This window comes from Tachypleus tridentatus, chromosome 1 (assembly GCF_004210375.1).
Source record: "Tachypleus tridentatus isolate NWPU-2018 chromosome 1, ASM421037v1, whole genome shotgun sequence".
NCBI lineage: Eukaryota > Metazoa > Arthropoda > Merostomata > Xiphosura > Limulidae > Tachypleus > Tachypleus tridentatus.
The window spans coordinates 93,820,361-93,938,439 of NC_134825.1; the positions used below are offsets into that span (position 1 = coordinate 93,820,361).

General features: G+C 33.4%; 2 protein-coding genes and 1 pseudogene across 3 annotated transcripts; 2 read left to right on the forward strand and 1 right to left on the reverse strand.

The window, feature by feature from the left end:
• The first annotated feature begins 49,321 nt into the window (after nt 1-49,321).
• On the forward strand, nt 49,322-74,024 carry LOC143255754 (uncharacterized). The gene is made up of 5 exons (XM_076511932.1): nt 49,322-49,534; nt 49,670-49,987; nt 53,256-53,344; nt 55,577-55,888; nt 61,658-74,024. Exons 4-5 carry the CDS (start codon nt 55,775-55,777, stop codon nt 62,732-62,734), a joined length of 1,191 nt encoding a protein of 396 aa, XP_076368047.1. The 5' UTR covers nt 49,322-49,534; nt 49,670-49,987; nt 53,256-53,344; nt 55,577-55,774; the 3' UTR covers nt 62,735-74,024.
• On the reverse strand, nt 71,775-110,030 carry LOC143255744 (F-box/LRR-repeat protein 3-like). Of its 2 annotated transcripts, XM_076511920.1 has the most exons (7): nt 109,842-110,030; nt 109,041-109,105; nt 100,808-101,041; nt 93,504-93,628; nt 92,021-92,400; nt 90,433-90,587; nt 71,775-75,859 (listed from the first exon to the last, which is right to left on the reverse strand). In XM_076511920.1, exons 3-7 carry the CDS (start codon nt 100,997-100,999, stop codon nt 75,365-75,367), a joined length of 1,347 nt encoding a protein of 448 aa, XP_076368035.1. In that variant the 5' UTR covers nt 101,000-101,041; nt 109,041-109,105; nt 109,842-110,030; the 3' UTR covers nt 71,775-75,364. The 2 variants fall into 2 exon arrangements, with proteins under 2 accessions (XP_076368035.1, XP_076368026.1); XM_076511911.1 differs by lacking the exon at nt 109,041-109,105.
• On the forward strand, nt 107,108-107,719 carry LOC143232735 (histone-lysine N-methyltransferase SETMAR pseudogene; annotated as a pseudogene).
• Nucleotides 110,031-118,079: the final 8,049 nt, after the last annotated feature.

A 118,079-nucleotide genomic window follows, 5' to 3' on the forward strand; every position in this document is an offset into this window, starting at 1 on the left:
TTACTCAGGCTGCTAAAGAATGGTTGCATCTTGTTTTTCATTCCAGTTTTACTATAGTCACTGTTATACATCAGGAATGGCATTAGTATAGGTTAGCAACTGCCATACGGTTGGATTGTCAAGGAGGTCTAGATCCATTACATGGATATTAAGAGGTGGTGATAATGGCAAGCCTTGAGGTGAGGCAGTGCTGATAGTTATCTAGTCTGATTGTTAGTTTCCATGCTTCATGATAAAATGTATAGTTTATAGTGCATCTATAACTTTTCTTACACATACTAAACTAATGTATATTCTGAGCACTTTGTCAACAAGAATGGTGAACTGAACCCTGCTGAAGACATGTTTTCAAACCTAAGACTATTTTCATAGTGTTCAGACCAATCTGAATTCCTTCATAATTATAAGCTGCAAATTCGTTAACACTGATGTAGATTTCTTTTCCAATGTAATATCCACCTAATGAAGACTCTAACGGTGGTTCAATCTGATAGATAAGCCACGCAGCTTCATCCTCCTCTGTAATCATGCCTATGATCTTTTGCAGGATGATGATTGGCTCACTGTGAGACACAAGTAAATCTTTGTAAGTCTAATTAAGTATTTGATTAGAACATCACTCCATATTTCAGGGATATTATCTACTGCCTGTGTTGTCCTGTGCTAGCCGTAAGCATACCATTTAGAGTTCTAATAATAACAGTATTACTTGAACTACAATTCTGTGCTATGTACATAAGTTGTAATATAAGTTTGACGTTAGATCAAGTTTCTTCATACTTTGTTTACAGTCACACAAACTTATGATAAGTTTTTAATGCATAAAAGATCGTTTAAATAATAATATACTATTACAGTAAGATTTTGTCAAAGTAATTTTGCAACAAATGCTACTGTAGACTGCAGTGTATTATCACTGGTATCACAGTACTAAATGCTACTGTAGACTGCAGTGTATTATCACTGGTATCACAGTACTAGTGATCAGCTTGATGCTGGTTTGACGGTTGATAATAGACGATAGAACCAAATGTAATTATGAATTAAAACAAGTACGTAAAGAAAATTGACTTCAGAAAGAGGAATAAGCAATTTTATTTCTCCATACCAATGAAGTAAAAGTAGCATCAATATTACCTAAAATAGGTGTCAGACGATTATCTCGCTATCTTCACAAATTTGCTTACATATATTACACAGAGGCTTTGAGAGGCAGGTCAGACCCCGGGGACAATTATATCCCCGTGTTCTTTTTTCAAGTCTTTATAAGTTCACGGGTGTATGAAGAATTTTCCTGGTGGGTGGAAGCCAAATGTGTTAAGAATTTACATTTCTAGGATAAAAAGATATTTTTGAGTAAAAGCGATTTCCCGCAGTACTGCGATTTTTCCTTTATTCTTTACATCATATCTCCCCGGGCCCCGAGACTGTAGCCCCCTGACTCCTCCTAATGTCAGGCTCTCTCGTAGAACATTAAATATGGATGAAATTTTACCACATGAAACTCTTAGTTCTTTACCCTACTTGCTTAGAGTTTCGACAGAGATACACAAGGACTATCTGCGCCAACGTCCCTAATTTAGCAGTGAAAGTGTAGAGGGTCGGCAAGTAGTTATTTCCACCCACAGTCAACTCTTGAACTACTATTTTTACCAGTTAGCTGTCGAATTTTAACGCACTCAACGACAAAGTTTGATGGGCCGGGGATTCGAACCGGCAACCAATAGATTGCAAGTCGAACGCCCTGATGTGTAACTTTATTTATACCCTAAGTATAATTTCTTATTTTAGTTTAAACGATAATATTTTGTAACTTTAATTTTAACACCTTCCATCTTGGGCCCGATATGGCCAGGTGGTTGAGGCACTCGTCTCGTAATCCGAGGGTCGCGTGTTCGAATCCCCGTCTCACCAAACATGCTCGCCCTTTACGCCATGGGGGCGTTATAATGTTACGATCAATCCCACTATTTGTTGGTAAAATAGTACCCCAAGAGTTAGCGGTGGGTGGTGATAACTAGCTGCCTTCCCTAAAGTTTTACACTGCTAAATTGGATTCGGGCAGCGCAGATAGCCCTCGTGTAGCTTTGCGCGAAATTCCAAAACACAACAAACTTCATATTACACTTGTTCACGTCTCCCAAGCTGAGAATAAAAACTGTGATCTAAAAATGTGGTCATTCTAATTTATATTTAGAAAAATAACAAAAATATATGTGTTGTTTAAAACGTGTACCCTACAGAATTGAACTAAAACTAATAACTGAGAGAAAACAAGTTGCCTTCTTTATGATAAAAAATGTATGAGCATCGTCACATAACCTAAAAATGAAAAAGTCACATACTTTATATATTCTTGAAAATTTCATTACATTACAAGACATGGCATCTAAGACATATATAGTTCAAGACCAATTATAGTTATTCAAGAACTATCTGACTTTCACTTTAAAAATGTGTAAGGCTAAATATATTTATATCAGTGTTACAAATATGATATTTTCAGCTGTTTGAGTGAAATTATTGACTTCATGTGACAGTTAACCTATTCTATATGAAACAACAACATACGTTGTGATACTTCCTTCGGCCACGATAGATATTGATAGATGTGTGTTTTCTTATAGCAAAACCACATCGGGCTATCTGCTGAGTCCACCGAGGAGAATCGAACCCCTTTTTTTTGCGTTGTAAATTTCTAGACTTACCGCTGTACCAACGTGGGGCAGATATATATGCCATAAATATATAATGGGGCAGATATTGATGGACAATAGTTATTAAAAACTAAAGTTCAAACGATTTTACACAATAGTTATACCGACGTATTTATCTATAAACAATCATTTTCGAAGCATCATTTATGTAACGGATGTATTGTACAACATCTATTTGCCATGGGCCTGGCATGGCCAAGCGCGTAAGGCGTGCGACTCGTAATCTGAGGGTCACGGGTTCGCGCCCGCGTCGCGCTAAACATGCTCGCCCTCCCAGCCGTGGGGGTGTATAATGTGACGGTCAATCCCACTATTCGTTGGTAAAAGAGTAGCCCAAGAGTTGGCGGTGGGTGGTGATGACTAGCTGCCTTCCCTCTAGTCTTACATTGCTAAATTAGGGACGGCTAGCACAGATAGCCCTCGAGTAGCTTTGTGCGAAATTCCAAAACAAACAAACAAACAAACTATTTGCCATAAAAAAAAGTTAATTAAACCTCCAAAGAAGATACAATATTTAATTGTAAAGTATCTATGAGAATAATTATGTTTGAACTATTACCATTGCATAAAATTACACCTTTACCTTTAAAAATCTTTGTCTGGAGCTTGTTTCTTTCTGATTTGGAAGTTTATACATAATACTGGCTAATTCGAGTTTTGTGTAGATATATTAGTAACAATGTATGTATGTAAACTCACAAACTTTAAATAATAAGACACTTGTTGCACATACTGAAACTTGTATTCACAAAACATCATTAACTGTTAAGATTTATTTCTAACCATTAATTGGAAGTTAACCGATGTTCATTGCAAATATTAGATGTGAAAAATATTTTCATCAGTAGAGGTGATATGTATAAACATAGCATTCTCTTTCTCGGGATGTAACAGCTCTAAAAAGAATCTTTAAGTCAAGTTGTTTTACACGAAGTCATTTATTCAGATAAATCTCCCTCGTCTGAGCAAAATCCTCATTTGAAAATCACGAAGAAGCAGATTTTACAGTATACTTATAGCTATATGTTGTAGCATGTAAGTGATCAAATGCAGTAAATCACTGTAAAAAACCATAACACTTCTCTTCATTTAGAAACTGCAAAACATATAATATACTAGATATCCACAAATTAATTCACTGTCCATTTTGTGCTGTAAATTTAGACAATATAACCTTTGACACATTACTTATAATCTGTCACCAGATCATGTTATTAGGGAGAACTTTTCGACTTTGGTAAATTATAAAGAACAAATACATTTAGCTAATTTCTAATCCTGATGATGATGTCCTGTGATAGGGTGTCACGAACATTTGGTGCATCTTTTATTTCGCTGATTTTTTTAGGATAACGATATAAAAAAGTTCCTGACAAAATATTTGATTCCTACATATTATGTAATTATATTTATCACGGAAGAGTTTAGTTTGTAGACTCAAAAACTAGTTTATTGACTATTTGTGTGTTTCACAACAGATATTTTAGGAATAACACAAACTGAAACATGAAGTCAACATTAAATGTGCAACCTTTAGGCAATGGTAATTTCTGGAAATTTTCTTTGCCTAAAAGGATTCAATTTCCTTTTTTGTTCCAATGTTTTCAAATATCTTATAATAAACATTCAGTTTTCCCATCAAATCTAAATATCTTTTAAGATCCTTTATTGAAAACGTTTTACTGTGACGTTAGAGTTTGTTTGTTTTTTGGAATTTCACACACATGAGTTGATGACATCTCTCTGGGTGCCACTTTGGAAATAATGAATCTCGTTTGAAATAATTCACACTGGTACCCATGAAAAAAGAAAGAGCAAAATATTTTCATTGTTAAATATATATAGAATAAAATCAAAGATGAAAATCAAGTTTATTTAACAAAAAAGGAATAAAACTCTATTTCATCACTCGTATGCACTCCGTTACATTTTTATCAAGCATCTTTATTTAGGTTAATTGCTTAAGCTAATATTAATTGAAGCTAAACTCTCTTCGATTTGTAGAATTTCATAAAGTTTAGCAAATTTGTACTTAAAAGTTGGCAATGATTAATTACTAATAGCCATTCACTCGTTTTAAAACTTGAGCTAGATAATTGTTTGTTTGTTTTTTAATTACGCACAAAGCTACTCGAGGGCTATCTGTGCTAGCCGTCCCTACTTTAGCAGTGTAAGACTAGAGGGAAGGCAGCTAGTCATCACCACCCACCGCCAACTCTTGGGCTACTCTTTTACCAAGGAATAGTGGGATTGAGCGTTACATTATAACGCCCCCACGGCTGAAAGGGCAAGCATGTTTGGCGCGACGGGGATGCGAACCCGCGACCCTGAGAATACGAGTCGCACGCCTTCACACGCTTGGCCATGCTGGGCCGAGCTAGATAACAGCTGACGTTTCAGCATATAGTTTTGCTACATTATATTAGCTTATTTAAACCGAATGACAAAAAAACTAAAACAGTTCACTTTTACTCTTAGTTCAAGCTGTAGTCAAATTTGAGGATTTTTTGTTGAACACACTGCTGGCCAAAATCTTAAGGCCAATGAACATAAAGAAAAAATATGCATTTTACATTGTTAGACTCAACCACTTATTTGAGTAGAGCTTCGAAAGATGAAAATAAGAAAAGGGCAAATAAAATAAAAAACGTTTTAGCATTTAATAGGGAAAATGTAAACACTATGAAACTAGCCTAAATACTAGCTGGTCAACAACGCAAAATGCATATTTTTTTCTTTATGTTTCTTGGCCTTAAGATTTTAGCCAGCAATGTATCTTTACTCGTGTGATTTATATCTACACCAAATTCAACATCTAATTGTAGATTGTAAAGATCTATCAGTGTACCAAATTTGACAAAATCGTTTATGAAAATTGAGTAGCTTTATATTGTTTTTTATCAAATAAACTTTCCGACTTTCGGTTCGAAGAAGAGAAACAGGAAGAAATTCAATCAAAATTGGATATTTCATATCTCGCGTATTTCTTAATGAATTCCCATGAAATTTATATGTGAAGTAAAGGTTTAGTAGAGCTCATCCAGCGAAAATATCTGATAAGTTGGGTTACTACAATTCGAGCTATTTATAAAAGTAGAAAATTGATAAACTATCATTCCTGTTAACAACACACAGTGTGTTCTGCACATTATTTTTGCCGCACAAGACACTACCATGCGTCTTTATTTCTTCATTATATGACCATGAATTTGAATTAAAACGTCTTGATTATCATCATTAGGCCTTGGACTTCAGAAACACCGTAACTGCATCAACTTTTTTTTGTCCGACTCGTACATTACTTATCACTGAGTTTTTTCAGAAACTATACAGTAGTGGCCAACATTTCATGCTATAAAGAAGACCTGAGTATTTACGTTGCGTTCGTTAAACCAAGATTAATGTTGTGAGCACCGTAGTGTACAAACAGTACTCTGGGGAAGTACTTCACTCGGGTTTGTAAACCTGAAATTGCAGTGGCTCTGTTATAGGTTTGGCCTCGATAATGCATAGTTATATTTACAATTGATCAAACTCAGATTGATAGATTATAAAAAGTTCAATGGCTTAACTAGTTGCATTAACGTATCGCAAATATTAAAAGTGATTAAAATGTCCAATGTCAGTTGTCTAATCCAAATTACAGAGAAAAAATTAGCATCTTGAAATTCATTATTGATAGTTGATAAGCTCTCTGTTAAAAGCATACAAATAACATCTTTAGGAATGCGGTGATTAAGGTACGTTTCGTTAAATCTTGGTGTTCTCGTGTGCTGGATTATAATAGGGTATCATATTTGACTAACCGTTTCAGAAATTCAAGATAACTGCCTTTATCCTAATAGGTTTCAATCACACAGGAGTACTTTTTGTTCACCTCCAATACGAGTCTTTTCTTTACCAGAAACAAAGCTGAGTTAATCAATCTTCCTTTTAAAGATTTGTCAGTTTTTCTTAATTTCCTCTTTCTATGCTTTAAGAAGTCCTGCAGTATGTTTTATCTTCAAACAATCTGTCGTTTGTTAAAAGCAGGGCTTTCTCAGCATCTTATATATAGTGGATATTTTAATTTTCATGCTTTTCTGTTTTTCCATTCATTTCTTAAGATTGGAAAACTCGAATTTTGAATTCACCCACATATCTAAGTATGCTCGTTTTGTTGATCAGAAGAAAACCAACAAGTAAAATTAAAAAAAGACCACCGTGCAGTCTAAGAGAACAGATCGGCCATCTTCTTTCCACCTTACTCTTTTTGTCACCAATTATAGGGTAAAGACAGCTTTAATAAGACATATAATTAACGCTGGTGACAGGTATTTTTTTTTAAATAGAGTAGAGTCTGTTGGGTAAAAAACTTGCACGTATACTAGAAAGCTTTTTTCTCCATTTATCATTTAATAATCTAAATCTCAAGCCATGTATACCCACATATGAGTATATAGCACAAAATTAGAGCAAATAGATAACATTTAAATTCTAGATTGGCACCTAGTTAAATAAAACTACTTTTGATATTAATACTTGTTAATTTGGACTCTATCGGTATTACTTTTAAAACTATGCTCTTTAATAATTCGATTTCATCGCTGCTATTTATTGAAACGTTGAACTGTTAACTAGGCAAACAACTGCTCGACGCAAGTAATACATATTTATTAAACAGCGTGCAACAACTAGCCACATAACAATCTCACCTAACACCGAATATCAAATAAGTCGAGAATAATTCCCAAGTAAATGCATGCATGCCTCTCTCTCTTTAAAAATTACATATATTATGGTTTAAAGTTAAGCCTACAGTGGAAGCTCAGATCAAATACACTGACAGGTAACTAGAAACAAACCTGACTAATGGAATAACACCAGCCGTATTATGTCTTAGATTTCTTGTGATGGTCATACAAACACGCTGGTTTTCGCTCTTAGCTCTTTCCTTTGAAACGTGCTCTGGACATGCCTCCTCAGAAATCTCGAAAGGCCCGTACCACTTTTAGCTTTCGAATACCCCGGTCATAATAGAAATAAAAATGACAATACATGAAAATAAAATAACACCATTTTTAGTTCGAAAATGAAGTAAAATATAATTTATAGGGAGACACGTAAAACAGCAAATCGCGAAACTAAACAAATGCCACAAAAATCAATAAGTGTCTAAAATTCGAGGTCCCCTTTGAATTTAACACTTAGAACAAATGGCCCTTCTGCCCTTTTACCCTGATTGGTATGAGCTCTGATTACGAAGATTCCTACATGTGAAGCTTGATATGTAACCATTTTCCGTATCCACGCATTCACTACTCACTTCTGAATTATAAAACAATCGAAAATTCGTGTCGTACATTTCTTTTCCCAAATTTATAATACACACTGAACTAAATTCGCTACTGGCGACAATATTGAATAAAATAACATTGGGTGAAAGATAATTTACCCTTCATCTGTTATCAAATAAAAGACCTCCGTTTTGGACAACGGTAAGTCTACGAATTTACAACGCTAAAATCAGGGAGATGATCCCCTGGATACAGCAGCTTGCCCAATGTGACTTTGGTATAAGAAAACAAACACACACATATCAAGTACAAAATCTTAAATTTTATTGCGTTAATAACGTTACTTGATGCAAAACGGATTCATATTCATAAATAATTGAATATTTCTATATTTTTTATTGAAAGCAGTAAATTTATTTCACTACGATAGGCAAAAATAATTTTATCTACCTATTTATATATCTACAACCGTTGTAATATTAGCTATAAATGATATTGCGTTGAGCAGAAAAACCAATTGATTATTTAAATAAAAAGTTAACTTTAAAAATTTGGTGGTTCAGATACAGTATTAGTTTCAAATCATTGAGCCAAGTTTCTTTATACAGTCATGTGAAAAAGTTAGGACACCCTATGAAAGCCTGTATTTTTGTTACATTTTTGGATACATAGATATTTAATCTCAATTTCAACAATACTGAGATATTATAGGAACATAATTAAACAATTAAAACTGAAGAAAAGACTTTTCAAGATCTTCTGTAAATGTAACTCTACAAAAATGCATATTCTAACTGAGGAAAAGATAGGACACCCTACCCCCTAATAGCTAGTGTTACCCCCTTTGGCTGAAATAACTGCAGTGAGACGCTTGTAGCCATCTACCAGTCTCTGACATCGGTCTGAAGAAAGTTTGCCCCACTCCTCAATGCAGAATTCTTTCAGCTGTGAGATGTTTGAGGGGTTTCTTGCATGTACAGCCCGTTTCAAGTCACCCCACAACATCTCAATGGGATTAAGATCTGGGCTTTGACTCGGCCATTCCATGACTCTCCATTTGTTAGTTTTAAGCCAGTCCTTGGTGGATTTACTGGTATATTTTGGGTCACTGTCGCGTTGCAGGGTCCAGTTCCGCTTCAGCTTTAATTTTCGTACAGAGGGTCTCACATGATCCTCAAGCACCCTCTAATACACAGTAGAATTCATGGAGTAACAATCTTATAATCATGCACACCTGGTGTGATACACCTGTGTGTGAGTTGAGCCATTTTAAGTAGGAATAAATGTGGGGGTGTCCTAACTTTTTCCTCAGGTAGAATATGCAGTTTTGTAGAATTACATTTACAGAAGATCTTGAAAAGTCTTTTCTTCAGGTTCAATTGTTTAGTTATATTCCAATAATCTTTCAGTATTGTTAAAATTGATATTAAATATCTATATATCCAAAAATGTTACAAAAATACACAGGCTTTCATAGGGTGCCCTAACTTTTTCACATGACTGTAAATGGAAAAGACCTGTTTTTTTCTCTTGAAACTTTGCTTTTGTGACCTGGGTAATTAAATTTTCAAATTTAACCATTTTCCAGAACATTCCAGGTAGATTCAGTGCTCAGTATCTGATAGAGAATTTTCTGGAACTTACAAAAATTTTCTAGAATGTTGTAGAACTTACGAGAACTTTCAAGAAGCTTTCAAAATTTTCTAGAACTTTGCATAATAACACAAACACACACACACACAGGGGTCGGGGTCATCACTTACCACTTTATTTTAGTTCTAGCTGCCTAAGTGAACACATAGACCTATCTGATTGTTTCAGAAATGGCATCAAGAAGCTGCAAGCATTCTCCAGACGCATTCTGTTATGTATGTGGCCAATTTATGAGCAAAAAAGTACTCTGTGACAGCATCTGCTAAAATGTGTGAAGCCTACAAGGCATATTTCAGCATCCCTGTCGGGGATCAAGACAAACCATTGACACCTCATTTTACCTGCAAGCACTGCAAAAAGAACAACAAAAAAACTCTAGAAGGTAAGATGGATAATTTTTGCTTGCTTGAATATTAAGATTTTATATTATACATATTTTAGACCTTTTAAAATTTAAATATCTTATAATTGATTATTTTTTAATTTCCAATAGTAAAGAAAAAATATCACACAAAATATTTTGCATGAACCTCTTACACATTAGTTGTTGATGAAATAAATATATTTTTCATAATAACAATTTTATTTTCCTCTTTTGCAGGATGGTACAGAGGGGAAAAAGAGAGCCATGAAGTTCGCTATTCCAAGAATTTGGCGTGAACCCACTGATCACTCAAGAAATTGCTACTTCTGCATGGTGGACCCTTCCAAACGTCGCGCTGGCAAGAATGTATCTGCTATCATATATCCAAATCTCCTATCATCCATCACCCCAGTGTTACACTGCCCTGAGCTCCCTATACCAACTCCGCCAGAAAGAAAGCAGTCATCTTGAAAAACTACTTACTTCTAAACATTTTTGTATAACTTTAATATAAATACATGTAAATCTTGATTTATATGTTGTTTTATTCAGACCTTATGTAAATGAAAATGTGCAAATTTGTCCGTTTTTACATAGAAAATAGGTTAATTTCTAAATTTCATTATCCAGGTCACAAAAACAAAGTTTGAAGGGAATAATGGCCATTTTCTGTACTTTTACAACATAAGCAATTAAGAAATAACACATACTATCCAGGAACAAAATTTATGTTACAAAGTGTAGTTATTAAAATATGATGTTTTAAAATGACGCTGACTATTTTAACATATTTCGAAAGCGATGCAAATATTCAACATGCATAAGCTAACAACTGAATAAATATCTTCCGTTCTTACATAGTCCTACGTATTTGTCAATGAAATCTCAAGCTGCATAACAGAATCAATGGTACGATTCAACCTTAAAAATTATATTTTTCGATCCAATATAACACGTGTTTATTTGTGGTACGCACAGTGGTGTATACTTTGCTTACTAAAGGATTTACAAGCTTGCAAAGCTTGCACTGAAGTAATATTATTAATACACATTTCAGTTATGCCAAAGCTACATATACAGATGTTGTTTATGCTGTGTAAAGTTTGACTTAGAGAAAGCACTTTTCAGGATCACTTGACGGTGAACTAAAACTCCTTCAAACAGAGAAACGAAAACTTCCAGAGAATATGGTGTCATTTGCACCAAGTATTATATACTGTTACCCCTAATGGTACAATAGTATGTATGCAGACATGCAACGCTAGCAACTGGGTTTCAAAATCCATGGTGGGCAGTGTACAAATAGCCCGATGCGTAGCTTTGTGCCTAATTACAAATAAACCAATCTACTGTTATTTCAAATAATTAGTGCCTGATGATTCCTCTTTAGATGACATTGAAAATAACCTAAATTATACTTTTTCTTATTCCATTCTTGATACATATTCAACCATATCAGATTATTCAAGCTTTAACTTTTAAAGACTGAACATTAGGTCAGCGACATATGACTGTGTCAAATGTATTACCTGTCTGGAACTAACTTAACTCGCTGTTGTGCTACTTAAATTACGAACCCAATAATTTGTACGTATGATGTTTCCTGCTAAAGTCACCCGAACAGAAAGCAGCTTAAATCCTACTTGTGCGAGGTGAGTAATGTAAAAATAAAAGTCAATATCAATTGTATCAAGAACAGATTTTATTCGTCTTTCGGAGAACACTCGTGTAACATTAAAATTTTAGATAAAAATAACTTGGTTACGGATCCCTAAATGATGAAGAATACTTTAATCTCACTGGATTCACTAAGTGTCGGTTTGACGACCTGTCGTCCAGCATTCCATCTTTTGAAAATCTTTATATATATATATATATATTAATATACTTTGGGGGGAAGAATATCTGTTCGTTGGTTTGCACTTAACTGAACCGATTTTTCTCACGATCAACTCTACATAACTCCATAAAACGTACTGTAATTCGATCTATTAAACACTTGTGTTCTTGATTGAAGGCGCAAATAATGAAAATGTTGTTCACGAGGATGTTTTACAAACAACCTTTCCTATATGAATTATTTAGTCCTTAGTTCTAGAAAATGGCTTGAAATACCACAGTTAGATATATTTTACCGAATTTCGACACATTCTACTGGAAGAATAATATAATTTGGGAAAATCTATCCCTTTCTTGCGTATTAATATAAAGAAAAAGAAGAGAAAACTAAATACTAAAAATTAATGTAATGCCTAGTAAAAGCGAATCTTATAGATTCAATTTAATTTATTTTTAGGTGTGTTCTTAGAATTTAACAGAAACTCCATTCTATTGGAGAAATCATAGGTGTCATGTACTGTAATGCTGTAGTTTTCTTAGTATTGTTGGTGTCGCCTTATGCAAATACAGGTTTGATATATTTTTACGCTTTAAAGAAAATGTATGTTTGAAATTGCTTTAATATTAGTTTAAAATTGGTTTGATATATAATATTCTAATATTTTAATCGCAAGTTCAAAGTTTTATCGAGTTCTTAAAACTTTGATAAATGCAAAATATGGATAACTAGTTCAAACTTTAGAAGGAGTTTTATGTAACAGTTTTGTTGTTATCAAATCCATAAACATGGATAACCACTTGATTAAAACTATCATTATTGTCCGAAATATTTTTTAGTCTTAGAAGAATTTTTAAGGTATATTTTCAATGTTGTGAGGCCAGCTGATAAAAAATGTATTAAGTGAGAAACGTAACTGTGTATTTTTCGAATTTCGATACATAATACCCATGTAAAATCTGTATAAACGTGTTTGGAAGTTAAACACCTGGCTGGGTTATCTAATAGAATACGTTTTATTCATGCACAGTTATGAGTTTCAAGCCGTTTTAAGACTAGAGGGAAGGCAGCTAATCATCACCACACACCGCCGACTCTTGGAATACTCTTTTACCAACGAATAGTGGGATTGACTGTCACATTATAACACTCCCATGGCTGAAAGGGCGATCATGTTTGGTGCGACGGGGATTTGAACCCGCGACTCTCGGATTACGAGTCGAACGCTTTAGCTTACCTGTCCATGCCGGGCCTCGAAAGGACCAGGAGTGGAGGTAAAAATGGATAACGCTTAGTAGCCATTAAAAAAAAAGAAATCTGAAAAAAAATACAAATGGTGAGAGCAATACTAACAGAAGAAAAGATAAAAAAGACATATTAAATTGTATAGATGAAAGGCGCAAAACTACATGAAGTACGCAATAAACAACTATACTCGAAAAGGTGTAAATTATAATTGGTAAGGTTGTTTGTTTATATGAATAACATCGTATGTATACTGAACAAATTGATAGGCCATTGATCCTTATAATTAGGAATAGCATTATCTAATTTTGAACAGTGGACCAGTCGAAAGGTAATAAGTTAACAGCACTCGCCACCAGAAGTGACTGCTTTTAACTGAATGATAAAATTGACTGCCACTCTTATAACACAGCTTGAAGTGTGAAACACATTTTATAATATCATATGTCGAATCCAGGATTGTCGGATACCTAGTCTGATATGTTAACTTTTTAGAGGTTCAGGCCTTTAGATAGTAGAAATAAAATCTGAAAAGAGATATTTAACATGATAAGAAGCAATTTTAAAGCTGAAAAGAATCAAGGAAAAATCAATCCTGTTATCAAAATATTTGTGGCAAATTTTTATAGATTCTATATTTTGCAGAGTAAGATGCTAAGATTTAAACGCATAACATTAAAAGTCACATGGTAATTTAGTTAGGGCTTGATATTGTAAGATGTTAAAGCCAAGCAACTGTTCTAGGCATAATGTACAGGGAACGAATAATATGACGGTTTTCCAGAAACTTAAGACAATTCGGTTATTTTGTTTTTTCGATTTTGCGCAAGGCTACTCAAGGTATATCTGCGCTAGCCATTCCATTTCCGTATTAGGAGTAGGCCAGTTCTATTATTCAGCTCCTTCTCGAAGCTGAGCAGATGAGATGGTCGATTACTTCAACATCCATCTTGGTCTAGCTCTATCGTTTCCTGTCACTTCATTTTTTGAAATTGACCCTTCAGACTGCTCTGTCTACTTCTTTTCTTCATACTTTAGAGGTTCTATAGCTTTTGGGGTTGTAGTCGCTACTAACAATTGTCATACCCCTTGACATGGCTCATACGCGTTTGTTCAATGGGTCCATCATTGCCAAAGGAACCTCACATAAGATTCATGGATGCTCTTATTCATTCCCCCCTTGTGCGTTAGACTTTCTTGGTGTTGTATAAGGCCCATATGTAGGCGGGAGTCCTGATTTCACCACCGCGATCTGAGTTATTTCTGTTTAGAATGCTTCCCTTCAGAGTTGGAGTGTATGGGCTGATTGCTGGTGGGCTAGAGTCATCGGTCTGTAAAGGAGATTTCTCTTCATATTAATATTCTAAAACTCCTAGCTATTCATTGAGCTTTGGTAATTTCTTTTCTCTTGCCAGCCACTAGCAGGTTGTAATTCATTCTACCACTTCTACCAGGTGGTTTCTATGAAGCACTCAGGAGGCGCAAGGTCCTATTTCCCATGTTTTTGTACTGTAGATCTCCTTTTTTGGATCCACATTGAATTCTTTTGATGGTGTGTCATATCACATGTAGTTTCAATCTCTTGGTTGATTGTATTTTCCATCCACATTTCATTTATCCCAGATATAGTTCCTGCATCCTGCTATTATTCTGTGGCTCTGTTTGCATCTGGGTATGAATGAGTTTGCCACCACCTTTAATCATAAATTCCTCAGTTTTGATCCACGGTTCCCCATCCTCCAGCCTTGACTGTTGATGCCTTCAGCCATGATTCGTCTCTCTGTTCCTTCATGTTTATCCTTTCATCCATTTACTTCCGTGGGTGGTCTCCATCCTACTCCATGCACGATCATTCTGGTTGCTCTCTTCTGTACTGCTGAACCTTGGTTCCCACAGTTACTCCAACTGTAGGTGGTTCCTTACCTTCCTCTTCCTTTCCATCCCAACCTGTTCTATCAACCGAGTCACTGGTCCTCCATCTTCCCACCTATCTTTTGCCAGTTCTTTGGCTAAATTTTCTGGGTTTTTTGTAGAGTAACTTCGTATTTAGCCTGTTCCATTTGCCATACTACCTACATAAGTGGAGCATTTATTGCTCCTGGGCACTGACTCGGGGTTTCTGGGCTTCTCACCTAATGGTTGCCTGTATCCCTGAGTGTCTCACATGGCTCTTTGATTTCCTCGGTGTCAGATGGCATTATCTCATGCCTTCTGTTTTTCCCATTTCTGCATGATTCTTGATTCCCCTGTCATGTTCATGTTGATTCATTTTTTCTAACTTCTTCAGCCACGTAGGTGTCCGTCACTCAGTTATCATGGTCTTTTCTGTCCTCACCTTAGCTCTATTTACACTTCTGTCTGTGTGTTCCCTGTTTCACCTCTTTGTTGTATTTCTTCCTCCTTCTAGCCTGCAGTCAGGATACGTTAGATAATTTCACCCTCATTCTTACCAGGTCCTTGTACCTCTCCTTCTTCCTTATCCTTTATCTGCATCTGATTTCCTTCCAACAGCCTCTGCAAATGTTCAGGTTTTCTTTCTCCTATATACCTATCCTCAATTTCTTACTTCTGCCTCCCTCCTGATCCAAATGAACTCCTCTGTCCAGTCTGTGCTCTCCTTTGTTATATTGCTCGTTCTGCTTTGTTACAGGGTCCTCCTTCCCATCTGTTTCTCTCTTTGTGACTTTCTTCTTCTTATGATCTTTCTACAGTTAACCTAACCATTTGGGTTTGACATTTGATCCAGGTAATGAATGGGTTCCACAGAGATAACTATAACTATTCACTGATAGCTTTCTATAAAATCTGCACTGTACGTCATGTTGATTCCTATATTTGTATGGCTTCGTAAACTCACCTTTCATAAAATCATTCGAGTGTAAATTCCTCGTGATACTTGCGTCATAATATGCTCGTTCTGGACCAGAGCACGCAAAGATGGTATAAGTAAACTTAAAGGGTGTTGCTTGAATAAATTGGTATGGTATGCTTATAAAAATAGGGTTTGTGACCATTCATTGCGCTGTATCGATTGCTGCAGTCTCTCCTTTCTCTCCAGTGCACTCCCACCTTTCTTTCAGTGGTGTATGGGAGTCCTAACCACTTACCAGTTTTAAACTGCTGGGATAGTTGACCATGGCATTTTGCTGGATGAATTTCACAAAGATGGCTATTCCCATTCAGTTTAGAGTAGGATGGGGTGTTCTGCCATGGTAGAAGAAGTTGCAAGATTCTCCAATTGGATGATTTTCTCAAAGTTGAGATACACTCTGATTTGGTACCCCCTTCCTAATCTAATGTGTATTATGGTTCACAGTGAGTATGATTTTGTAGTTTGAGGGATCCAGTCACATAAGTCCTCACACAGGGTTTGGGTGTTTCTTCTTCCCCTCTCGATTGCTATTTTGTGTAGTGGGCCACATAAGGTCTTCATAGCATGTTTCCACTTGTGTCCTGAGTTTTCTTTTGTTATGAAGTTGTTGACGACCTGGGTCGTCTTGAACTTGTTTATGGTTGCAGGAGTCGAATGCATGTGATGGACTTCCTTCAGATTTTGTATAATATAATCTCAGCTCCCTGGCATTAAACCACACTTTGTGTTCCTTTAGTCTTCCTTTGGACTTTAGGACTTAAGATAGAGACAGTATAGGCCCTCATCCCACCCTCTCAAGAATGTTGGTACGCAGCAAATGAAGTTTTGAATGTAGTTGACTTGCCAAGTATAGTCCATTACACCCTAACCACTCTACACTTTGGGGTACATAATATTTTACTCACCTTCATTCGCAGTACTGAGTGATTCTACTTCTTTTATCTCTTTGTTGCATTATTGTCTCTCATGAAGATGTGCTCTCATCTTGTTCTATAATGTCTGATCCTTCTGACTTAATTGCTTCTTTTTACAGCAAAAAGAGATACCTGGCTCAGATGTGATATAATGTCCTTCCTTAGATCTTCTTATCTCTTTTTCTAAATCAAGAGGTGTCCTTTTCATCAGTCCCTCCTCCAAGTCGACATGGGATTCAAGCTATTTTTGTGAAAGGATAGAAAGTACCCTATGAAATTTAGATTTTTTTTAAATGTATTTCCAATAGGTACTTTCCTCTTTTCACACTTCCCACCTTTCTTACCCGTTATCTTCTGGTGCTTGAGTACTTTTCCTAAACTTCTGATAATAGTGATAGTTATTTTTTATAAGAAAAGATAATTTAATTTTCCCATCTTTGGTCTACCTAACTTCACTAGTGTTTTCCACATATGATATTAAAAGGTATCATTATGTCTTGGCTAAAAATATTTTACTAAAACAAAATGTAAACTAATACTTGAGTAAATTCATAACATTTCTATCTCCCTTTACTTGTACACACACATTGATATTCAGTAATCTGTACACCAATACATAAATAAATACTATCTGTTAGCCATTATATGAACAGTTAAGTAACTTCATTAAAGCTGGAAATAAAGATGAAAATAAATAAATAATTTTCTAGTTTCATTAAATCAAAACTCATGACTATCATCCATTAATAATAATGATTGAGTATCAGTTAAGAAAGATGATTTTTAATTTGTAATGATGATAATGCTTTTATGGATATGTTACATTGTTCATAATTAAACTAGGAAATAATGGCTCAAAATCCTGGCAATTTTTATATTGTTTTATAACAGATACAAAAATATTTAAAAAAAAAAATTTGATATGGAAAAAACTATCACTAGAGGTTGTTAGCTACTGTTAAGTAACTGAAAATTATAATTTTATTCAATGTACTAGGATGGAAAGACTAACTTAAAATAGCTGAGCTTGTCTTGGTTTTCCTTGATATACTTGAATAAATTTTCAACAGAATGAAAAGTTGAGAGTATGAACTATGTAAGAAATATAAAGCCATGTCTTGCAGTTCTATTTAAGATCTTTTATTATTTTATACCTTTTATAAGGGTGGAGGTTTGGAGTTGCATGTAGCAGAAATGTTAAGGTGGTTTTATTTCTACTTTAGGAATTATGAGAACTTTTAAGGATAATTACCCTTCCACAATTGTCTGTAGACAGTGAAAGGCAGTAGGAGTTGAGACTTTGTGGGTGTAAGAATTCAACTTCATATTCTTAATTGATTTTCCATGATTACTGGCTAGCTTTGTTAAAATCTTTCTTTACTAAATTAAAATGTCAGTAGGAACTTTTACATTAAAAACCTATAACAATCTTAAAACTGGGAGAGTATGTAATGGAATTTGTTTGATGTATACAATATAGATAACATCATTTTAGGTTAAGATACCTATGACTGCAAAAACTGTATTGGATGTTGTTTTTTTAAATGCACAGGATATAATATTTGCAAGACTGTATATGCTTGAATGGAAACTAGATTCAAAGAACACGAAAAAATACCTTCACATGTTTTTGACCACTGCAAATCAAATAAACACAACATAACCATAGAAAACACCCAGATATTAAGTAGGGAAACAAATGCAAAATCGAAGAAGCCCTACTTATACGGCAACTAAAACCAAAATTAAACCAATATAAAGGAACACCTTTATACCTATACTAATTAATAACCTAACATCCACTTGCAACACACCCTACAATCACTCTCATTCTTAGGACAAGTGTCTGTCAATGGTCACATTCAAACTCTTTCTTTCTTAACCTGAAGATGAGCTAGAAAGGTTGAAACGTTGTTCTCTCCTTATCAATAAAAGTGTTAATACCCATACCAGCCATTCTGAGATACAAAACTGTGTATACTCTTTTATAACTTAAACCCATTAGGTTACTAGTACAAATAAATACGTTTGAGCTATTGTTCTATATATATATATATCACTGATATTATTAAAAATTAGACTGTATATTGTAGCAACAGTTCAAATAAATAAACAGACTTGAGAATTTTATGATGGCCCATTCACGTTTTATGATGAGAAGATTTTAAGTTTAATGTGGAATGAAAGGTCTATAAAAAAACCAAAAAGCAAGTTATTGATTTAGTTTTCAGTCCTGCAGATTGTTTTAAAAAATTCTAATACTATTTTAAATCCAAACTGGAAATTAGATATATTTTTTCAATCAATATTTTTACATCTACCAGAGAAGAAGTAGTGAAACTATGTATTGTGAAAAATTAAATTGATAGTTTGAAGACAAGGCTTAATACACCTGTCCATTAGTTTATAAACATAAAAGCATACTATGCAAGTATTAACACTAGTTTTTGTCACACAAAATTTTTTATTTTATTTTGGTATTTTTAATTTTTTGATATTATAGTTAATGGACTGGTGATAATTTTTGTACTTTACTAATCCCTAATACACTGTTTATAAGTAAATGCAGTATTATTGGAAAAGGTAGCACAAAAACATTTAATTGAAATGCCTTTGTTATTCATGATTCAAGGCAACAGTTTAAATATTCAACAAATTCTGAAAGTATCGTTAAAATATTAATATATAGGTACAAAACAAAAATTTGTTGATAAATATACTTTCCCTATATGACTGATGAGGGTACATTACATTTCACATGCACTCAGTCGTGGCTTTGATAAGAAGCTTTATTTTATTTTTTTTAGAACAGGTTTAATGCTGTATAGTTTACATGATTGTTGTGACATAGATATTATAAATATTTTAATTTACTTTAATGCATAACATTAATTATATTGAAATATGAATAAAAAACAATGTACTTCTTTTTCACGTGGCATTTCAACCTTTCATTTTTATTTTAATGCCATCGAGATCCAGTGGATCATGTGGTAGCCAGAAAAAGACCTCATGCTCTTGGGACGAGCAAAGGAAGCATTGGAAGCTGCCGATTTGACAATAAACTCTTGTCAAACTTGGTTTAAGATATAATTCTTTTATATATGACCTTGTTCAAAGTTCATATCACTTTATATAAGTAGAATAATGAGTATTAGTAAGTAGAGCTGTACCTGTTATAATAGAAAATTCAGTTATTTTTATGAATTTTTTTTCTTGGGAGATACATTTATGCATTTTTATGGATGGTATAGGTGCATTGAGCTGTCTCTTGGCTGTGGCTCCAGCTGAGGGATTGGTTGTTTGTTTCCAACTCCTCCTTCCACGTTATCACACCTGGTTTCTAGCAGTCAGTTAAAGCTTGTGAATGTTATTGCTTTCTGTTGTTGAGTAAAAAATGTTTTGACAACTTTGGAGAAAAATAGGTCTACACTGTCAATGACAATCTTCCATTGACTATACTAGCTTCTGTAGTGAAAGAGTTGATTTACTAGTATTTGGGGAAAATATTGTGTATTATTTTTTCATTATTATTTTAACATGGTTTGTAAGTTGATGAGATTGAATTTGGGAGATTCAATGTGCTAAAGAGGATGCCAGTGTTTTTGGTGTTCAAGCTACAACCAAAAAAAAAAAAAATTCTGATAAAGGATTCAATCTGTAAACCTAAAAAATAAACACTTTACTGCAGAAAACTTCCCTTCTTGATAGTGTTCAGCCATAAATTTAAAATGGGGTTGTTGGCTCAGCTGCAAAAAAAATGTTTAAGTGTTCACATTCAGGCATGTACCATGCTCAGTCACCTATCAGCAAGTAAGCCTTGTTAAGCATTCCTCAACCATCTTTATCAACATAACTTGAAAAACTATGCAGAAAATGGCATTATAGAAATGAAGAACCAGATCTTGCATTGCACAAAATTTGTGATCACTATGTTTCGTGTGGGAATTTGGGTAGAGTATGGATTTTACTCCCTCATAACTTTTAAACTAGTATAAATATGGTCACATTGGATGGCATTTGAGATATTGTGTGGAGTTCATATCTCTATTCAGAATTCAAATAAAAGACTACTGGAAAGTTTTTGTCTAAGAATCAACCCACTAAACATGACTTTCTGACTTCAGGACTGTATATTAATTGAAGCATATGTTTTTGAAAATATTGACAATTTTCTGTTTATGCATATGTATTTTGTTTTGATGTTCACTCCTTGAAGTAGAAACTTTCATACTACAGAAGACTGGGTTTGTACATTGTAAATTGAAAAATTGAATTTAGTGTTTTGTTATGTTAATAAGTAATTAGCACTTTAAAGAAGTTCAGAAATTATTTTACAAGATATTTATTTTTTAATTTCATGAATACTTTCATAAAGCAGCCAGCCATTATTAGTCTTGGGCATTATGAAGAGGCAGCAGTTGCCTACTTCCAGTGTTTTAGTTCTAGATTCTTCAGTAGCCATAAACAAAAAAGGTTGCTGAGGTAAACTTGGTTTCTATAAACAGCTAATCAAAAGCTTCAAGGTAGTAACCATTTTACCTTGAACAGTAATAGGGAAATAATTTTAATATATTTTCTCAAGAAAGGCACTGAAGCTGTTTTTCATTCCAAAGAATGATTGTTAACCACCAGTATAGACTTACTTACCAAGAAAATGTATAAATATCATTCCTTTTAAAGTGACTTACCAGGAATACTGACAATATAAATCATTGATCCATTTTAATACTGAAAAATAACATTGATTAATTTAGCATAGAAAATTGAGAAATCATGTTTTTGACTTATTTGCCAAAAAAGAAAAAATGGAATCATTGATTTACTAAACCAGATATAATTTAGAGGCAGTGCTATTGGTATGTTTGAAGAAAATTGGCAGATAGTGTTGTCTATTTAACAAAAAATTAACTTAATAGCAATATAGACATACTTACCTGCTTAAGGGCACTTAAAATATTGTAGAAAAATGTAAGTTTTTCAGAGAACCCATATTCTTTAAAATCATAGTATTTTAGTTTATCAGAAAACCAGTTACCACTAGAACTACAGAGGAAGCCCATATTGGTTTTGAAACACAATTTTCTAAGCTATTTAGGCAAATTGCTTTTGAGTCCATGACTATTGATTTCTGAACCTCAAACATATGAGTTACTCACAGATGTTTACATAATCTGAGGGTTGCAGGTTTGAATCTCCATTACACCAAACATGCTTGCCCTTTCAGCTGTGTGGGTGTTATAATATGATGGTCAGTCCTACTGTTCATTGGTGAAAGAGTAACCCTCTAGTCTTACACTGCTAAATCAGGGAGGGTTAACACAACTAGCCTTCGTGTAGCTATGCGTGAAATTCAAAAACAAACAAAAACGAAATACAGATGTTTAAACACAAGTATCATCAGTATTGCAATTCATCTAAAAAATTCCAGCTGAGGTTTTCTAGATACTTACACAGATTGTGAACTATTTCACCCCGTTTATTTTAGTACCTTTTTAAACACCAAGTGTCATAACAGAAAAAACAAAATTACTCAATGCAATATGTCTGGATCCCATTAGCAGTAAACAATTTATATAAACAAGTTGATAATTTGAGGTTACTAGTCAATTTTAGTTCTTGAAAAGTCATTGATTAAAGCTTTAAAAATAATTTCTGATAAAATTTCCTTTCAGATATATAATTTAGGAAATTTTAAATCAAAAGAAATTTTAATTTTATATTTTTACTTTATTTATGTCATGGTATCATAATAGAATTTTATTCTCTATAATTTCCCTGTAAGTGGTTCTTTTGATATTAGTGTAACTCCTAATTATTTAATTAGATATGTGTTTTGTATAAGCTTTTATTTTTTACATAGTAACGTGAATGTAGTCTATGTGTTACAGTAAAAAGTATATTATTACAGATGAGTGTAAAAAGGCTGCTTCGGTTGATAGAAACTCAATCTGTCCATTAGATTTATTATCAGTATTTCTGGATTATACATAAGTTTCTAGTTTCTTCATCCATAAGGCATACTAGTTCTTCTCCTTTCATGATGTCTCCAAATCAGTGGTCTTTAGTAGTAATGGAAGTATCCATAGCTCTACCAGTTCTGGCAGTCTGTACCATATGTGTGATAGTGATGCTGAGAAATCTAGTGATGAGGAAAGTAGCTATCTGGTGGATAGCAATATAACTAACAATTATATTTTCTATAGTGACTTTCAAAGTGCAAACTTTGTACAATTTAACATTGTCTTAAAGATTACAAATCAAAAGTATGATGTGTGTGTGTGTGTGTGTGTATGTTGAACAGTCATATATATATGCCAATGTATGTAAGTTTTAGAACCATTTATGTAAATAAATACCAATGTGTGTGTGTATGCATATGTATTACATACATAATGTCCCCATATCAGTGATTATTAGTGGGTGTACCAGTGCTAGCAGTCTGTACTATAATGTAAATAACAAACTAATTTGGAAGATAATTTAATACATGCTTTGTTTTTCATGGATGTGGATTGTACCAGTTTTAAAATGTCATTCATTTGATTCCAAACAAGTGGACAGAAAGGATGCTGAATGCCCACTGTGCTTCATATATCTGTTCCTTATACATTTCAAAATTTCTTGATCAATCAGTAATAAACTTGACTTAGTGATACAGGAAGACACGAGGAAGGTTTGCTTGCCCTCTATTTATTGCATTTTTAATGTTTATTATGCTGAGAAAAAAAAAAGTCCAGTTTCTCATCCTTTGTAACAAATGAGTTTTTATTTCACTCGTTCAATGTGCAGGTACTACAGCTAGTAATAAATTGAAAATGTCATAAGCTTATTTGTTTCATTGGTTGAGCTTCTATATTTAAATTCAATAAGTAATAAATAAAACAGCCAACATATCAAGAAAATTAGATTATTGTATATATTACAAGTCATCACATTACATTTATTAGCTTTTTTTATCATAAATTTCTAATTTTTAAAAATCTATTGGAAGCATGCATTATTATGAATGATTATTTGACAAACTTTTTTTTCTTTTTATGAATAACAAAAGTATGAAAGCAAACAGACATCAACTTCAAAATAACGTTGAATTATTGCTCATATCTTAATTATGGCAAGATTGCTTTGTTGTGGATTCTGTTTGTAAAACTGATAGCTGAGAACATGTTGAACAGTCATGCATGCATGTTTTACATTTTTATTTGATATGTGTATATAATAATTATTTCTGTTTATGTTGTAGTGTGGACAGATTGATAGTAGTACATCAAGAGTTTGAAATTACCATACTAACCAAAAGATTCTAAACAGGATCATCCAACAAGCTGTTAAGTTAAAAGTGACTTGTTATATTTTAGTTTAACTGTAATCCAAAAGCACACAAGAAATTAAAGTTAAAACCAAACTACACTCTTTTAAAGGGTTTTAGAACATGCAGAATAAATGCTGTTTTGAAATGTACATAAATTAGGATAAAAAATTTAGTTTCTTAAACCAATAATAAGAATCATAAACTAAAATAATGCAAGAAGTTTGTTAAACAGGATGCATAAGTTAAAATGCCTATTAATGATGTTTCTTGTCTCTGGTAATTCAGTACTAACTTTTCTGAGTTAGAACACTAAAATTCTTGATTAAGTTCTCCATGAGGAACAAAACATAGATAGCCAATTTTGTGGCTTTGTGTTAAAATAAATATTTCTGATTATGTTGTAATATAATAAATGTTGTAATCTACACATAAAGATTTGAATATCATAAGTTAAAAAATGAAACATTATGTAAATATCAAATTAATTATAAGATAATTTAATACATATTTTGTTTTTGGTGGATAGGTATTGAACCAATTTTAAAATATCCAATTGGTTCCAAGCAATTGTACAGAAAGGGTGTTAAATGCCCTCTGTGCTTTAGGTGAGTTTGCTAATGAGGCATTACCTATTGTAAAAAAATAATTTTTTTTCAATTTCTACAAAAACAATCCACCTTTTTAGTTTTTGAAACTGTTAATTAGATAAACAACTTTTGTTTGTATGAAACTTTCTGAAAATTATAACCAGTTTAAAAAATTTAGTACAGTTTTTACATTTACATGAACTAAAATGTTAAATTATATCTATAGTTAGTACTGTTGTTAGATTTCAATAGACGCTTAGGCAAACATTATAAATAACTCTAAATATGCCAGATTGTCAATATTAAATTTTCTCCACATTATCAGTTTTTTTGTTAATATTGTTAACCGTAAATTTAATTGTTTAAACTTTATCACAGGTGTAAAACAAATATGGACTGGGTTTTACTACTGCTACCTTTAAAACTGCAAAACATTTACTTTGGTTATTTATATAAATGGGGTTCTAGAGTGTTAAGAAAAATTATTAATGGAGTGACATATACATATAAAGATTAAAATTAGCAACAAATTTTCAAATTTAGTATTTTTTAAATGTGCTCAAAAACATTATTTCATTAAAGGTAAGATAATCCAAATAATTGAAATTATTTTTGCAATATCATAAACATTAATCTTAATAGTGAATATTTGTAAAGCAAATTGTACAGTTAGTGAAGTCATAATATATTCTTTAAGCAGTTATTCTATTTTTTTCTGGCATTACCAGAATTTTGCAGTTTTTACTCAGTAAAAGTGCTGGTTTTCATGTATTTAAAATATACTTGGTTGTCTAGCATACAAGTTTTCTTTTAACTCTGTCTTCTCAGGAAAGTATTTTAAATAATAGTAAAACATTATAATACTTGACCTACTTTTAACTTAGTTTTAGCCATTGATTCATAGCAGTTTTTTGCTTTAAGTCCTAAATCCTCTTTAATACATACTGACTTTTAAGAACAAAAACTTTGTCTTTGCAACTAAAATTAATTTGAAACAGGTAAATATCTCTGAAATACCAAAACTCTTGTTGAATTACTCTCATTAAATAGCTGTACATTCTAAATATTCTTGATAAATGTTGAGCATATGTCAATTTACAAAAATTACCCATTTTCACACCTTCCACACAACACATTTCAGGGGAATGTACATAATCCCTGTTTTCCTTTCATAAGTCAGATTTCTTTTGCATATAGTCATAGTGATAAAACATACTCATCCCAGGTTTGAAGAGGCTTGTTGGAATGTATTTCAGAGGTAAGTATATATTCAAAATTAATAGTAATTATAAAAATATAAAATTTAAATAAAGTATACCTATCACAGAAATATAAAGACCCAAAATGAGGAAGTTGGAAATATACCTTCTCATGGAGCTCCAGCATCAAGAGTGGAATTTTGTCCAGGTCAAACACAGGGGTATTTGTAAAGTGTGAGAATCCCAAATGAATAAATTCATACATGCAGTGATGTGTAATAGGAACATTTTTTTGTTGTTGCTGCTGTTAATGTATATTAAGTTGCTTGCACAGCCTCATGCTCTCTGAAATTAGTAACATCTGGGTTATCGTACAAAATGTATATGTGGACCCAAGTGTAAAATAATAGAAAATAACTCATCTACTAGGAATTCCCGTGAAATTGAATAGCCATGGCCAGAAGAAAATGTTAAGCTGAAGTGATTGCAAAATGACATAAATTAAATGTCAAGAATGTAATCAAATTCATCCATGCTCTAGCCTGAAGGAAGTCTTCTAAAAGGTAAAATAACTAGGATGCTAAAGATATCACCAACAGAAAAATTTGGTGAGTTGTATTTTAGATAAAATTCACTTTTAAGATGTCATGAATCATTGTGTCAATGTAGATGAAGTAATATTTAAAAAACATGCCTGAGAGAAATATTACATTAACAGAAGCTTTATCTAGACTAGGGCTAGCTAACAAATTCTGCTCTGCAAACAATAATAAATCAACCTGAGAAAATGAAAATTGTTTCATAATTTTATATTCATGTGAAATCTGCAGGAACAAAAGCAAACAAATCAGCATTAATAACCCAAATACATTAATCATTGAGAACTGAAAGTGCAGCCACAGGATTTCTATACATGCTAAAGGCAGACTGCATGAATAAAGATTTTAAAGAAGTATAAGAATTGTTAATATTTAAAGAAACATTAGCATTAGGATTAATGCTCACTTTAGAATTCAAGTTAACAACATGACTGTGGAAGAGAAGATGTTAATTATGGCAAGAAATCAAGATTTTTATATATTCTTCTGATACCATGTGAAAAGTGGGAAAAGAGAATTCTTGTAAGTTGTTATGGGCATTCAGAATCTAAAGCTGTGTAATCGTTGACAGTATAGAAGCAACTCAGCAAAGAAAGACTTTTAGTACTTTATATGTCTACCTAATTGTTTCTCAGTTTCTGTTTTTTCTTGTTAGATAATAATATTTTCACATAAATTACAGAATTTTCCATGTTTTATATATAATTAGCATTCTTATTGTTAAAATATTCACGACAGTACTCAATTTTTATACAAAACGGGCTTAGCCAAGGCTTAGTGGTTCATGCACAGGGCTTTGAGAGTCTCATATTCAAGATACACTGCTACTAACCCTGTGGGTGCATTATAAAACTTAATCAGTCTTGCTGCTCAGTTACAAGTAATCAGTTCAAGTGCTAGTTTGCCAACTGGCTTCTGTCCCTTTGATCCTAGGTTTGAAACTAGGGGCAACTGTATCTTTAAACATAGAATTCTCTGATCTGGGCCTTAAGCCCATCGTGAATATGAAATGCCACTGAGATAAACAAACACACTCATAAAGCTTATTCCACTTCTTATTTTATTTAACTTTGCTTCGTAAGAATTGTTAAGGTACGTTTTCTTCTTTTGGACAAAACAGTGGTGTACAGACCTATAAAGTTTAAAAAGTTTGGCATATTATTTTTAGTCATATTTTTCAATTTTAACCATTTGTATGCAAAGCAGAAAATAATAACAATTTATTGAAATTTTGTAAGAGCTAGTTATAAATGTTAATCTGTGATGATGAGAAAAAGCACTTGTAGAGAAGGCACTAATAGAGGAGCAAACAATGTTTCGACCTTCTTTAGTCATCGTCAGGTTCACAAAGAAAGAAAGGGTTACGGGCCACATGTTTGAAGGGGGTTGTGTGGTTGAGTGTAGGAATGTAGAGGGCGTGTATTGTATTGGTTTATTTTGGGCTTGAGTTGTTGTATAAGTAAGGCTTCTTTAATTTTGCATTTGTTTATTTTTGTTTCTTTATTTAGTATTTGGGTGTTCTCTATGATTATGTTGTGTTTATTTGATTTGCAGTGTTCAAAAACGTGTGAAGGTGACTTTTTGTGTTCTTTGAATCTGGTTTCCATTTTTCTACTTGTTTCTCCAATATAAAAGTTGTAACAGTTATCACATTGTATTTTATTAACAATGTTAGTGTGTTGTTGTCAGTGTAGTTTTGAAATAGTATAGACCTTAGTTTTGTGTCTGGTTTTTGAATAAATTTTGTATTATCTGGAATGTCATTGTTTGAATGTCAGAATTTTGAAAGGCTGGTGTTGGTTGAGATTTATACACGTGCTCTGTTTAGTCAAACAGAACAGAACCTCTTCCTTTGTTTCATAGGCTTCAGGTGAAGACAGTAGAAACCCTCCTCCTACTGCAGACTGGAAGATAAGTATTTGATGCCACTTGGTTTTGGACTGGAGTTAACCCAGTGAACATGGTCCAATGAGACCTAGCCATTCTACAACATGGAAAACATTAATTTAGTTTTTCCTATCATTATATTTGTTTAGGAACCCTCCATCATGCCATTTTCCAGATGTTCATTCCTGAGTATTTGTGTTGGGCGTTGAGTTGGAATGGATAATATATAAACATTAATGGATGTGCTTCAACTAATTTCTGCCCAATTATACAACACTTACTACCTCAATGGGTGAAGAATTTACCTGTTAAAGATGTAGTATGATACCCCATTGATGTGTTCTTCTTTAAAAAGAAGTTGTACTTCACAGACATCAGATACATTTTGAAGAGTGCTCACCTAAGTAATAGTAATAATTTGCATCAGTCCCTTCATTGTTTTAATGTGGAATTCTATCTATTGTGTGAGAAGAGGTAGGATATTGTATTGGAATTTAATAATTTCTTACACTGAAAACATATTTCTGATATGTACTTCCCTTCTCTCACACTTTCCACCTTCTCACCCATTTTTGTTGCTTCTTTTGTGCCTAATCTCAAAGTGAAGGTTAGACTGAATAGTATAGAGAGAGTAACTTGTGTGAGAAGAGTGTTGCACACCTATTGGTGAAGGGCTGGTGCATGTGAAGATCCAGTAGAACCATACTGAATGTGAAATAGGTGAAGTGGGAGTTTCAAGGCTAATGGTAAGTGAGAACATTTATGCAAAATTGAATGAAAAAAGCTATTAGTTGAGAGAAGGTAAGTAACTATCAAATACATTTTCAGTGTAGGGAAATATTAACTTTTCTAATATTTTAGATGTAGCACTGCTGAAGTTATGACATTCACTTCAAAAGTGCATAATTAGTTTATTGTTGGTTGTTTTTAGATTTAATATGTAATTTCCTGATTTTCATGTCTTTGTAGTATCTAGCAAAACAATAACATGCTGCAACTGTATTTATGGGCTTGGCTCTGTAAACCTTCTTACCTGATGATTTTCTAGAAAGAAAGTGTTTTTGAAGAAAAGATAGAAGCGTTAATAACATAATTATTCTGAATTTGTAGCAGTGAAAGTTTCGCTTCTTTTTGATCAAAATTTTCAAAACAGCTTATTAGCCATCATAAGACTGACATTAAATTTGTAAAGTGACTTGCATCTCAAGGTTTAAAGTATGAAGCATATACAAAGTTTACTTAAAACTATTGAAATATACTTTAACAAACACCCCATCTTCTGTACATGCAAATTGCTATTAAACAAATGAAATTTTTAACTAGGAAAATAGTTTAAGTTTCAGAAAAATTTGCAAGATATACCAAAAAATTAAACAAACAACAACTTGTAACTCATTACTTGTTTTGAAGTCTGATATATTGTATTCTAAGTACAAAAATTAAGAAATTATAAAAAGAAAAAAGCATTCAGTAATAAATAATGTTCAGTTTTTCATATAAAGATAAAATGAATTTCTTTAGGTATAAGGCAAAAAAGATTAACCCTTATTCTAGCACAAAAAATGATCTGTTGGTGAAAATCTTAATCTAGAAGTGAAAAAAACTTTTATAGTTCTGTTCAATCAGTTTGTTTCCCTGACGAACTAAGGGTTACACTCAAGATTATGTCCAGTGCATGATATATCTTTAAGTTGTAAGTCATTTAGGGTTAAAACTAAGATTTAGTTAGTCTATAATGATAGTATTCTTCAAAATGTTGTTATGGGTATTGTTGAAATAAACGTCTAATATTCCAACATCTTCTACTATTTTTTGTTTGTAAAATACAAATATGCATTCAAAAACTTTTATGGAAATGGAATAAAAATAATACAGCATCTACTACAAATCCATTTGTTAGACATGAAGGGTAACTGAATAGAAATTCAGTGCCTTTTCCATTATGATTACTTTAACAAAAATTGTGATCTATAAAAGTGTTGAACTATACTATGGTAAAAAAGTACTTAATTAACTTAATAATGTTGATTCAGTACATTTCTTTTACCAACACTTAAGGATAATGTTGAATTAGCTTAGAAAATCATTAGCATAATTTAATATTGTAGATGTTGTTCATCATTATTTAGTTTGAAACAAAAAAATTTATCATGAAAATCAGTAGTTTTGTATTTACTGTATTAGAAATATCTTTCAACATCCATTAGCTAATACTTTGTTTCTAGAAGCCAATAATGAAAGAGGAATACCAAAGTACAAGAAAAAAAAATTCTGTTTATTTGTTCCTTTACAAGTTCCATAAAACAAACATTTACAAAAAGTATGTTTATTTGTAAAGAAATTTTAAAACTTTTAAAGACTGGAACATTCAGATTACTAAGAAATTCTTATTATAAAAAAACCAGGAGTAATACTTTTTGCTTAGATTAATTTATAATCCTGTTTTGCTCAAAGTTGTATTTTTAATTTGCAAACTTACCATTGAAAAGAAATATAATTTGAACATTTTATTGAAATCTGGCTTCACAAGTTAAATTTGTTTCATAGCTTCATGTATTACTGTTTGTGGCTCTATTCAAAAGTAATTAAATATATCCACTTTTAAAGATCTTTATTAGTTTATTTTTATGTCAGCAGTAAGTTTATGGACTTTTTTTAAGACCATAATTCCCAAACATAGAGAGCAAATATCCCATTAACACAGTACTGTGAAAGAGTGTTAGGATAAGAGAATATTTTGTCATTTTAAATTATGAGTTAATTCTTCCATACCATTAGGGAATGTAAATTTCAATACAGTGGTAATGCTTCACTGATTCCTGTTGACAGTTGAATGAGTCAGGCTGAGAATACTTATTCTATATAATTCCTGTATACTTGTATCAAGGATATGTCATAAGGGTTTTGCTTGAGTGAACATGATTAAATTTAGAATCTGAAATAACTGTCATGGTACCCAATGCAGTGTCTTAATTATATAGAAAGAAGCTAATATATAGTACCAGTATATGACAAAAAGAATCAGTTTAATAGCACCACACAAATAAATGTAGATGAAAACTGAGTTTAACATGTATGTTAAGTTTTGTTGTCATGCCATGGCCCATAAAGCATAGAAAACTGTCAGTAGACCAGAGATTTTCCATAAATGCCTTGCATGATGCTGGTTGGACTCTTCAACAAATTTCTGCAAACTTGAGATGCTCTTCAAATACTGTCAAGTACACCTTTGATCAGGAGACCGAGACAGGTAAAGTTGAAAATAGAAAAGGAAGAGGCAGAACATCAAAATTCAATGATACTGATGTTAAGTGTCTTCATTAATGCAGCCTTTGGGACAGAAGAAAGACTACCACTGATCTCAAGCATGAGATAAACAACCATGTGTCAAATGACAGAAAAGTGTCCAGGTCCTACAGTATCAAGAAGAGTTGATGAGAATAAATATTTGGTTGTTTAATAGTTAAAAAACCTTTACTTCACTCTCCAAATATTTTCAAGAGATTGAAATTTACTACAAAGTAAAAAAAACTGGATTGTTGATGATTGGAAAAGAGTATTATATCTGGATAAGTTCAAGTTTGAAATGTTTGGTTAAAAACGTATTTGCATGTCTGGCACAAGAAAGGTGAAATAACTTACCTCAATTCATAGCACATACCATGAAGCCTGGAGGAAGCAGTGTGATGGTTTGGGGATGTGTTCCTGCTGAGATGACAGCAGATATATACAAAATGGATGGACTAAAAGATCAGTGCAAGTACCATCAGATATTGATCCATCACGGTATACCCAGTGATTTGTATATTATTGGTAAAGTATTTTACTGCCAAAACTATAATGACCCCAAACATTCATCCAACACAGGCAGGAATTACTTAGCTAGAAAAAGGATGATGCTGTAACCCCAACAGAGCCCCCAGTCTCAACACAATGGAGCATATCTGAGATTTGATATATCAAAAACATGACAAATCAAATTTTGCTTCTAAAGAAGCTTTATGAGAGTGTATTAAAAATATTTGAAGTAGAATCCCAAAGGACGCTTTGATTAAATATGCCTGAAATACTTGTTGCAATTATTTAGCAAAAGGGGACACAAGATATTAACTGTTTACTGAATTCAAGCACTTCCATCGAGATTATTTTGTACTAAATATGAAAATTAAGACAATTTTGATAATTTATCCGTGACTTACCTATCATTGTACTTTGAAAGTAGTCTGAAATCTAATTTTTAAACAGTGCTGTAGTTATTCACTAAATAACAAAGAATTTAAGTGACTTTTAATAATACCAGCATTGTCAACAAAATAATTATAATTTAAAAATTAAACTTGAATAAATTATAAAAAAAACCTGGAGTAACAAATGTAAAATTTCAATAAAGGAAAAATGCAAAAAGCAAGACATTGAACAAAGTTATTGTTAGTTTGATTAAGAAATGTTGCAATAGCAAATTTAAAAGAAAATGTATTGTTTATGATGTGAATATTGTCTTTGAATATTCTGTACTTATGGTATTATTCCATAATATTGTTTAACTAATATAATGTAGTTATCAAATAACATTTCTGTAAAGAAAAAAATTTATTTTAGAGTTTTAAGATGAACTTCAGCAAAACTAAGCCTGAAAAAATTTTATGGCAGTTCCAACTAAGTGTTGAGGACTTTAGATAGGAGTAGACTTTCTTTAAGCTGAAGACCATCTGACCAATCTTCAAAGACTTGCAAAGCTCTTTAAGTCTACATTGTTCTAAACTATCACACTTAACTCAGTTGTTGTTTAATATATGTATATATATTTATTTAAACATTGCTTCATCCATCTATTTACAGCTTTTCTTAACTAATTAAACTTATAATTATGTTTTTATATTATAATTTTAGTAATAATCATCTTTGCAGCAGCATCTTCAGCATTTGCTGAAAATGGAATAAATTATTCCAGAATGCTTGAACCTTGTAAATATTTTGTTTTATCAAATGTCTTCATATTTATTATTAAAATATGGTTTCTCCTGTATGATTTCCTACTATGTGATGTTGCAACATTTAACTGAATGGCTCAAAAATTCAAAAACATTACGTTTAATATTCCTCATGTAATGTTTTTACTAGGATTATTACTGTTATTTCATTTCATAGTTTTAATTACTTTATCAGTGGTATGACCAAAAATACAAGTGAATTTTATAACATCACTTCTCAATCATAATAAGTACAAACTGAAGTCAAACTGCTGCTTAGATCTCTTTAAAATAACTAGAAACCGTTTCTTCAGGGGAGATTCATTCCTTAGACCCTACACTCTACCATGAACTTTGTAAGATGGCACTCCAGAACCTCTACCTAACAACTCATCTGAATTTAGACTTTAGTTAGAGTCTTGAATACAAAACTTCATACAAATCTATCACTTTTTCATTAACAATAGCAGATAATTAAACTTGCTTGATCATCCTGTCAAATAATGATTTTTCTTTTATTTTAAAAACTTGAAAGAAGGAAACATTGTCTGTTTTGCATCTTGTAGTATAATGGAAGATAAAAAGTTTGTATAAGTAGTTACTAAAAGGTTAGAAAAGTTACAGTGTATAAAGTGTTGTTGTGTGTTTACTTTTGTAAAGGACATGCTAATTATTCTGAACTGGGTGTTTAAACTGCTCATTCAGTGCAGGAAAAGACCCAGAATATATGATTCCACTCTTTCCCTGTGTAATGGTATATCCCACAATACCTTGTCCTCTGCATGTCTTTGAACCACATTATCAGCTTATGATTCTACAGTACATGGAATCAGGCATTTGACAATTTGGCTTGTATGCATACTCTTCTGATGGTCCTCAGGGGTGAGTTTAAAAAAAAAAAGCTTTACTTTTCATTTGAAGTTTTTTTTGAAGCTGTAATATTTCCATTTTATTCTAAATGCAACATATTCCCATAAATCAACAATATTATTCCTACATTTGGTTACTCTATTTATCTTTGGTTCATTGTCCCTGACTATGGTTGCAAGATAGAAATTCAAGATGTTAGGTATTTTCGTGATCATTGCTCTATTGTTGACACCATAGGTGGAAAACATTTTTATATTTTAAGTAGAAGCATGCATGATGGATATAATACAGGTGCTATAAAATTTCATAAGGATGCTTCACCCAAGGAAGATGAAATAGATGGTAAGTCTATGTGGATGTTTTTCTTTTTAGCAGATGTTATGTATTAAAATATTGTTTGAAATTGTAAAGTTTTGTTCACCTTAACCAACAATACTCATATTTAGCCAAACAAGTATTACTAGTTTTTAAAATAGTATATTTTGTGGAAAATCTAACTAGCATTACCTTACTCTTCTAACTTTCAACCATAGTTGGTGGTTGTGTTTTGAAAGCTCATTTCAAATAAATTGGTAGTAATTTAACAAGAACATATTTTATTTGAGTCTTAAATTATAATTTAGTAAAGCTGAATGTAACAAGTTATTTTAAAATAATTTGACATACAAAATTTAACAAAATCTTATTTAGTAATGAAGTTCCCATCTACTTTACTACACTATAAGTAGCTTTGATACTTGTTTTTCAGCATTTACAATACTGATGAAGTGTTTGTTCTTTAAAAAACATTAGGTTTAACTATGTCATAAATATGACAAAAACTACTGTAATGTAGTATTAAATAATGTAATTGACATTTTACACAGAAAAAGTCACATTTGTTTTCAACTATCAGCTTTAGGATACATTTGCACTGTTGTAACACTGTACTATTATGATTAGACTATTAGAACATTCATTACTAATGTTTTACGAATTGTATAATTGTTTTGGGAGACTGATGTAATTACTGTTTTTGTTTTCCATGATAAAAAGAAATTAAAAGCTTCATGACAAAATTTACAGGGAAGCAGAAACCTGGTTTAGAAATTTACCTCAGTTGATTAAACAACAAATTCTTCAGCATTTTGGTGCCATAACCACTGTTGAAAATGACTACTTAATCCAAGAAGATGAACCCCCTAGATTTGGCAGATTTTTGCTACATTACCAATTGATTTGAAAGCACAACTTGCTATTACTTGTTTGAGAAAATGGTTAGATACTATTAATCGAATTTTTAGTTTCTTGCATCGATGAGGATCCTTCTGACTAGCAGTTAGTTTTTTTAAGACTGTTTGAAGACAATCATGGAACAGCTAGAGATGGTAAACTGTGACTGGATTATTTTAATGGTAGTAGTTATTAATGTCTTTATTTCTATAATCTTTGTTCTTTAAGTTTCATGGTGAAAACTACATACATGCTTAAGATAGTATTTCAGAATATTTCTACTGATGTTACTGAGAGCAATATCATAAATATTGTTCGTGAGAAACAAGTAGAAAAATGGAAACCAGATTCAAAGAACAAAAAAAGTCACCTTCACGTTTTCGAACACTACAAATCAAATAAACCCAACATAACCATAAAAAACACCCAAATACTAAATAAAGAACCAAACACAAAATTAAAGAATCCTTATAAAACAACTCAAGCCCAAAATAAACACATACAAAGGAACACCTTCATACCTATATTAATAAATATAATCAAACATCTAAGCACGCTCTCTACATTCCTACACTAAATTACACAAGCGCCTTCAAACATGTGGTCAGTTACCACTTTCTTTGTGAACCTGATGATGACCGAAGAAGGTTGACATGTTGTTCGTTCTCAACATTAAAAAAAAAAAAATCTCAACCCATACCAGCCGTTTTTACATATATATATATATATATATATAATATCATAAATATTGTTACTCTAATCTTATTTGAATTATATGTTTTTGTGAACAAAATGTCTGGCACTAGCTATCTCTAATGCTTCACTTGTAAATCACGTAATTTGAGATCTTGTTAGAATTTAAGCATTATTTTACTGAATCTGAAGGCTTGAAAATGTATGTTAAAACAGTAACACCAAAAAAATTGTGTTAGGACTACAAACAGTTTGACATGTCCCTGAATTTTTGCATATCAAAACTTGTATGAAGATATTTGGATTAATTTAGTGTTTTTAGTATAGTTAATACAATATTTTTTTCAATTAGTTATTTGGTTTTATTTGTAAAAGACAATAAAATCTGAAAGTAAAGGACAAAATATATAAATTTTTTTTACAAGAACAGATGTTATTTCTATCAAGTCAAAGTTCTGTGTGGTACAGTTTGATGGTTATTACCTATGAAATGTAACAAAATATACAATATTGTATCTGTTAGAGCAAGTTATTGTTAGTAGACTCATATTTATTTGATTAGAATTAGTACAAAGGAATTCAAAAGGATTTGAAACATGAGCAATGTCTGTTGATATATGTAGGTTTTATTAAATGTATTTGTTAGGTTGTATTTTTCTTACTGGACTTGCAAGAAACGCAAACTTAGTTTAGTTAATGGTTGTGAAATTTTAGATAACTGTACAAAATTGTTTCTTTAACTTCCATGTACTATCATTCTTTGCGCGAAATTCAAATCAAAACAAAAACAAATCCAACCTCTTTATGCACCGAATTTTTGGTTGGTGTATGAAACTGTTCGTTACAGTTAGCTTCGGTGGGCCAGCGGTAATTCTCCGGACTTACAATGCTATGATTTGAGGTTCGATTCAATGTGCTGGAAAGATCAAAGACAACTCCGATTGTAGGCTTGCATGGCTACAGGACACCGAAAATTTCAGTCACCCACACATTCATACATATAAATTAAATAATTATAAAACTATGATCAATATTCCATTTAACTCTCTAGTTACTGCTGAAATTTTCTGTGTATTTAACGTAAATATATTTTTCTTACGTTTGTGTCAGTTTTTTTACATCGTCGTAACTGAAGAAAACACGTAATTACACCAGTAATGAAAAATATGTAAACTTATTATTTGAATTTCGCGCAAAGCTACTTAAGAGCTATCTGTGCTAGCGTCCCTAATTTATCAGTGTAAGACTAGAGGGAAGGCAGCTAGTCATCACCACCCACCGCCAACTCTTGGGCTACTTTTTTACCAACGATTAGTGGGATTGACTGTCACATTATAACGCCTCCACTCATATGTTTGGTGTGATGGACATTCGAACCCGCGACCCACAGATTACGATTTGAGTGTCTCAGTCACCTGGCTATGTCAGGTCTTATAAAGAATGGTTAAAATCGCTGTAAAGAAAAATAGGATTATAGGGTCGGTATTTTAGCCGAAACTTCTTTAACGAAATCAATTTTTTAATACTTCCGAATTTTACTGAACTAGTTAGAAGATTGTAGAATTTCAGACATTTTTATAGTTCTTTATTAATATTTTTAAGAAGGCAAATTTGTTACTGTAATAACACTGAAGAGTAGTATGTCAAACAAAGTTACTGCAAGAAAACAACAAAAAATGTTTGTTACATAATTGAGCCAGATTTGGCTAGGTGCTGTGTTCGCAAAGGAGAAGTCGAACTGCAGATTTTAGCGTTGTAAATCCGTAGACTTACCGCTGTTCCATTCAAGGACAAAAAAAGAAAAGAATAAAAACTGTATAAATTAAGATGTGAAAAGTCTTCACATAAAACTAGAATTGCGAAAGAGTGGTGTTTAAACCCACATGGTTAAATTTTGCAATTCACAAAAGTATGCTTGAAGAAAATAACCACGAATTGGTGTAAACGTAGAGATTCATCATATATGATACTTTTGAATTCTGTACTTAAAATGAACTTAAAGACAATATTTAAGAATGGTTTCATTATTTCGTCAGAAAAGCTACAGATATTAACTATTAGTCCTTTGTATTTATCTTTTAGCTGACCAAACCTCCTTGAAAGTTTTTAATTTCAATGATACACAAAGTAACTACGCTTGATAAATAGTAAACATGGAACATACGATTTTATTTAAATTTTGCGATGAAATTCATAAAATTCAAAAATTAGTTTTATCATTATACACACATATATATATATATATATATTCACTTGTATGATACTCTATTCTTCTATATCTTGTTCAATAAGTACTTATATAGTTCAACACTATGAAATATAACGATTTTCGTTCGCATTGACCATTTTTCATTCCTAAAAAATCAGGGGTTCGATTCCCCTCGGTGGGCTCAGCAGATAGCCCGATGTGGTTTTGCTATAAGAAAAACACAAACACACATTCCTAGAAAAATTAATAACGACTAAGTACTGACACTCCCTTTGACTTTCTTATATTCAATTACAATCTAACATAATTTGAATGGTTAGCATATATTTAAAAAAATGTTTTTACAAACATCTTATTGTTCTTGTTTTTATACTGAAGTTTTAACATAATTCATTCAGCACATTATAAGAGTACAGAAACCGAGTACATTTGTAGAATAGAAAATTCTATTGTTTTTATCGTCCATTATTTCTTTCTATCGTTTACTTTATCTATTAATTTACCTTTTAGCTAATTATTTATATTTTAAGTAAATATGTATGTAATATGAAACTGATACCAGCTTCCCAAGAGTAACGTACGTATACTTTTAATATAGCAAAAGAGTATGTAAATTTATGACCATATGAGATGTACTCTCGTGACCTAATCATGAATGGATATCCTGCCAGTAGCTAGTTAATGTATTTAGTCATTTTTGCTGTTTTTCATGCGATATTTTTAATATTGAAAGATTTTTGGATTATTGTGTTACTGTATTTTTATTACGTTTTTTTCTTCCTGATTCTCTTTTCTTGTCTCATTATTTGAATTATTGTTTTGGTAACTGTTGAATTTATTGTTAAGTATTGTCATAATTTTAAGAAATTGCTTTTTTTTTGTGTTATTTTGGTGATATTGGCGTCCAAACAGAAAATTGTTGATAAATGTTAAATTGTAGTTGTGGATTTTTTCCGTCTTAATTTGGTATCGAATCATTAATTTAGCAATAATTTAAGTTTACTAGTATTTGAAAATAACTGAAATACTTTAGAAGTTAGTGAATATGATATGGGAAGTTTGAAACACTCTGTGTCAATATTGAAGGAAAAGGTAGAAATGCTGACAGACATGGTGACTAATCTACTAGCGAGAGAACTAAGTCTTCCTCCTTTCAACCTCAACCACAAACGTCGAGAGTCCATTCTACCTACAGTCCCGTGAAACATTCATCGATTTATGTAACCGCAATCAATCAACCATCTCTACCTGTTGAGAAGTTTGATGGTCGCTCGGATTTTAATGTATTAGAGTTTTTTAAAGTTTATAAAGATATCGGTATACGTATCAAGTACCGATAACAAATGGGTGGAAATTGTGGTTTCTTGTTTGAGGGGTAGTCCGTTACAATAGTGGAAGGTTTTCGGATCAAAAATAGTTTTTGAACACTGAAGAGAAGTTAATGTAAAGAAATATTGAATAATTTGTACCCATTGATGTGAAATAATATCGCAATGGCTAAGGGACTCTTTAGTAAAAAGCACCATAGAGGGAAGTCATTAGAGAGGTGTATTTGGAAAACTATGAAAAACCACAGAATTCTAAAGCTACAGACAAAAAAAAAAAAAGTAAATTGTATAATATCACATTGTACATTTCTTTGAGAATACTTGGTATGCCACTTTGTTATTATCTATTGCTGAGTTTCTAAAACTTCGCAAACAACACAAGCATCATCAAGACAAACTTTTAACAGTGAATGGATTAAAACTGAATACCATAGACCTGTGCAGTGCTATATACTTGTAATCAATTAGGACACTTTTGTATGCATTGTCCAAAGTAAACTTATTACGTCTGGTTAAATTTAATAATTTACAAGTGTGCTTAAAAACAACCACGAATTGCTGTAAACGTAAAAGTTCATCATATACTCTTTAATTCTGTACTGAAACTGTTGCAGATTGAAGGACTAGTTGTGAACCACTGATTTTGGAGCAAAATTATTGATAAATATAATTTTTAATCAATATTAAAAATATTCAACTGTATTTTGTCTTATCGAATTATACTTTATTCAGCAAAACGAAGCAATCCTAAATTTCTTTGCAAATGTTCTTGGATTAAGTGTGGAATCTATTAGCCACGACTAAGACTGAAAAGCGGGTTCGAATTCCTGTCACAAACATACCCTTTCAGCAATGGGGGCGTTATTACTGTTCGTTGGTAAAAGAGTAGCCCAAGAGTTGACGGTGAGTGGTGATGACTAGCTTCCTTTTCTTCAGTCATACACTATTAAATTAAGAACGGCTAACGCAGGTAGCCCTCGTGTAGCTTTGCGAGAAATTCAAAAAATAAACTAAGTTTTGCCAACCAGAAGGATTATATTTACGATTTAAGCTTGCTTTTGAGGGAATACACACGAATTCTTTGATAGATTGTTTAGGCAGAGTATTCATGATGAAACTTTGTAGAATGGACAGCAACTGCCTGTTATGGAGACAAGTGTAGAGGACGACGTTTCGAAAGTCTTCCGCCTTTTGTTTTCAAGACAGTCATCAATACACACAAATGGTGACACAGTGAAAACTGTTAAAGACTTTCTAACTCTGAGAAACTACAAAGAGTTAAACATATTCTTGGGTATTATGCCTAGTATAATAAGCTTATTCCAAAATTTGCTATCATTGTTGAGCCTTTATATCAGGTGGAAATAGATCTCACAATATGAGGATACATTCTGGAAATTTGAAGCAAACTTTATGTAAATCCCTTGTCTTGCAACTTCCAAAAAAGGTAAACAGTAATGTTTGAATACTAATGTTTCAAACATTCAATTAGGAACACTTCTGTACCAAAAGAGTACTGACATATACCAGTAAACCCTTAACTCTACAGAAAGAAACTATACTACTACAGAGTTAAAATGTTTAGACATAGTCTGGGAGATAAAAAAATTGAGATATACTTAAATAGAGAATAATTTACTGTTATAACTAACCCTGCTTCCTCGAAAAGTTTACAGACATATCCGAAATCCACTAGTAGACTTCATAAAAGAGAAAAAGAGAACCAGTTATCTGATATCCTATCTAGATGTCCTATTGATCTCTCAGAAGAAAAAAACACTCCAAAATTGGATGTTAGTAAGCTATCATCTAAGCTTTTTACCATTGTCAATGTTAACACTAGTGAACAGTTGGCCACTGAACAAGCTAAAGATGAATATACACACACACACATTTGAAAACTGGACTTATTTCCAGGTGTTTCTACTATAATTAGAGATTGTAAGTAAAACCAAACCTGTTTTGAATTATAATGTTCTTTAATACACAAAAAGGGTTGCTATCAATGGTCAATTCACACTAGTTATTTTGAAAACAAAATATATCCAGACATGATTGACCTACTACAAGAAAGCGCGTGAAGAATGTGTTATCATGTTTCTTGAACCAGTAAATTTGAACATAAGCAGCCAAATGAATTTATACGAAGCACTAAACTAATGAAACCTTTGTAGTAATGGGAGTAGATGTTATTGGACTTTAAGTCTAGTATAAAAAAAGTTATTTGTTGACAAATTATTTCATAAAATGAGTTCAATTATATCTCCTAGAACCTTCGTGAAGGTGATTGTGAAAACTAATTAATGAACATTTGTGTAAATATGGTATTCCAAACACTTGTCTGATAATGGCCTACGATTTATCTCTCATTTGATTGATGAAACTGGTAAATCTGTGGCAATTAAACATTACTGAAGGAGCAAACATAAGTATTGGTAGAATGATATCTGCTTATATTTAAGGGGAAAAAATCATTGAACTCATGAACTTGGGATAATCATTTATCTGAATTTTCTCTATTAAAACCATTAATGAGTCACTAGCCAAACTTCCCTGGTGAAGTGAAATCTTTCTTCCTTGATACTGACTGATGAAATACCCAAAACACGTCATACCATAGCCAATTGAACAGAAGTTTTACAAACTGTCATACATAGGACAAAATCTAACATTTTAGAGGCGCAGAAGAAACAGCGACAAACCTACAACTGTAAGAAACACCTACATACATTTAAAGTATATGACTTAGTATTATTAAGAACACACCCTTTGCGTTCTCCAGTAAATCATTTTAGTGCAAAGTTTATTACTAGTTGGAATAGACCTTTCGAAATTATGAAGTTTGTTACGCCATTAGTGTATGAATTAAAAGATTCTAGATCTGGTGCAGTTATAGGATGATTTCATGCTACTAATATAAAAAGATATATACCCACTTGACACTGAGAAGATAGTAACCATCCTAAGCAGTTACAGTACAACAAAAGTGTTGACTAGAGCACTTGTTCTCCACAAGACAAAGGGTTTCTGCTGGTTTGCTACTAATGATCCTGCAACCGATCCTGCTGAAGACGTACCTCTATATCCTTTTCAAAGAACATTGTAGCCATGTTGCAGAGTTAATCATCATAGTTAACTGGCCTTCAATGTGTTATAGTTTCAGTAAGCCAAACCAGAGATGGGAGTTATGACACTATGTAACACAAATTTTGTTCCTGGATAGTATGTGTTATTTATTAATTGCTTATGTTATAAAAATACAGAAAATGGCCATTATTCCCTTCAAACTTTGCTTTTGTGACCTGGATAATGAAATTTAGAAATTAACCTATTTTCTATGTAAAAACGGACAAATTTGCACATTTTCATATACATAAGGTCTGAATAAAACAACAAATGAATCCAGATTTACGTGTATTCATACTAAAGTTATACAAAAATGTTTAGAAGTGAGTAGTTTTTAGAGATTTGCGACTAATGTAAATCGCTTTCACGTATCAGCTCCCATATGTAGTCTCCCATCATGTTTTTGTTATACGCTCCTTTGTAGCGGTGTTCAATGTCGAGTATATCTTGGTAGAAGCGCTCGCCGTGCTCCTCTGAGTATGCTCCCATGTTCTTGAATTTATCAAGATGAGCGTCAAGGATATGGACTTTCAGGAACATTCTGCAGCCCATTTTACCGTAGTTATTCACCAGAGCCTCAACCATTTTCACATAATTTTCGACCTTGTGATTGTCTAAGAAGCCCTGAACCACTGCAACAAAGCTGATCCAAGGTTTTTTTCCTTCCTACTGAGTTTCTTGGGGAATTCTGTGCACTTCAGGATCTTCTTTATTTGTAGTCCAACGACGACACCAGCCTCGACCTTTGCTTCAGACAACTTAGGGAGGAAGTTTCAAAGATACTTGAAAGTTACACATTCCTTATCAAGAGCTGTGGCAAATTGTGTCATAAGGCCCAATTTTATGTGCAATGGTGGGAACAACATCTTCTGGAAGTCCACTAGTGGACCACACTTGACAGTGTGCTTCTCCTCAGAGAACTCAGTCCGTTGTGGCCAGTGCTTCCTGTTGTAGTGCGCTGCGGTGTCCCTGCTGTCCCAAAGGCAAAGATAACAGGGAAACTTGGTAAAGCCTCCTTGGAGACCCCTCAGGAATGCCACCAATTTGAAATCTCTGATAACCTCCCAGCCATACTCATCACACGTCAAGGTTTCTAGCAAGGTCTTGAGGCTGTTGCATTTCTCTTTGAGGTGCACCAAAAGATATTTGAAAGGTATAAAAATTGTGTAATATAAAATCTTACTATTTACTTATATGAAGTGACGAATGTCATCATTTCGTTTTTTAAAGTGGAAGGAGTGTAAGACAGCAAATTCTATTTTTATGCTTGCGTTTATCGTTCATTTATATTTCCTTCTATTGTTTAGTTTATACTTCAATTTCTAATTGCATTAAAGTGTTCTAGCTAATTATGTATTTTGAAGAAATTTGTATTATGTATGTATTTATGATGAAACAGACACCAGCTGTCCTAACAGTGATGTACAGATACTGGTAATGATACAGATGATTATGTCACATTATCATTACATGAGGTGTACTCTCGTGACATCGTCAGTGAATACCCTAGCAGAAGCTTCACTGAGAAAGTGAGTCATGAGGGAATTACGCAACGATATAATTAGGCAACTGTTTATTAACTGTGTTTTGATACATACTGAACTTTCTTTGATAGATTGTTTAGGCAGAGTATTCATGATGAAACTTTGTAGAATGGAAGACAGCTGCCTGTTGTGGAGACAAGTGTAGAAGACGACGTTTCGAATGTCTTCAGCCTTTTGTCTTCAAGTCAGTGTGTGTGCAAACGCAAACGAACTTTGCAGGGGTTTTGTTTAGAGGGTGAGAAGTTGAGGAATTCTTTCCCCAACAGGGGTGGTCAGGAACGTTGTGGTTCCTCTTCGTCACCGCTCATGGAAGGTTTACTTTTACGTGGAAGTTTTCTTGTAATTTTGACTTGTTTACGGTGATGGAATGAGATGGGGCAATATGTAAATAACGGGTAAGAAAGGGGGGCGACACAAAGGAAGCAGGCCAGGCCAGAGCCCGTAGCACAAAAGCCGACGACGAGACATTAACTGAAACTACACGTTTCGGGGCCGGGGAAGAATACTGCCTTGGCTGGAATCTAAAGATCCAGTGCCTCAGATTTGGATGAGGGGGGAAACGGGAGTGCCCTGAGAAAACCCATTTTCACAGGACAGGCGCTGAATGTTTTTATGTCCTGTGCCTAGATCTGAAAAGAAATACATATAAACAAACGTATATTCACCTTATTTATCATTATGTATTTTGTTTAGTGTTTTGTAATTGGTGAAAATATGTTATATGGTAAGATGTAATTTGTAGGAGCGCTGGCTAATTTACATAATGACGCAGTTAGTTCGTTTCTATGTTCTGCTTTTGAGTAATATTTGTATGATATTTCTGTGAGCCTGTTTCTAAGGGTGGGTAGGTTACTGATTTGGTGTACATAGTTTACAGGTGTGTATGATGGTAGTCTACTTGCTGCTCTTAGTATTTATTTTGTTGTACTTGGATCTTTTGTAGTGTGTTGTTAGACATCATATGTGATTTGACATCCATATTCTGTTAATGGACGGGTGTAAGCCTTGTATATTTGGATGATGGTTTCTGGTGAGCAGTTTGCGTGTTTGCTAGCAATGGTAATTATATGCGAAATGCGTTTTTTGATGGATAAATGTTGTTAACACGTTTTTTCCATGTTATTCTTGAATCGAAAGTGGTGCCAAGGAATGTGATGTGCTTGCTTATGTTGATAGGCGTATTGCCGAGTGAGATGTTTACTTTTTCCAGAGATTTTCTGTGTCTTTTTAATTTCCTATAAAACGTGATTGCTTGGGTTTTTGTTGGAGTTAAAACCACTCTCCACCTGTTGCTCCAGCTCGAGACAGTTTCTTGAACGCGAGACATGGCCATTAGTAGGTTTCTGGAGTTACTCAAGATAGCAAGGCCGTATGCGTATTGTGAATTGTAAGTGTACGTTAGACTGGGAAAAGGTATATCGCTAACGAAAATAATGTACTGAAGTGGCGAAAGGACGGATCTTTGGGGCATTCCTGCAGTAATTTTGATAAGGTTTTGTTGACTTTTACTTGAGCTGTTATATCTGTTAAGAAGTTCGATATCCATTTGATAATAGCTTGATTTACTTTCAAATTAATTTATACTTAATGGAGTTATGCCAAACACTGTCAAATGCCTTTTTAACATCTAAAAATACACATATGGTTACCTGATTGCTGTTTTTTGTTGTTGTTTTGGAATTTTGCACAAAGCTACTCGAGGGCTATCTGTGCTAGCCGTCCTTAATTTAGCAGTGTAAGACTAGAGGGAAGGCAGCTAGTCATCACCACCCACCACCAACTCTTAGGCTACTCTTTTACCAACGAATAGTGGGATTGATTGAAACATTATAACGCCCCCACGGCTGAAAGGGCGAGCATGTTTGGCGTCAGAACGATGGTTTCCCACAGCCTGTATCAATACGACTGACAGAATCAATAGGTGCTACATACTGTGACGTGACCTATTTGTTTTCGTATGTAATACTATAAACACCCTTTTCATTCTTCAGCTATGGTTGAATTGATATGTTGCAGAAGTAACTTACTTACTTGTGACTTATGTTACTTTTCCAAATAGGAATTATTTTAAATTATTTTTCTTTTACTATTACCACTTCCCTATATGTCCGTGCATTCTCACCTGTTACAAGACGTCATATTTGGTTTATCACAGTTGGGATATGACTTGTTATAGGCTAATTTCTGGATAGTCATAGTGTCAAAATTGATCCATACACCTTTATTTTTCAATGCCATAAAGTAAAAGGGATACCCCTTCCTTATATATATATGTAAAAACGGCTGGTATGGGTTAAGAAAACATTTTTAATGTAGAGGAGCAAACAACGTTTCGACTTTTTTTCGGTCATCGTCAGTGAAAGAAGGTCGAAACGTTGTTCGCTCCTCTAAATAAAAAAAAAATTCTCAACCCATACCAGCCGTTTTTACATATATATTTTTCTTTACAAGGGGGTTTTCTCGTCATCACGGATATCCTTCCCTTGTTACGTATTATAATTTATGTTGGACGAGGCTCCAATTTCATGAAACTTTGTAGAATGAAAGGCAACTGTCTGTTATAGAAACTCAAGTGTAGAGAACGACGTTTCGAAAGTCTTCCGCCTTTCGTTTCAAACGGAATACTTTCTAAACGTCGTCCTCTACACTTGTTTCCACAACAAGCAGTTACCGTCCATTCTACAAAGTTTCATCATGAACACTCTCCCTAAACAATCTAACAAAGAGTTTCCAATTTATTATGTTGTGCATGTTAGCGTAGTACTATTTCAAATAACCGGAAATTTGAATTTAGATTTAGAATGAATTTTAAAGTTTATGGTATTTGCCAACAAAATTGATACATATAATTTTCTTTTTTTAGCACAAATATATTTTAATATATAAAAATAAAAACAATACAATTTATAATAACGTGTATTACTAATAGTTATTACAAATGATTGTTTGTATGCAAGAGTTTTAAAAACAATAACGAGTCTTATGTTCAGTCTAGAACTGAGCATTTTATCGACGATCCAGGTCCACGACGAGCAAATTAGTTCTGAGTTGATATTGTCGTACACATCGCCATCTTTACAAGCTGACTTTTTCTGGCGATTATATTTAATGACCTTGTAGAAATTCTAACGTCCGAAGTAATTCAATTAAGTTAAAGATTTGTAAAATTTGAAAGCTATAAACATTACTGGTCAAATTCTGTAGTTTTGAGATTAATAGGTGTTAACCACAATTATAGCTTTCGAGGCATATAGCACACTGATTGTAGCTGACCAATAATATTTTTCCTATTTGTCTCTCGGCGCGTCGGTTTTTATGTACCAATCATATGAATTTCTAGAATTTTCAAAAATGATCTAGCGCGTTTCGTAAACATATATTGTCGATTCTCACTTTAAACAATTCTCTACAGATTTCTAGAAGAGACGTGACTTGCGCAATACACTGAACAATATGTGTCACATGCAACAAAGATAACTACAGAAACGAGCATGGGCACTAAAATAAATGTACAGCGAAAGACCTGTTACACCCTGCCTTGGAAATTCTGAATCTGTAATGTGTCGGAAAGGACTTTTACATACCCCTTCTGAAAGTGATCTGTTTTCAGTGGCATCACACTCTCTACAGAATACTAAACAATATCATAATGTACTTCTGATACATTAATTCGAGATTCATGTCCCATGTGCTCCAAACCGCATTCCGTATTTTCGGGTTGTGAGTGAGTTATAAGAGTTTGGTGATATCCCACAATGCAGTAAAATAAAAGTATAAGTTCTAACTTAAGGATGATTTAAGCAGACAGCCATTTGTAACTTTACACAAAAATCCTAAAAGAAGTACTCTCAATGAGCAAGACAGTTCATGTACTAAAAATCCTACTCAAAACGTAGTATTGTGATAATCCTTAATTCTAGACAGAAGCTTTATTTAAGATAATTTTAATTTTGAAAGGAATCAAAATCATTCTAAGACTCTCACGGAATCTAGACTTTAAATCCGTCAGTAATCTGCCAAAAAAAGAAAAAGAAGTTTCCATCAACGAAATTGACTGATTCTTCGTACTTGTTAAAACGTTTTACGTTACTTAGGAATAATAGAGAAATTCTTTAGTAAAAAGTAGATCAAGTATATTTTCGGTTATAAGCGTTTTTAAATTATTTAACAGTTATTCAAATCGTACACAATATTCACGCACGTAATTTTCATATAGTGATATAATGCGTTATTGATAGTGTTAATATACTATCTACAGTGTTCCTTTCTATAATATTAGTTTGCAGAAACAGAATAAGGTTTATTGTAATGATAATTTCTTTCAAATTTAAATTGTGAATATTACATCTTTTGTTTTTTACTTTGTAATTTCAATAGTTATGAATGAAATAAAGCTGTGAACTTCGTTCTGAGATACACTGTTATAACATGAAATAAACCACGGAAAAACACGTACAAAGAATATTTTAGGTACTTACTTATTACATGAAAGGTTATTTTTAATATTTCAAACATTAGTTAATGAAAACTATTTATCCTGTACAGAACTCAAACAGACTATAGTATATGCAATGGTCTAAAACTAACTAACGTTAAACATTTCCTCAAAGTAAAAGCAATATGTATAAAAAATTATTCACTTTTGAAATAAGATAACCCCCTCGTCTGACCTTAAGTCGGAACTGCCTTGCAAAACCTCTCTTTGACAGTCTCAGTATGAAGAAAAAAAAAAGTCAGTGGGTCTCTAAAATACAAAATCTCATTAAAACCCTACAAACTTGAAAAACAAACAAACATATGTATACTTCGTTATAAATATTTTAGAAATGCGAGATACTTTGAGTGAACATATATATAAGAATACCAATGTGTCAATTTATTTGTGTAACTCTACTTATAAAAAATGCTGTGTTACAGTTTGAATATTATTAGGTGAAATAGAACGCAATACTGTAGCTAAGCCTACACGTTAAGAAAGTTATATGAGGGGCATTCATTTCTAGTTTTATTTTACTCTTTCCTGTGTCAGTCATAGCCCATGTTGCCAAATCATATCATCTTGCAATACCAAGGAAAACCGCATTTCACTGAGGATGTTTTTTTTTAATCTAACATCGGTGTATATATATTTCATGATATACTAAATATAAGTTTTATTATTAGCGTTTTTGCTCATAGCTTTAGTGTACATAATTTGGAAAAGGTGGTTGCGTCAATATTGTAAAATCATGTTTGGGATATTTCTTGCACAGCCACGACATGCAAAACAAGCTTGTTTGTTTTTTCTTTGATACTGACAAGTGAATATGGATGGTCCCCATCAGTCGACACGAGATACTCCGCGAAGGATAATGACGTCACAGCGATTTCTTTACGTTGGAGGAGTTGGTATGCATGCATGTACATAAGATTGAGGGGTGTATAAACAGTATGTCATTTATCAGCTCTTTTTGCAGTAACTGAACTTTAAAAGAAAATTTTCTTCTTTTAATACGATCGTCCAAATAAAATTCAATCATTAACCTTTCGCTCTGTATTCTACGTGAAGCTGAGGTCGTTGCCCGTTAAAGGTAAGCGCAGTAAATAATATCTATAAAATACGTAGAGAATGGTAACCAGAACACAGTTTAAATCCGACAGAGGACTTCTTAAATTTGTATTCATACAACAATATTCTCGTTACTCCTAGTTAATTCCAGAAAGCTTAAAAACAATCATATCAAAGTTTCAGTGTATGGAAGTAGTTTTATTTGCACTACCAGACTTTTCCTAAGTTCAGTTAACGTCATGATGTAACTGGTTACTCATAATCTTTAAAATATAATGGATCTTAGTGTATGACCATGGCAGAGAAACAAAGAAATTGCATATTAATAAGAAGTTTTTTTTTATTTTCATGTTGTTCATGTGAAATATAGTTACATTGAAAGTAACATCGTTTCTCTCAGCGACAGATTTCAAGGTTAACAGTGTTAAAATTCGGTATTTAATTTTTGCGGTAGGCACATCTGTGTTCTTGAAAGTTAAATTGAAACGGTATTATTTCTTAAGTTTCACATTTCAAATTCATTCTGTTTTTTAAAAAATAATTTCATTTTAATATATTAACTTTCATTTTAATGTCTGGTAAGTAATGTCGCTGTACGAGTGCATCCAGATGTAATTAACAATTTTATAATTAGCCTCATCGGTTGCATTTTTTTTTCTATTATGACTTATTGTCTGTTATTCTATTGTTAAGAAGTTTCAGAAATCATTTACAGGGACAAGTGAATGACTATATCTTGAATATTTTGTGAGAGTGTTTGAGTTCGAAAGATTTGTAGTTGTTTTTGTTTTACAAAGTTTTAATGACGTGTACAGCATTTAATTGTTCTTCATGTTGTTTTAAGTTTCTAAAGAAACAAAATTGACTTATTTATAAAATTGATGAGAGGCCACAGTTCCAGGAAATTAACAGTTGTTAATGATCCAGAAATACCATATTTTACAGGTATTGATAATGAAAAGATTGATCATTTTTCTTTACTTATACTAATTATATGTAAAATTTAATTGAAAAATTTGAACAAAGCAAGTTTGTTTTGTTTTGAATTTCGCGCAAAACTACGTGAGGGATATCTGCGCTAGGCGGCCCTAATTTAACGGTGTAATACTAGAGGGAAGGCAGCTACTCAACTTCACTAACCGCCAACTCTTGGGCTACTCTTTTACCAACGAATAGTGGGATTAACCGTAACCTTATAACGCTCCCAACGTTGAAAGAGTGAGCATGTTTGGTGTAACGGGGATTTAGACCCGCGAACCTCTGATCACGAGACGATTGCCTTAACCGCTTGGCCATGCCAAGCCAACAAGAGTTTGCACGTAAGGTTGCATTAGAAAGGGAACTGGCCAATTGCCGACAGAGACAACTCTGGCTTTGATTTATGTAGTTTCAAGATGTACTGTAAAATAACTCGCTAAATATAAGTAAGGCTCTTGGATTTTTGTGTTTTATAATTTAACAACTGTTTAATTTTATTTTACAGTCAGAACACTTGTAACTGTTTGTAGTTTTTCTAAAGTGAGTGTCTTTTTAGAATCCAGGAGTAAAATCTCGACACGTTAAGTGTGAATACTAAAAGTTCTTAAAATGTTATATATTGCAAGTTTGTAGTATTTTATAAATTAATACGTAATAATAAAAATTAAAATACAAGAAATTTAACACTTCTAATTTTTTTGGACTTAATCGTTTACCTAGTGGCTTTTCATGTTCAAAATATACGTTCCAACTTTTCAAATTGTAGTTCTGCGTTTTAAAATACTAGTTTCTAAACATAGGAAAATTACTAAAATATTAGATCATAATATTGTTATATTAATGTGAATAAAGTTCTTAAAGTTTTGGTGACTATTGTAAGAGTTTGGGGGGGGGTAATATACCTTGGCGCTTGGAGCTTCAAGAGTAAATTTATGGACTTCAAACGCTTTTAAAGGATAGACAAAGCACAGATAACCCATTGCTTAGCTATGCGCTAAAAGAATAACAACCAAATCTGCCTAGATCGCTGAATAAAGTACTTTTTGCAACAAGTATGTCGCAAAGTTTTTAGTCCCCTTCTTTAAATTTAAGTATTTTTGTTCATTGTGAGCTTCAGAAAATCATAAGTTTGTGTGTGTTCCCATAGAGAGATTTAGTCATACGGTTTAGTATTTTTTCTTGGAAAGAAAAAAGCCCTTGTTAAATTTTCTGTTGTATCGGCGTATATATATGTTACACTGCCTTGAACTGTCGTGATAATTACAAGAATACTAAGATTTAAGTTTTGAATTTATTACTCGTCAGTCAGCTTGTTTTGTATATATGATATATATACTAATTCTTTACAACACAGCTTTTATAATTATACTGTTTTTCCCCTTTTTATCCTGCGGCGGGACAGCAGTAAGTTTGCAGTTTTACAACACTAATATCAAAGGTTCGATTCTTTGCGGCGGAGAGAGCACGTAGTTTAATGTGCACGTTTAACTTTTTTTTTCTTGCTTTACTTTTTTTTTTTAATTTTGTAAGTCAGAAATGTATATTTTTTCGCTTATGGTGACGAACCGTGAGGGAAGGGAAAGTGTGAGAATTTGTGTATTTTGGTTATATCAAAAATAAAACTATTCTAATGTTATACATGTAGTCGTAATAAATAGTAGTTCAACCACAAATCCTTGAATGGGCACTGTGCAACTGATAGTCAACCATAAAATGGTTTAAAAGGACAAACGCTAAACAAATGAAGTTTATAAATAAAAAGTGCGAATACTGAGCACTTAATAACCTAAAGTATTGCTTTGTTTTTGTTGTTTTAACCTTGAGTAATACCAATTAATCTTCCTGGTGTATTTTATACTTTCCACAAATAAAGTAATAACTATTAATTTGTATTAAAAATTAACGTACGTAATGAAATGAACAAATACCATTCTGTTATGTGGCAAGTTTACTAAAGAAGACTCAAAGCTGTGCCAGTCAGCAACACTTGTGTATACATACTCTTAGCCGAATAACGGAATTTACTGTCGCGTTTATAACACGCTCACTATTGAAAGTGTAAAGTGTGTTCAGCAACTGAAATAAAATTATATGGGTATATGGAAATCGTAAAATTGGGGTTGGTAACTTGGCTGATGAACGCGAAATAGGATTTTGTAAATTATTTAATGAATAAAATAATAGCTTTTATGCTACGTACTGTAATATCGAATAATGGGCTCAAACGCTCACAAGAAATGATATTGGTAGTAATTAAAAAAAAAAAGTTGAATACAGTAATTCTTAACTTATAGTTGATATATTTATTTTAGACCTGACACAACTGAAGATGTCTAAACAGAAATTGTGACAGTGTTTGGTTCCTGACGTGGTTGTAAAACAACGTGTACAAGAGACACGGGTAAACTATTTTTATTCGTCAGTTTCATTGTGAACCCATTTGTGTTAAGTTGACATCTACGAAAATGATTAATGGAACACTCCAGCCCCCTTTTCTAACTCTAGTCAACGTTGAGTGTTACTAGTACGAATTCTCAAGTATTATTTTAGTCTATTGTTTAATCGAAAGAGACTATTTTTCATTAATTAAAAAAAAAAAACCTTTTTTCACCTAGGCATGAAGCCGCACATTTCTTCGTCTTAACTCGGAGATGACCATTTTTATTAATTTTGAGTTTGAAAAAAAAATTAGTCTATTCAGTGAAAAATGATGCAAGAGATTTTAATACAACATTTGTTAAGTATAGGACTCTTACACATCGAATATAAATCAGCCAACAAATATACAGTATAAACAATTAAAACCTGAAAATACCAATCAAAAATAGCTAAAATTATCGTACAAGAAATCCATTTTTGTATTCCTATATTGGTATGGTGAGTATCAACAATAGTACTTGATGTTAATAAAAACATTAGGTTTTAATAATAAAATTATTTATTAAAATATTACAGTTTAATATAATTATTTTTTTTAAATGACTGCCATTAAATAACACTGTAACAAAATTTACTTTTTTTTTTGTTCCTGAGCGAAAGTGTTATCTTCCAGTTGCTCATGCCTAAAGTAAGTGGAAAAGACCTATTTTTCTCTTCAAACTTTGCTTTGGTGGACCTGGATAATGAAATTTTCAAATTTACCCATTTTCCAGAACATTCCAGGAAGATTTAGTGCTGAGTGACTGATTAGAGAATTTCTCGAACTTGCAAGAATTTTCAACAATGTTATAGAACTTAGATTTTTCTGGAACTTTCCATAGTAACACACACACAGGGGGGCATCACTCACCACTTCAGTTTAGTTCTAGCTGCCTAAGTGAACACAGACCTATCTTATTGTATCAGAGATGGCATCAAGAAGCTGCAAGCATTCTCCAGACGCATTCTACTATGTATGTGGCCAATTTATCAAGACAAGAGCAAAAAAGTAATCTGTGACAGCATCTACTAAAATGTGTGAAACCTATAGGGCATATTTCGGCATGCCTGTCGGGGATCAAAGACAAACCCTGAGCGCCTCATTTTACATGCGAGCACTACAAAAAAACTAGAAGGTAAGACGGACAATTTTTGCTTGGTTGAATATTAAGATTTTATATTGCACAAATTTTAAACCTTTTAAAATTTAAATCTTTTTTAATTTCCAATAGTATAGAAAAAATATCACATACAAAATACTTTGCATGAACAAGTTACACATTAGTTGTGGATGAAATAAATTTATTCTTCATAATAACAATTTTATTTTGCTCTTTTGCAGAATGGTACAGAGGGGAAAAGAGAGCCATGAAGTTCTCTACTCCAAAAATTTGGCGTGAACCTGCTGACCCCCTCAAGAAATTGCTACTTCTGCCGGGTGGACCCTTCCAAACATCGCGCTGGCCAAGAATGCATCTACTGTCATGCACCCAGATCTTCCATCATCCATCGCCCCAATGTCACACTGCCCTGCGCTTTCTGTACCCACTCTGCCAGAGAGAAAGCAGCCAGAAAGTGATTAACATTACAGTCGCAAATCTTGAGAAACTACTCACTTCTAAACATTTGTGTATAACTTTAGTGTAAATACATGTAAATCTTGATTCATATGCTGTTTTATTCAGACATTATGTAAATGAAAATATGCAAATTTGTCCGTTTTTACATAGAAAATAGGTTAATTTCTAAATTTCATTATCCAGGTCACAAAAACAAAGTTTGAAGGGAATAATGGCCATTTTCTGTACTTTTATAACATAAGCAATTAAGAAATAACACGTACTATCCAGGAACAAAATTTATGTTACAAAGTGTAGTTATTAAAATATGATGTTTTAAAATGACGCTGACTATTTTAACATATTTCGAAAGCGTGTAATAAACGGTAAAGATGTCTTCTTGTATTGTTTCAATTTTGTGAAAAAAGAAAAATTATTTTAATATATGGTAATCCAAATCAGGTGTTATAATAGTTTAAATCTCAACTTGTATACATGTGTATGTTACTGATATTTGTGAGACAAACAAAGAAAATGTCAAAGTACTTTTATTGGCTTTTACTGTATACTTCTTTATACTAAATCCAATCGAATTACTTCTTTAAATTTACTTGTATTGTTTTTCATCATAATCATATCTTCTTTTATGTCTCTAGGGTGAAAAACACCTGAACCAGCATTCTCTAACTATAAAACGTCCGAGAAGATCTGATAAACTGAGGTGCGAGTATTACCACTATACATCTAGCCTCGGTGGTAGTGGATTTTATTGAACAAACACAAAGGTCTAAACGCCAGAAATATATTGACACACTGGTTGTTCTGAAGTGAGATTAACTACCGCTTTTATAACAATGCTGACACATCGGAGTATCAAGCTTTTGTTACCGTTTCTTGCAATACTGTTATTGCAAGATTTTGTCGAAAGCTGTCCGAAAAAATGCCCGATTTGTTTCGGAGGAATGGAGGTACAAATTTACATTTTCAAATAATTTATTTTCTAATGAACTAGCAGACTGGTTTAATGTAAGTGATTTAAATTTTTTTTATGATCAATGCCACTACTATTTCATAGATGTATGTTGTTACATTTATCCTTTCAAGTTCAAGGCAATGACTAAACAAAACCTACTAATAATTATGTTTTGAACACCTTTCGAAAGCTGACGAAACATGATTACATTTATCATAACAAATTAGCATTAGGCATATTGTATTTTTTAAAATATTGCATTCGTTATATAGCTAGATAAATTTATCTGGTCCGTTTTCGACAACATATTTCGCTCAGTTCGAAGCACTTTGGGCTGTGTGATGTAAAAACAAACATGGTAGCAGTCACAATAATTTATGTAACCCAGTTGTTACAGTAACAGTTATTGTGGTTTCGCCTTTTTAATAATTCGGGAAAGCATAAATATAATTGCATTTGCCATTTATTTAGAGTCCATTTATTCGAAAAGCCACTCAAAACGCTTAGCCTTAAGGTTTTTCAGTAGTGAATTAGAAGAGCACTGTAGTCGGTGAATAGTTGTAAGGTAGGTTCAACAAGTCTAGGGGAAAAAAATTGATTTAATCTTCATATGCGTTATTTTTCAGCATGTATATGACCATGTATGACATCAAATGAAAGGTTATGTTGAGATCTATGATAATATTACCATTGTTGTGAAATAAACCAGCGTGGGCAATCTGACTCCAAACTAAAATTTTTTAATATTTTTTCGTTATTTATTCACGTCTTCTTTTGTATATCTTAACTTTTCTTCAAAAGCTATACAGCTTAGTAAAATTATGTCTGTCACAACATTCCTATGAACATTTACTCGGTATTTAATTTAAACAAATATGTAACAACCTCGGTCGAAGGATGCCAGTAAAATAATGTAGCCAACCATAACAGAGACAACCCCTCAAGACCAGTAATTAATTAAACTGAGAGCTTGCAATATTAGACATTTGTCGTTTTTGTTCCTCGAGGTGGATTTCTGTACGTGGTGAGAGAACATCCCAGAGAAGGTTCTGTACTTTCAATTTACCCGTAAAGGGGAGGAAACGATTCTGGTGGATGAGGAGGCAAACCCTAACACACCAATTTGACTTTGAATTCCTATAGACAGATGGCCTTGGGGTGGCCTCCCACCAGAATCAATCGGCTGGTCCATATGGGTTAGAGTCAACCGAGTACCAGTGTTGGACATTCTCAACAGATGTTATGGACATTGCGTCTGATACTGGCGGCTGGGTATAATGCTCACGAAACCTTGGCGTTGCTCCAGTGTCCTTGTTTGGCATTACAATGCGTCTTCTTGTATGACGTCGTCGTGGGTAGGGACAGTGGGCACTGAAATGTTCTTTATTATCGGTACCCTCATTCATGAAGAAAAATAAATAAAATTGAGAAAAACAATAACCTGTAAATGGCCACGGATGGATGACTTTGTTCAATAATCACAATCTTAGTCGACTTTTGTACCTAGATTTCTCATCTTGCACTCATTATCTGAGGAATCCTTAGAGCAGATGTCTCCCTCTGTTATTAAAAGGGGATTAAAGAAGCTTGCTGGATTTCTAAGTCAGTTTGCTCCTCTACATAAAAAAAATTGTCTCAATCCGTACCAGACGTTTTTACATACAATATAGTTTTAACTTTTGTCCAGGTCCCTTTAGCGAACGTTTTGATAGGTTCAGCATATAGAACTCTATCAATGTGGAGAACATATCGAAGCTGCGACATTTTCAGCGCCCTAAGACTAATGAAAATTGTAGATTTATTTAAGAAGTCGTTAAGCAAGTTACTTTTAGTTCGCAAAATCTATAAGTTAGTAAATATTAAATGTAAACAGTGTTATAGATATTACATACTAATTGTGATTTTATATAACATGCAGCATGATATGTCTAACCGAATTCAACGAAACTCGCAAACCGGTTATTTTCCCCACCTACTGTTTACATATCTACTGCAGTTCAGAAAGAATTATCAATTTAGCCGATTTTGTTTTCATTTTGTTTAGATCACTACTCTTAAGAAAAAACTCAACTGCATCCATCACAATATGTTCTGCTTATATATTTGGAGGATGATAATGAAAAGATATTTTCAAACCTGAATGCCTATATCTTGTCTTGCTGATATCCTTGTACGGAGTTTGTTGCATCTAAATGACGACATTTTGTAAAAATATACAGTGCGTAAACGTTTAAATGCATGAATATTCATAGCAATATTTTTACAAATATAAATTTGCTAAACTATAGCTTTTGAACAAAATTGAATCGTACAAATAAGACCTGTGAATGAATAAGGAAAAAATACTAAAAATATCTTGTACTGGTTTATTTCACCATAAAATGATAATATTTTGATAATCTCATCATAAACTTTCATTTGATACTGCATATGGCTGTCTACATGCTTAAAAATAATTCCTACAGTCAATATAATATTTTTTATCTTCAGTAAGCAGTCGAACCCATCATAAAACAGTTTACCAGCCACAGTGTTCTACTCAACTTATTAATATGTCTAGTACAAATACCGATCAGACACTTGATAATTTTAAGCAGATAAATGGTTTATTATGTAGGTTAGTAACCAATACAACTTGTAGGGCTTTGGAGTGTCAGGTTCTCAACTAAGCTACCAAGTGAAAAGGAAACGTGCGCGTGATAAGAAGAAAAGTGTTATACAACCTAACGTTTTCGACAGTCCATGTAAATAATTGAGGGACCAACAAAAATCAAAGTTAATTAGAAGAAACCCTTGTAAAATAGCATTCCTAATAATCCAGTTTTAACTATGTAGAGTTTGTGATTATAAACGTAAAAGAGGATTTTTTTTTTTTTTATATAGCTACTGTCATCGAGGACATAAATAGGGTGTATTCTGAAACAACTTATCAGAATTAAGATAGGTGTGTGCGTGTTTTTATAGCAAAGCCACATCGGGCTCTCTGCTGACTCCACCGAGGGGAATCGAACCCCGTTGTAAATCCGTAGGCTTACCGCTGTACCAGCGGAGGGCAATTCAGTACTAAATAATTTAAACATGATTTGTTTTAAAATGAATAATTTAAAACGTACTGAAACTAATTTTAACTTAACATATAAAGGCGTAATTTTAGCAAGAAATCAAATTTATTCAATGTTTGACATGCAAAGTTTTTTTAATCGTATACCTCTAGAACCCGTTATGGCACTGTTGATCAGCATACAACAGAATCACAAACGTAAGGTTTGTTTGTGTTTTGAATTTCGCGCAAAGCTAAACGAGGGCTATCTGCGCTAGCCGTCCCTAATTTAGCAGTGTAAGACTAGAGGGAAGGCAGCTAGTCATCACCACCCACTGCCAATTCTTGGGCTACTCTTTTACCAGCGAAATATGGAATTAACCGTCACATTATAATACTTCCACGGCTGAAAGGGTGAACATGTTTGTTGTGACAAGGATTAGAACCCGCGACTCTCGGATTACGAGTTGAACGCCTTAACACACTTGGCCATGCCGGATCTCGCAATGGTAAGGATTCAACTTGTCGAAATACTTAAGTCAATTTCCATGAGCGCACTGATAGTCCGGTGTTTATTGATTCTTGAGTTAAAGAATAAAAGGTCTATTGTTGTGTCCTTTAAAAATGATTCCGTAATTTTTTATTATTACTGTAAAAATTTATCTTGATTATAGCACAAAAACTGATAAACCAAGAACAAGCTTTTATGTGAAAATTAAATACGGTTACCACTTTAAACATAACTTTTATTATTGTGCATTTTTAACATTAGCTACGCATGTCAGTGTTAGTTAAATGACTACCGTAGTCCAATTCAAACACTTTTATATAGTAAATGAAGTTTGACTAATAAGCCGTTTCCTGTGATTAACGATGTTCTCAAAACCTTATTTCACCAAGAGTTCCTTTTTGAGTTATTTTGTTATATTTACGTTTATTTTCCACAAGCCAAAACAAATATAAATTTAAAAATAAACAAATAACGCTGCATTAATTTAAAAGATCCAAGGTCAGAAGCCATAATGTAATGTGGATTATAAAATGTACCCTAGGTTTTGGAAATGACTGCGGAAGTATGAGCCATATTGCTGGCGGGATACACCGTCTATCGTCTTAACCTCCAATCGCTAGTTTCACATGAATAAAATAGAGTAGCAGTAGATATAGAATTATAAGAGTGAGATATTGATGCTCAAGCCTGCAACGTCCTACATCTATATCAGCTTTCACTGCTTCCCAAAATAAAGAGGACAAAATCTTAATTGGAAAATAAGAATAAGGAAACGTACTACCAGTTGGGAGTAAGCAAGTTAAAGTTTACTCAACTTTACCAGTATTGAACTTCTCTATATGTAAGAAGCACTGCAGCTACATTTTTTTTTATCTTTAGACATTTAGTGTCCATCATTATGGAACCACTTACGCTGACCACAATGTATTATTCTGCCATTTACTCTAATATAAATGTTTTAACCGAGTAATATTAATAGGTCAAGCTATTATTGGATAATATGAAGGTATATTACCTATGTATTCTCTTTCGCGCGCACGCACGCGCACACGTTAAACCAAAGGAGCGTGATTCAGTTGCTACGGGCTTATTGTCTTATTTCGAATTCGAGGTTGGTCCACGTCATGTTATTATGTACTTGAGCTAGACTCGTTTTAGTCTACCCAATCGTATCATAGGGAGGGTCCCAATTCTGATCATCTTGTGTCATTGGAACCGGAGGTTGAAAGCATCAACCTTATTCATCTCGTAGTGTCATGGGATGGATTCAGATTTTTAAATATGTTAATCCAATGTATTGAGGAATACGTTATAGTCGTGTTGGCTATTGATCTAAAGGACCATAACGTGTTGATCTAATGCCTAGACGAATATTGACAAACACGCTGAGAAAATACATTATGAACTTGTCGGCCATAACGCAGTCTAAAGTTTGGCTGCATGTAGAAAAAATACGTTATGATCCCGAAAGCTTACTTGCCGTACAAATTTATTTGGTACTAATGAGCACTTTTATCGAATTATTAAAATTATGATGGGCATTTATATCATACCATTTTGTGAAAATGTAGATATTTGTATTTATCGTATGCTAGCATAAGTTTGGTTTAGACCGAGTTACTTGTGTGCAAAAGCTAAGTGCATTGTTTAATTGATTTAACCCAATAAAAACTCGTATTATTGCATTGCAGTGGTCTCCAATTGGCAAGGCTATATCAGATCCTTGACAACGTGATTTGTGGCGGCCTACAATATGATCAAAAATTATAAAAATAAATAAAACTGTGTTTGGAGAGTGATTTACTCCCCAACAGGTTCAGCGCTAAGCTTTATGGTCATTAGCTGAAGTGTTTCATGTGAAAAGTTATTGGAGACTACTGGAATATTGTGTGTATATATATATGTATGTATGTATGTAAGTATAAACAAATGATTAATAATAATGCCATGCAAAAGAACGTTCGAATCTTTGTTTGAACTTCTAATTTTTTCCGAAATTAATCACTTTTTCTCTAACTGTACTTTATTAAAGCAGTTTCTAGTGAACAGATAACGAGGTATTTTATTTATATGGTGTTTGCCACTTTACATGATCACATACCGCTTGTAAGTGATGAAACGTTATAAAAACATCTTTATCTACCCATTCGAAACTGCATTCCTGAAGTATATTTAATTAGTGGATACTTCTAAAACGTTATTACTCTGTGTAGGTAATGTGCAACAACACTGGCCTAGAAGCAGTCCCTATTGATCTTCCACGTCTTACCCGTCAGCTTTCGCTTTCCAATAACAAGATTAGGAGGATAGGTTTCGCTCAATTCCGTAATCTAACCTACCTTCGACGACTCATTCTAGACAAAAACCTAATTTCAGAAGTTGCCCCAGATGCTTTCCTAGGACTTGGCGACTTAGAAGTACTAAGCCTTCAAAACAACCCTTTAACGGTATTATCTTCACGTGCTTTTTCTGGGATTTATCGTGTTCGAAGTTTATACCTGGGTTACAATCGTGTTACTGCTATAGAAGCTGACGCTTTTGCTGACAGTGGAAATATCAAAACTTTATCTTTACAAGGTAATCCTTTAAAAGTTCTCCACAGCTTTGCTTTCCGGGGCCTGCGCAACATAGAACTGTTGTACTTACCTTATAAAATTCAAACTATTGAGCCAAATGCTTTTAATGGACTGACGAATGTTTCTCTTTTACGATTGGAGGTCTTAGACGTTGATGAACTACCAACTGACGTCTTTCATGGATTAACTTCTGTGTCTATCTTGGTTATTATCAAGTCCCGAATTGGTCATCTGAAAACCCGTGCGTTCCAAGGCCTGTCTAATACTAGCTTAATTTCTTTAGAGGACAACAACATTGATACTACTGATCGTGCTGTGTTTGCCGGATCCAGAAACATAGAAGAACTTCACATTATCAACAACAAGTTCTTCAACTTGCGTCCCGGTGTTCTAGACGGATTGCTTCCTGAGTCTTCGACATCTGTAAATGTTTCTGGAAACCTCGTCCCGTGTGACTGTCGGCTTCGATGGATGGCTGATCACGCTCTTGTTGTGCCCACAATCATGAAAGACAATAGATGTCGATCCCCACCACAGCATGAAGGAAAGATCCTGGCCTCAGTCCCTCTAGAAGGCATCCCCACCTGTTTGCCTGAAGAATTTTCAATAGGCCTGTCAAAGGATAAGGGAAACAATGTGGATCGTTTGACATCAAATTGCAAAGTTGTCACAAGTTTTATAATAGCTATACTTGGGTTTTTAACATATTTCTAATACAAAGGATTTCGTAAAAGTTTAATCTAGTCAGAGTTTGTATATGTTTTTGTTGCACACACCTTTATTTTGATTACTGTAAATATGATTGCACACGAGCCCAGTTTTTTCTGTCCTGTGTTTCTTGGCAACGTTTCTGGCTCCGTGCTGAATTCTTTTTTGCAACGTTGAACTTAACTACTTTGATCCCAACATTACTGGAGATCATCTCGAAAATTTAAACATTTTATCCTTCTGATATAAAAGTCGTACGTTGTAGTTTTTTGTTACTGTACTAGTGAAAGGGATGACTTAATAATTGGCGTACGGATCTGCAGAAAGTAAGTTCGGAGGTTACAGCCGCGATATGCCTCTAATTACATTCCATGCTTTCAGCTGTGGGGAGCTTTATAACTGTGACAGAATGGCTCGTTATTTGGTTAAGATGAGCAATTCTGACTTAAATTTGAATCTCGAGGTTCTCTGACGTGCCCCTTTTGTCTATTTGTCCTATAAGATATTTTCAAAACGAGCTCCCAAACTGGAGCACTTTCGAATAGTTGACTGTTCTTCTTCAGGAGAATAAAGGGTTAAGTTTAATGAATGTAATTATAGATAGGCTTGGATGTCGATGTCGTGTAAACCCCCATGTTCAGTATGAACTGACCTTGAGAACTAGCCAATCATAACCTAGAGTTGTTTTTGTCAGGTTTAGTTTTGTGTAAAAGGGGTGTGTGAAGTTCATAAGTTATAATAATTACTAATTTTTGTAAAGATAAAATAAACAGTAAATAAATGTTAAATTAAATTTAAAATTAGATAACTACAAAATACAGCGGGAAATGAAGAAAATAATAATGTAGCTCATATATGCAGAGAGAGATTTTCAAAGAATAATACTGATAATGTAAAATAAGTTTAATCACGAATTTTAATTTGAAAATATTTTCAGAAACTTGAAGGTCAGCAACCCTAGGATTGAGATTAATACAGTATTTAACAATGCTATCCAATAGGATTCTTTAATTTCCCTGTTTCTGTTAAATATAAAACTTGTCTCAATACCCATAAGTTTAATGTCTTCAAGAGATTGTCCAGACATGTTAAAGTGTTTTGCGACCAGAAGCTCTTTATTTGTTTTTATTGTTGAGCGTTATTAAAACACTCCCTTCTTAATTTGGCTTACTTATTGAAAATTACATTTTAGACATTGGATAACGTCTAAATAACATTTTTCCCAGAGCAGTTTATGGAATTTGTGATTTTCAATTGCTTTTGGTTGTCTTTATCGGAAAATTTATCCGTCTTCTACATGAACTTGCACACACGTTTGACATTGCTTTCTATTGCAAGGTTGACTTCAACTTTGTGTCGGCTTAGAGTTTACTTTAGTGTGAACTAAGTATGAAGCCAAAATTATATTCTTAAAGAAACGACAGGAACTTCCGTACAATAGGTTTTAATCGATCATGAAGTTGGAGGAGGTCAAAGTGTTTCTTTAGCATCTAGAGTAGATTTTTTTAGTTTTGGGTGATAGGTAATAACTAGTGGAACTTGAAGAATTCTTTTTAGGTGATTCTTTTAGGGCATATGTACGTGGTAAATTTTAGCATTCTCAACTTGTTGGGTGATAGTGTTTTGTTTGTAACCTCTTTCAATCATAGTCTGTTTCAAAGAATTAATGTGATGGTCATAGTCCTGACTATCAGAGCATATCTTCTTTATCTAAGTACTTGATTGAATGTGATATTGCGTTTGGTGTGTGAAGGTTGACTGCTTTGATTAGGTAAGTATTGTGGTTTATCCATTGGATTTCGGTACAAATCAGTATGTAGAACACCATCTATTAGTTTTCTTCTATGTAACTCTAATATTCTCTAGATAGTGAAGTAGTCTAAGTAAATTTAATAGAAATATGGAAGGTGTTAGTATATCTATAAAAGAACGTTAATGAATCTTCATCTCCTATCCAAATGAAAAAAAAAATGTTATCGGTATAACGTCTCAAAAACGTTGGTTTGTCATTGCAGTTTGCCAAAAGTTTACTATATAAGTCTCTCATAAAAATGTTGGTATAGTTTGGTGCCTTTTTGTTGGAATATAGAATTTTATTATTGAGTTCAAAGCCGATAAGTGTAGGTACTTGTTCAGCTAAGCCTGTAATAATTTGTTTGGTTTGTGTATTTTTTGCAGAGAAGATCCTATGGCTTTTTAGGCCTTCGTCGTTAGGAATGTTTGTGTATGGATAAAAAAACATCCATAGCACAGAGAATAGTGCTGTTAATGTCAGAGATAATATTTAGAAAATGTGTATCTTTTAATGTACGATGTCAAACGTGGGGAGTATATCTTTGTGGTGATTAAAATAAGCAGATAAGTTTTCAGTAGGCATATCACAGTTAGAAATAATAGGACGACTAGGATTGTTGGGTTTGTGTGTTTTTGGTAATATGTAAAAGTGAACTGAAACTGAGTGTTTAGGTAAAAGGAACTGTAATGTTTCACAGCTTTTCTTTGTTGGCTTTTCTGCAAGTTACATAGCTCATCTTCGATAGTTTTAACCAGTTGCGGTGTGGGATCCAACTCTACTTTTGTATAGTGGTTTGCCATTAAGTTGTCGGTAAGCTTCATTAATATAGTCGGTTTTATCAGCTGGTTTAATAATAATTTAATTTTCATGTATCGGTGAAATTAGAACAGAATGTTTGTTTTTTTTATGGGAAAGATTACTTCGTACTTTGAGTCGGTTAATAGCTTGAATTACTTTATTTTCAACTGCAGTAATAAAACTTTCTAGATTTGGTTCCCTGTTAGCTAGAGTGTTTGTTTGTTTTGAATTTTGCGCAAAGCCGTTCCTAATTTAGCAGTGTAAGACTAGAGGGAAAGCAGTTAGTCATCACCACCCACCGCCAACTCTTGGGCTACTCTTTTACTAACCAGTAGTGGGATCGATCGTCACATAATGCCCCCACGGCTGAAAAGGCGAGAATGTTTGATGTGACGAGGGTTTGAATTTGCGACTCTCGAATTACGAGTCGAATGCCTGAACTCACCTGGCCATGTCGGACCTAGCTGGAAGTGACTAGAAGGATTTGTCTTTAAATTGCGAGTCGAAATTATTTCTTTCGCTTGTTTGGCTGTGAAAAAAAAAAAAAAATCGAAGTCTTAATCTGCGTACAGATTCTTGGAGGTCGGAAATGACTTTAAAATTTTAGGGGTAGGGAAAATATTACGACCTTTACTAAGAAGTTTTTGTGAGCAGATTGATGACATTGGAAGTGTTTTTGGATTTGTGTCGATCATACACAAAAGTGATTATGTTAGTGAAATAAGAAGTAGGATCTATCTTGGGAGAGAACTGAATGTACTTATTTTCATTTTTGGAGTTATTAACAGCATCGCACAGATGACACTAGTATGAATTTGTTTAAAAGTTAATATTTTATTGTAAACAGAAATTGTGGCTTTTATGGAAGAAACCTTTGTCTTTGTTGTTAATTTTTGTTATTTTCAAAAGCCTTGATTGTATTGTTAATAAATATATAGTTTTTGTTCTTCAGTGGAACATATTGTGTTCTCGAAATTTATGGGAGCATTTTCCTTTCCTAGGTTATCAATTATTGATTTGCAAGTCTTGCGTAAGTTTTGTAAATGAGGTGGAGTGAAGAGTTTTCTTCCATTGTGAAAAAAACAATTTGTCGTTAGCTCGTATTATAACGAGTGGATTTAAATTAGGGGTTTTGGTATAGCTTGAACCTGTAAATATTGTTCCAGTACATCAGCATAGTACATGTACCTCAGTCTTTTTCCATACAGTTTTCTGAGAAGTCTGAAAGTCTTACTAGAGTTTACATCAGAGTGCACTTGGGCAGTTGTCCTGGAGAAAATGTTTATTTGAAAATTAATATACATGGTCTCCCCCCCCCCTTTTTTTATTTTCATCTTTCGAAGCTTTTCTCAAATAAGTGGTTGAGTCTAAAAACGCAAAATGCATATGTTTTCTTTATGTTCATTAGCCTTCAGATTTTGGACAGCAGTTTATTTTACAGACTCTGGTAGTAAAGTTAGTGTCTAAAAGGTCAAGTGTGGTGGCTCCATTAGTTGATTTAATTAAAATATGTTCGTTGTTAATGTAAGAAGTGTGTAAGTGAGGTACTTAATAATAGAATCTTCAAATGGCAATGTAAGGTGAAGGAAAAGGTAACTTCTGTAATGGGCCCGTGCTCCATAAAAGGAATATAAATTCAGGTTAAGTAAAGTTGTAATATTTCAAAATAAGACCCAAAACTGGAGCGCTTTCGAATAAAATATTATTCTTCAGGAGAATAAAAGGTTATACATGGTGTTCGGAAAGTCACTGTGCAGTTTTGTCTGTTAATAAATGTATAAGTGCACAGTGACTTTCCGAACACCATGTATTTCATGACTATGATATATAGGTTCGGATGTCGATGTCACGTAAGCCGGATATTCGAGTTGGCCTTGAGAACTCGTAACCTAGTTATTTGTGTCAGGTTTAGTTTTTGTGTCAAAGGTGTGTGTTAAGTTCATAATGGTTATAAGAATTGTTAAATCTATATAAAATAAATTCATAGTAAACAATAAATTTAAATTAAATACCGACAAAGGATGGTAGGAAGTAAGAAAAAAAATAATGTAGCTCAATATATAGGAAATCAACTAATATATATATATATATATATATGGAGAAATAATTTTAAATAATAATACCAATAATGTAAAGTAAGTTTAATCATGAATTTAGTTTTGGAAATATTTCCAGACTTGAAGGTCAATAACCCTCGGATTGAGATTGATACAATGTTGGGTCACAGTATTTAACAATGCTATGCAATAAGCTTCTTTAATTTCCCTGTTTCTGTTAGATATAAAACTTGTTTCTATACCGATAACTTTAATGTTGCCAAGAGTGTCCAGACATGTTAGTGTTTCTGGACCGGATGTTTTTTATTTGTTTTTATTATAAGATGTCATTCAGTACTTACACTATAATAATGCTTTAAATCTAAATTTAGTATTAGTCAATCATAATATTAGTATTTTTTAGTTTTAATGGAGAGGCAAGTTGTAAAAATCGGAGAAATTGGCTGCTCCCTATGCTTTTGAAGAAACTAAGGCAGCATTAATAGTTTGCAGTAATATGACCTTTTTAAAACGTAGAACTGCTAGAAGTAAATCGTACATAGATAAATGAATTTATTATACTTTTTTATATAGCTGCAGGTACACAGTTTTTAACCTAAAAAATTCCTAAACTGACAAAAAGATCATTTTCCCAAGCACAATTACAGGAGCCACTGTAAAAATCAAACCGCATCCTATGATATGTTTTATATATTGTCGTTGGTTATTAAATCCTGTAATTTATTGTAGGATACCTTTTATTCAAAGCTTACAGAATACATTTGATTTTTTTAAATTTCGCGCAAAGCTACTTGAGGGCTATCTGCGATAGACGTCCCTAATTTTGCAGTGGGAAGGCAACTATTCATCACCACCCACCGCCATCTCTTGGGCTACTCTTGTACCAACGAATAGTGGGATTGACCACAACATTATAATGCTCCCACGGCTGAAAGGGCGAGCATCTTTGGTGCAACGGGGATTCGACCCCGAATCCCTCGGATTACGAGTCGAACACCTTAATCCACCTGGCCCAGAAGACAAAAGCCATCACTTCAGAGTTCAATTTATAAAAGGCTTTCGTTTTTCGTGATTATTACAAATATGCGCATGCTTGAGTAATGTGCTACATGCTCATATACATTTGTCTTTATCAAATAAATAATTAATCAACTCAGTTTGTGTTTTTATAGTATGCAATTTTAAAATAGCTCTCGATAAATATTTTCCATGTTATAGACCATTTTAAAGAAATATGTTTTTTTTTTTTTTTTTCTGTTGAAGTAACTACTGGATGCAATATAAATATTAACCATATTTAGTGTTTTGGTTGTGGAAAAACGTTTACTCATAATAATTTATTCTTAACTGCTTCATTGATCAAACTTTCCAATTAAATTGGATTACACTATGTAACACATTTTGTTCCCGGATAGTATGTGTTATTTATTAATTGCTTATGTTGTAAAAATACAGAAAATGGCCATAATTCCCTTCAAACTTTGCTTTTGTGATCTGGATAATGAAATTTAGAAATTAACCTATTTTCTATATAAAAATGGGGAAATTTGCACATTTTCATTTACATAATGTCTGAATAAAACAACATATGAATCAAGATTTACATGTATGTATACTAAAGTTATTCAAAAATGTTTAGAGGTGAGTAGTTTTTAGAGATTTGCGACTAATGTAAATCGCTTTCACATACCACTCCCCGAAATATAATCTCCCATCATGTTTTTGTTATACGCTCCTTTGTAGCGGCGTTCAAAGTCGAGTATATCTTAATGGAAGCGCTCGCCGTGCTCCTCTGAGTATGCTCCCATGTTCTTGAATTTATCAAGATGAGCGTCAAGGATATGGACTTTCAGGAACATCCTGCAGCCCATTTTACCGTAGTTATTTACCAGAGCCTCAACCATTTTCATATAATTTTCGACCTTGTGATTGTCTAAGAAGCCCTGAATCACTGCAACAAAGCTGCTCCAAGGTTGTTTTTTCCTTCCTACTGAGCTTCTTGGGGAATTCTGTACACTGCAGGATCTTCTTTATTTGTAGTCCAACGACGACACCAGCCTCGACTTTTGCTTCAGACAACTTGGGGAGGAAGTCTCGAAGGTACTTGAAGGCTGCACACTCTTTATCAAAAGCTGTGGCAAATTGTTTCATAAGATCCAATTTTGTGTGCAATGGTGGGAACACCACCTTCTGAAGATCCACCAGTGGCTCCCACTTGACAGTGTGCTTCTCCTCAGAGAACTCAGTCCGTTGTGGCCAGTGTTTCCTGTTGGAGTATGCTTTCGTGTCTCTGCTGTCCCAAAGGCAAAGATAACAGGGAAACTTGGTAAAGCCTCCTTGGAAACCCCTCAGGAATGTCACCAATTTGAAGTCTCCAATAACCTCCCAGCTATACTCATCATACTTCAAGGCTTTTAGGAAGGTCTTGAAGCTGTTGTATTCCTCTTTGAGGTGCACCAAATGAGCTAGGGGAAGAAATAGGATGCAAGTATCCATTTCAAGAACTTCTCATAAGTTCTACGACATTCTAGAAGGTTCTTGTAAGTTTGAGCAAATTCTCTATGAGCACCTCAGCATGAATCTACCTGGCATGTTTTGGAAAATGGGTAAATTTTGAAAATCTCATTACCCAGGCCACACAAGCAAAGTCTGAAGGTCTTTTCCATTTACTTTAGATATAAGGAAGTAACACTTTCTGCCCAGGAACCAGAAAAACAAAAATCTTGTTACATAGTATTATTGAGTTTTATGTTACTTCCAAGGCAAGATAAATCATGCATTTTGTAGTAAAATGATTCATGGTAAGTGTAAAATATTAGGTAACTATATTACTCAAACTTTCTGATGCATACAGTGTCTAGCATGGGAGGAATCATAGTTTATGATATTGCTAAGAATGTTATTTGACATGTGGTGGAGTATCTATTGTAATTTGTAATATCAACTTTTCTAGTTAACTTTAATTTGCTTAACATTTAAATAAATGCCTATAATTTTATCGTTAAATACAACTTCTGTAGATGAAATAACAGAGGAAACATAATTCATTTTTATCATAAAACAATGCTATCCATCGATTAAAAATGCATGTTCTAATAAATGGGACGATTACATATATAAGTTAATTCTCGAATTTATCAAACAAGAACTCCATTTTACCAGGTGTTCAGGAAAATATCCAAAGATGTCTTAATATTTTAAACAATTTTGGAGAAAATATTAAAATTGTTTTAAAACCCTACACAAAAGATAAGTTTGGTTTATTTTAGCACAAATTTACACAAGGTGATACATTAATGCTGTCTCCACCACTGGTAAAGATTAATCTACAAGCTTTACCACAGAAGATAACAGTAAGTGGGTATACATTCCTTGGATAAATATGCTGAACTCTGTAGTCACTGGATTAAGAAAATAACTATTTTGACCAATGCAATATAATTCATGGTAATAAATTTTAAATTATACCACAGAGCGTTATTTAAAGAAAACTACGTAAACCCAGAAAAACATATCTTCACCAAAAATTGGTCAGAGAAGATCCAATACTGGTGTACTCTTTTCCCAATTATTAATTTAAGGAACAAAATAGATCATGTAAATAGAAGTAAAAAAACGTTTATTCATACATGTGAACCATTCAGTAAAACATTTTTCACTGTTCTTCTCATTAAACCTTGATTGTTAGTTATTTTATTATTTAACTGCAAGAACATAGAATTAGTTTAACAAAAAAAATCACATACAGTTACATGGTAAGTGAGAAGGTATGGGGCTTGTATCTTGATGGCAGAGATACATCCACCCCTGTAGGATCAAGATGTTTTTTCTTGTATAGTTGTAGAATGGTTGCACCTTTATATTGACTGGAATAACCTTATTCACTTTTAATAAGCTAGTGGAAGTTATACTATTTAAAGAAATGTTTTTAAACACCAGTGAATTGCTACATCAACATGGGAGCTTTAAATATGTAAGAAATGTGGCTTATTATTTACATATTTATCAGGTACTCTCATTTTCTACTGATAATATTCACAATATAAGTCAAAGAGCCTTTTTTTTTTTTTTTGAAACATGATAAAATTATTATTCTAAAAACTAAATTTCTAACAATCTATTATAATAATAGTCTCATGCAATTGTCCATGAACTTCATGTCAAAGGATGTAAACAAAAGATAAATACACTGAAGTCAGAAGCTTTGTGAACATTTGCAATTAAACTTCATATCAAGTCATGTGCAACTGTTGTGGTTGTTATATCACACTAGGAATTAATTACAGGTAGTACTTTTGGGGTACCTTGTTAATGGTACTATCACAGAGAATGAATGTTTACGAACAGAAGTTTATTACTTCAAATTAAACTGTGAATAAAATAAAACATACACAAATTTGTTGAAACCAACTTTAATCAGATACTAGTTTACAAGAAGAACTTAATAAATTTAGTAGTTCACAATATAAATTCACCCCAAATTGGAATGACTTGTGCTGTTAATGCTAGACTTAGTATATTTATGTATACAAACAGTAACTTCTGGCATTTCAATATCATTATACACATTTCCTTATAAACTAACTTTTCAGGAAGGTACAAATCATTTATTAAATGAATAGTAAATCCCTCTACTTTAGTTTGACCACTAATAAAGCTTTTCCCTACTGTCATTCATTCCTTAAAGTTGAAAAATAATTACACCTAGAGTTTCTGAAGGGTACAAATAACTTTCACCTTCTTAGCCTGATGATGACCTAGGAAGGCCAAAACACTGTTCTCTCCTTATCACTAAAAATGTTAATACCCATACCATCCATTCTGAAATAAATTTTTATTTCAAGTGGGATTCTTGTCATCAAGAATTATTTATGAAACTGTTTTTTGAAGTGTTTATATGCTGATATCCAATTCAAATAATTGCATTTATACTATCATACAAACTATAACCTTTAATCTACATTTTAAGATATTAATATTTTCCTAAAGTGAAAATTATTTCTAACAAATACTAATCCCCCAACCTCGAATTGCCATATCTCTTTGCTGTCTGGGTAGGATGTTTACATACCACTATAATCTTCAGCTAACTCTTCCCTAAACTTCACATATTTAATGTAAGTTGGGCTGGTGCAGTATGAATGAGGACTGATACTAAGCTGCTTCTGTCCAGGTTTCCAATGAATCAGGAATACCACCATACAGTTCTTGGTAAAGAAAGGGAGCCCAAAAAAGAAGCTTGCTGAAGGGAGAAAGTAGACATTGAGGAGTACACCACGAGCCAACAAGTTTCAACAGCAGAAGTCTTTCATGAGAGAGAGAGAGCAAAAGTAGGATGGACAAATGTAGTAAAGATAAAGGATTGTACCTCTACAGCAAACTCCTCTGGGGTTCAATGAAATGCCTCGGACATGAAATGGAAGGAGGAATGGTAACGCTGGATTAGGGTTAGACAAAGACATGAAAACTGGGCACAACAAAGTGAAACAGAAAACAAGGGGTTTGCTTCTCAAGCATACAGAAGGGATTCCAATAATATAGAATCTAGATAAAGGAATGGATACAAGCCAGGACAAAAATAAAAAACAGGAGCGGGCCAATGCATATAGTTATATGTGTAGAGTTAGTTGGGAAAGAAATCAGCATGAACCATACATAATATCAGATGAAATTTTAGCTAACTGAACTGAAAAATCAAAACATCTATCCAAGGCCATGCTCTCTAAAAGAATTGTTATTTTGACTGCAAATACTTGAGGGGAATTACTATACATAAAGGCTGTGTCACTCCCCTGTTGGTGGAGGGTTTTTGTAGCGTGTTATCACACACCAGTGCAGTTTACATTAAATATGTAAATTTTAGGAAGGAGTCAGCTCAAGGCAAATTTCAAAAGTAGATACGTGTAGTGAGAGAAGGCAAGATATTGCCTTGAAATTCTACGTTTCATCTATTCCTTTCAAACTTTTGGAATATCTGGTAATTCTGAAAGCTTTCAGATATTACATTTTTTTTTTCATTGACCAACTTTCTACATATAAACACATCACTTCACTTGTATTACTTTAGTTTACTTCAATGATTTTTATCTGCAGCTGTGTTTACATTCTCTCGTGAACTTAGTGCTACTACTCTGTTAAACTAATTTATCACAAAAATACCATGTCTTTTATGTTTTACCCCATCTAAATTGATTTTTAATCATGTGAATACTGTACCTCTTGAATTTTACTCTCCTAATCTGTTTGTTTATAACAAAAACTCCCTTAGCTGGTCTGCAAGATCAAGGTCACAGAATTTTAAGAGATCATATAGCCTGCCTTTTTACAGTTTTCTCTTTCTCATAAGTGTTAGTGTTTGTGCTTAAAAATTACTTTATGGCTATTTTTACTGTTCTTAGACCACAAAAGGAGTATTAATCTTGAATACTACTTGTAAATTTACATACAGACAACCATCTATGCCAAATATTTTGGAAATTATAGTTATCCTACATTTATTGCATACATTTGACTTAAATTTTAAGTATAAAGTTATTCAGGTGTTTCTTTTGGGTGTAAAAAAAATTCATGAACATGTTAACAACTGTAATAGCTAATGTGTCAAAATTGTGCTTATTAAGTGAATAAAAACATATGATTTACTTAACTTTTAGGGATGCCTTATATTATACATATTTCTTAAGTACATACACAAATTAAACACTCATCATATCAGTAATGGCAGAATTATGTTTGTTTCTGTTTCAAAACCAGGGTTTTATTCACAAAAATTCCAATTTTTCACATTGTACTTTTGTGTATCATCTTATCTAATATTTGATTATGATATTAATCCAGGTTTTTATAACAAAATCTTGATGTCTAAGCTACTACAACCCCTAATCTAAAAACTTGGAATATTCCTTCTAAACCTGCATTTATGAAAAACTGTCACATTTGTACTTTAAGTTATAGTAAAATAGTTAAGCTGCATCATTTCAAATATCAGCAAACAGAATGGTACTCAGAGTATAAAGAATTCTAAAAAAAAATAATGTACACTATCAGTAAGAAAAAAAACTGTTTACTCCAAAATTTAGTTTAAAATGTTTTGATTTACATAATAATGATTAAAACTTAATTTGTGAGTAAGAAAATCAGAAATGAATTGGACTTGAACTGTAGAAAAGTGGAAAACATTTTGATCACTGTTTTGAGATGTTTATTGTAGACCTCATGATACTCAAACATCCTCCCCTTCTATATTCCAGGCAGATAAAACTTAAAGATTCATCCTACAGCTCCTCCAATACACAATGTAACTTTTATTGATATATTAACACATTGTGACACCAATCATCCTAATTAAATAATCCAAGTTAATCTTTATAATTCATCAGTTATTGAACTAGAAGGGCTATTTTTCATATTCACACACTGAATAGATCTCTACAAAATTAAATGTTTAGGAGTTATCACAAGCAATTTTTAAAGAAAGCTAAAAACACATTCAATATTTCTAACTTGCTTCAAGGTGTACACCTACATGTTTGCTAAATAATGTCCATGGTCCACTCGTAAACAAATGTTGATATAAGAGATGACACAAAAATACTTAGATACATACAAGTTCAAATTCTTTTAATACAGCCTTACCCAACAACAGAAAATTTAATTTCTAACTGAATCATGCCAGATCTAAATATAACTTCTATCAGCTACAGCTTCACTACAAACCTGTCAAACATATACTTAATTATTAGTTTGTTTGCTCTAATCTTTCATTACTTAAATATTTAATAGACATGTTGTTCATCCCTGTGGTTATATATATTGAGACAATAATACTACATGTGGACTATGAGGTTCCCAGTTGTGTTAACACAATATTCTCATTTAAATACATGTACGACATCGAGGTCCGATATCTAGTGACACGTGAATATAATTTTTCCACAAAAGCATATGAAGTCCAAACTTCATTACACGTATCATGTTAGCGCAGTATCACCACACAGGCATGACATCTGGACCCCAGTCCTGACCTATGCACCTTGAAATTTCAGCTGCAGCATGAGCTATGTCATAGTGCTCATCTTCAACAAGGGACTCTTCCATAACATACAATTCTTTTAGCCGAGGTCCACAAATTTTCGCAAGTTGAACAAGAGCTGAACAGGACAGTTCACTGATGCCAAGTCCGAGGGAGCTCAGTTTTTTACAATTCTTTGCTACTGCTACAATCTCATTGTCTATTAAAGAATTTCCATTGGAGTTAATGACTAATTCAGTGAGTCTAGGACAGTTCTGTGCAACTTTTCCCAGTGTGACTTTTGGCATATGATTTCCAAAATATAAATGTGTTACAGGGATAATACCGCCAAAAAACTCACCAAGATTATCATCCTGGCTTACAAAAACATACATAACCAAAGCCATAGCTGGTGAGTGGTTAATTAAACTCTCCCAACTTTCTGGAGCTATATGATGAACTGATAAAGCCTGGAAACCGGAATGACAAAAAAAAAAAGAGGTATTATATTCTTTTTCAACAATGCAACCTTATACAGTGAAAATAAATCTGTTATGCATTTTATTAACTGAAGAATAAAGTTGAATTTAACCTTTTAAATTTTCTAAATAATGATTTCTTATTATAATAATAATAAAGATTATATTTTTGAAACATTTAGTTAATATTTAATAATTCACTGTGTTTAATAAACAATCTTAGACAGTACAGAAAATTAAATACATATAAATATACAACAATACAATATAGGATTGAGTTTGTTACATCAAAACAAGTTTGGATATGGAAATCATTATAGTCCTTGTTCTTAATGACACTGGAACAAAGGGATACAAATTAATTTGAAGCACCATTACCACTTATAACAACACACAACTCAACCACGGTAAGCAAAGTGAACAATCTTATACAAGGTAAAAATCTATGAACACAAAGGTCAATGGCAAAAGTTGTCAATATGCCCCAAGCAGTAGCAGATAACATGGAAACAAGTCCAACAGAGTAGGGATTCTCCAAGATAAAGCTTACAGTCATACTTCCTCTCAACTGTTGTATACCGCAAGCAGCTGAAGAATTAAATGGCTATTCATGCTATTTTGTACAAGAATGTAGTGATCAAGTCACTAGATGCAGCACCTAAGGATTTCTGTGTAAACATAGTTAAAACAAGCACAAATTGGAAAACCATCATACTGGTATAGCAGATAGATTACAAAAGTAAGGATGAAAAGAATGCTTTGGATATGACAACCTTACATTAAAGCCTTTTACAATATAATATTTAGTACAGGGCTATTATCAAAACAGATATTCATCAGATATAGCACGACCAGACATGCCAACATGGTAAGGCTCCAAAACCATTTTATTAAAATGAACTCAACTTAAAACTGAGAAAAAAAAAAAAGATAACTGTTACATATTACTAACTATAGGTGTTATATACTATTATTATCAACAAGTATATTACAAATCAATCACACCAGTTCAAACCAACTTGTCACCCTGAGCAAAATAGAACTTATCTTATCCCCACAACCAAACTCCTTAATTCAATTATCAACAATATTAGAGTTCAGAATTGTTTCTATTTTTAAAATTCACCATAATAGTCAGTCGACTTGTTTCTCAAACAATTCTGAAGTTAAGTAATCTTTTTAAGGTTTTGCTGCATAATCATGTATAGTTCCAGTACTCGCATGAGAGACAAAAACTTTGACCAATCTATTTATGATACTGGAAAGGAAAAGGAGTTCATTGCCACATTAAATACAAAATATGCTGCTCTATAAATATGTCATCTAACACAAGCATCTTTACAGTTAAGCTATTCCAACTGATTAAATCTCAAAATATATTATAGTGACTGTGCTACACACTGTGTTAAAGATTATGGCTGGGCACATCATTAACTACATATTAAAAACAGTGGATTTGCATTTTCTGCTGTCTAGTAGACAAAGCTTAATTAAAAAAAGAAAACATCCACAAAACATTTTAAAACCTTTTTTATTGTTTATTTTAAAATTTACTTATTTCAGCATTTTCCATGCATATTTATCATTATAAATCTAATGAATATAAACAAAGAAAGTACAAGTATTTATTCTTTCAAATAAATTGAGTTTAGTAACTTAATCCTCTTACAAATATGATCTTTAGGTTTGTATGTCATGAAGTACATAACATTAAAAATCCTTTGTTAAGGCACAGAACAAAACAGCTTAAATCTACATGATAAATTAAAATTTGTGACCTGGCTCAGAATATATAACAGTTGGTTGGTTTGGTATTTTTTTTTGGAACAGAGCAACTAGGCTATCTGCACCAAACTTCCAGTAAAAAGATAACATTAAAGTAAATTTATTAAAATTCATAAAAGGAAATAAAGGTAAAACAAAACAAAGTTTAATTTTTGAATTACAAATATAAATAGCATTAAATCAAATTTTTACATCTAGTCAACAGCAGTAAGAGAAAAACTACAGCAATGCAAGTTGTAAAGGACTTTCTGTAGCATAATTATAATTATCACAACTCACCAGGAAGACTAAAAGGTAAGTTCAAAAACCATCAGTCACCTAAAGTTGGCCTTTCCAGTCCTGATTTAGTTATTTGATGTTATGGATATTTTCAGAAAGTAAAGTAATACAAGTTTTAAAAGACTTGCAGAGAAATTTTAATTATTATAACTCGCCAAAATGATAATGGGTAGTTCAAACAGCAGTGTTAGTCACATGAAGTTGGCCTTTCCAGTCCTGGTTTAGAGTTATCTGACATTATAGCCATTTCCTAATTCCAAATTGAACAAGATGTACTTTGATTCTTAAAAGGGAATTACATTTAAAAAGGTCTAATGTATAAATCAACTTAAATAGCATCAAAAAGATCAATGGCCTTTAAAAAATTAAAAACATTTCCAAGGTGGACAGAGTCACCATCGCCAATAACACTGTCTAACATTACAGATAAACCTTGGGACGGTACATGCTTAAAACAGTGCCATCATTGAGAGTCATAACGATGGAAAGACAGTAAAATGTGGCTTATTGTGACCCAAGTGCTACACAGACAACACATTGGTACATCAGTCCCACATAAAAGAAAACAATGAGTTAAAAAACTGTGGCCAATGCATACACTAGTTAGAACAACTTTATTTTACCAATCCTTATGGAAGCAAGATGGCCAAACTCCAACGGAAGGTTTCATTTGGAAAAGTTCGTTATCACATTGCTCACTCCAACTCGACTGCCAAATAACATGGAGCCAGGCATTGACTACAGGACCATAGTCCATGTATGGAACAGACACAGCAGTGATAGTGTCAGAGCAGACAGATTTAGCTGCGGTGTCAGTGAGCTCGTTCCCACAAATACCAACGTTGCCCAGTGTCCAGAAAAAAACTGGATAGAAGCAGACATCAAAAATAAATGGGCCAGTCAGTTTTAAATATCGGCAAGGACAGGTTAAGAGCTGATATGAATCAATTCCAGAGCCAGTAGAGAACTAAGCAAGTCAATATAAATAGTGCAATTTGAGTACTGCTTAACTCCTATGTGATACAGGGCAAGAGAAATGGCATACAGTTCAGCAGTGAACACTGAAGGTGTAGAGATGATTCCACGAGACAACCGAAACACAACAAACCCTGGCAGAGCCCACAGAGTCACCTGATTTTGAACCATCTGTATAAATAGGAATGGAAGGATGGTTCAAAAGATGTTCAGAAAATAACAGACAGTATGTCCAATTGGGAGTGTCTGGTTTTCTCAGATGAATTAAATATAGGTCACATTTGTGGACTGTAATACGCCATGATCAGTGGATACAGCAATGTTATCCAAGGACAGACCCAATTCATCCAACTGCGCCTGGATATGAAGGCCAAAAGGAGAAATGGCAGATTGTTCTGAAAAAGCACAGCCCACCGAGGAAGGAAAATACAACCCCCAGGTGGGATACTTTGGTAAGGAATGGAGTTCCATAGCATACAATAAAGACAGTTGCAAATGGCAGAGATGCAAAGAAAGTTCAAGACACTATGTATAAGCTCTGAACTCGGGAAGTGCGGAAAGCCCCCGATGCAGAGCCAAAGTCCCTGATGATGAGCGGGGTTCAGCATCTTCAAGACCAAGGTCCTGGCAGAGCAATAGACCAATGACCCATAGTCTAGTTTTGATCGAGTAAGAGCACAATATATCTTTAGTATAGAACATCAATCCATTCCCCAGGTGGTGGAAGAGAGGACACAGAGGATGTTCAGTGCTCTTGTACATTTGACCCATAGCTGCTTGGTGTGTAATATAAAGGTCAGCTTATAGTCAAAGATAAACCCCAAGAACTTTGTCTCAGGGACCACAGGCAGCACAACTTCACTGATACAGAGTTCAGAATCAAGGTAAATATCCCGTTGGTGACATAAGTGCATGCTAACGGTTTTTGAGAGAGAAAAGTTAAAGTTGTTTGCTGTGGTCCACTTCAGTAAACAATTGAGGGCAGTCTGTAGCTGCTGCTCAATACACCTCATGTTCAACATAGAGCCCATCTGCAACAGTAAGAGGGAGTTGTTCAGCGATGGCATTAATCTTTATACTGAAAAGTGTGACACTTTAAACCCAGCCCTGAAGGACCTCAAGTTCCTGTAGAAATGAAAGGGAAAGTGTCAAACCCACGTGAACTTGGAATCATCTGTCCATTAAAAAAATGTTTAATAAAAATGGCTAAATAGCCACGTAACCCATATACATGGAGGCCTCACAAAATGCCATACCTCCATGTCGTGTCATAAGCCTTCTCAATGTCAAAGAATATTGATACAAGATGTTGTCGTTTGAGAAAGGCTTCTCTGGTTGATGTTTCAGGTCAAATCAAGTGGTCCACGATGAAGTGCTGTTGTCGGAACCCACACTGGGTGGGTGAGAGGAGGTTGTTTGATTTGAGGAACCAAACAAGAGGAGCATTAACCATCCTCTCCAAGGTCTTACAGAGACAGCTTGTTAAAGCATTGGAAGGTAGTTTGAAGGAATTTTGGGATCCTTCACACGCTTAGAGAAAGGGAGGAAAATAGTCTAGCAACAGCCATCAGAAAAAACATTCCTGCCAAATCTGGTTAAAAACAATCAAAAGAATAATAAGAGAAGCAGAAGCTAGATGGTGCAGCATTTCATAGTGTACATCATCAGGTCTGACTGATGTACTGCCAGACTGATGAAGGGCCAGTTTGAGTTTCACCAGTATAAAGGGAAGATAATAGTCATAGAGACAATCAGCTCAAAAAGAAAGAGGTGATCGTTCTGCCCTAGTCTTGATGGCTAAGAAAGTGGATGATGAAACATAAGTGATAAATACCTGGCAAAAGCTTTCACCTAGAGTGTCAGTGATGCTCCAGGCATCAGCTCCTTCTTGGCCATCAGAGAGCAAGGTCAAGAGGAGGAGAGAATTATATTGCCCATTGACCTTTCGAATCTTGTTCTATATGACTATGGAACTGGTGGTAAAAGATATGCTGGTTGTGAACTTAATCCAAGAATCCTTCTGGCTTTGATGTCTTACCCACTGAACACATGCTTGGGACTGCTGGAAAGCTATGCAGTGTGAGTATGGGATACCTACGAAAAGTATCCCAGGCCTGTTTTTGAGCCTTCCATGCTATGTGGTAAGCAGGATTACACCACAAACGAGGATATTGTGTTGAAGTTTTATGAATACATTGAGCAGCTGCCTGTATAATACAGTCAGTTACTGCTGCCACACGGTCATCTATTGATGGCAGGATCGAGTTGTGCGAGAGCAGTGAAAGAGGGCCAGTTTGCTTGATCCAACTTCCACTGGGGTAAGTGAGTCAGGTGGCATCAACCATAGCCAGTCTCTCCCAAAATTATAGGAAAATGATCACTGCCTCATGGATTATTGCCAACCCTCCACAAAAAGTGGGAGAATAGTGAAGGGTAGTAAACTGAGAGATGAATAGCAGTAAAGGACTGAGTAGGTGCATGAAAATAAGTATAATAACCACTACTGAAAAGAGAAATGTTGCAATTAGAGAGCATATGCTCTATGGAGCAACCCCTCCCATCAATATCAGTACTTCTCCAGAGGGAATTATGTCCATTAAAGTACCCCAGGATTAAAAAAAAAAGATGCCAGCTGTTCAATGAGAGCATTATGATCTGATTCATCACAGGTCTCTCCAGGTGACAGGTAGAGAGAACAATCAGTGATGGTATGATCCAAGGAAACACGGATGGCTGCAGCCTCCAAGGGTGTTTCGAGTGGCAAAGACAGGGTGGGCACATGCTGATCAACCAACAGCACCAGCCCTCCATGCACTCGTCCATCACACAACCTGTCATTTCTGTACAAAGAAAACAGCCAAAATGTGACTGTATCGGCAGGTTTCAGAAATGTTTCCTGTGAGGAAAGGCATACAGGATGGTAGGAAGCAATCAGTGCTTTCATGTCATTCAGATTAGAACGTAAACCTTAACAATTCCATTGTATCAAGGTGGCCATTTTTATTTATGTGTAGGCAAATTAGGTAAAGAGTCCTTCTGTTTATGACCACGTCTTTTTTTCTTTATTGTTTTTATTTGAGCTCTATGGATCCTGCACTGGTTTGATTGGGCAAGTCTTTGTTGTTGGAAGAGGATTCCAGCAATTGAGGATGTAAACAAATGATTGTTTTGCATCTTGGGGTGGGGAAGAAGATATACCTGAGGAAGTGCCCATACATGGAGCCAAAGGAAGTGGATCTTGGGGCTTGCTGGAATGTATGTTAGGAACAGAGATGGGTGTTGAAGTTGATGAATCAACCTTTTTAATCATGGGGGTCAAATGGCTTCTCATTTGGTTTGAGAACAATTCTTTTGGAGGCACAGAGAGATCCATCTGCACTCCCACTATAGTAGTGAAATGAAGTGCAGCGGCATATGTCCGAGATGAAGTGTTGGACAGCAACTTTCAAGCCTCAGGGTAAGTAATGTTATGAATAGTTTTCAAATGCTGCACCTTTTTCTTCCAACTATTTACATCAAAAACGAAAGTAGGATGGGTGAGGGATGGTTTTACATTAATAGGCATTGTGTTCCTTGCCACTGCAATGGGCACACGTCAATGAACCAAGACAATGATGTCTTTGAGTGATTAAACTGCTGACTCTGGAAACATCTGAGAGGGTTTGGAATGTATGGCCATACCTTGCAATTAAGATAAACTGCCTTGATGTTGGCAAGTGGATGTGGTGATGTAAATGTCGGAATGAGGACATTGGTCGGCATCACAATTCCATCTGTGTGAGTGGAAATATGCCTCATTGCACAAACACCTTGGGTGGAGAAACCATTAAGAATCTCCAACTTGGGGATGTTCTTCAAATCACTCCCAACAATATCTCCTCGTGATGAATTCAAAGTAACATGAGGCGTAACCTCAATAGGTATATTCCCAATTGCCTTTCAATGCAAAAGGAGTTCACTGTGTTGAGATGTGGATGTTTCCACCAATATTTCACCTGAGCAAAGCTTCTTTACTGACTTTGGAGAATCAGCATATCCCTCTTGTACCTTCTGAATGAAAAAAGGGAGATATCTGTCCTGAAGAAGGATTGTCTGAAAGAGAATGTAGTATAAGAAAATGAGGTACAAGTGTTACAGTTTTTGAAGATTGCTGCTCAGAATCTTCAAGACATGGTCGCTTACCTATCAACTGTTTTTTCACTTTTTATTTAAGGTTTTATTTGGAGGATTCATAATAAAAAAAAGAATATTTTGGTGTCCACTGACACCACCCACCATGAAGCCCTACAAGGGGGAACACTGCAATGCTGAACAAGGACACTGCAGCAACGCCAGGGTTTCATGAGCACTATACCCAAACACCAGCATCACATACAGTGCCCACAATACCTGTTAAGAACATCCAACACTGGTACTTCGTTGACCCTAGCCCAAGTGGATCAGCCAACTGACCCAGTGGGAACACCCCAAGGCTGCCAATCTACAGGAATTCAAGGCCAAAGTGGTGTGTTAGGGTCCAGGATCCTCTCCTCCCCTTCACGGGTCACCATGCACAACAAACGTGGGTAGATGTTTAGATCCCAGAGGAGGTAAACTGAAAGAACAGAACCTTCCCTGGGAGGTCCTCTCACCACATACAGAAATCCACACTGAGGAGATACATAACAGAGAAAGTACAAATGTAAACCAGTAAGTGTTTCATCAGATACTCATATGTAGGTGTATTCTTTGCAATGTATTAGTTAAAATGCAAAATGGTAGTTTAAAGTTAGTTGCAGAACTATGATATAAACAAAAAAGTATAAATCTGACAAACTATTTTCAAACACTATCAATAAAAAAACTAATAATAAAAGCAATCCTAAATCAATCATACTTTGATAAAATACTTCCAGTTACTATCTATAAAACAGCCAGTAAAAAATATCTTGTCACAACAACACAGTGGAACCTCCTCATTACAAACTTGGTGGATTACACTAAACTTTTCACCACAAAATGACTATCAGAATTTCTATACTATAACTTTAAATGTGTGGTATATTTTCACAAAATAAGGCAAACTTTCAGTAACCATTACAAGTTTATTGTACAAAAAAAAAATGATATTTTGCAATGAAATACTATTACTATACATTTCTTCATGTAAATATTTGATTCAGAGTATTAACTTCTCTGAGTGAAAAGTTGCAAATGTTAAAATTGAAAACACTTTTCATATGAAAAACTGTCAGGTTTCATTTACATAATCTATAAAAACCTCCTTAATAAATATCAAACTTTTATTCATGAAAACCTTATATTTGATCTGTTATTTTCTCTACCATAGCTTACACACATTCAGTCAATTTCACCAACCTTGTAACCACCATAAAAAAATAAAATAAATCTCAACTACCATTTCTTCTTTCTAGAATAACTGCAAATTGTAATAGGAAACTACAGTTGGTTATCTTAAATAGCATAAAGCTTACAACAGTATTCAACTTTTTATACTTAATTTTATTGTTTTATTGCCCTTTGATCGTGTCTAACTAATAATCTGCCATATAAGTTGTAAATCACTAGGCACAGCTGAAGTTCTATTACTGAATGACATCAACACACAAGAAACTTCAAAGCATAACTCATAAAAAAGTTAACATTTTTCTTAAACTGAAAATGTATTTCCAATAGGTACTAACCTTTTTCACACAAAGCTATTTCATGTTTGTATGTCCTCTAAGCATCATTAAAAAAATGTTCACAATCAATTTCATGACATTTCTGAACATATCTATATATCATGTGACTACTCTACCAATAGTATTGTGTTATCTATGCCCTTCGATCCTCATTTCTGAGAATTGGAATGCTAAAAAAAAGTAAGTACCTATCAGAAATGCATTTTTAGTGAAAGAAAAATGTTAATCTGGAAGATTTGATGCTTATCAAACACACACACACACACACACACAAAGAAAATAAATTTTAAATAGTCTAGCAAAATCAAATCAAAAAGGATTGCATTAAAAACAGCTACCAAAAACCTGTGATAAATGACATTTAAATGAACAAAGTAAGATCAAATAAAAAAAACAAAATAAAGACGTTGCACAGATTAACCAGTATAATATTCATGGTGTGTATTTTTCACTAAATTTGACAGACTTATAGTAAGGATTACAATATTCATAAGTTTGTCATTATTAGTCTGAGTACACATTTTCACATTTACACATTCAAATGTGTTTGTTTTGCATTCAAAATTTTATTGAACTAATATTCTATGAATTTATGTCAATAAGTTTGGAACCAAATTGTATATTTTAATATCATATACGAGTTAATTTCTGAACTTAAAAGTAAATATAAAAATAATGCACTTAAATACAGATTTTAGTGAGTTAAGTGGTAAGTTGAATGCAGCACTGTTTAAAGTTAGATGTTTGCAATTTCAAAATACTAAGTCTATAGTATCATACAAATGAGGAACTTGAATTTCTAATGTTGAGAATCTAAAATACAAACTAAGAGCCTCATTAATTTTTATTTTACTGATATATGGCTTATGTAGTGAATCAGAGTGGCTCCTTTCACCTCTTTCCATTTTTGGAAATGCCCCCTTATATACACTAACTTCAATATATCACGTGAATAACCATTCATCAGCTTAGAATATTTCTCTAGTAGATTTTTCAAGCATTTTAATTTGTGAAAAGGCTACCACATTCGTTAAAGCCAAGATTTCAAGAAGGTAGGTTTGTTTCTTAAGTCTGCTGAAAATTTCATATTTTTTAAAACGTAAATTATAGCTTAGTTTCAAAGCTTATTAAAATTATTATGGAATTCTATGTTATCAGTATTGTTAATTACGATTTTTAGGTTATTCAACTGTATATATATATATATATAACCTAAACGTTTCTTTGATATCCTACATGTGAAAAATTTTAAAAAGCTTAACTTGTGTCCAACAGAAACTGAGTTCAAAGGTCATAGCTAGAAGAAATAGTTTATTTTTTTATTTATTGTTACATATTTTAAGAAAAATAAGTTTCATAACTTATTTCTAACTAGTAATAACCTACATACAAATATAATCTATAATAACTGAAATACAATTGAATATCACAAATACTAGTCCACTAAAACACAGCCAAGATAGAAAAGACTAAAGGTCAGTTTTATACTAATGGATACAGTGACATGAGTGCACCTGCATCAATTCAAGTTATGTCATGTTAGCTGGAAACAACTAGAAGGTCAATATAATAAAAATAATAGACATATGTGAATGTATAACATTATGAGACTTAAGCTACTTAAACTAAGCATTTTAATTTTTGTGTTATAATGTGTAGTAATTCTAGCATAAATTAAAGCATAATTTATGTTTATTTCCTCATTTTTTATGATAGTTACAAAGTTACCTCACAATTAGGAAACAGAATACAAAATATAAAGTTTTATTGAAAACAAATGTTCTAAATGTATCTAGAAGGTTTTAGAGATTACACAAATAATGTCTGAGATTTTTGGAAAGAAGTTTTTTAATCATAACATGAAATCACTTTGCACCTGGACTAGTATAACAAAACAGACTCATTTTCTGAAACGAATCTTCAGGAAAATATTTTATTAAAAAATTGATTTTTTGTGTACAAAAAAATTGTAATCTTTACTAAACATCTACCAAATTTTCTGAAGATACACATGCTGTATCAAAAGTTATAGTGCAAATAGTTAACTTGTGCAAATGTGCATCTATATTATACTGAGCCCCTTATGAAAGGGGTAAACAACTTGGCACTACTTTTATGCAAATGTCTGAAAACTAGTAGTTACAGTAGACTTAATGAGTGGTGATTGGGAGTTATACAAGTTGGTTTAGATAATTTTGTTAGGCTTTTATAACTCTATATTAGTATAATTTATCTGCTGTGCTACAAATATAATCTTATCACCATGGACATTTTATTTGATTTTTTAAGAATTACTTTATGTGAGCTTTTGGTAACGCTACATTCCAACAATGGCTATTATGTCATGTTGTTTAGCAACATAAGTATAATCTAATATTAAAAGTAAAATAAAATGTATAGACAACTGGAAAAAAAAATCTGTTGATTTCGTAATTTGGAGTTTCCATTGACTAAAGAGGTTAGCTCTTTATTTAAAATGTTAGTGATATTACAGAAAATACCTTAATTAAGAAAAGATTAACCCATACCCCAATGGACATCTTTTACTAAGCATGCAACAAGGTTGAAAGCAACTCACATTCAAAATTTTATTAATTTACTTTTTCCTATTCAAAATAGTACAGTGTAAAACTTTAGCTAATAATATACATTTTAATATTATATTTTCAAGTTCTTAATTTTATATGGCAGTACTTAACAAAAATCCTGAAATTCTCCAAATATTACATGTCACATATTTTCTCTATACATCTACTATATTTTATCCACTACCACTCCAATAAGTACGAAATTAAATCTAAATTACTCATTATAAAATGGTTATTGCTTAGACAAATCAATTTTTATAACCTTCAATTCTGTTTGGTAACAGAACTATGAAACAGAAAATCAGACACCTCATGCCACTCTTTCAGGATTGGTTAATAGTCCTCTCATGTTTAATTTATATTATCTATAATAAATAGAAAACCAAAGCTTTTATCTATTATATGTTGTGATACATGACATTTTCTCAATGGATAATTGTCAATTCTGCTGTAAGTACAAGCTTTTTTTCCATGGAAAATATAACAAATAGTGTGGATTAATTTGTAATGGCTCTTGTTGCACAGTTAGAAAGCCAGAAAAGATGCAAAAATTACAGGAAATTGTCTAGTTTTGGCATGTTATTAGCCTATGTTCTTTGTTTTTAACATTATTTAATTAAGTAAAAATTATTTAGCATATTACTACCACTGACGTAAAAAAAGTAGAGGTAAGGTCATCAACAATCAACAGCAAGAAAAAAGATTTAGTTAAGTATTTCATTTCATGTTTATTCTTTATTTCTTACCAAAAAAGTAACTAAAATGTAAACATATGGATCTCTAAGTTAGTTAAGATTAGATTACATAAAATAAATAATATAATAAAAATGTTTCACACTAGGCATGCACATGAGCAGCTTTTGGATAGAGTAAATTGACAGCATAATTTAACCTGCATGTTCTCCAGCTAATTTAGGACTTCTAGAAGTTCAAAGGGCAATAACAATTAAATTTAACTATAAATAGATGTGTACCATCAGAAGTTTAAAGCAATTCAGAACAAATGGACGTAGTTTCATGCTAGAATTTGAAATCTTTCTGGAAAGAAAAAAAAGTAATTCACATTTATTTCAATTTTTTTTTTGGTGCTTATGAGATAGGATGGAGAAAACAGAAAAATAGAGCTATAGTGAAAACAAATACTTGAATTGTATTAAGGAATTTATACAGAATATACAAATCAAATCTGAGATTTTTGTATATGAAGAAAAGTATTTTTAATCTCAACATGAAAATCACTTTGCATGGAGACTATTCAAAATAAATATTCAATATATTCATGGACAAATCTCTTGTAAAAATACCTCATTACAGAACTGATTGTTTTGTGTACAAAAGACATGTAATGTGTACTTACAGTATGCCAAAATTCGTGAAGATATACACACTTTATTAAAACTAAATCCAAGTAAAAATACATTCTTAGTAGGAGTTATGTCTTAGCTAAGGCATACATATGCCCATTGCTACACATTATATACAGAGAATTTAATTAAACAAACTATAAATGCCACCTTATTCTGAATCAAATCTCCAACAGCAGCTTAATATTTTTCATTTCAAACTAATGGGATCAAATAATAAATAGCTACAGTAAATAATTATGAATAATATCAGAATTTTCCAATCACAGATACCTTTGGGCCTTAGTTTAAAGAATAGCATCAAGCTTAATTTGAGTATCAGATCTGCAATCACAGTGATGGCTGATACTAAGTGTCAAATTATAGCTGACATTGCTTGGTTGGAAATTTTACTTCCACTGCAGATAGAGTAGCCATCATTGAAGCAGACTATAAAAAATGGCAAAAATCATGCAACCAAGAGATGGTGAAAATGATAGTGATTTTAGGCAAAAGTGATATAGAAATTTGTAACTATATATTTTATTCAGAAAATAATTAATTTCAGAATAAGAATGCAGTAGCAGTGGTTCACCACAGTGTAATTCTAGTTAACAGCATGGAGTCATAATATGGATTTCTAGCTTAAGTAAATGTCTACAGTAGCTCCACCCTTGCATGCTTGTTGTGTTTACTATCCCTACTTGTAGATTTTTAAATTCAAAATTTTCTATTTATCTTGTGTCTAAAACCTTGTGTTGTTTTTTTTGTTTTTAAATTGCATTTTCACTTTAAGCTAGCTATTTTGTTTCTGTATTGTTTAGTACAATCCCTATTCCCTTTTTTTTTAAATTAACAATTTTTAATAATCCTGTATTAATTGTATTAATATACAATGATAATAAAGAAGTTTACTTAAATTTTGAATGTACCTCTAAAAAGTCATTACATGCATTTTGATCTACTTGTAGCAAGGGTTAATATGTTCAAACCAGAAAATACAGAAAAACGGAGATGTTCAAGTAACCTAGAACAAGTGCACTGTATCACAAAAAATTTAACATGATTTTAACACAAACTGCACCAATCAGTCATTAAACTCAAACAAAGCCTTTGAAATGTGAAGTACATTCGAAGTAAATAACTTGTAATAACCAGATAAACAAAATCAAAACAAAAATTAGTAAAAAGCTAACTTAAGAAGTTTAAAAACAAATTTTTTTGTCCTTCAAAATTTGTAGTGCAAACTGAAGGGATTTACAGATTTGGATCAAATTACCTTTAAATTCCAGATAAACATAAAAAGGTACATTTTTTATTTAAACCAAAGTTTCACCTTTGAGGCTTCTTTAGGGTTAATATACATAACTGTTTGATGATATAAAATAATATTTGTTACTTTAATATCAAATAGTTATGTCTATGTCTATGTAAATAAAAAATATATTATTTTATATTTATGTGGAGTGTAAAGGTTTTCTTTTTTCTTAACTTTTATTTTAAAAAAATCACAAACTTTCAAACATTAAGTTCAATTTCAAGTGAATGTATTATACAGTCGCTTGATCCGACAAAGACAAATTTTTATCCTTTGGAAACTTCTGCATGCCATGTTTACCTGTAGATCATGAAACAAATATCTAGTGTTTAAAACAATATATAGTTCTTTTATCTGAAATTCATTATTATTTGAGTCACTATCTCATGTAACAAAACAATCATACAGAAATTTCTGTTGTTAAAATTATGTACAAGTTTTTTATAGCAAAGCCACATTAGGCTATCTGCTTTGTCTACCAAGGGGAATGAAGCCTGTGATTTTAGCATTGTAAATCATCTGGAAACTTACTGCTGTACAGTGGGGAACTGTTAAACATAATCTTTCAGAACAAATTTAACCAAGTACCTACCTGTACATCTTCTTCAGAGGATATTTCAACTCTAAGAAATTTAAGAATAGCATGTTCTTCAGTTGAAAGTGCCAGCAGGAGATCATCATTTAAAAGATGATAATTGAGTGAAAGTTCACAAAGCCGATGACAATGGTCAGCAACAGCCTGGATACCTGATAAGAGTAACAAACAAATTAACTGCCACAAATTAAAGAATATAAAAAATTGTTTCTTTGGAGACAAAGAAATAATAACAAAAACAATCATTCTGCAGCTTGAAATTTTAATTATACAAATAGTTTAAATCCTGAATATTTACTTGAACCACCAAATCTGTGAGAAGTTTTGAAAAAGTAACAGTGACAGTATTAGTAGCAAAGTTTTTAAGTTATCATTAGGAGTAGCTGAGTGATACTACTAAAACACATGGATAACCTTGTCAGTAGGAGACAGAACTTAGGCTGAAAGTGTGATACCTCATACAGGGTGCAGGAGCATGTTTTCCTGAAAATGTTTTTAAATCAAGATTCTCAGAAAATCATTTCCTGAATTTTTTGGCCTGTTTTCAAATTTCAATATAAAGAGAAATTTCAGCATAAAAAGCTAATAAATGTACATATCTACATTATATGTATTTACATTTTACCTTTATAAAATGCATACCACTGACTGTCCAACTGAAATACATGGTCATAAAACACACAGGATTCTCTCTCTTTATTTTTTATTAGTTCAAAATCATTAAAAATTACATTAACAGTATTTTAAAATAACCTTTTTTAAGGCAAACAGAGCCTCTTAAAGGTTTCAGTTAAAGTGATTCTAGTAACTGAGTTCTGCCATCATAAAAATTATAGTAGAAACTGATATATTAAATCAAACTCGCCTGGCAGATGAGCTAAAATATGTAAGTGACTAACCATACAACACACTTTGAAATAGTCTTGATTAGAGTATTGATACCTGTAATAAATAAAAGGAACAAATTAAATACCCTACTTTTAAAATAATAGAAAAAAAAACCTTAATGATTTGGCTACATAGTATCATAACTTATGCCTAACAAAATATTTTTATTGAATATATTGACCCCAGAATTTTATGGAAGTAGCATATTTTGATCTGTGACACCTATACATAATAAAAAAAAAAATTTTTTTTTCTATCTTCTAAAATGCTTGATTTAATTAAAATTTGTGTGTAAGCTCATTCAATCTCCAAATAAAAAAGCAGTTTTATGAATATATTACTTGCCATTATTTGATATAATTTATATAAAAGTATTAAAATGCATTAAACCTTGTACATACAGGAGTAGCCAAATAATTCAAGCAGAAACTAAATGAAATGTTAAGAAGTTAACAGAACATAATGGTGTTTTGTTGTTGTTTTTAACTAAAGTTAACAAAGGCCATAAAGTTGAGCCAAGAAAAACTTTGATCATTACAATAATAATTATAACTAACAGTAAATAACAAAGGATTTTGTTATAAGCAAAGATAAAGATAATAATATATGAAATATTATTAATCATTCTCCTAATATGCATTAAGTCAAATACCTATTAATAAAGCCAAATATATAATTGCATTTTCTCAAAATGTACCTCTAGCAGAGACTCTGGGACAACTCTTCATCTCAAGGAATTCCAGAGAATTACTGCTGTTAGTGGCCAAGAGCTGTAATGATGGATCATCAACAGGAGTCTCTTCAATAGCTAGGGAAGATAGGGAATGGCACTTGTCAATGACCAATGTCAAGGCAGAAACAAACTGACTGGGATCCAGCTGAAGGAAGGACGGTTTGGCAGATGACATCAACTGAAGAGTTTTTAAGGAGCAATGTACAAGCTGGGATAGAATTTGGCAAGCAGTTTCAGCAGACTCCCTACAACTGTCTACTTTGAATGTGACAAACCTAAGGTGCTGGGCATGGTGTTTGAGAATATAGTGAATTAAGGCTGGAGGTGTGGGCTGGAGAGAAGACCTGATGACAAGAAATAAAACTTCATTAAACATACAAATGATTAGAGTAATAAATTTATAAATTAAAAAATATAAATAAATGAGGTTAAATTGTTATCATTACTTGAAAATGATCAGGTATAGTTTTACTTTAATCAAATTAACAGTTTTCTTAATGTAATCTTGAATTTCAGCATTTCTTAACAGAAATATACAGCTTCTTTCAACACTTCAGTATTTCACATAATATAATGCAATTCTTTTATCATACCACAAATAGGAGTAATTAAATTTCCTTCATTTTATAAAAAAAACATTGAAATTATAAAGAAAAAAGTTTTTTGAACACAAAGACATGCAGAAATTATTTTTGGTGTGTTACACCCAACAAATAACTGTGATAGATGTATTATTGTGACTTATTACACGTGTTAAGTGAAAGTTCAAACTATAAAATCATACATTAAACTCCATTATCCATAGACACAATGTGGTCTCAAACTATATAACAAGTCATAAACATTTCATCATACAGGATACATATGACAAGTAAATGTTAAATCATGAACCACATACATTTTAACAGAAAACCAAAATCAGGCTGACTAACTCTAACAGAAATATTTAACTGCTTATAAATCACAAGTTGATACTATTTAAGAGCTAATTCTTTATAAATATAGCTGAAGGAGTTTAATAATGCAAAATCACTTAAAATGTGGGAAGGACAAATAAAAATAAAACTTGAAAGATGGGAAAAATACCCTGAAATCTGCTTTGCCTAAAATGTTACCTTTCTTTCTCCTAAGGTTTTTAAAAACTTTTTCTTTGAGATATCATTCACACAAGAGTCATTTTTTAACAAGCAATGATAATTTTTTCACAGGTCTAACAAAGGAAGAAATCTTAAGTGATTTTATTTTTATAAGTTTAATAACTCAAACTCTAGCATTACAGAACAATTTTTAAGAATGATCTTTGAAAATAAAATGCAAAAGAATACTTTTCTACTATGGCTTTAATCTCCATCTCATACTCTTTTAGTACTTTTTTGAACATTTTATGTAGTTATGTGTTTGTTCTTCATTAACAAATGCTAATTAATCAAGCAAAAACAAGACATACCACTGTGGGTGAGCTATAACAAAATCAAAGGACTGCCACAACTGAGGCATCTGGTAAATTTTGTGCCAACTGCAACACACCTGAGCAGCTCTTGCCCTTTCATATAATGTTAGGTGTTTAAATATCTAGAAAAGGAAAACAGAAAGAAAAAAAAATTCATTAATCATACAACATATAAATATCACTCAGTTATTCTTAGCTTCTTTAGATAACACAAGAATGACTAAATACTATTTGATAAACAATGTGGTTGAAGTGTACAAAACAAAAGTATTCCTATTTCTGGCCTATATCACTCACTTAAATCTTAATGTACTGTTTTACTATTTGATTGGTTGGTTTGTTTGATGTTTTATGGCACAAAGCAATTACACTATCTGCACCAAACATCTGGTAAAAAGTTAAAATTAAAATAAAAGTATTAAAACTCATAAAAGGAAATTAAGGTAAAACACGTCAAAGTTTAATTTTTGAATTAAAAACATAAAATAGCATTAAATCCAATCTTTACATCTAGTCTACAGCAGTAAGAGTAAAACTACAGTAATACAAGTTGTAAAGGACTTTCTGTAGCATAACTGTAATTATCATAACTTGCCAGGATGACAGATGGGTAAGTTCAAAAATCAGCATTAGTCATCTAAAGTTGGCCTTTCCAGTCCTGGTTTTGAATTATTTAATGTTATGGCCATTTTCACAAAGTAAGGTAATACACGTTTTAAAAGACATCTAGCAAAATTTAAATTATTATAACTTGCCAGGATGACTAACGGGTAATTCAAACAGCTAGCAGCATTAGTCACTTGAAGTTAGCCTTTCCAGTCCTGGTTTTGAGTTATTTGAGGTTATGGCCATTTTCTAATTTCAAATCAAACTACAGGGTGGCCCATAAGTCCCTACCAATCCATATATCTTGTGTATCCAGTGTATCCGTGTGCTGTCCCTCATTCTTGCTGCAAAATATTATGCGACGCTATGTTCTGTAAGACATTTTCCTCAACATAGCAGGGGTTATTGTTCCAAATGCCATGGTCACAGCTGCATTCAACTCATTAGTATAGCATAATATAATATAACATGTGGATGGGTAGGGACTTACGGGCCACCCTGTAGATGTAATTTGATTCTTAAAAGGGAATCACATTAAAAAAAGGTCTAATGTATAAATTAAAAAACTTAAATAGCATTAAAAAGATTAATGGTCTTTCAAAAACTAAAAAACATTTCTAAGGTGGACAGTGTCACCATCCCCAATAACACTAACTTTACAGATAAACCTTGGGACAGAACATGTTTAAAATGGTGCTGACGTTGAGAGTCGTAATAACAGCAAGACAGTAAAATATGGCTTATTGTGACCCGCGTGTTACACAGACAACACATTGGTGCATATGTCACAGATATAAGAAAACAACGAGTTAAAAAACTGTGACCAATGTGTACTATAGTTAGAACAACTTCCTCTTTCTGATCCTCATGGAGGATGCAAATGGTGGAAGAGAGGACACAGAGGATGTTCAGTGCTCTTGTATATTTGACCCATAGCTGCTTGGTGTGTAATATAAAGGTCAGCTTACAGTCAAAGATAAGCCCCAACAACTTTGTCTCAGGGACCACAGGCAGCACAATTTCACTGATACGGAGTTCAGGATCAGGGTGAATACCCCACTGGTGGCAAAAGTGCATGCAAGTGATTTTAGAGAGAGAGAGAAGTTAAAGCCATTTGATGTGGTCCACTTCAGTAAATGATTGATAGCAGTCTGTTGCTGCTGCTCAATATACCTCATATTCAATGAGTGACATGAGATATGAAAGTCGTTAACATAGAGACCGTTTGCAACAGTAAGATGTTATTGTTCAGTGGTGGCATTAATCTTTGTACCAGAAAGTCTGACACTCAAAACACAGCCCTGAGGGACTCCACATTCCTGTAGAATAGGATGAACTTGTTGAACCCACATGAACTTGGAGTCACCTCTCCATTGAAACATTTTTAATAAAAACGGGCAAATGGCCACGTAACCTACATAAATAGAGGTCTCGCAAAATGCCATACCTCCATGTTGTATCATAAGCCTTCTATATGTCAAAGAATATTGATACAAGATGTTGTTGTTTGAGAAAGGCTTCTCTGATTGATGTTTCAAGTCGAATCAGGTGGTCTATGGTGGAGCACTGTCGTCAGAACCCATACTTGGTGGGTGAGAGGAGGTTGTTTCAAGGAACCAAATGAGACAAGCATTAACCATTCTCTCTAAGGTCTTACAGAGACAGCTTGTTAAAGCAAATGGACAGTAGTTTGAAGGAATCTTGGGATCTTTCCTGGCTTAGAGAAAGGGAGGAAAACAGCCTGGTGTCAAGCATCAGGAAAAACATTCTCCTGACAAATCCAGTTAAAGACAATCAGAAGAATAGTAAGAGAAGCAGGAGATAAATGGTGCAGCATTTCATAGCATACATCATCAGATTTGACTGACCATTTAGGGCAAGAAGGAAAGTAGGATGCACAAGAGCCATTGCAAATAATGCTATGAGGGTCCGCTTCACACTCACAAGCATCATGGTCCTTTCCACCTCAATGAGCACTCGTCAAGGATCCATAGTATGATGTCTTTGAGTGACTGAACCGCTTACACTGGAAACATCTGAGAGGGTTTTAGAATGTATGGCCATACCTTGCAGTTAAGATAACCTGCCTTGGCAATGGCAGGTGGACACAGTGATGTAAATGTCAGAATAAGAACATTGGTTGGCATCAAAATTGCATCTTTGCGAGTGGAGAAACGCCTCATTGCAGTTGAGAATCTCTGACTCGGGGATATTATTCAAATCCCTCTCAATAATAACTCCTCATGATGAATTCAAAGTAGCATGAGGCATAACCTCAACAGGTATATCCCCAATCGCCTTTCAATGCAAGAGTTCAGTGTTGAAATGTGGATGTTCCCACCAATATGTCACCAGAGTGAAGCTTTTTGATTGACTCTGGAGAGCCAGCAAGTCCCTCTAGTCCCTTCTGAATGAAAGAGGGAGACATCTGCCCTGAAGAAGGTTTGTGTGAAAGAGAATGTAGCATAAGAAAATGAGGTACAGGTGTTACAGCTGTTGAAGATTTCTACTCAGAATCTTCAAGATGTGGTCGTTTACCTATGGACTATTTTTTTTTTTTTGCTATTTGAGTTTTCATTTGGAGGATCCATAATGAAAAAAGAATATTTCAGTGTCCACTGACCCACCCCACCATACAGCCCTATGAGGGGATGCACTACAATGCCAAACAAGGACATTTCAGCAACACCAGGGTTTCGTGAGCGCTATGCCCAAACACCAGCATCACATACAGTGTCCACAGTACCTGTTAAGAACATCCAACACTGGTACTTCGTTGACCCTAGCCCAAGTGGACCAGCCAACTGACCCTAGGGGGACCATCACTAGGCTGTCCATCTACAGGAATTCAAGGCCATGGTGGTGTGTTAAGGTTGAACCCCTCTACAATCAGGATCCTCTCCTCCCATTCATGGATCACTTCGCACAGAAAACACGTGGGTGGATGTTTAGATCCCATAGGACAAACTGAAAGAACAGAACCTTCCCTGGGAGGTCCTCTCACCACATACCGTAATCCCAATCGAGGGGGTTTACTACTTGAAATTAAATTGGCAAATTTTTTCTGATTATACTCTTACAGTCTCTTTTAAGAAAACAAATATGTAAATTAATTCATTTTGTTTATATCTTTACACCACTTCTAAATATCTGCATATACTAACTGACCAAAGAACAAAATTTTGTATCAGTATTTTTTCAAATTAGGGCTAAATTTTACAATACGAAATAACATTATAATCATTTTAAATCAGTGTAGGAATACGTGTATTTAAACTGCATAATAACTTTCATAAACTCTTCAGCACAGCTAACTGTACATAAGCTCCTTAACTTTCACTACAGGCTCACAACCAGTGACAGCCTCTTAACCATTTTGTGCTTGTTACAGTTTTCATGCTGTAACTTTTAATATAGTATATGCATCTTCATAAAATTTTGCAAATAAGTAAACATCATAAATCTTTCATACACAAAATATTACATTTCTATATTAAATTTTAAAATTTTTAAAATGATTTGCTAGTGCTTTTTTTAATGTTGACTGTATACCATGTAATTTTGAATTCAAGATTAAAAATACTTTCATGCATCAGAAAATTGTCATATTTCACATGTAAAATCTTCATAACATCCAGATGAATTATCAAATGTTTTTCTTCAGAAAATCTTCATACGTTTTCTCTGTTGTATCTCTGAATGAGTTTGGTCAATTTTACTGACCTAGTAATCACCATAAACAATTATGATTTAAGATATAAATTACACTTTTATTGTTCTAGAACAGGGGTTCCCAACAGGTGGGTCGGGTTTTTAACTGCACTTTACCTGTTCTGAGGAGAGCTGATGGTGTAAGTGAAAGGTGGTAAGGAGCGTGGAGAGTAGAGGGTTATTATTGTTTGGAAGGGGAGTCACCTTCCATAAAAACTTCAGGTAACTCTCCTTCTGGGGTTCTTTCTCTTTTCTGTCTCTTTGCACCACTACAACCTGCTTGAGACTCACTGGACCCATTTCTCACTAAAAACTTGTCAAATGAGGTTTGTTTCTGCCTGCATTTTAAAGTGTTTCTGAAGTAAGACATGGCATTATCATTAAAAAGGTTTATGCTGCAGTTTGCTACAGCTTTGTCAGGGTGAAATTTTTCCACAAAACTTTGTAACTCTCCCCATTTTCCACACATTTCCTTGATTAGTGAACTAGGAACATCCTCCCTTCCCTCCTCTTCATCTGAAGACACTTCCTCAGTTGCCTTCTGTTGCTGCTCCTTCTGAAGGTCTTGGAGTTCTTCCATGGTGAGCTCAGTGTTGTGGTCTTCCACCAACTCCTCCACATCATCACCACTCACATTCAAGCCCATACACTTGCCTTGTGAGACAATATCCTCGACAACAGGCTCAGCCTCAAAGCCTTCAAAGTCTCTTTCTGCTACTGAGTCTGGCCACAATTTCTTTCAGGCTGAGTTCATGGTCCTCAAAGACACTTCCCTCCAGGCTTTGTCTATGATCCTCAAGCAATGGAGGATATTAAAGTGAGTTTTTCCAAAACTCTCTGAGGGTTAACTCTGTGTCGGAGGTCACATCAAAGCACCTTTTAAACAGTGCTTTGGTGTAGAGTTTCTTAAAGTTCGATATGACCTGCTGGTCCATGGGCTGAATGAGAGGAGTCGTGTTAGGAAGCAAGAGCTTCACCGTAATAAACCTGTACTCCTCCACCAACCCGTCCTCCAAGCCTGGTGGGTGAGCAGGTGCATTGCCCATCACAAGAAGGGCCTTGAGTGGCAACTGTTTTTCCTTGAGGTAATTCTTTACACTTGAAGCAAACACTTCATGGACTCACTCCATAAAAAATTGCCTGGTTACCCATGCTTTACTATTAGCCCTACACATGACATTTAGTTTACTTTTCAGGACATTATTTTTCTTAAAAACCCTCGGTTCTCAGAATGGTACACAAGCAAAGGCTTAAGTTTTAAGCCCCCACTTGCATTACAACATAACAATAGAGTTAGCCTGTCCTTCATTGGCTTGTGTCCGAGCAGTATCTTCTCCTACTTGGTGATGTAGGTCCACTTTGGCATTTTCTTCCAAAAGAGGCCTGTCTCATCGTTGTTGAACACTTGTTGAGGAATAAAACCCTCAGCTTCTACATCGTCGTTAAATTCCCTAACAAATTTATCAGCAGTGTCTTTGTTAGAACTAGCACCCTCCCCATGTCTCACCACACTATGTATGCCACTTCTCTTACTAAATTTTTCAAACCACCCCCTACTAGCCTTAAAGGCATCACTTGTATCAGCACTCGTTCCAAGGGTGTTTTTCAGGAAGTCAACATGCAACTGCTTTGCTTTCTCACAAATGATGGTCTCAGAAATGCTATCACCAGCTAACTGTTTTTCATTTACCCAAATCAACAACAGTTTTTCTACCTCTTCCATTGTTTGTGATCTTTGTTTTGTAAGCACTGTCACTGCTTTTGCAACATCAGCTCCTTTGATGACCTCTTTATTTTCCAGTATGGTGTACACTGTAGACTTCACCATACCAAACTGTGTAGCAAGGTCAGACACGCAAACACCACTCTCATACGTTGCTATGAGATATTTTTCACCTCTATTGTGGCTCTAACAACTTTTCTTTTTGGTTTGCTGCTTTCATTATCCTTCTTTGAAGCAATGGTGGCTTATTTAATCAGAATATTTAGAAAAACAACAACAAAGAAAAATGAGAACCTTCACAGCAGATTTTAGCGGGGTTGTAGACTGAGCAACAGGTGCAGGTAAAATGTTTTGGGCAAGCTTGGCGTGGGCTGAAAATGGTCGAAGGGTCGTTCGAGTTATTTCGGGGGTTCGGGCCACGACAGCTTGGTTCGGGAACCGAGTTTATGTTTGACAACTGAGACATTTTTTTCTCAAACAATATGTTCGAAAACCGAATTGCTCGGGGTTCGGGCCACGACAGCTTGGTTCGGGAACCGAGTTTATGATTGACAACTGAGACATTTTTTTCTCAAACAATATGTTCGAAAACCGAATTGTTTGAGAAGAGAGTTACTCAAGAACTGAGGTACCACTGTATGCTATACTATACTTTGTATTTGTTACTACCCTAAAACATGACATGAAATTGCATTCACTGAAACTCATCACCAATACATCACAAATGACACATTTCAAATAACTGTTTTTAACCCATATTTTTTCATTTTATGTGTCAGTTAATTTCCAGTTTGTCACAATAATATCTTCCTTCAGGAAAATTGACTAAAAAAGAATGAAAACATAAAACAACACTCATAACCATACAAAAACACTAGCTGAACAAAAAAGGAGAGATTACATGGATAATAATACTGATATTCTTTTGTGATAAATCTCTTCAAAAACAGCCCATAAAAAACGTGTGTAGCTTTATTACAAGGTATTGCTATTTTGCAGCTTTTAGAACTGAAATAAGTACTTATTAAACAAATTTAACTTGCATAAGAACAATCTGGTTACAACAGATTACCTTAAAGAGTCTCAAACAATCATGATTCTTGTAAAATACTATGGATTCTCTGAGGTGTTAAAGGTATTTAAAGTAACTTGAGTTGTCGAATGGAGCTTTAATAATGATGAAACTAAAAACCAAAGGTATGCAAAAAATAATCAAACCAAAAAAGCTCTTTAAAAAAGTTTTACTGACTGAAAAACTTACCAACAACAGAGCCAAAGAGGGAAGTTCTGTCCAATCTGTGTCATCCTGAGAGAGGCCTGAAAGATGGGTTTTAGCACTATCACCTTTATCAACAAGGGAACTGTGGTGGCAGTACTTTAAATACTTTCCTTTCTTAACAGAAGAATTATGAGGTCCACTTGTGAAGACAGTAGGACATGGTCTTCGTGCCATGTTTATTAAGCCTGGCTTTTCAACATGGCATATGATAAAAAGCTATACAAAGAACACAAATGATTTATACTGTCAATAAAAATTCAGTAACATTTTCTTTTCAGAATGTCAGAACCTTTAATTCTGGTAATGGAAGGAATATACCACCAAGGTGTTATTGCTGAATTTTTATTTTAGAAGTGTGAATATAAACCTTTTACTTTTACATGATAACATGACAAAATTAATGATAACAGCTTAAAAACCAAAAGAGCATAAATATGATTTCCATGAAAAACAAAATCATATTAAAACCTGTAATGTGAAATTCCATGGCAGCAAAGCTATATCAGACAAACATAACCTCTTTCAATATTTCTTTTAAATATACATCATACCATTAGTAAGTTAAAATATGAAAAAAAAATGTGAAGAGTTAAAGAAATTAAATTAAATAAAATCAGTTTTTATTAGCTGAAGATAACTAATGTGCTACCATTAATGTTAATGATTGAACAAAAAATATTACACTTTATAAAACCAACAATAAGACATTATCATCTCAGACTAATTAAGCTGAGCCCTCGAGAAATAACTGTATATAAAAAAAAAAAAGCATGTTTTGATTTGGAGACCAAAAAAAGTAAAAATGATGTTTTATCTAAAATAGAATTGTTCTTACATATTTAATGGCAATGTTACAAATTTCTGTTATTCAAAAAATTATTTTTGGCATCTGTACATTGGAAGCACAAACATATAAACCCACACACAGGACAATTCTGAAACCACCAAGGATTTGTGAATATCCACAATTTCCAAGCAACCAAGTTTACAACTAGACTGTTAAACATGGAATGATGTGCACTCCTAAAAGTTATGATTAACACTTATATACAACATATCAATACATATCAAGACTTATGTTGATTATGGATTATTGGCTCACATTTCAGGCTGTACATTATGTGCCTTATTGTTCACAGTACTGGCCATTAAGATGTGCAACTGGAACCATCTGTAGTACTTTCTCAAAGTACAGTAATATTATATGAGCATCATCATATAATTAATCACACATCTCCTGAACTGCCCTACTGAAAAAGTATGTAAACCTTTATGCCAAAAAAAGTGATCAAAAGTTAGAATTTTCTTACACTGAAAATATAATTCCAATAAACACTTGTCTTTACTCACACAAGACTATTTTGATATTCCTTCTGCTTTCTAAGCACTGCTAAAAACACATGATGCTCAGTGCACCAGTTTATGTGTCACACCAATTATATACACCACTACTGAACATGTACATATCATATGGCTACTTGCACCATATATACTGGCTCAATCCTCATTTTCAAGAATTAACAGGATATAAAATAACAGCACTAGGGATGAGAGAAGAGGTAAGTACCAACAAAAATAAGTTTTCAGTGTAGTAAAATATTAGCTTCCAATATGGGTTTACTTCCTCTCACACAAAGGTAGAATTCCACACTGCAAAAGTGGAAGTTCACAAGATTGAAATAAAGCCAAAAGAAATCATCCAGAATAAATTGGTATGCCCCAAGATAAACTAAACCATGCATGAGGAGCATTACACAACTTCTGGAACAGGTACGCTCTTTGCTCTGAAGGAAATAAACCTGATACAAGCAGGAAAAAAGGGCATGTACAAATGTAAGTCATTCTGAGAGGTTCAATCCTAAGTTTAAAAAAAAAACCTGACTTGACTACATGTATACCCAATTTCAACTGGACAGACAAGGTTCCACAACTTGTTCACAGAAGTAGAAGGCTGAAGATCAATCAGACAAAAGCAAAAACAAAATAACAAACATTATGACTACAGCATGTGGAATATGTTACATATACACATGAACTCCAACTGTACATAAATGGTGTCATATGTCAAGCAACTGAAATTACAAGGAGGAAATTAGCATATAGACAAACTTTCCAAAACCACTGGAGAAGAAAGAATTACAACAAACCAAATTCAGCATTACTAGGTTGTAGCTTTGCAGGGCTCATGCTGTCGCTCACCATATTCGCCAATAATTATTTTTGTTTTTTGGCGAAGAAAAATTGTAATTGGCAAATATACCGGCAAAACACTGTTTGTTTACAAAATGCTAGACTGGTTCACTACATCAACGTTTTTTTAATGCAAGTATGTGGTAAGCAGATAAAAATCAATAACCTAACGGCTTAACATGAATAACTCATTTATATGTGGTTGATTAGTGGCACTATAATTAAAGGACGACCACGAAGACTGTGATGGCTTTCACATGTGTAATTACATTATCTAATGGCGCATGGCTTGGCCGGTAAGTTTAATTAAAAGTGGTTACTGGATTAGTACCATAATAAACACGTACTTATAAAAAACTAAATATTAATTAGTGGAAATATTCTCTATAAATTGAGCCAATATACAGCAAATTCATCAGAATTACCTTGTAACCATTTTGTGTTTGTTGTAGTTTTCATGCTGTAATTTTTAAATTAATAAATACATGTTCACAAAATTTGGCAGATTATCAATAACATTACAATGCTTTCATATTCAAAATATCAATTTTTTTATTGTCTTGAGATTTTTTAATTAATGCTTCTTTCCTGCCTTTTTTTTCTTTTTGTATGTTGCCTATCCAACTTGCAAAGTAATTTCCATTTTAAGATTAAAAACACTCAGTTTTTCACATGTAAAATCTTAATAATGACCAGGTAGTTATCAAATGTTTCTTAACAAAAGTCTTCATATTTTATTTACTATTTTCACTCTGTATGGGTTTGGTCAATTTTACTGAATTCATAATCATCATCAAAAATTTTTTCATTCTAGAATGAATACAAAAACAAATGTTTAGATAATATAGCTTAAACCTCATAATATCATACATTTATATATATTATTTTTGTTACATTGGCCTTTCAGCCATGCCTTGTTCACATCACAGAAGTTACAATGACAAGGTGCTCATGTTATGATTACAATAAAATAAAACTGACCTTTAGTCTTTACAATGACCTGTCTTGGCTTTGTTTTAGAAAAATGGAAAGAGGTGAGCAGGGCCACTGTGTTTGATTCACTGCATGAGAGATATTTTGGCAAGCAGAAAAGACAGGAGGTTCTTATTTTACTTTCTAGCTTGTCAACATTGGTAATTTTAGTTCATACTTCATACAAAACTATATACTTTCTGTTTTGATGTCACAGACATCTAAAATGAATCAGTGCTGAAATCAACATACCACACGATACAGAAAAATCAATGTTTTCTGCTTTAACATTTACTTTTAAACTAAGAACTGAACTAGTGTATAGTACTAAAATTTGAATAATAATCTACAGTTTGATATAAAACTTATTGATATAAATTCATAAAATAGTATAGTTCAATACAATTCTAACTACAAGTCAACAAATGCAATAACAAGGCCTTTGACACATGACCATCTGGAAGGAGTTAGAACTATCTTGAGTCCTACATGATGAAAACACACCAAATTCTCCAGAAATAAATTAACTACACAAAACATAGAAATGCTCAACACAAAACATTACTAACAAAAATAGAAACAAAAATCAGACAAGAAAAACAAACTTACAGATTCTGATATAACAAGCAATTTTAAAAAAAACCAAATAGAAGTGAAAATACATGGTTCAAAATATGGAAATGTAACTTTAGAAAATAAACATACCATTAGGCTACTCACCAGGACATACAGAAAGAAATAAACAAAGTTAGAGAAATAAACTGCTCATTAGACACTTCAAAAGAAACAATATCAGACAACTACAATCACATATCTCTATTTATAAACATTGGTTGACAGATCTTGAGATCAGGATGAAAACCTCACTGGTGGAATGTACATGCAAACGGTTTAAGAAAATGAAAAGCCAAAACCATTTGCCATGATCCACTTCAACAAGCAATTGAAGGCAGGCTAAAACTGTCACTCAATAAAACTCATGCTCAATGACTGACAAGAGTTTTGGAAGTCATTGACATAGAGTCCATTTGCAACAGGAGGAAGTTGTGCAGTAATAGCATCAGTCTTTATACTGAAAGTTGTGATGCTCCAGAGACAGCCCTGAGGGATTCCAAGTTCCTGTGGAAAAGAACAGGAAAGCATCGAGCCCACGTGGACTTGGAATCACTGGATAATTAAAAAGTTCTGCATAAAAGTGGGGAAATGGCCACATAACCCATATGAGTGAAGTCTCAGAGAATACTGTACCTATACATAGTATCGAAAGTCTTCTCAAGTCAAACCAGGTGGTCCACAGTGGAGCTCTGTCATCAGAACCCACACTGGATGTGTGATAGGAGGTTGTTTGATTCAAAAAATCAAAGAAGTCAAGCATTAACACTCTTCTCCAAGACCTTACAGAGATATCTCATCAAATCAACTAGACAATAGCTTGAAGGAATCTTCAAATCCTTCTAAGGATTAAATAAAGGGAGAGAAAAAACCCAGTGTGAAGCATCAAAAAATACTTTCTCCTGCTAAATTCTGTTAAAAACAACTAGAAATATACCAAGATAGGCAGGAAAGAGATGACACAGCACCTCATAATGAATATTAATGAAGAGCAAGCTTGAGTTCCACCAGTGTAAAGGGGCGATTTTAGTCATAGAGATTATTGACCTGAAAGGAAAGAGGTGATTGCTCTGCCTGAGACCTGATTGCCAAGAAGGTGGGGGATAAATAAGAAGTCCTAGATATATGAGAAAAGCTTTTGCCAAGAATACTGGCATGCATCAGCAACTTCTTGGCCATCAGAGAGTAATATCAAAAGAAGAAGGGAAGTATACTGCTTGTTGATCTTCCAAATCTTGTTCCATATAATTTTGAAATTGGTTATACAAGAGATATTGATTGTGAACTTAATTCAAGATTCCACCTGGCTTCGATGTCTTACTTGCTGATCATGTCTAATTAACGACGAATTTGACAAAATAAAACAATACTTCATCAACATTAATAAGTTTCCTCCATGAACTGCAGAAAACATTGTATGCACACCTAGACAAAAAGCAAAATCAACTAACAAAAGTAAATATATCCCACAATTTATAAAATCATGAAACTATATACTGCTCCATACCATATATTCCCGACATCAGCAGAAAAATAACCAAAATTTGGCAAAAACTAGTAACAAAATGACATTCAAGTTGATACCAAATATATCCAAAAACCAGGCACAAAACTTAGTTCTGTACTATGTAAAACCTACACTGACAAACACAACACCAACATTATTTATAAAATACAATGTAATAACTACCACAACTTCTATATTGGAGAAACCATATTCAAAGAACACACAAAGTCACCTTCACACATTTTTGAACACTGCAAATCAAATAAACACAACATAACCATAGAAAACACCCAAATACTAAATAAAGAAAAACATAAACAAACACAAAATTAAAGAAGCCTTACTTACACAACTTAAGCCCAAAATAAACCAGTACAAAGGAACACCTTTATACCTATATTAATTAATATATCCAACATCTAAGCACGTCCTCTACATTCCTACACTCAATTACACAACCTCCTTCAAACATGTGGTCAGTTATCGGTCAGTAACCCTTTTTCTTTGTGAACCTGGCCATGACCAAAGGTCAAAACATTGGTAGCTCCTCTACATAGTGCTTTCTCTACCTATACCAGCCATTTTTACATATATAATTTCAGACCCTTACAATTAATGATGGAAAAAAGTTCCATATAGTTTTTTGCATGAATTAAAACTTTGTCATAATATATCACAAACTGCTCATAATATCAACCAATTGTAGGGTGATGGAACTACCTCTGATCGTACAGAACAATATTGGCTCCAAATGTTCCAAAATGGAAATGTAAGTCTTGAAGATAAGGAGGGGAGAGGTCATCCCTCTGCTGTTGAAAATAAGAGCATTAGTGAAAAAAAACACACACCAAACTGTTCAAGAAATGACACAAGGATTGGGTGTTGGCATTTCCACAATTCTGGACCACCTCAAGCACTCTGGAAAAGTGAAAAAGCTTGACAAATGAATTACACACAAACTCAGTGAAAATCAGAAAATTTGCCATTTTGGACTGTGCTGGATGCTGATTTTGCTCAACAAAAATGACCTACATATATTTGGTGAATTGTCACTTGCAATGAAAAGTGGATCCCTTACAACAACACAATGGTTCAACCATGACAAGGCTCCAAAACACTTTCCAAAGCTAAAGTTGCACCAACAAAAGTTTATCGTCACTGTATGGTGGTCTGTGGCTTGTCCTTTCCATTTCAGCTTACTCAACCAGGACCAGAGTATCACTGCAGTGGTTTACTCTCAAGAATTGCGAGAAATTTGTAGAATGTTGTATGATAAAATGCCAGCATTAGTCAATCAAAGAGGACAAATCTTGCTTCATGATAATGTTCAGCCACAAGTTGCTCAAATGATGCTGCAGAAGCTTAAAGAAATGAGCAATGAAACATTGTCTCATCCTACTTACTCCAAAGGTCTGTTGCCTACCAAATATCATTTTTTCAATCATTTCGACAACTTTTTACAGAACAAAAGATTCAACAACAGAGCAACAGCAGAGAATGGCTTTAAAGAATTTTTTAGTTCTAGGACTTCAAAGTTTTATTGTAATGGCATAAATACTCTTGTTTCTTATTGGCAAAAGTGTATAGATTCACTAGGTTCCTATTTTGATTAATAAAGTTGCTTTTGAATTTTTTTATTTCTGTTACAGTTAAAATTTTAAATTTGCCATTATTTTTCAAACAACCTGATAGTATTGTTTCAATAACAGGCTCTGCCTGTCATCAGCTCTACAATTAGTTGCTTTAATGGCTTCAGTTCATAAACCTACAGTCCTGATAGAAAAATATGTTTTAAAGAAGCAAACTAACTATTTATGCATCAAATTGCATGAGGATTCATAACTTTTTGGACTGAAGAGTCTCTAACAATTTGTGAATCACAAAAAAAAAAAAATGAACATATAAATCCACCAATTAATTATAACTTACCTTCTCTAAACATTGTGCAAAGTTTTACTAAAAACACAGACAGCCTTTCTTTTCTAATGGTTATGTGAATAGAAACACATTAAACAATCTTTTTTAAGGTGATAAATATACACTACAGCAGTTAATAGCTATTATTATAATAATGATAAAAATATGATACTGAAGTAGTATCACAAATGGTTTCATCAAAGGTTACAGCTATTATAAGCTTTATAACACTACATAACAAAAATTATCATACTCCCACTTCGTAACTGCACTCATTTGAAAATAAGTACTTTAATTACAATTAGAAGAAGAGTGCTTCATTACAAATTAGATACAACATTAATATTTTACTTGATTTTTAAGTTACAGAAATTGGCAATATTACTGCTACTACTCCTAATATTTAAATATTGGGCCTGGAGTTGATAGTAACACTTAATTCTCAGATGGAATTATTAAAATGACCTACACTCCTCAAGGTACAGTTATTTTTCCACTGTCATTTTCACATTAGCTTCAAAGTGTATTAATGAGAGCAAACTTGTTTTAAAATATGAATGATTTAGATTTTTAAGAGAAATTTTAATATCTATAAAGTAATGATGCAATTTTAATCCAGGGTCAACAGCAGTGTTTATTCAGAATAAAACAAATATTTATTCAAACATAATAATCTGTATTTTCAATTGAACTAATACTAAAGGTAATAATAGTTATGTATATTAATTACTAACTTCTGAAAAACATTGTAGAAAAAATATTCAATAAATAGACATTGTTACCAAACATTTCCACACAGATAGCTGTAAATTTTCAGAAGAAACAACTGTTTATTACTTGTAAGTTGTCAGTATTACCATACTGGCCCAATTATAAGGTGATCTCAAACATGAGATGACCCCCCCCATTTTCAAACACCATGGGAAAGAAAAAAAAAGTTTCTTAACGTCCTTTTTTAAAGTCTACAAAATCAATACTATTCCTGCAGATGGATTAGTTGCATAAATTAGCAATTACCTTGAGCAAACATTCAGCTTGTATGCAAAGACAGATGCTATCTGGCCATTCAGGAATGCAACAGGCTAGAGTAGGGAAAAAAGGACTATGGTCAGCTACGATTACAAGGTGACTATGAATTTTAGAACCTAATTATTAATCAAAAACATCACCTTATAATTGAACCAGTACAATATTTTCATAAAACCTTGGTTAATCTCATAGATATCAGTGACACTTGATTTTAGTGATGCCACCTCGTACTTGTACTTTCTGTAACTTATTTTATGATTTCTTTTAAATACAAATTTCAAGCAACTTTAACTAAGCAATAAAATTAAAACCAATAACTGAACTATATTTTGTTTTTGAGAACTTCCTCATAATTTGTTTCATTCTGACATTACAACTTAACGTTTAAGGATCCATTTGAGATAAAATTGAACTTATAATTTATAATTCTTAAACTTGTGAAACATAGAGATGTGATATAAATTCTATAAATTCTTATTACTATTACTAATAATATAGTGTTTACTAATGTTAATCTATTATAAGCTCATAATAAGAACGTTGCCAATTTCAACTTTCAATTATGTAACTATACTAATGTAGCTAAAGAATTCCTTAAAGAATTACCTATGTAACTTGTAAGATCATTCTACACCAAAGATAAAATTGAAAACTTAGGCAGAAAGCTGTTAGTACCAGTAACTAAATAAGTTAATGCAACGATTCTTCAGTAATGTATATTGTAAGCAAAAATCGCTTTCAGTTACGCAACTTAGTTCACTTCAAATAAGACAAAACTAATAATCCTACCTTAAATTACAGAAATGTCAGGCAAATCGCAATCCTTTATGGGTGATTATTACACCTAATACATAGTCAAAAACAATCTAAATTCTTACTAAACTAAAAAGTTTACGAAATGCGTTACAACATAATTATTAACCAAGAAAACTCTTATAAACTCGCCGATTATCCATTCATAAAACAAATCTTAGCGCCCTCTAAAACATCATGATTTTAAGATATCTTTTCTAATTTCTAATGTAATTCGATGAAACGTCATAACACTATTCGCATACCTAAACTAATATAAATTACTACGTGATAAAGTAAAACGGATTCAAAATCTTATAGACAGTAAACAATATATTTATGTTTCTTTTTGTATTCTTTTCTACACGGAGCCTTGGTTTGTTTCCATTGTTTTTGAGCAAAATTGCATTAGGCGAACTTCTGCGGAGAATAGAAACCGGGATTTTAGAGTTATAAGTTATATACGCTGTCTCACCGTGAAAAAAGAAGGAATGTGAAACAGTCTTATTACTTCAATTTTTCTTTGTCCAGGGCTATTTATAAAAGGTGGAATCTCCCCAAACCCATACAACTTAGAGACTTATAGAAAACTATTGATAAATAGAGCTTCACATTAATTTCCAGTGCGTGGTTTGCATAATTTCGTACAAAGCTATTCGAGAGCTTTTTGCGTTAGTTGTTCCAAATTGGAAGTAATAAACTATAATAGATGGAAGGTAGCTAGTCAACACCACCTACCAACAACTTGTGAACTACTCTAATAGAATAGAGAAATTTGACCATCACTCCTATAACATATCCACAGCTCCAAGTGCAGGCCCCAATTTTTTTTTCCGCTAATAACAGGGCTTGGATCACGGAACCTAAGATACATAGCCGGAAATGTAGCTATATTTTTCAACTTTGTGGCTATAGTACTTCAAGGTTTCGAATTGACGACTTCATAGGCCTACTTTTAGTTTGGTTTGTTTTTAATTTCTCTCAAAGTCCCTTTCGGTGAACTAAGCAGATAGCCCGATATGGCTTTGCTCTGCTAAAACACACGCATACTCTCTCAAAGGCACACGAGAGCTAATATAGTAGTCTAAGACTAAAAAGAAATTATCTAGTCATCACTGCTCACCACCAGCTCTTGAGCTACTCTTTTACCAGCGAATAGTGGGATTGGCTGTCACCCTCAGATTGCGAATCGAGCACCCCAACCACCAGGTCATGCCGGGCTTCTAGTATCAGAAGGACAAGTGTTGTGATTTATTGCAGATAGAAAGAAAGACGATTATTTTTGAAACAAAACAGAGGAAAATAAAGAAAGATAATTTGAAATATAAGCTCATTATCCAGCGAAATCCGTCGCTATTATTAAATATTTCGACTCAGCATATCCAGGCGGTTAAGGCACACGACTAGTAACCTGAGGGTCGCGGGTTTGAATTCCCGTCATACCAAACATGCTCACTCTTTCAACCGTGGGAGCATAATAGCGTACGGTCAATCCCACTATTCATTGGTAAAAGAATAGCCCAAGAGTTGGCGAAGGGTGGTGAAGACTAGTTAGCTTCCCCTCTAGGTTCACAATGCTAAATTAGAGACAGCTAGCGCAGATAGCTCTCGTGTAGTTTTGTGCGAAAATCAAAGCAAACAGTTAAAAGTTTATAAAATAAACTGGTGAAAGAATTAAATGCAAATCATAAAATGAAATAATTTATATTTTATTATAGAAAACTGAAAATTAGTTTGAGATCTTCTTCCACCTACTATGACTCAGCGGTGGGCAGATACTCCAATGTGCAGCTTTGTTCTTATCAACAAACACACAGGAAATGGTATTTTGTTATATATTTCTTTTTCTGTCGTAAATTTTATTGCAGGGCATTGTCTGAGCAGGTGAGTTATGAATTCTTGAACCTTGTCTGTAACATATTACTATATTTATGTGATCTCAACAGGAAGTTCCACTTTTATACCATCACTTTCTATTTGTGCAAAGTTGTGGAAAAAAAGCATCTTTATGGCTTTGTTTATGTTGTGATACGCGTTTGTATCATGTTTTCTATCCGCTTTTATTAATGTAGAGAATTTTAAATATTGCTTTCATTTAGTCTGTTTTAAGTAGTTTTAGTATAAATGCATGGTCTATTGTACTATTGTAATATTAGTATTCAATGCCTTTTGCTTCTGTAAAGGTCATAAGTCACTTCACTGATGTATGGTATACTTTAATAATATATTTTCTACCATACAGTAGTAGCAAAAGTGCTTTGAAAATACTACTACAACCAATATTTGTTGTTGGCAGTAATAAAAATCAACGGATGTTAGTGTTTACTAACTGTTTTGTAGCTATATGCAAAACATTTTACACCATACTGAGTTTGCGAAAGTATCTTTGCTCAGAATGGATGGAAAAACTTTTATTCAGATAAGTTCATACTTTAGTAAGCGGAATAACTTGGCACAATCTGCAGTTCTAAAATATGTTTGATCTTAGATAATGTTTGATAATGTAATATATTCTTTCTAATATATTAAAACTAATGACAACAAAACATCTATAATGTTATTCAGACTTTTTGATAAGTTTGAGCCATTATACTTGTGGTTTTGTTTTGAAAGGATCAAGACAACCAACTTTTATTCACTTTAATTCCGAGTAACTCTACACACGTTCCCATGTAAAAACATTTCTTTGAGGTAAATTTCTAATCTGCTTGTAATATAAGACTCACTGGCGGATTCAGAGGTTGCAGTTACTATTTACACTCACCCTCGCTAATAATGCTTATCTCCCGATTCGTCAAAGGGTTATAAAACTACTGCAAATCATTTAGTTTGGTTATTTTGACTATATGTCGACATGGCCCAGCATGGTCAAGAGGTTAATCCACTTGATTTGTACTCTGAGGGTCGCTGGTTCTAATCCCTATCGCACCAAACATATTTGCCCTTTCAGCCGTGGGAGCTTTATATAGTGACGGTCAATCTCACTGTTCGTTGGCAAAAGAGTAGTCTAAGCGTTATTGGTGGGTGGTGGTGACTAGGTGCCTTTCTTCTAGTCTTACACTGCTAAATTAGAGACGGCTAGCGCAGATAGCACTCGTGTAGGTTTGCGCGAAATTAAAAAAACAAGCCAACAACGTGTCGAAATATTTATATTATTATCCTTCTTTTCATTTCGTCTTGCGCCTGCCATAACCTTAATTTTCATATTGGTATCTTGACTTGTTGGTAGCCACGCTGGAGCAAGAGTGTGAAAAGGTATGAAAAGAGATAAATATTTTGTAAAATGATTGGACAGTGATTAGAATAAAAATGATAAATTACACATCACTTGTGCAAGTCGCTTGAGAAAAAGAAATTGCGAAGCGATTTAAAAACCTAGATGAATATTCCTTAAACATCGTTCCTGATTTACAGTATTATTATTGTTGACTACACTCTTGTGCAAATTAATTGAAACAAGTGGTCATTTTACAATATTTTCAGCATGGCGGCCGGTGCAGGCTCGCTGGACCCGCTGATTTCCTTTAATAGTCATTTTTTCACACAGACGGCGTCATTAGCTGTGTTTTGCAGTACGGTCGATCAATTTTTGGGATATATGACGAAATTTTGAGGAATATTACGTCATTCGGAATTGTGTTAGAAGGGCAAGGAGACCAGTCAAAAAACAATTTATGAACTCAATGAAAAGAAAATGGTATCAATGGGGTCTGAAATGCAAGAACTGGACGCAAGAACAATGGAGGAAGGTGTCATTCAGTGACGAGACTCATTTCTTTGTACAGGGTCAAAAAGTCTGCATGTTCGTAGATCTCCAGGTGAGAAACTTAAAGAATCTCACATCAATCAGTTCGTAAAACATCCCTTGAAGATGTTTTGGGGCTTTTTCAGCTACTATGGCATCGGAGGCTTACATATCGTAGAAGGTATGATGCGAGGACCACAGTACATCGAAGTTTTGCAGAGTCGTTCCAAAATTGAAAAAAAGATTTCCAGATGGATCTGGCATTTTTCAGCAAGATCTGGCTCCGTGCCACACATCGAAACTTGTGAAGAATTTTATGACTACAACGCGAATAAAGGTGATGGACTGGCCTGGAAACTATCCGGATTTAAATGCTATTGAAAATCTTTGGGCGATTTGTAAAGAAAGACTTCGGGGAAAAGACTGTACTACGAAAGATAAGCTAATTGAGGCCATAATTGAGGTGTGGTACCGCGATCCAAAAATTAGTAAAGATTGCAGTCAACTCGTGGACTCGATGCCAAAACGGATTAATGATCTTATGAAAAATAAAGGCGATCATATAATGTATTAATTTGTGAGTAATTTTTGGATTCTCAGAAATAAAACGCAAAAAATTGAAAAAATCGTAATTTTCCGTTTGTTTCAATTAATTTGCATAAGGGTGCATATGCACAACGACGAGCTTTATGCTAGTATTTCATAATTTCAGATTACCCATGTTAGTATTGTTCATAGAACTGGTTATAAAGGCCTTCCATGATTTTACTGTTTTGAAATTTTTACGTGTTTTATTGCAATTTCTGTACACCGCATCCGAAAATGATATCCATTTTCCTCCCTCACCTACAGATTTTTCACAAAACGAAGTAACACAGTACTTGTAGTTTCGAAACTAAAAGTGGCAGACTAAAAAAAATAAATCAAGATGAATGAGGATGCATAGTCATTTGACATATTCTATTTTCTTCTGTGTTTGTATTTTTGTTAACACATAATAATAAAAAATGTTTATTATAATATGATTTGAATTTCGCATATAGCTACATAATGACCTATATGCATTAGTCATCTCGAATTTAGCAATGTAAGACTTGAGGAAAGGCAGCTAGTCGTCACTACTCACCGCTAACTCTTAGGCTACTCTTTTACCAACGAATAGTGGGATTAACTATAACATTATAACGCGCCCCCACGACTGAAAAGGCAAGCATGTTTTGTGAGATGGAGCTTCGAGCTTGTGACCGTCAAATTGCGTGTTGAACGCTCTCAACAACTTGAACTTGAAGGGCCAGTTCATTAAAGCAAACGAAATAATAGTTTGATCTAACTAAGAATTTCTGTTTCTTCGTTGTTTGCAAAACATTCTTACGTTATAGGAATATATGAATATTATTTTCGAAATCTTCATGGCTGTTTATGAAAAATTCTTTATTAAAACCAAAACAACTTTTAAGAAGTTTAAATTTGTTGGCCTGTGTTATTGACAGCAATATGAAGAATAAATTAGTATCGCATCATAAAAAATATTTTCATCTTCTCATTCGAATTAAGAGAAAAGTTTAGAAATATGTAGTTTTTTAAGTTCACTAAATGTTAAATATTCACACTATGTTCCCTGGACCCTGCTGAGACCCTCAGATGGTTCTCAAACCCTTGGTATGAAACGTCTGTATCATCACTGCTGCTAATTCAAAATGTTTAATAAAACTTTGTGTCACTTTACCAATGGTTACCTGGTAGGACAGTGATAAGTCTAGATATTCACCCGGTGACGGTCAATCTCACTATTTGTTGGTAAAACAGTAGCCCAAAAGTTGGCGGTGGGGAGTGATGACTAGCTACTTTCCCTCTAGTCTTACACTGCAAAATTAGGGACAGCTATCGCAGATAGCCCTCGTGTAGTTTTGAGCGAAATTCAAAAACAAAACAAACGAATCTTCTTCAAACAAAACACTTAAAACTATTCAAGTTAGCAAACCTGTAGTGTGTTTACAATAATTTCACAATACATCTTGGTCTTGAAGAAGTAATTGTCTGGTTAAGCTTTGTTTGGTTTTTCATAGGAAATACTATTGAATCTCAGACATTTCTTCTATATCAATATTAGCTGGTGGAGTTTGGTTTGTTTTGAATTTCGCGCAAAGTTACACGAGCACTATTTGGTGTGTATGTTTGTTTGTGGGTCTCCCTGTGTGTGACCACCATAGCTGTAAGAGTTTGTTTGTTTTGGAATTTCGCACAAAGTTACACGAGCACTATTTGGTGTGTATGTTTGTTTGTGGGTCTCCCTGTGTGTGACCACCATAGCTGTAAGAGTTTGTTTGTTTTGGAATTTCGCACAAAGCTACTCAAGAGCTATCTGTGCTAGCCGTCCATAATTTAGCAGTGTAAGACTAGAGGGAAGGCAGCTAGTCATCACCACCCACCGCCAACTTTTGGGCTACTTTTTTACCAACGAATAGTGGGATTTACCGTCACATTATAACGCCCCCAAGGCTGAAAGGGCGAGCATGTTTGGCGCGACCGGGATGCGAACCCGCGACTCGCAGATTACGAGTCGCACGCCTTAACACGCTTGGCCATGTCGGGCCTCTAGCTGTAAGGGAACTTTATTTCAAAACTGAAATTTGGCACTCACATTAAATGAGCCTTGAGGAAGTGCACCTGGGTATTATCGCTCATTCATTCGGGCAAGCTAGCGAGAAACCCAATAGAAAATATGCGTTTTCTTATATAACAACTTCTAATATGCAGAAAATTCCGGGCATTTTGGAAAAATAAGTTCCAACAATGGCTTTTACATCATGTTGCTTATCAATAAAAGTGTAGCTAATATTGTTCTTAAGAGTGTGCTGAAAGTATAAAATTAAATGTATAAACTATAAAACTGAAACAAATACTTAATTTTCTACTTTAAAATTTCCGTTAATTAAAGAAGTTTGTTTTTCATTATGACTTTTTATTTTTAAGTTAAACATCCAATCGATATTTTTATTTTCATGTTAAATTTTATGAACTTAGTACTGGTTCTAGGATAGATTATCTCACATTGTGCCAAGAGAGAAATGAAGCATGACATTAGCCCTCGCCAATCTGCTTTTATATTTGTTGTATTGTGATTAAGAGTCTCTTTGATCAAAAGTTTTCTTATTATGCGAGTTTAATATATTTTTACTTTCACGTTAATTTTTTTTTCACTTGGTTGTAGTCTTGTTGTCTCACATTTTTTCACAAGTGTAACGTGACACGTTATACACATTGGCTTTTATTTAGGTTAGATGATAGCTTGGGGTATAGTGGCATCTATTATTATAAAAGGTCGTATATGTTAGTCTGTGTGTGTGTGACCGCCAGATGTCCTACAGGATAGAACCCAGAAACGTGAAATTTTGCACACATACGGGCCTTGAGGTTCTACACGTGTATATTATTACCTTTATGCACATCATTTTATGCGAAAAACCACATAAAAAATAAATGATTCCTTATTACTGCAAATATAGAAATTATAGACAGACAGATGTGCATATATATTTCTGTGTAACTGCCATAGTTCCAAGAAAAACTACCTAGAAACCTAAAAGTTTTTTGAATGCTCATACTAAGTGGACCCTGAGGGTGTGCAACTGGGTGTTACTTATCCACATATGTGCGCATATGCGCATCTGTTTAATGAAGCAAGCTATAAAAAACGATATAGAAAAGAAGTGGTTTTTGTTATAATAACTTACATATAGAAAATCTTGTGCATTTTAGTAACAATAAATTCCAACAATGGCTTTTATGTCACATTGCTTAGCAACATAAATATATATATATATATATTATACTTTTATGATAAAATGAGTTCAAAATACACAGCTGGATACTTTTGCTAGTATACAACAGTTACATAATGTTAGTTATTTCACCAAATTCATCTGTAGAAACAAGTGACCTTACCAACTTTTGAATTTTTTATCCAATGGTCACTGCATACTCGATTTTAATCAAGCATATATATTTAATATTAGATAGTATTAGAACAACATAACCTCAGAGTACATCATAATTCGAAACAAATTTAGTCATGTTATTAAATCGGCTTTCTTTAATTCGAATATAATCTGTATCAACTACAAGTTTTGCAGTTCGTAGAAGTACAACACTATTTTTTTCAGATTCTATAGTCCATAATTTAATACTTAAGGATGAGACTCCTGGTGACTGAGCAGTAAGTCTGAGGATTTATAATGTTTGGTTTGAGTTTTGCACAAAGCTACACAAGGGCTATTTGTGCAAGCCATCCCTAATTAAGCAGTGTAAGACTGGAGGGAAGGCAGCTAGTCACCACCACCCATTGCCAACTGTTGGGCTACTCTTTTACCAAGAAATAGTAGGATTGACCATCACTTTATAATGCTCCCATGGCTGAAAGGGCGAGCATGTCTGGTGCAACAGGGATTCAAACCTGTGACCCTCAGATTATGAGTCGAGTGCCTTAACCA

Bases quoted from the DNA above. Each gene is read 5' to 3' on its own strand.
- LOC143255754 (XM_076511932.1), top strand. From the start codon at position 55,775: ATGCTGACACATCGGAGTATCAAGCTTTTGTTACCGTTTCTTGCAATA. The intron at 55,889-61,657 runs GTACAAATTTAC...TACTCTGTGTAG, and splicing joins TTTGTTTCGGAGGAATGGAG to GTAATGTGCAACAACACTGG.
- LOC143255744 (XM_076511911.1), bottom strand. From the start codon at position 100,999: ATGGCACGAAGACCATGTCCTACTGTCTTCACAAGTGGACCTCATAAT. The intron at 92,401-93,503 runs GTATGTCTTGTT...TCTTGTCATCAG, and splicing joins GTTATAGCTCACCCACAGTG to GTCTTCTCTCCAGCCCACAC. The intron at 75,860-90,432 runs GTAGGTACTTGG...TCCGGTTTCCAG, and splicing joins CCTCTGAAGAAGATGTACAG to GCTTTATCAGTTCATCATAT.